This window comes from Xenopus laevis, chromosome 2L (genome assembly GCF_017654675.1).
Source record: "Xenopus laevis strain J_2021 chromosome 2L, Xenopus_laevis_v10.1, whole genome shotgun sequence".
Classification (NCBI taxonomy): Eukaryota; Metazoa; Chordata; class Amphibia; order Anura; family Pipidae; genus Xenopus; species Xenopus laevis.
Window position 1 is genome coordinate 55104137 of NC_054373.1, and position 144179 is coordinate 55248315.

The following is a 144179-nucleotide window of genomic DNA, read 5'->3' on the forward strand; positions in this document are numbered from 1 at the left end:
GCCGGCGATATTTAATCTTAGCCAGCACAGAGTGAGAGGAGGCGTTCCGGGAGATTGGTCGCCGCAGAGATGAGGCGATTAATTCGACATGCGACTAAATCTCCCCGAAACGCCCAGTGTGAGCTTACCCTTACAGTTGTGCATATTGGGTTCTTGTGAGCCACAGAAACTCTCAAGCTAATACCTGCACAAGAATAGGTATATAATAAGGGCATAAGAGAATGGGGAATCAGGACAATAAAACAGATTTGAAGATAAATTGCACTGGAATAAAGGTGAGGAATTGGTGACAGAACAGAGAACAGTTTCAATGGGAAAAGAACAGAGAAGGAATGTGGGAAGAAATGTCTCTGTTTATCTTCTTACTGACTACCATCTGTTTTTTTATCTTAGTTTCTACATTTTGTGAGCTTCTGTACACAGCTATCCAATTCCCTTTGTTTTCCGTAGTGTATAATTGTCTGATTAATACTGCATCATAGACCTGCTTCTCATTTATTATCCTTTGAAAGGCTTCTTCTGTCCTTTTGACACAGATGCTCCATCTATGATTCAAATGTTTCTGGTTTTCATCCTGCCTTTCAGAGTGCTGCCTCTGTGTCTCTGCGTGTATAAGGAAAATAAAAGAAAAAGTATTGGTTATTAACTCTTGACCATAGCCTCAAAGAACAAGAAGGAACACAAGTGCTCTGGTTGCTGTCAAGAACCCAACTTATCAGTAGCTTGCAAGCTATTGGGTCACAAATCACTGTCACAATCTTAGTTCCCATTCTTTTTTCAAAGTGAAGGAAAATGTGTGCTAATGTACATGTCAGCTGAGCCAAATGGTGCCAAATAGTGATGATATCTAAATAAATGTACAAAATGATTTTAGCTGCGTGTATGGGGGCCAGATTATTCCAACCATTGTCTGTATACTATGGATATTATTCAATTCTTTGAAGTTTTGAAAATGGCCAATGCACTTTGTTAGCCAGTGAGTGTGGTGCTTCAGTCAGTTTTTGTATGGGATTGGACTGTCTATGTCCACCTTAAGCCCTCAATAAGCCTATTTATTATCTGCTTTATTATACAGCTTTATCTGCAGTGTCGGACTGGCCCACCAGGATACCAGGAAAACTCCCCAGGTGTCAGTGGGCCCTCCTGCTTCTAAACATTTGTCTTATTTCATGGCCATTACTCATCTCCTTAACAAAGAGGCTAAATAGATGGAATAATAGATAGCATAGTATGTAAAGAAAAGAGATTAGGAGAATAGACGTTGAGTTAGGAGAGGAAGCAAATAGTACTGAGAGTGGGCCCCTGGTCTAAAGTTATTTGGTGGGTCCTTGGTGTCCCAGTCCAACACTGTTTATCTGTATGTGTATGGTCAGTTTTACCACCTTTTCTAAAACAATTAGTTTTCTACAGTATCATGTGGAGTAAGTTCTGCTTCTCTCCACCTGAGTTTTGTAGGCAAGAAGAGTGAAGTGGATCTGGTCTCATCCGCAGCTCCTTGTAGCTCCATTGATATGCAGAACATTGGCCTGAGTGCAGCTGAGTGCATGCCATCTGTTGTTATATATACTGTATATGATGTTCTGCTCAGGGCCCCATTCTGCTCACAGCTAGCCACATGCAGAAGTTTACAAATGAATAGTGGGAGGGGGGACACCTATTTGCCTCCCCGTATTGACCCTCATGAGTACAGTAACGCTGAACAGAGGCAGTGCTCTATTCAAGGGGGCAGCTGCAGCTTTTCTCTGTTTTGGAGTGCAAAGACCTGCAATAATTAATATTGCCTGCAGTGCAGGGTGTAAAGTGCAAAAACATGGATTGGACCTGTTTCTGCACATACGTTGTAAATGAACCCTTGTATGACTAGTTTTTTTATATATTGAGCTGTACAATTGGCTTATTATGGGGCGGCATTTTAAACACTAAGATGGGGCAGAACTAATAAATCTGTTTAAAGATTTCAAGTTGGAAAAAATTCCAAATTTAGTTCACACTGAATAGGTGTTATAAGTCCTTTATTATTAGACAAGACCTTCCCCTGAAACTCACCAGGCCACATCCTCAGGTGCGCCCAAGGCCTATTGTAAAACCACCCTATGTAATCTCTAAACACTGGTTAAACTTTCAGTCGTTTCCATAGAGATATTACCATGGCTGGTTCAGCCCTCCGGGGAGAGTATTACACAAAGGCTTTCAGCAAACAGTAAACCTGTTACAACCTAGAACAGCTGCGTGCAGGTATTATATCCACCCGTGATCCAAGCTGCCAAACTTCCAACTATTGCTGAAATGCTAAAGGGAACATTGGTGAAAAGAGAGTCACTGAAACTCTTTAAACAAAGCCTGTGAAGTATCGAAGTATTTTAGAAAGTGTTTCACCCGGAAGAGAGCAGTATTTTTAACTGCGTTACAGAGCAATAAACCTGCTTTGTCTCAGACAATCCCTTTTTGGAACTGAGAAGGCAGCAACACATAAACAGTGTGGATTATTTGGAAGGACCTTCTAAGCCAGGTAAGGAGCAATGTAGCCAGGAATCTTTATAAAACTTATCCATTTATTTAATGTTATTTATATAGCGCCAGCACATTTCCTCAGCGCTTTACAGACATTTTACATTTTTTCTGTATTGAAACTGTGGTTATTTACAAACAGAGACACCCTAACTGGTAATCATGTTTCTTATTAACTATTACTGCAACTTTTTATCATTTCTCTTTAATAACTTTTGGTTTTCTACACACGTCTATTGTCTCTTCTTTCTTCTGTGTGGATACAAATGGAATGGTGTGACTTTACTGGGCTTAGGTTTTCCTGCAATAATTAAATGCAGCATGTAACATATGTTTCAAATGCAAACTCTCCTTTACCATAGCTGCATTTCTTTATTCGGATTGCATTTGAATTTGTCTAGAACGCAACTGAAACTTTTTTAAGGTTTGAATGATTGTTCAGTTTTATTTAATTTTCCTTATAATGTTGTTCCACTCAGTAAGCAGGTAGCTAAGGTTAGAGGCACCTTGATAAGTGTTTGGCAGCAAAAGAGTAACAGACCCATGACTTCCTGTCATTGGCTCTTTGTGAAGGCTTACAAATGCATTGTAACATTAGAAACACCAAATTCAGAGATGTCGACTAACCCCATAAGTGGTTGCTGATCCAGTTCTGGATTGTTAAAACCTAATTCCTCAACACTATAATGAGCAATATTAAAAAAGACCTTAAACATAAGTGATTCATAAGGGGTAATTTACAACACCAGGTAGAAGAGCAAGAGCACCCCTTGTTGCTCCAGCAAAGAGCACTTTGGTCTAGCATCTAGATATGCATTGGAAAAAAAAATGCAGTCGCAAGGTGCAGAGCATAGCATCAGCAGGTGGATTACAATGGCAGGAATAGGAGCAGTTCGAGAGAGGACCACAACTACCCAATGCAGTCCTTGATCCAATAGGAAAATCAAACATGCCCAGTTGACATCTGGCCAGAAATCGGCAGGTGGTCCAGCCGGACGGGTCCTATACTTAGGCAAATAATTTGCTGTAATGGTCTAAGGGGCCCGAATTGGCATCTTAAATGTGCCTGTGTATTGCCACCTTTAGGGTTGCCACCTGGCCGGTAAAAATTATGCTTAATGCCAGTGTTATTAATAGGGAAAAATAAAAAAATAGAGGAAGGCTGGTATTTTTTTCTAGAAAAGGCAGCAACCCTATCCACCTTAGGTCTTTTCAAACATTCCATAGACTTCTCTGTTTGACACCATCATTAGAATACAATCTGATTAATCAAAACACGCACTAAAAGGATAAACAAAAAAGCAGGACTCTGAGATCTGATTCAGCTGCTTAGTTGCCATACTCATCTGATCACACAGCATGAACAATATGACAGCCCGACTGCAAATAGATCAACTAGAGAGAGAATGAAGGAACATAAGCATGTGACAGAATACAGCACTTATAAACAGCTTTGGGCAGAATGAAAGAAGCAAGCTGAAAAGATAATAATAATCCGTGTTAAAGAAATAATCCATGTTTAAAAAATAGATGCAATGGTAGTGTGGTTAAGGGAAGCCTGGAATATTGCAGAAGGAGAGAGATGGCTCAGACTAGAGTGGATAGAGAAGATACAAAGATAGGATTTCATTGAAAGCTGCTGATGAAACTTTAGATCTTTTAAAACTGTGATTATACATATTATTAAATGATTGTATAAAAGTTCAAACTACTGTTTCAGCTACAGTATGTGCAAGCGCATATTTGGTGATCATACATAAAGTAAGTAACAAAGTAAGAAATCAAATAAGGTTGGACTAAACAAGCCAGTAAAAGTGTTGTGTGTATGGGTAGATGCAATTTAGGGCAGAGACATATGCTCAGATTCGGGGAGATTAGTCGCCCAGCAACAAATATAGAATGTCAATCACCAGCGGGATTAGTTTTCCTAAATCGCCCGAAGTTGCCTCGCGAGGAAACTTGGGGCAACTTCAGAAAACAAAGGCGCTCCAAGTGCCATCCCACCGGCGATTTCGATTCTAGCTGGTGGGAGGCAGTTTGGGGAGATTAGCCCCCCACGAAGGAAAGGCGATTTATCGTTGGGCGACTAAATCTCCCCGAATCTGAGCGTGTGTCTCTGCCCTAAAGGAGAAGGAAATTTATAACCACTCGGGGCCAGTGATTATAATACATTAACATAACACTAGACATGTGCAAAGCAAAAAGCCTAACTGACTCAAATGCACACGTGTTGGCTTGGGGCCAACGAAGAGGCGAAAAAACATCACTTGGTGGTGCTCGCACAGAAATACTCAAGGCTGGTACAGTTTTCTACCAAAAGGAGCAATGGGCCACAGTACATGGTAAATCAATATAAAAATGGAGGGGGTACCCCCATGATTTTAACTTTCTCCCCATAAGTGCTTTGCATCTTGGAGTAAGGATTCAAATGAGAGAGCTCAAAGTAGCAACACACATTCAGACAAATTGATACAGGTATCAGTTTTTATAAATATGTAAATTCATTAATACAGTTCCTGACTGCCAGAAATGTTTTGAAATATTAAAAAAACAAAAGATTGAATTGTTGGAAAGCCTTCTGAATTCTCCAATTCTGTCTATAACACATTGGCCGGTATTATTGCAGCTTTCAGAACACTGACTTTAACTTTTGAAAATCCTGTGATGGATGGAAAGTGAATACAAAAAATGCTCTGTGTAAAGATCTGTGTCTCCAAAGATGCCCCAGTAGCTTCCCATCTTCTTTTCTGCTGATTCACTGTGCATGTTCTGTTAATGAGTTTAGGGACCAACTCAAAATATACAGTACACATAGAATAGAAATGTCACACTATAAGGCTGATTAGTAATTAATACAGATAATTACTACATGGCAGCACACCAGTGAAACTAGCATCAGAATTTAATAATCAGCCCTGTAGCATCAGCTTATATTACAGTCAAACCTCATTTTCTGCTTGATAATTTCCATCGACCCCTAAGCTTAGCTTCTCAATAGCTGCTCAGAGCAGACACTTTCCAAGATGGTGACCCCCTGTGACAAGTTTGAAGTCCTGGATCATTGTGACTATTGAGAAGCTGAAATTTTAGGCTTTTGCAATGAGTTCAGTATATAAAATATGGCATTTTTAGCCACATTCATTTTTAGGCTTTAGTTATCCTTTAAAGTTATAGAGAAATCATTTTGTGGATACTGTAGCTATGTTTGAATTTTTTTCCTTAGGGGAATTCTTCAGTTAAATCAGAATGTTTAATGTCAAAACATTTAGAGAACAAATAACAATATGCCAGTATATTACATAACAGTTTATTAACAACTTGCTTATCAGGACTTCTGTTTACTAACAACAGCACATGTGGCTTTTTGTTTTATACACAGTATTTTAAAATAACATTGCAGGGTTACAGTTTCCCTTACACATTCATTTAAGTAGGACTGTTACAATTTACTGTACACAACTGGATCATGTGGGGGACATAGTTCTGCCAAGCAGCGCTTCCTAAACTCTCCACCTCCCAAATGAGCAAGTTTTTTGGATATTTTATCAGAAACATTTTTTTCATACTTTGCCCTGACATGAGCACTTCAGGGGCAGTTATGGAGTGCAAGGATTACCCAGATTTTGGATTATCTGCAAAACTGTATTCATTAGGGGGAGGTAGGGGAGACCCATATCCATTGACTGTATGTAGCCTACACAGCTGAGACTCCAGGGCTAACGGGCGCAGGCGTAACTTCGCTAGCAAAAAAAACAGACGCTAACGATCATTCACACTCTTTCGCCAGTGCAAAAGTCCTTAAAAAAATTTTGGGTAACCAGGTTCCCCCATACATTTCCTAACATACGGAACATTAACTATACAGTGGGCACATGTGTAGGGCATTATAACAACTCGATTTTCTTTATTAAGGTTCCCTGGACTTGTGTAATGTAATGTATTTGCTGCAACATATATGTCCATTCAACTTTATCATTTCCCTCCGTATGCAAATTAGCCAACACTAGCGCAACTTCTCTTTGATTGCTGAAGTAACGCAAGTGAAAATTCACCAGTGTTCGGTGCCCTGGACGCAACATTGCATTTTAGTAAATTAGCATTGTCTGAGCAAATTTTCGTCTGGCGAAGTGTTTGAAACAGCTCTCTCTTTATTGTCAATCGGTCTGGAAAGGTACATGTACAGTATGTATAAATCAGCTGAACAGGTCCCTGAATTCAGAAGTAAGTGCTTGGTGTTAGAGTCTGCCAAGTAACAGTCAGGGCTTATGGTGTGGTTGGCATGTAGCATCCTTGGTTTTTTTTTCTTTAAACTTAAATTTTTTTAAATTTTAAATTTTTTTAAAACGGTAGAGACATCACAATACGTATTATATAAGCATTGCTAAGTAATAGGGCATATTAGAAGGTAATGGACATATATATAAAAAGCAAATACATTAGGGCTATGTGTAATAAATCAGTTTAGCCAATAATATCCTTATCATCCCTTGATAAACTGTCCATCTGCAGAAGATTCTGCCTGTGCTCCGTAACCAGGCCCGGATTTCGCTTTGCAGGGCCCTAGGCCGCATGGTCCTAGCCTTACCACTTTCTGTGCAACCGCCCCCCCCCCACCGCAAGCACACGGGGGAGTTATATGTCCTAGTGCTCCTTAGGGTGCAGCTGGACGGCATGCAGCCCCTGAAATCTTTCTGAAATTTATAATTTTTCCCTATTAATAACATTGGGATCAACCATCAATACTGGCCAGGTGGCAAACCTAATTACAGCTGCAATGTTGCTTTGGATAAGTCTCTATGAGCTTGCCACATCTTACCACTGGGATTTTTGCCCGTTCCTCAAAGCAAAACTGCTCCGTCTCCTTCATGTTGGATGGTTGTTGTTGTGAACAGCAATCTTCAAGTCTGACCACAGATTCTCATTTGGATTGGTCTGGCTTTTGCAGTATGTTACGGGTCATTGTCCTGCTGGAAGGTGAACCTCCGTCCCAGTCTCAAATCACAAGCAGATTGACACAGGTTTTCCTCAAGAATATCCCTGTATTTAGCACCATCCATCTTTCCCTCGACTCGGACCAGTTTCCCAGTCCCTACTGCTCAGAACGTCCCCGCAGCATGATGCTGCCACCACCATGTTTCGCTGTGGCAATGGTGTTGGGTGATGAGTACCTTCCTCCATACATTTGGAGAGTCACCCACATGCCTTTTGGCAAACTCAAAACGTGCCTTCTCATTTTTAACTTTAAGTAATGGCTTTTTTTCTGGCCACTCTTCCATTAAGCCCAGCTCTATGGAGTGTACGGCTTATTGTGGTCCAATGGACAGATACTCCAGTGTTTGCTGTGCAACTCTGCAACTTCTTCAGGGTTACCTTTGGTCTCTGTGCTGCCTCTCTGATTAATGCTCTCCTTGCCCAGTCTGTGAGTTTTGGTGGACGGCCCTCTCTTGGCAGGTTTGTTGTGGTACCATGTTGCAGCCTCTGGGGCCTTTCAGAAAAGGTGTGTTTTTACTGATGTAATCAATCAGCCCTCAAGGAGGCTCAAACAGCCCCCACCAACCCACTAAATACTTCCTTTCTATGGCACCTTATAGCAGCCCCTCTGGCATTTGCCAGAACCCTCAGATTGTCAGTCCGGGCCTGGGTGGGCTTCATTTCACTAATTATGTGACTTTTGAAGGTAATTGGTTGCACCAGGATTTTTTAGGGGCTTTATGGCAAAGGCAAAGGAGGTTAATATATATGTGCATGCCAATTTTCAGGGGTTTTTTCTCATTTCACTTCACCGACTATTTTATGCAGATCCATCACATGGCAGTGTAGGTTTATAAAACTCATTCTTGCATGTTGTTGATAAGAGTCACTGCAAGATCAAAAATAATAGTTATTTTGTTACTTACCTGTTTTGTATTCATTTCATTCCTGCTTGTGGTGCCCCATGAGAAGGTTATGTAATAAAGAAATGAGGCAAATATGTGCTTTTGAACAAAACTAACAGATTGCATGGTATTTACATTTCTTTTCATTTTATTTTTAGAATTTCATCTACTGCAGCAACTGCCATGGCCTTAATTGTATCAAAATATTTTGACTCCATCTTGTTTGTTTCTGTCATGGTTTTATTATGGGGTGTCATGGCTGAAAATGTACCAATAATAGCATTAGACAATGTCACGTCTACAACCCAAGGGAGGTCTGTGAGTTTAAGGAGTACTGAGTACATTTCATCAGTGCATTCGTCTTTGGACAGAACAAATGATGCAAGTAATGTCTCAAGCACAGGTCATGAAAACACTACAGCATTAAGTACTGCTTTTACTGCAACCAGACCTACAACAGATTATTCCCCATCTGAGAATGGATCTCTGAGTATAACTACTATCGCTACTTTGCTGTCTACTATCAATGTATCAGTGACTGGTTTTACTGGTGGTACAAGTCATTTAACCCTAAACACAACTCACCCAGCCCAAGAAAATACTACTTTGCCAAACAATACTCAAGCAGTAACATCATCTGAACGGACTTCTGGAAATTCAACAGATACATTGACAGGTAAGGAAAAACAATCTTCTTGGATTATTTATAAAAAGTGATACCAGGCTCCTTAACTGCCTAGATATTTGTTTATCTTGGAATTTGCCTAAGCAGTAAACTATTTTATCAACAAAACATCAGACTAGACTAGAGTGGGGTTTAGGGCAGGTGAAAGGTGGAAACAAGTTGTTAAAAGTCTACTAAAAATAATTTAAATATTAAATAAACCTAATAGGATTGTTTTGCCTTGAATAAGGATTAATTATATCTTAGCTGGGATAAAGTACAAGGTAGTAGTTTATAATTACAGAGAAAAGGGAATCGTTTCTAAAACCATTAATTATTTGCTTAAAATGGAGTCTATGGGAGATGGCCTTCCCATAATTTTGATATTTCTGGATAATTGATCCCATACCTGTATTAATAAAGTACAGAAAAAGTAGTAGTAGGAAACAAGTAGTAGGAAACAAGTAAGTTTGCTTTTTATGGTTTATTACATTGGTCATCTTACTTTGTGGTCTATTTGGCTGACATTTACTTACTTCTTCTCTGCTTAACAGGCATCACATAAACTATTTAAGAAAAGATCAATACATCTATCGACTGAACTCACATGATCATAAAAAATATACAATCACTTTTCTACCGCAAGTGCAGGGCTGGAACTAGGAGTAGGCAGAAGAGGCAGCTGCTTAGGGCACAATGATAGGGGGCGGTGGACAGCTACCTCTAAAATAGTCTTCTGCCTACCCCTAGTCTGCACTCCTCAGTCTACCTTCCCTCCTGTGACCCTCCTCCCTGATGCTGTCCCCTCCCTCGTTCACCCCTCTCTCCACTCAATCGCTCTCCCCTCCCTTCTCTCCGTTTCCTCCCTCTTCTCTCAGTCGCGCCAGCCGTCTCCCTCCCATTTCTCTCAGTCGTGCCCGCCAGACACGAGCGGGGGGGGGTTGTCCTGGCCAGGTTGCCTAGGGCCCGGCCCTGCACAAGTGCAGTGTGCAAAGTATTATTTCAGAAGGGATCACCATGTTTTCACCCACAATACAGAGTTTATGCCATAATTTCAGCATCATTGTGGTCGTGCTGTAATGACATTAAAATTGGAATGTGAAATAAGTACATTTAATAAACGGGACTGCGGTCAGTTTAGTGGACCGGCAACTGCACTTGCTTTTGTAAATCAGGTGGGATAAGGGGCAGGGCTGGACTGGAGCATTGGGGCCCACCAGGGCTGTGGCACCAAGGGCCCCCTGGCTGTTACCTGGGGCCCCCTTCTGACTTCAAAACTCTCACCCCCCCATCCCCACGAGTACTCTGGACTCTTTTCTGTTAGGGGTAGCCAATCAGGGAAGCAGTTCCGTGCTGGTGGGGCCCATTGGGTTTCTTCCCTTTGTCCCATTGGCCCAGTCCAACCCTGGACAGGGGGTGACTATAGTTCCGGGCTGGTGAAATTCTGTTCCTATGGGGGGGGGCAGCCAAGTTCTGCAAAATTAAGTACAGTGTATAAACATGTTAAAACTATTCAATTTTAATAATTTTAAGATTCCTACAAAGACTTGCCTGGAAACTCAAACAATGTCAAGGCTGAGCAATGTGACAGGGCAGACAGAAGTGAAGTTTCAGCTTAGGGCAAACTCCACTGACCCCCAATGAACTGCCTGACTTTAACCAATGGAATTATTTATATCGACTACTTATTTTAGAGTAACATGCTTGATTTAATTCCACTGCTGACAGGTTAATGCAGGTAATAGTTCATATAATTAAGTAAAGAGATCCCAATATAAGCAGCTGTGGTTATATTGGGATCTATTTACTTACTTATATGAACTATTACCTGCATTAAGCTGTCAGCAGTGGAATTACTAGTTATCGGGTCCCACAGGATGATCATTGGGCCCTAAACTTCAGAGACAAGACATTTTCCATAAATGTATATTGCAGCTGCTTATCAGTCCCACTGGGCCCCCTATAGTTCCTGGACTACACGTCAGTTGCAGTTTCTGTTTACTCTATGGTTATACAATTGTAACCTTTTGTTCTACTTGCTAGCTGATTGTTTGTGTAGTGCCACATACCTACATACCTCTTCATTTTATTTGCATGCAGAAGTGGAGAGGAGAAGTGGGATTCAAAACTCTTGCCTCCCCACTGAGGGGATACTATTTGACAGATATAAAAAAGTGAAGGGATGGCATCGCTGTTCATCCCTCCCCAATGCCAGCACTGCCCCTAAACCATAATAAACGGAAAAAACCCATAAATGAGAACATAGGTCCATTATCTGGAAACCCATTATCCAGACAGCTCTGAATTACAGCAATGCCACGTCCTGTACTCCTTTTTATCCTAATAATTTCAACTTTTAAAAATGATTTCCTTTTTCTCTGTAATAATAAAACAGTACCTTGTACTTGATTCCAAATTAAATATAATTAATCCTTATTGCAGGGGTTTATTTAATCGTTAAATAATTTTTTAGAACTTAAGGCATGGAGATCAAAATAAGGAAAAAATCCATTATCCCGAAAACCCCAGGTCCCGAGCATTGTGGATAACAGGTTCCATACCTGTTCTATATAATGAAGTTGCAGACTTCCCTGTGAGTAGGCAGGCATCCGTTCTTGGTTATCATACTCTTCTCTGACATCTCACATACTTTTAATTAATAATTGGGGTGAATTTTCAATATAATTGTATGTTTTTGAAATAAAGAAAGATTAGTTTAAACTGAATTTTTGTGGCAAATGCGTTTTTTTTTTTTTTTTACTTTTTTTTGTTCTTGGGAATTATCACTTGATTCTTTGAGCATCACGCAAGGTTTCCATAGATTACAAAGCAACTTGAGATTTCTCAGCAGCTCTTGAAAATTCTCCAGAGGCTGAGTGATAGAAAGATTTCCATTCCAACAAATGATGATGTTCCTGTTGGTTTAAATGAATCTTGACAGCTTTGAGCTTCTGAATGATTTCACTGAAAACATACCAGCGAAATACACAAGAAAATTTGGTAAATAGCAAACCTTCAATCTGTGAAACAGATATGTTTTCTTTCTGTTGAGAAACAAAAGATAAAATCACTTGCGGTGCCAAGTTTTTATTTACTTGTTAACCCAGGCTGGTGCCTCTCTCTCAAATAACGCACAACCCGGGGGTACTGCAATCTTCTCCAGGCCTCTTCCTTAGTTAGAGCGGGCACATGCATATTATAGAATTTTCCCAGAGATTTCTGTACTGTCCTGAAGAGGATGTCTGGGAGAAGAAAGAAGATTGTGGAAAGGCATTCCGGAACCATAGTTTGGTTAGTTTGAAAAAAGACCAAAGTCCATCAAGTCCAGCCCCGTCCAAATGACCTCCAGTGCATACATATACCCACCTATCAATACACTCACATTTAAATCTATACAATTCACAAGAGCCATGAATATGCTGTAAACGATATCCTTATAAACCTGTATAAAAATACTGGGCTTTTGGCCTTGTGTTTTTATATGGTCATGTAACTCATGTAACCTCAGTAACTTATAATATCCTTATATTTTACAAGAGGGGGTACTTTATTCACTATATATACTGGTAGCTATACTAATTGTAGATTTTAGTATCACAATAGCCTTGGATATTTTGCTGGTCCAACAAAACATCCAAGCCACTCTTAAAGGAGAAGGAAAGGTTAAAACGAAGTAAGCCTTATCAGAAAGGTCCACCTAAATATACCAGTAAACCCTCAAAGTAATGCTGCTCTGAGTCCTCTGTCAAAAGAAACACAGCATTTATTTCCTTCTATTGTGTACACATGGGCTTCTGTATCAGACTTCCTTCTTTCATTTCAGCTTAAAACTCCTTGCCCCGGGCAAGAGCATGCTCACTTTGCTCCTCTTCTCCCCCCCCCTTCTCTGCTGTAATCTGAGCCCAGAGCGATAAGTGAGCAGGGAGAGACTCAGGCAGGAAGTGATGTCACACCAAGCTAATAATGCAGTTGCTATCCCGAACAAACAGAGAGCTTCTAGATCTTTTTATGGTAAAACATTCTACAGAATAAATATAGCATTCTAGCTTGCACTATTGCAGCTAATCTAGTGGCAATAAAATGCCTCCGTAGCTTTCCTTCTCCTTTTCCTAAAGGCATTAATAAAATCTGTGATCACAACATCATCGGGCAGGGCATTCCACAACCTCACTGTCCTCACTGTGAGGAACAACTTACACTGCTTCAAATTAAAGTTCTGTCCCTCTAATCTAAAGGGGTAGCCTCTGGTGCGATTACCCTTTTTATGGGAAAAAATAATTCCTGCTATTAGTCTATACTGCTGTCTAAAGTACTTGTAAAGTATAATCATGTCCCTCCAAAGTGTCTTTTTTCTAGAGAAAACAACTCCAACCACAATTTAAATCTTCCATCACCCTAACCAATTTAGTTGCACGTCTCTTCACTCTCTCCAACTCATTTATATCCTTCTTAAGTACTGGAGCCCAAAACTGCACTGCATACTCATGATTCCATGTAAAAGTTTTGAACTTTGCACATATCATTATTATCCTTTTGCTCTTTGCCTTTTTTCTAGATGGAAGAATTTCTAATTTAAAAGATTCTGAGACCATTTTGACTTCAATCTTCGGCACTGTTTTAGGCATTGTTTCCCTGGCTATAACTGTCTTCATCTTCAGGAAATACAAAAAAAGGAGATCTCAGTATTCACACCAACGACTAAATGAATACCAGTATGATTCATGTAAGTATCAATGTTGTAAAGATGTGGAACACATTATTACAAATAGGGATGCACCGAATCCAGGATTCGGTTCGGGATTCTGCCAGGATTCGGCCTTTTTCAGCAGGATTCGGATTCGGCCGAATCCTTCTGCCCGGCCGAACCGAATCCCAATTTGCATATGCAAATTAGGGGCGGGGAGGGAAATCGTGTGACTTTATGTCACAAAACAAGGAAGTAAAAAATATTTTCCCCTTTCAACCCCTAATTTGCATATGCAAATTAGGGTTTGGATTCGGTTCGGTATTCGGCCGAATCTTTCACGAAGGATTCGGGGGTTCAGCCGAATCCAAAATAGTGGATTCGGTGCATCCCTAATTACAAATTAATTCATATATTGTAATTTTACTTTTTATAGTGTATTAAAAAAATATTTCTGTTTTGGGAACACTAAAAAACTTGTAACAACTTTTTGAGATAACTAGATTTATATGTCTACAAGCCCTGAGTATTGATATTGATTGAACAGGGTACAGTATATTAGGAGAACAGCAAGAGATTGGTGACACCTATTCAATATTTGCTTCCATTTGCAACAGTAAGGGGCATACAGTATTTACTAAGTGTAAGTATTTCAATTTGTATGGGGCAAAAAACAATTTTTTATTTTTAATTTATGAACACTTGCAAATAATTAAAACATTTGTATATAAAAAGAAAATTTTTGAGACAGAAAAACAAAGTAAAAGAACAGTCAGGGAACAATTTTAAATTTAAAAAAAATAATTACATTTTCAATTAATTATATATACAATTGGCAGACATAAGATCTGCATTAACCAGACAATGTTTTCTCTTACTGTATTGTTTTGAGTGCCATCCTATCACATGACTGAATGAATAGCATTCAGACTTGTTAGATAAACAAGGGAAGGCAATATTTTTACCGAGCATTCTGAAAAGCAACACATAGAGGCACATTAATCAAAGGTTCAATTTCGAATTCATGTGAGTTCATAAACTCCCATGAACTCAAAATTCAGGCAATCGACCCGAAAAATCAAATCAAATTCAATTTGAGTTTTAAGAACTCGATTCGAGTTTTATCTCCAAAAAAAACTCAATGTCAGGAAGGCTGCAGACAACTCCAAATGGATCCCTGGATGTCTCCCACTTACTTAAACAGCAATTCGGCAGATTTTTAGGTGGCGAATAGTCGAATTTGAGTTCTTAAATCTCGAAAATCTAATTACATTTTTTTTAAAAAACTTGAATTTGAACAATTTCCTAGTCAAATTTGACAGTTTTGGCCATAAAAAAATAGAAAATTCTAATTTTAATTTGACCCTTGATAAATTTGCCCCACACTGTATAGCTAGGAATTCTACTGTGTTTTGAGTTTTAAAAGATAACTAATGTCTGTGTCTCTCTTTTACAGCGGACAGATATTCTGCTCCAGATGACACATTAATCATTTCGGGAGGGTTATATGATGGACCCCGAATTTACAATCCTAACATGACGGCTCTAGAAGAGGAGGATTCTCAGCCTGACTATGTCCCATTTAATTCAAGACCAGGTCAATTTAGACTTGAATTTCTACCAGGAGACAAGGAGATGAATCCCAGTTTTAGTGGGTCCACTTTGGATACATACAATTCACTGCAAAAAATTGTCTGATCCTAAGATACAAATATACATATATTCAAAATGGCCAACCGATCTGCCAAAAACTGCCCAACCAGTGTGGCCGTGTATTATCAATTTAAATGGAAACTATCATCCCTATAAGAAATCAAACTGCTGTGTATCCATTGCAGTGGGAACTTTAGGGCTGCCATAGCTGCCCTGTCAGGTCCCCAACAGCTGAAAGAACAGGGAAAGTGAGCTATTGTGTGAAAGCAGGGATTCACTTGCTGCAGGCCCCACTCATTCACTAACATTGGGGAAGTCTGCCATTTATGATCCTCAAAATATTGTATTGAGCGGGGCAAATGGGCAGCAGCTTGCTATTAAACCAAAGCAGCAATTTTCTTACATGGATGACTGTGTCCTTTTAAATTTACTCTTAGAACATATTGTGGCTATTTTTTAAATTGGCTTTAAATAGTGGTCCCACAAATGAACAGAACACCCACCTCAAATGAGAACTAAAGCTTAGCAAAAAAGTACGGCAGTAATGTTGAACACTATAGGGCCTATATATCATGCTGGAGTGAAGCATTACCAGTGATGTTGCCCAGAGCAACCAATCAGCAATTAGGTTTCAACATTTAGAAAACAAAAGCAAAGATCTGATTTGTTGCTATGAGCAAAATCACCGGTAATGTTTCACTCAACTTCTTAGACAGTATGATAAATATGCCCCTATGTTTTGGGCTTCTGTGCCATCCCACTGCAATCATAGCCCTTTAGCAGTAATGAGCTGTGCCTCCAAAGATGCCCCAGTAGCTTCTTTTCTACTGATTCAATGTCCATGTTGTGTGCTGCTGTCACTTACTGAGTTTAGGGGCCGACTCACTTTATATTGTATATATATTAGGATTACGCCAAATCCACTATTTTGGGATCCTGCGGAACCCCCAAATACTTTGTGAAAGATTTGGCCAAATACCGAACCAAATTCAAACCCTAGTTTGTATATGCAAATCAGTAGTGGGAAGGGAAAAAGAGAAAACAGAAAGTCACAAGAGTTTAAGGAAACTAGTTTGGTTCAGGCAGACACAGGGATTCAACCTAATGCTAATCTTGTTGAAAAAGGCCAAATCCTGGCTGACTACTGAACCAAATCCTGGATATGGTGCATCACTTGTATATACAGAATATAATGTAAATGTTACAATATATGGCTGATAAGTAGCTAATTCAGATTCTCATTACATGGCAGAACTAAAACCAGTGCAATTATCACCAGAATTTAATAATCAGCCCTGTAGCATCAGCTTATATGACAGATAACTCAACAACACCAATTAGGACCGCTCCAACTCACCACCACTTAGCTGCTTTCCTTTGAGGTCGGGTGCTCAGTCCGCAGTGTCCCCACTGCCACAAATGTATACACCAACAGATGAACGGCACTCCGATAAAAAACAGGCTTTTTATTACTGGGAAATGTGGAAATACATAGGCCTTACGCGTTTCGGGAACACCTTCCCTTAATCATAGGCCTATGATTAAGGGAAGGTGTTCCCGAAACCCGTAAAGCCTATGTATTTCCACATTTCCCAGTAATAAAAAGCCTGTTTTTTATCGGAGTGCCGTTCATCTGTTGGTGTATATATATGACAGATAACCCTCATTTTCTGTTTGATAATTTGTAACTACCCCTAAGCTTAGCTTCTAAACAGCTGCTCAAAGCACACTGAGCATGTGACGAGGAGCTCTGGTGACAACTTTGAAGGTCTGGATCATTTCTACTATAGACATGCTGAACCTTTAGACTGGTAAAGTTCAGTATATAAAATAAAATGTCTAGTTTAATTAACCTTGCTACTAAAGCAGTTTGAATGTACACATTACAGGGATTTATTATCCAGAACTGGGGTTTTCCAGATAAGAGATGTTTCTGTAATTTGGATCGTCATACCTTATTTCTACAAGAAAATCATGTAAAAGTTAAATAAACCAATAAGGCTGGTTTTGCTTCAATAAGGATTAATTATATCTTAGTTTGGATCAAGTACAAGGTACTGTTTTATTATTACTGAGTAAAAGGAAATCATTTTTGAAAATTTGGATAAAATAGAGTCTATGGGAGACAGCCTTTCCGTAATTAGCAGCTTTCTAGATAATGGGTTTTTGGATAACGGATCCCATACCTGTACATCTATCATCCAGGAATGCTGCCAAGTGAAGTCTTTTTAGGCAACTGCCCTATGTGAAGGAAATTATGACAATATTTGCACTTTTTCAAACTTTAAGATTACTTTTACTACTTACATTTCTCAGGGCAGCACACAACAGTCTTAGCAGCAGGCAAAGCAACTTAAAAAGAAAAGAATACATTGTTACTTGTCTTCTGTAGCTACCAAATTTAAATTATCTATTATAAGCACAAGACCAGATACTGGAGAAAACCTGTGAAAAGTTCAAAAATGTTGGGAACAGTTTGGTCCTTTGATAAATCTCCTCCCTAGTATTTGCATATTTTTGTTTAAAATCCAAATTTACTTTATAGTGCAGTGTTTCCAGTTTGTTGTGGGATAAACATGAATCAATGAATAAGAAATGAGGGTTTGAAACTAAGTAAATACATGCACTGTATAGATATACTAGAAAAAAAACAGATGCTGAAACCGGGAGAGGGAAGAGTAACTTGATTATTTCAGAAGAGGGTCAGGATTTTTAATTGATTATATTTAGAAAATATATTATTTCAGTATAATGAAGCTTATATTACATTTTCATTTCTGGGAATCGTTGATTCCACAAACAAATTTGAAATACCCAATATTTTTAAGCAGAAACCCTCATTACTGCTTAGCAAACAAATGACCATTAATAATTCGTCCCAATAGTTTTAATGTAGGTTTCCAGCATGTCGATGTATGTGGAGGTGTACAGAATAAAATGTACAAAGTGCTGCAAACATATTAGAAATGTAGTATATTCTACAGTATGTAGCAACAGTGCCTATTTGATTCGCCTTATTTTCTCTCAGGGGTGCGTAATCACTACTGAGCTTTTTCATTAGAATAATCCTGCCATAAAAGTAGGGGAAAACCCCACAAACTAATGTAAAGGTCATAAGTTTATTGTTTTAACTATTAACTGTGTAGATGGATTCTAAAACATCTGTTAATGACGTGAGTATGCAGCAATCAGCCTGAATATTTTAACTTTTCATCTCTTTTTAGTGCCTTATTTATGTCTGTCTATGATGGTTAAATACTGTTATGTAACATTTTGTGTTATTGTAGTTTTTTAAACTGAATTCTAAAATAAATCTGCCATTTTCTGAATGGCACAAGGACTAATAACATGTACTGTATTTAATGCATCGCTTGTAACACCTATTGCATCACTAAACACATCAAATTTGGGAAACAAGGGGAACAACGATGGATAGATGAGAGGCAGAGAACCATGGTCTCAAAGAAGAGCAGCCCTCAAAAGAGAAGGAATACAAAAGAGCTGAAAAAAGGGAGCTTAGTAAATGTGCCTCTTATTGTCAATGCAGTTGGTTTCAGTTAATCACCAGAAATAAAGACTTTTTTCAATTTCCAATGATAAAAAAGAACATCCTGAAAACAAAGAAAAAGTATTGTTAATTGTAGAAGTGCTCAGAAGAGCAATTTTACATTAAGTGGCGAGGGTGGGTATATGTTCCTTTAAATATCTAGGACTAGTTGGAAAGTGTGCTATTTTAATAATAATGAAGAAGGAAACCTGTCTCATAAAATGTCCTAAGGGGAAAGGATTTTTGAACAACCAACCACCACTGTTTTTGGGGATCATAACAGATTTCTTTTTAAAGTAAGGACCCTTCAGATATTTTTCTATTACTTTAATTTCTTGAAATGGGGTGTTAAATGTTATAGTGTGATGGTTTCTAGAGTGTGATGGTTTCTAGAGGGACAGAAATAATAAATAAGGTTATAAATGGGATGGTTCTGTGAATCTGGTAACATAGTTGAGGCACTGATGTCAATTCTGCTACAATGCAGTTGTGGACTGAATGGCCAATCCTGCAGGGAAATGATTTGGAGAGGATATTTGTAACAACAAGTTTGGCCAGCCAACAATGAAATTAGTGCACTTGGTGAAAAAGAAATGAAGCAGTGGAAATAGAATACAGGGATATAAATATTCTTACCTCCTGGTTAATGGAAAGCGATTGTGATCTTGAGCCTCTTGCACAAAAGAAAGTGCAGCCAGCACATTAGCACAGGTAGTTTGTGTATGACATACAACACAGCAGCTCTTCATTCTTGATTAAAGGGAAAATTAACCCATTTTCTGACATGAGTTAATTCAATTAGACTTGTGTAGTGCATTTAAACTTGTAAAAAATAACCACAAATGTATTTTTTTACACAAACATATCTGATTCCACAGATTAAAATGAACCATGCTACTTTGAGGAACCATTAGCCTAGCAACTGCTGTCACCTTGTTCCATGGTGAAGTGATTGGTTCTGGGACTTGACATCTTCTGCTTTCCATGGTGGATGGTGCACAGATTCTCTGAAAATCAAAGGGAGCAGAGTCCTGTAATTCATTACTTCATAATGGAACAAAATGGTTCAGATAGTGTTTATGCATCTTTTCTACATAAGCCAAACTGAATGAGCTCATGTCACAAAGGGGCTAACTCTTCCCTTTAAGCATGCACAGATTATTGTTGGTAACCAGAACAAGCACCTTCATGTCTAATATGCTTTAAACAAAAGTATAAACATTGACCAAAATTATGTTTTCACTCAAATGATCATTATTTTGAAACACTCTTTATTGATGCTATTGGGGATAAACATGCAAAAACTGTGGCTTAGTGAACTTAACATTTTTTTAAATATAATTGCATATGTGAAACAAGAATTATTAATTAGAAACTGAATTCTGGCACAGACCAGTTACTGTAATGGCAATGCACAAACAAACAGTAAGTGAGTAAATAACATTTCAGAAACTTAAAGTGAACTGGAATATGCACTAAAATTAAGTTCAAAACCTTTTTTTATTAAAGGGGATATAGTCTGAAATGAGTGTGATGATTTTGGTAAAAAAAACAAAAACAAAACAAGCTACTTTCAATATTGTATATTTTATATCTTTATTAGGATAAAATAATTAGCTTTTTCCCAATGGTTAAACAAGAAGGCTTTTCAATCCTCTTCCTGGCAGGACTACTTTCTACTGTCCTGAGCAATAGCCAAAGGGGAATAAATGGATGAAAATCTTTCTCACTGCAAAATGCTCTGAACTTTTTGTCAGCCTGTGCCAGCAAGATGTGTGGCTTCTTGCATAACAAATTTTGAAAGAAGCAATTAGTTTTATAATGCATTGTGAAAGAATAAATGTACATTACAAAGTGTCTTGTCTTGTTTTACTCTAGCAAAATGGGCAGTTAGAGTTGGAGCCCCCAGTTCACCCCTCATGTAGTGCACCTATGGGTGCTTAGAGTAGGGCAGGAGGATAAGAGGATAAAGTGCAATGGTCACTGCTTTTGTGCCCATTTTTTGCACTTTGTACTCTCTCCCACACTTTGTAATTGAGGCACTGGATAACCTATAAAATATAGATATGTTTTATTTAAAAAACAAATGAGAATAAAATGGATATAGCAATAAAACTGTTTGCACTGCAAACTATGTGCATGAGGAATGGTGCACCTTTTATATAAATTGGGCATTAGGGGCACTGCCCACCTATGTTCAGAATAAATACTAAACATGGCTAAGAGCACATGTGCATCACCCTGTTTCTGGGATATAATCGCAGGCACAGAACAAACTGGAATGCCAATGGGAAGCTTTCTGTTCCAGAGGCAGGTGGTATGATCACTTAACATGGGGCATCAGCCTTTAGAGGGGCAGTATATGGTAATGTTTAGCACAAGAGGAAGAGAAATGATCAGGAAACAGTATTTCAGATGCACAGATGGGGAGTGTTGGCTGGAACATTTTCCATATAGACCTGCAATTCTATTCTCTACCCCTTGATGAAATTCACTGCCCCCCCCACCATGTATTTACCTGCTCTCACAAAAAATAACATTCATTAGAGAATCACTTTATCATAAAGAAGCAATTTGACTGGGACTAAATCACTCCCTTGTCGTATAACTTACTGTACGTTTACACAGCCAAGAGGAAAGGGGTTCTTTAAAAGAGAAATAAAATTGGCATTATATTCTATGAACCTTTTTAACCATGCTTTGAAAAATCAAACAGTTTGACTTCTCATTAGTGAAGTGATTCAAAGGATATATAAACCCTAAAAACAAATGAATGTGCAATTGCTCAGAGTACTTTTTTAAGTTTTGCCATTTACACTGTGTGTTGCTCTGCTTAATACTAACTAGACCAACATCACATTACTCTTCTAACAATTTTCTAAGCAGAGCAAGATCAAAATATCTTTTTTTTTCTCAAGTAATGGTTTTATCCTGACAGTCAGCCAAAATGACCAGCAGGTGGGGAATGTTCTTACAAAATTCATTATATAAGCTGTTTTAAATTATCTTGGAAAAGAAAATAATGAATGTGAATTTAAAAAGTGCTCAAAAGAATCTGAGCACTATTACTCTAATTTGTTTTCAAGGTTTACATATCCTTTAATATTCAAAAGTAGTATATTGTAGGGAAAACAAAAAAACTTGCAAAGCTTGAATAGCTGTTCCTTACAGTGTAGATTTGCAAAAAATACAGTCAGGTTTCATTTATCTATTTCAGCAGAATAACTTTTCTGATGCTTTCATTTTTTTTCTCCTGTCCACTTTAGATATAGCAGACCAACCAGCTTCTCTCATCTTTTTTATAGCAGCCATTTTGAGGACTGGACCAGGAGATTTAAACACTGTTCCAGTCACCTTTTGGGATAAAAGAAAAAAAAAACAACTTAACTTTAATGGCAAAATTAATTAAAGGGGTTGTTCACCTTTAAATTAACTTTTCTTATAATATAGAGAGTGATATTCTCAGACATTATGTAATTAGTTTGTTGTTTTTTTATTATTTGTGGTTTTTGAGTTTTGTAGCTTTTTATTCAGCTCTCCAGTTTATCCTGGTATATCCAGATTATCCTAGCAACCACACAAAGATTTGAATAAAAGACTGAAATATGAACAGAAGAGGGCCGGAATGGAAAAATTTGTAATAAAAAGTAGCAATACCAAAATATTTGTAGCCTTACAGAGCATTTGCTTTCTTGAAGGGATCAGTGACCTCCCTTTGAAAGTGGGAGAATAAAAAGCTATTAAAAAGTAAACATGAAGGCCAAATGAAAAATTGTTTAGAATTAGCCAATCTACACCATACTAAAAGTTATTTTAAAGGTGAAACACCCCTTTAAATTCTTTATGAAAGCTTAGGCAGAAGAGTCCTGCAGGTTGTATTAATCTATATATTATACATATGGTGCCACTAAGGCAGATGTAGCAGTGACAGATAGACCAATGATTAGAAACAAACAGGCACACATTTCTATTATATCTCTATAGGAACTTGTTACATGAAAGTGTTATTTTGCAGCAGAACACAGTTTTCATCAAAACATCTTAGGGGTCATTTACATCCACAAGAGCAGTGTGCAAACTGCAATTTAGACCCACAATATTTTTTTCCAGCATATTAAAGTACAAACCTTTAAGTTTAAATGTGTTAGAGTTGTTAGTGATATACATTGGTATGTTGAGATCACTTTTGCTAATGAAAGGGTTGCAGATAGAGTGAATAAGAAAGAATGGAAAATGTATACAATTCCAAGTATATGACAACTTTTAACTGTATAGAAATTACCAGGTTTACATGTCATTAGAGCCACCATGTTTTTTATCCAAAGTGTAAGGTTTTGTCTCATAATTCTTGGGTAGTTATAGTTTGGTCACAGGGAACCCACGCATCTGGAGCAATAGTAACCAATTTGTTAAAATGCACACAGCTGCACTTGCCCTTCAATGCGTATGGCAACTGCACTGAAAAATATGCCAGTCTGACTAGTATAATTTCTGGCATTCAGTATCAAAATAACATGTGCAAGTGCAATTGATGCAGGTAACCTTGGTGCTACCAAAACAGGGGTCTAGATTGAATCTGTTGTGTCAATCTGCATGAAGCACAACTATGCAGAAGTTCAAATAGAGGCTTAAAGTACTGAAGTTGTAAGTGATCCTCCTGAGCACCACAAGCACCACAAACCTTATTTAAAAATTGCTAAGATTTAACACAGAGGGTTTTAGATTTAATCTACCACTTGTGAGTGTGTAATTTTAGAAATGTAAATAATAAAAAAGATCATAGATGATAATGCATAGGATGCTTGCTGGACAATGCCAGGACAACAGACTACAGGGTAGCTACAAAAATAAGGGTAACAATATAATAGAGATTTTCAAATGTGGACTCAGAGTTGTGTGAAACTATTGCTTACTCTGTTTTACCTTATGAATGGTATGCTTAACCCAGGAAAACAAAATGTATTATCCTGGGCTGTCTGATTATGCCTGCATTATACTGGAAAAATCCATCTGTAGCATATTTTTCACAAACTGTTCAAACATCTGGGCCCAGTGAGTCCATAGCCTCCTTTGAGGTTCTCTGGTGGTTTGGCGCTGGAGAAGATTGTTGCTAATAGGAAACTTTTTTAGACCCTCTCCCCATTCATTTCCTTGCCTGAGCAAATATATTTATTTGCTATGTGTTAGGGTGTTCAGTAATCACTAGACTTGACCTTAGCCTGTGTGACTTTGTTTTGTTTAAATGCCTGATACTGGGCTTGGCTTCTGTGTATGACTTGGCTCTAAAATTGGCTCTATAATAATACCTCCCAACTTGTCTCATTTGTTGAAGGACAGTCCTGATTTTGATAGGTCTCTTGGCGAAACTGTAACTGCAGCTTGAGGGGCAGTTTCACCTTCATTAGCAAAACTGTAATAACACATAAAACATGACCCTAAAACCCAGGTCCGGAGCTAGGGGTAGGAAGAAGAGGCAGCTGCCTAAGGTGCAATTACAGGGGCGATGGCCAGCTACCTCTAAAATTGTCTTCTGCCTACCCCTAGTCCGCACCCCTCAGTCTTACTGCCCTTCCCTCTGTCACCCTCCCCTCTGTCACTCTCCCCTCCCTCCTGTCACCCTCCCCTCCATTGCTCACCCCTCCCTTAATCCTCTTCCCTCCATCGGTCTCCCTCCCCTCCGTCGTTGTCCCCTCCCACCAGGTCGGGCATGCGTGTGCGCGGGGGGGTGGCCAGCCAGGTTTCTTAGGGAGCCACAGCCCTGCTAAAACCCACAGAAATGTGTTCACACTTTCCATAACCTGCCAAATTTTGTAAAGTGGATGTGGTATTAAGGGGTGTGGCCATAAATTGGTGTGGTCCAAATATGTCCCTCTTTCTATTTTTCAAATGGCAGGTATGCTCTATTTGTACTTATCTCTATGAATGAATGCTCCACACAAAACTAATTAACTTGCTCTAAGCCATTATATTATACCCTCCTACCTAAAAACCTAAATCTCTCTTTTTTATACACACCTTCTTTGGAGGTACTGCACAGACTTCTGTGGATTGGGGGTACTTTTGGAAGAACTTCTTGAATGCTTCATCATCTTCACATATTTCCTGAAATATAAAAGATAAGGCTCATTCACAAAATGCTTTGTTTTTTGCACTTTGTACAAACAAGTGTAAGTGTAAAATTTTGGTGTAAAAACAGGTGTTATGTAACGTAGGGTATCCCAAAATCAGAACTAACTACAAGGACCTGGCTCACTTTTCTGCCTTTAGCAGCCACCTTTGGCTTCAGGAGGAGCCCACCGCTACTCAGATGCTGCCAGGACTTAGTGTGAGAAGACCAATGAGAGAGCTCTGAGCAAGCTAGGGAACGTGTAGTAGTAGGGGGTCACAGGCCAGGTCAAACAGTACAAACAAGATTCAAGAAAGTAGTAAAATAACAAGCAACGGTCAAGACAGGCAGCGAAGTATCAATAGTCAGGAACAGGCAAGACAACTAGAATAGCACCAGGAACTAAGAATTAGACCTTTACTAGGGCAATGCAAAAAGGTACATGGCACCTTTAAATACTCAAATTTTGTGCCATCCGAGATGACGTCAGGCTTGGCACTCACACCAAACCCGGAAATGTAATTCGTGACTGGACGAGCCAGGAAGAGGTTGTGGCAGCACCCCCACCGTGGGTGCAAAGGGGACCACATGGGACTCTTCTCACATGTTAGCTTGGTAAAAGCTGTAGCTAGGTTTACTGCTTTTTCTACCACCTTATTCAATGAAAACCTTGGTTTCCTTGCCAGAATTCCTGTTTTAGATAGAATACAGTAACCCTCCCCTTGTAAATTCATTTTGAATAATTAATTTTTTTATTCATATGACAAGAAAATATTTGTTACCAGAATATCTATGTGTTCTGAACTGTCAGAATGAAAGTCATATGCTAAAGCAGCTTTTCTTTTCTTCTTCGTTGAGTCAACCAGAAGTGTTTTCTTATTTTCATGTTGCTCCTTCATGCTCACTGATGGAGACCTTCCAGTATACTTCTAAATATATGAATAAAATGTAACACTGGGTTTTTGCAGTATAGAGCTAAAAGTGGTGTAAAAATTAACACCTGGCCTCAACTACTGTATACATCATTAGCATAGTTAGTGGACTTACCATTAAGGCCAGTTTACATCAGTAACACTATAATATATGTTTTATAGCATAGTGCAAAAAAAGTACCACTGTAGTTGGTAGCCATTCGAGAACATGTTCAAGGTGTACAAGACCTACCAAGTGTTGTGCTGACTTGATATTGTCTGCTTGTACCCAGTGTCATTCTTGTCCTTTTATTAGTGCAATGATAGATGCTTCTCAATAGGCTACAAACCCTGTGTTAGTCGCACAAAGTTCCAAATATGAAAAAAGCCTGAGAGTATCACATCTTAATACAACACATTTTTATTGCAGGGAATTTGTGCAACAGATCCCTGCAATAAAAACACAAGATGTGTGTAAAAGGGGTGAGGGCTAAAACATAGAAGGGACAGCACTGGACTGATTAGGTCAAGGCAGCAGGAATCTGTGGAGTCGGGATGGGGTGGGAAGTGCAGGAGAGGACTGGGCCAGTTATAACAGCAGGGAATGTGGGCAGGTTGGGGGTGGAACTAGAAGTGATTACAAAATTCCTGACAATTACATTGCCAGTAAATATTTAATACCAGCCCTGGCTTTTGGAGGCTAAAACAATACAGTATTAAGAATAAACAAAAAAACAGTACAAAAACAATGTTTTGAACCTGTTGAGATGGCTGCATATAATTCCTTGTTAGTGTCCGTATTGTTACATCCTTGCTTTCTGGCTGTTTTTCCTCATCAGCAAAAGGAATCATATGTGACTGTAAATCTATTCTTTGGGTTTTTTGGTTTGGAGTGTCCATTAAAGATGCTTGGACTTTCTAACAAGATATAGACATATATTACCACAGATTGATGTTTGCAGCTGCTTTAATAAGATCTTTCAGTCCCATACCCACCTTGTTCTTCATTTCATTTCTCATGGAAAACTTGGTTTCTTGTGAAATGAGTGCCTGAAAATGAGACAGTACAAAAATAAAACACATTATAACAGAAAGGCAAATGATGGCAATTCAAAATCTGAAAGGGAATGGAGACCAACTGTAAACTGCAAAATTACATCATATAGATGTGACTTGGGACAGCTGGGAAATTGACAATATGTCTTGCCCCATGTCAGATTTCAAAATTGAATATAAAAAAATATGTTTGCGAAAATTTGAGAAATGGATTTCAGTGCAGAATTCTGCTGGAGCAGCACTATTAACTGATTCATTTTGAAAAAAAATGTTTTTTCCCATGACAGTATCCCTTTAAGTTTACCATGTTTTCAGTATTAAATCTGTGGACACCTATAAAGTCCATTGTGGGGAGTTTATCTTGCTACCACATCCACATAAGATTACTTCCACCAAGTTCCATTTAATAAAAACAGAAAAGAAATACCTTTGGAGGAGCCCAGCACGCATTTCAACCCCTACCACCCACCCAGGCCCGGATTTGTGGAAATGCCACCAAGGCCCGGGCCTAGTATGGCAGGATTTTAGGGGGCGGCATGCTGCCAAACCACACCTACATTGGTTCAAAAAAGGATGCGCAGGAGATACAATAGTTTTTAACATTTCCCATGCACCAATCCCCATTGCTCCGGTCCCAATGATGAAAATGTGTGTGAATAAAACGGAGGGGATTGGGTGATGAACGTCAGTGGGCCTAGGGGTGTCCGCTATGTAAATCCGGCCCTGCACCCACCCCACCTACTTGAGTCCTCCTCTCCCTGCTCTTAGGTAGAAGAGTGGCTGGACAGGGGAGATTTAATTACACCCACAGAGAAAGCAGATCCCGCAGTCTGGGACCCCATGAACGTGGGGTCTGCTTTTTCTATAGTTACCACTGGTTATTGTTAGATACTTTTTGTCTACCATCACTGTTGCTATCACATTACTGTGTCTATCAGCACAAAATAAGTTTCCCTACAGCAGAATCATTGGGAGGGAAATAATTGAGTGAAGGGAATTCGAGAATAAGTACAAACGATTCCTTTTTTTTTGTGCATCTGAGCAAACCCTTTTTAACAAAATTACTTAGCATCCACATTTTACATATCAACCAAAAAGATGAAAGTGCATTATAGTGTTCTCTGTTTATTACTTCCATTTTTGAGAAAAAAAATCTAAATACAGGGGCCAGTAGAATGACAGCTATCAATGGTAACTGTTTCTTTCAGAGATAACTATGATAAAACAAACAATTGCTGCTGAGTTGTAAAGTTTTCATGTTTGCAATCTATTTTTTTCAATGCACCATTTACAGTCTTAGGGCTAGTCCACACGGGGAGATAGCGACGCGTTTGCGGTCGCGGCGACAAAGCGCCGCGACAGTCGCCGCGACCGGCGCAGGCGACAGTTTTGTATGGGCGCCTATGTAAAAACGCCTGTGCTGACCACACGAGGCGATGCGCTTTTCAACAGTCGCCTGAAAAAGCCTGGCGAGGCATTTTCAGGCGACTGTTGAAAAGCGCATCGCCTCGTGTGGTTAGCACAGGCGTTTTTACATAGGCGCCCATACAAAACTGTCGCCTGCGCCGGACGCGTCGCTATCTCCCCGTGTGGAATAGCCCTTAGACCTCTGCAAAATGGGGGTTCAGTGGTAGAATTGCTGTTGCTGTGTGGGATGCCTTTAATGCTACAGCATGTGGCTCTTTGATTAATGCCATTGCAGGGACTAGGGTGGCAGCGGTAAGTGAGTTTCAACAATATCAATAATAACTAAGTCAAGCTGAAGCTAATGATGAGCGGAAAAATTTGCCATAATGAGATTTGCGGTAAAGTTTTTAGTTTTGCTGCAAACATAATTTTTCTCAAAACCATGTCAAAAAGTCACACAACAAAAAAAAGTTGCACAACAAAAAAAAAACAGCAACAAAAAAACGCCCATTGACTTTAATGCATTTGAACAAAAAAGTCACCTCAAGAAAAAAATTAACATTGACTTTAATGTATTTGGACAAAAAAGTTGCATTTAGGAAAAAATGCCCATTGACCAATGCATTTGGAGTGAAAAAAATTGTTTGTGCGTCATAAGTTGTTGCGCGGAAATTTTTTTTTGATGACCATTGACTTCAATGCGTTTCACATATTTTTCACAGTTTCGCAAAATGTTCGGCAAAACAGAAAAAATGCTGTCATCACTAGCTGAAGCCCAATATGTTGCTAATTCAACACCAGAAACGCTGGCCACCTTTGAGGCAGCTCAGATGACCCTCGGGCGAGCCAGAACAAAAACTATCCAACAGAAAGTCAACGCAACACAACGTACCTTTGATAAGGGTGAAAATAAGGGAAAACTCCTAGCATACCTAGCATGTCAACAGAATTAGTCTCCCTTGGCTGTATAAGCATATGTTTATACCATTAAATGTATGTGACCAACATTAATGTAGTTGAAAGGATGCTTAAAAAACGTAAATGCTTACATTATCTTGTAGTTGTTTAAGTTGTTCTTTAAGATACATAACCTCATCCTTTGCATTAGATAAAACCGTTTCCTGAAGGCAAACCAAAGTAGAGATTGAAGTAAAACAGTAAGATGGTTATATGAAAATTGCCATAGTATAGTATTTTATTATCTATATACACCCATAAGCCCAATATATATGTCTTCTGGTAAAAAGGGCTCTCTTTCTAGTCTCACTAAAAGGCTCATTCATAAATGCAGCAAAGTGCAAAGCAGTGGTTTCCAGAATAACTGCAGCCATGAGATGGCAATGTACCTTATTAAACTGTGGCTGATGCCTTAAAACTCATGCAGTTGCATTTGGATAATGTAATGTCCAGTGCACTGCATCAAAATAACTTCTGCAACTGATTCTATAGTTGCAAGTTCACTGTGTCAGTTGATGCAGACCACTGTAGGAACCCTGGAGCCAGTTAGAGTGTGGTGGTAGCTCCAGGGCATAGGAGCACTGCATGTGATTTACAAGAGGATGTAGAATGGAAGTAGCAGTGCTAAGCAAAACTATGTGGGAGGACACACAACATGTACCTTTAAAGAATATGTGTAACATCTACAGCAAACATTGTGTGACTGCAACTGAATTCCCTTATATACTGAATAAAACGAATAGCACAATTTAAAACAAACAGCACGAAGACCAAAGGGACTGAAGTGTATATTTAGGAGATTGTTTTACAAATATGTATGTAAATGTATCTATATGTAGAAAGTGATATGGTTTAATTTAAAAGTTCATTTTTATATTCAGAAGTATTTAAGTGCATAGTTTTTCATTCTCTACTATTTGTTAATGTAAGCTTTCAGTATCATACATCCTGTCTTTTGCTCAGTGAAGTACAGCCCCTGTCAGTGTTGCATCAACTTCTGATTCTGACACATACCAATGGAGGTAAGCAACCAATTTACTATCCTAACAGATGCAGTGGGATGGAGGTTTTTAAACAACTTCCTGAGACCGTTTAGCCAAACATTGCTATATGTGTGTCTTACCAAATTAATCTTTGCTGACAATAATTCGTGTTCTCTCATTCTGAACTGATTTAATTCACTGTCCTTTTCTTCGACTGTTTTATCATACTGGATCTAATATAATCATAGAAAATAACATAATAAATATGTATTGCATTTAGAATATTAAACTGTGTCCTCTCCTTGGGGCAAATTCACTATGCGCCGAAGCACGTAACGCTAGCGTCAATTCGCTAGCGTTGGCCATTTTCATTACTTCGCAAATTCATTAACGGACGCTGGCGTAACTTCGCTAGTGTAACTTCGCACCCTTACGCCTGGTGAATTTGCGCAACAGACGTAACTACGCAAATTCACTAACGCGCGCATTGTTCTGAATGCTACCTTTTACGCTAGACTTGCTTCGCCACCTCAGACCAGGCGAAGCGCAATAGAGTAGATAGGGATTTCTTCAAAAAAAGTTACAATTTTTTCTAAGTCCCAAAAAACGCTGGCGTTTTTTCTATATTATGGGTGATAGGCTGAAAAAGATCGAAAAAATTTTTGGGGCTCCCCTCCTTCCCCCCTACATTTCCTAACTCATAGCAACTTAACTATACAGTGGGCACATGTGTAGGGCAAAATAAAAATTTTATTTGATGTTTTGAAGGTTGCCCAGGCATTTGTAGTGCTGCTACATATTCCTCCATTGAAATTTGAATTTGGCGCCGTATGCAAATTAACCATCGCTAGCGTAACTTCGCTTAGCGAATCGACGCTAGTGCAACTACGCAACCTTGCACTACCCCTGAGCGCAACTTTGGATTTTAGTGAATTTGCGAAGTGCTGGCGAAACTACGCCTTATGAAGTGCGGCAAAGTTACGCCTGGCGCAACTACGAATCTTAGTGAATGTCCCACCTTATGTCTACTCAACTTTTGGGTGGAGCATGTCTGCAGCCATTAAGAGAATCACTAACAGTTCTCTACAAATTAACTTTCCTTACTTCAGCTGCTGCTCATACAATACTCTTTGGGGCAAATTCACTAAGCGCCGAAGCGCCGAACGCTAGCGTAAATTCGCTAGCGTTGGGCATTTTCGTTACTTCGCAAATTCACTAATGAACGCTGGCGTAGATTCGCTAGTGTTACTTCGCACCCTTACATTTCCTGACTCATGGCAACTTACCTATACAGTGGGCACATGTGTAGGGCAAAATAAAATTTTTATTTGATGTTTTGAAGGTTTTCTAGGCATTTGTAGTGCTGATTCCTCCATTGAAATTTGAATTTGACGCCGTATGCAAATGAACCATCGCTAGCGAAACTTCGCTTCGCTTGGCGAATCAACGCTAGCGCAACTTCGCAAACTTACGCTACCCCTGTGCGCAAATTCGGATTTTAGTGAATTTGCGGAGCACTGGCGAAACTACGCCTGGCGAGGTGCAGCGAAGTGCGGCGAAGTTGCGCCTGGCGCAACTTCGAATCTTAGTGAATTTGCCCCTTTGTCGTGCCTGTGGGTATACTTGCCATTTTGATTAGATACAGTGGCTGTTAATTGTTAATTACAGGTGCTCCGCTGCATTTATGCACCATGGACTTTTCATCTTGTATCTTATTCAGCAAGAGAATGTACATTGATGCAAGTACTTTTGTGAATAGAATTTGGATGAATTACATTTGCGCACGTTTGTTCTTTGTGCTAGCAGTCACATAAGTAAAGAAGACTTAATATGCCTTAAAGGAGAAGGAATACCATTTTATACTTGGGGGTGCCAAAAGTTAGGCACCCCCAAATGACTAATTTTACTTACCTCCGGGAAATTTAAAAACTGATGCAGGAAGAGGATCGCTCTTTGGTGCACGCAAGAAGATAAGTGTAAGGTAAGTAAAAGTAGTCACTTGGGGGTGCCTAGCTTTTGGAACCCCAATTGTAAAATAGTGCTGTGTATTGAATTCGTGAAAAAAAAGAATTGTGAATATTAATAAATCAGCCTCTTAGTAGCACAAGCTTCAACTTAAATAAAAACATACAGCACCTTGTGTTTTTCCATCAATGCCACTATTTCAGCAATCTTGTGCTGACAACGGATATCAGTTTCTTTTTGTGATTTCATTGACTCTTCAGCTGCTATCTTTAAGTTAGCAATCTAAAAAAAAGAAGCAACATGTTAAATGTTTTGAAAGAGAAAGACATCTGAATGACTGGTCTACTATGGCACAGTCAGGAATAAGTGTCCTGCTTTAAAAAGCCTGTACTTTTCTACTCATCCACTCCTACCTGTTACTCATTCAAAAGATGACATTAGAAAACATTGTTTTATATGTAAGGTTATACTGGATCAAGAGGGATATCAACCTGAATAAGGGTCAACAAGAAAACAAGAAAACTATTGTCGCTACCAATTATGTAAAAATGTGTATTTGAAATGCCAGGGCCTATTTTGAGTCCCAGTTTTATTTATAACATTGATGTGATGAGAAAAATATTTAAAGTAAATCAGTGTATAACACATTAAATATACATTAACAAGATCTTCAAGCTTTTGACCAGGATAAGGGATATTTCCATAATATGCATGTTCCATACTATGCTAGCATAGTTTCTCAAATACATGGTACTGTGTTTCCATTACAGAGAAAAGCAAGTCAGTCAAAATTGACAACTGTTGGATTAATAGAACACTATAGGTATTTATGTAGTTTGGAGCTTTTTGATAAAGGGTTTCTTGATAATAGATACTGCACCTTTATGTAATTAATAAATATTGTCACACAAGGAGGCCCATTTTTCAACACTGAACTTTAGTGGTTTTAAAGTTTAAAACTATGATTCAACTCTATTTCTCTAAAAATTTAGTTTGTGAAAAGATCTAAATATAAAAAGTACGAATGAGAACAAAATCGCCGAACAATGCGCTTTGGACAATTGTCTTTGGACAATTACTAGCAAAACAAATCTGAAAACCTCTGAATGGCTAAAAAATGTCCAATAGGACAGCACAGCACTTATTGACTTCTATAGGACTTGCCAAAGTTTTGTTTTAGAGTTCTTTGTGATTTTTACACTTTTGTAAATCTTGAATTCTTGGGTCTTGAGTCCCAAAATGTTAAAAACCGTATGTTCTATTGAATTTTTACAGTTAATACCTCATTAGAAAGACTTTGTTGTCTTTGATTTGCATCTTCAATTTCATTTTGCTTACTGGAAATAATTTCTTCATTATGCATTTGTGTTTCATTAAGCTGCTTGAGTAACTCCTTCACCTAGTCATTAAAAAACAGAGTTCAAATTTAATTTCTTTATCTAGTTCATTTTATATCGTGGAGTTAACAAAACATTGAATATAAGTAGATATATCGGTCAATTATGATAGCAAATTCAGTGTGCAAACTTTACCCACAATAAAAAAATGTAGTTTGCACATATTAGCACAACTGCACTGAAAATATTCTAAGTCAGGACTATGCATTTGTGATGCTCAGCATAGCAAAGAACCTAGGCTGGTAAGGGTGAGAAGGGCTAAAAAGAGCCAAAAAGCCCTTCACCTGCAAAATATGCTGCAATAAAGCCTTCTCTGGAGAAAGGACTGAACCTGGGCCTTGGATTTTATGTGGATTAAGAACTGCCTGCACCAAGTCAGAAACACAAACAGTTGTTGGGAGACTAGACTAAAGCTGGCCATACATGGGGCCCGATAAAATCTGCCAACAGCCCGAGTTGGCAACTTATTGGCCTGTGTATGGGGCCCTCCAACGGGTTCCCCAATCAATATCTGGCCGAAAGTCGACCAGATGTCAATCGGGCAGGGCTAAAAATCCCGTCGGATCGCGGACCATATCTGTTCGTTGATGCAGTCCCGCAAACCGATCTCCCATACTCCTGCAATATGATCTGATCATTCGGCCCTAGAGCCCACAATCGGATCAGCCCCATATCCCCCACCTCAACGTGGGCATATTGGGGAGAGATCTGCTTGTTTGGCAACATCGCCAAACGAGCGGATCTCTCTGTGTATGGTCACCTTAACTACTCATATGGAATTCCTTTTTTTTCATACTCCATTAATTTATCCCTAATTTATATTCAGCCACTTTGATCCACATTATCTTGTATCCCATCTGGCTGTCTATTGCATATCCCCATGTATATGATTAACCCTAGATTTGTGTGCTGGCTCAGGTGGTAGCCGACCTGAGAAGCTGTCCATTCACGGTGGCCATTGTATTTGTATTTTATGTATTTAGACCCACAAATGCATGACGTGCTTTAGAAGGCATAAATACAATAAATACAGGGATATATATATACAGTATATATATATATATATATATATATATATATATATATATATATATATATATATATGGGCAGATTTATCAAGGGTCGAATTTCGAAGTGAAAAAAACATAATTCGACCATCGAATTGCAATAGTTCGAAATTTGAAGTCAAAGTTTTTTTTCCATCGAATATGGGCAAAGTTGAAGTCGAATATGGCCTATTTGATGGTTGAAGTACCCAAAGTTTTTGAATTCGAAAAATTTACTTCGAATTCACTTCGACTCTTAGTAAATGTGCCCCATAATATTATAAATAATAAGTGAAAATAAATATATACTGTGAGTTCTAGTAATATGGAGAACCCTGCCCTGAAAAGCTTATGATCTATTAGAGTTATTGCTGAACAAAAACCATTTAGAACCATTCACAGAGTACCAGTCAGTTTTTACACCTTTAAAAACCAGGAAAAACAAACAATAAACTACTTAACACTAGTGATATTTGCAGAATGTTCAATTTTACTAACCTCTGTCTTGAGAGCTTTATTTATCTTGCTTTCTCTCATAAATTTCTTTTTCATAGATTTATTCTTAAAAAATAATTTAAAAAAAATGTTATGTCTAAAATTTTAAGTGTAACCACAAAATAAACATAACTGTGTATCTGTTCCTGTACAGTGTCTATGTATCAATTAAATTGCTTGACAAAGTTAATTTATGCTTTTTTACAAAGTCAATAAGCAAGGGACATGAAAGCATTAAAAATATAGAAGGTAATGAGTGAGGTAAAACATTAAGTAGAGGTAACACATTAAGTAGAAGATTTAGTAAGGCAAGAACGTTTTTAAAAAGTATCACAATTCAAAAATAGCAAATTGCTGCTAAAGTGCAAGATCTAATCCTAATTTCCTAATGTAGAATTCAACAGTGGATTAATTTCATCCCTTTATGACAGTTGCCAGATTTCCAACAAAGGTCAGTCCCTCTTAATCCAAGACTATTTACTTAAGCAAGCTAGTACTCAAAAAGAGTGGAGGACCTGTCAACAGAAATGGTAACAATGATTTTCCTTGCAGTCACCTACTGCAGCTATTCACCAATCAGGTTTCCCAGAGCTAAAGAAAAAAGGGTGACCAAAACTATAAAATAAGATGTACTGCATAGTGTTTTAAAGGGACAATGCATAAAAGTTAAATGTATCATGAATATGTTGATGAAGATTACTACTAATCTGAAGATGCACTCTGGAAACACCATTTATTAAAGCACTGATAAATATTTTAAATGTACTTATATTTAAACCAGCTATTGCCCAGTGCATAGAAGACTTTGAATATTATTTTTTGTCTCCCTATACTCCTGGATCCCCAGCAACTGTGGTGCAGAGACTCCTCTGCTGATGACATTTGGGATTATAGCCAACAAAACCACTAGACTGCCACCTTTATAGGAAGATCAGAATTTTTTTTTCTTATCCATTATCATGTCCACTGGCACCATTAATTATATCATGCTCGAAGATGCAAATATAACAGTCACATGTGTGTAGCGAATGGTTGCAACTAGAAACCCTTTAAAAGCATCAGCATTATAACTGTAAATAAAGATATGTTATATAATATATACATTGACATCAGAGGCAGAAAAAGTTATTTAAATTTGTGATGGCAATATTTAAAAAAAAATTGGAGCTTAAATTGGTTGCTATGTATGTAATTCTGCATGCTCATTGTTAATTGTACAGTGTTGCTGAATATGTTGGCTCTTTAAAAATACAAAATAATAATAATAATTTGAATAAAAAGGTAAAAACAAATTGAAAACACAGTAGTTTTCAAACTGCTTGTTGTGTACTGCTGTTTTTGTAATAAAAAATTAAGACAGAGAGAGAGAGAGAGAGAGAGAGAGAGAGAGAGAGAGAGAGAGAGAGCATGACTAATAAAAAGTAATATATACTTCTATCACCAAATCCTCAAATGTCTTGTCTCTACTTTCAGCTTCTTTCTTTAAAGCAGTTATCTAAAATGGAAATATACAATTAAGCAGGATGATATGATATAATAAGTTAAAGTGTGGTGTCCTTTATCAGGGATTATGAAACTTTTTTCACCAACCAGGCCTCACATCCCTATCCAAATTAGATGCAATAATGTAGATGTCTGCAAAAACACACAATACAATATTGCAGCTTTTATGAAGAACTACAATGCCCTGGTGATAATAATTAACATTATAACACAAACCACAGTTAGTTCAAGGAAACTAATATCTATGAATTTTGAAGTAACACTCTGCTTCCTGATCCCAATAAGCAAAGTTAGCTGATCTAAAAAGATAACAAGCAATAGGGGAGGTTTTAGGGGAGGTGTTTATTTATACAGAGGAATTCTCAGTGGACTGCTGATTTGTTTGACGTTGCATGCAACGATGTAACATGCATGATGTGGATAGAGTCCTGTAGAACTCTGGAAATGAGTTTATGGGATTTTTTAACTAAAGTTAAAGAACATGTGAATAGAAGAGGAAAACGAGCCCTGGTAATCATATTTATGTACGATGAGAATCAGCCCCTTCCCTCCTTGTACACAAAACAATTGCATCAGCCCTGGTGCAAGCACCTGGTAGGTCTTGGTTGCCAAAATCCGTCATGTGCCTAGACCCGGGCTGACACAATGGTAAGAAATGACAGTTAGGCCTCACATACGGTGGATTTCAGGGATAATTTTGTGCCAAAAATGCAATACTATGTATATGACAGTGGATTTACTGTTATATATATACTGGTAGAGACCTAATGGTCACAGTATCAAAGCACTCACTATATAAAACAATATGAAATAGCTGATAAAAATATTATAAAATCCATATGAAGAATGAGAAATGGTAAGTAATTTTTTCCATACAGTTACCTTCTCACTGCAAATATTGATTTCATTTTTAAGCTCTTCACTTTTTTGTTCCAGTTGTTCATTTAATAACTGTATTTCCTTCCTGAGAGTAAGATCAAAAACAGTTATTCTACTGGATCAAAGAGGTTGTTCACCTTTAAATTAACTTTTACAATGATGTAGAGAGTGATATTCCAAGACAATTTGCAATTGGTTTTAATTTTTTTATTATTTGTGGTTTTTGAGTTATTTAGCTTTTTATCCATCAGTTCTCCAATTTATAGTTTCAGAAATCTGGTTGCTAGGGTCCAACTTCGGGAATATGAATAGGTGAGTCCCTGAATAGAAAGATAAGTAGTAGAAAGCAGCAATAACAATACATTTGTAGCATTGCAGAGCATTTATTTTTAGATGGGGTTGGTGACCCCCATTTGAAAGCTGGAAAGAGTCAGAAGAAAAGGCAAATAGTTAAAATCTATAAAAATAAATAATGGAGACCAATTAAAAAGTATCATTCAAAATGGCCAACATGCTTAAAGGGATCCTGTCATCGGAAAACATGTTTTTTTTCAAAACGCATCAGTTAATAGTGCTACTCCAGCAGAATTCTGCACTGAAATCCATTTCTCAAAAGAGCAAACAGATTTTTTATATTCAATTTTGAAATCTGACATGGGGCTAGACATTTTGTCAATTTCCGAGCTGCCCCTGGTCATGTGACTTGTGCCTGCACTTTAGGAGAGAAATGCTTTCTGGTAGGCTGCTGTTTTTCCTTCTCAATGTAACTGAATGTGTCTCAGTGGGACATGGGTTTTTACTATTGAGTGCTGTTCTTAGATCTACCAGGCAGCTGTTATCTTGTGTTAGGGTGCTGCTATCTGGTTACCTTCCCATTGTTCTTTTGTTTGGCTGCCGGGGGGGGGGGAAAGGGGAGGGGGTGATATCACTCCAACTTGCAGTACAGCAGTAAAGCGTGATTGAAGTTTATCAGAGCACAAGTCACATGACTTGGGGCAGCTGGGAAATTGACAATATGTCTAGCCCCATGTCAGATTTCAAAATTGAATATAAAAAAATCTGTTTGCTCTTTTGAGAAATGGATTTCAGTGCAGAATTCTGCTGGAGCAGCTACCGAAGTCAATGTTCCCCATAGGCTTGGCTATCTTTTTTTGGTCGAAGGATAATCCTTCTATTGATGGATTAAAATCCTTCAAAACAATCGACTCGAAGGATTTAATTGTTCGATCGAACGATTATTCCTTCGATCGTTCGATCAAACGAATTGCGCAAAATCCTTCGACTTCAATATTGGAAGTCGAAGGATTTTAATTCCCCAGTCGAATATCGAGGGTTAATTAACACTCGATATTCGACCCTTGATACATTTGCCCCTTATTATCTGTCCTTATAAATCTCTCAATTTAGTTTCTACTACTGAAGAAGCAGAAAGAGGATCACTCCGTGGTGCTCGCTGGAATAACCCTGGGTGTGTGCGGTTTTCTGCTGATAGGAGCACCGGCCCGGGGTGTCAGGTAAGTAAAAGTAGTCACTTGGGGGTGCCTAACTTTTGGCACCACCAACTAGAAAAGAGTATTCTTTCTGCTTTAACATAGCTTTTGCCTATTGTGTTACTTAGGAATTATTTATAGTGTTTGTTATTAATTAATCTAGACAGGGCAAAATGTGAAAATGAAACTAAAGACACATTCTTGTTGAGCAAAGTCAAACAAATCAGCAGCCTAATGTGAAGCTTTTGAATAATGAGCTGCTCTTAATCTAGAAAGAAAACAGACTTTAGCTGGGGGATAGAAGAGGTTATCATAGAGAGGACTTCTCATTGGACTGCTGTTTGACTTTGTTCTTTGGGATCAGGAAGTAGAACGTGGCTTTGGTTCATTTTCAAATTTTGTTCTGTTTAGTGCATGAAATAACAAAAATATACTTACTTAATATATTTACTTTTGTCTTAATAAATGGCTAAAATAAATGACTTAATTGCAGAAAAATAGATAAATCCGAATTATCTTTTTTTTGCTGAACTCAATTATTAAATGTTTGCAAACACTTGGTGTTGAACTATAACTGACTGCACTGCCAAATAGGGTTTGTACATTTATTTTAAAAGAACACATTTTTATTCATATTAATAACCATACTCTAGTACTTGGCTGGTATAATGCCTGTTATATTTAAAACAAAGGGACACCTTAATGAGTTAATCAAACTCAGTAAACAGTTGAACAAAAAATAAACTTTAGTCTTTACATAACAAGAGGGAAGATCAGGCATAACAATCCTAAGCATTATAAAATGTATTATAAATTCAGAAAGGGCTGTTAGCTTAGCTACAGTGCATTAGCAGTATCAGAGAAGTCTTCCAGCTCTTCCTCACAGTGCTGCTGTGATCTGGAATGAACCAGAACGAGCAGGGAGTGCACATTAGTAGGGATGGGAGAATTTGACCTGTTTCGTTTCGCCAAAAATTTGCCGCCGGCGAAAATGTCGCCGATGCCCATTAATGTCTATGGGCGTCAAAAAAAAAAAAACTGTCGCTCGGCAAAGATTTTTTTTGACGTGCGTCTTTTTTTTTTTTGACGCACAACGCCATACAAGTTTATGGGCGTCATTTTTACGGCGAAATAAGGCGAAAAAATTCGCCCATCCCCACACACTGGCCCTTCCTCCCTGCTATGTCACAGCATGCAAATGATGTCTAGTCGACGACTAGTCAGAGCGCTAAGGACTGCTCAGTAAATTAATGGGCGGGGCTTCACTCTGCACCAGGAAGAATGGGAAACAAGCTGCTGATAACACAGGAACCAGAGCAGACTGGCAGCAGGGACTAAATTTATAGATATAGAAAAAAAAACTTCTTCTTTAAGGCACTTTCTGGCAGAGCCAGAGCAAACAAAAATCTAGGGGGGGTGGTGGAAGCACTCTTAAGGCTAATACAAAATATATTTAAGTATAATGGAAGTGCTACTTACAATGCACTTCCCTGGGCCCCTGTCTCATAAGTAATTCAATATAAATGCAAATGCATATGTTTACAAAACAGGGGTTTTTAGTTACAAAGTTTTGATCATAAAGTTGAAAAGCCACCATACCACGTCAAGGTAAACCCCATATGGCGGTCCCTAACTTACTTAACTCAGGTCACAATATAAGAGCCAGAGCAACCTAATTCCTTATGGCATTTTCTTTCGTTTTGAACTAAACTATCCCTGACCAAGCAAGCTGTTGTCCCTGTCTACAATGTTTATAAAGCTTGCCATACATATATCAAGATTGCCAAATGAGCGAATCTCTTCTCAACTTTGAGGTGGGCGATATCGGACTGATCCGATCATGGGCTCTAGGGCTAAACAATCGGTTCATAACAAGGTGAAGCCAATTCGATCCTCAATCCGACTGTATTTTTAAGCTCAGCCAATCAAAATCTGTCCGACTTTCTGCCAGTATTGATCAGGGAAGCCCGTCAGAGGGTCCCATACATTGGGCAATAAGCTTCCAACTTAATAAGCATGCCCGTGTATGGGGGCCTTAAGAATGGTTGGCAACACCCACTGCATTCAATCTCTTGGTACTGCCTAGCAAACCTCTATTTGCTCAGTCTATATACACAAAATCATGGAACTCTCTGCACACACTTTACTTAATATGCAGATTATCAAAACAGCAACATTTATTGTTGGTTTCTGTACAACATTATAAGGGGAACAACTCCCTTCCTCACTACTGTACACCCGAGGAAGAGTATTGTTTCCCAGAGGCCTTTAAATAAATGTTGCTGTTTTGATAATCTGCATATTAAGTAAAGTGTATGTAATGAATTTCAGGATTCTTTGTATATCATACTTCCAAACTGCAGATTTTCATGGGACAGTCCCGATTTTTACAGCTAAGCCATCAGTTCTGGATTCTTATTGAAATGTCCCAGAGCTGCGAATGTTAATAATAATAATAATAATAATACTAATGTCCCACATTTCTCTTTGATCTCCAGCTCTTAGGCCAGAAAAAGATACAAAGTTTCTCAAAATGTCTATGAAGGTTTTCATTCATCCAGGTCATGGGATATCTAGTAGAAGTAAATCTAGAGTAACTGGATTTGCTGATTAATCATTGAAGATGCTTCACACCTCCATTCATGTAACTCTCACAAGTACCACCTGCCTCTTTGATTTGCATGACACAATGGTAATTTCGTCACAGTAACTAAACAGCATTCACAACTTCTGTGAGTTTCACTTGTCACCTCTTTGCACCATTGTGATTGGATTATTGGAAAAGTGTATATGCTGAATATTTCCTGTACCAGTCAGTTGAATTGAAGAAGATGATCGGATGAGTAGTGAAACATCTTCAATGATCAGCAAGTACAGCTGCTCTAGATTTACAGTATTTCTACTTCTGCTAGATGAGGCTTTGGGCAGAGAGCCCAGAATACTCAGCACATGCATTTAGATACAATCATGACTAATAAGTTTATTTTACTTTGAAAATGTTAGTTGCAAACTATTTGATTTATGGAAATGTACAATCTAATTACAAGTTAGGTGTTATTTTAGTTGTTAGGAAAAAAAACATGGCAAATTTCAATGAGTCTTTCAATTATCACATTTTAACAAACTATAAAAAAAAATGTTTTAAGGTACCTTTTATGGAAGAATAAATGGCAACAAACAACTACAGCTGTAAATCTATTTTACTTGCCTTAATTGAACATTAATTTGCTCCATGTCTTCATTTTTCATTTTTGCTTGGTCTTCATATTGTTTACTAGCCTGAAATTGTAAGCAATCAGCAAACAGGTTAGAAATATTCTGAAATTTGTGCCTGCTACTTTTCTCAGGTGAGACTGGGTATCTCATTTGAGAGAACTGGATTATGTACATCAAGTGGTTGACAGTGGTGCATACTCTAATTGGAGCAGGCTTTTTTAGTGATGTGCAGAAAGGTCCTGTATTAGGCGATCTGACTTAATGTAAGGGAGATCTGAAAAAAGGCACCTTTTTTAACATTTTACCTGCTAGAAATTTTCTATATATATTTACAAACAATGAAGTATAATTGTATAATAATATTGCAGTGCACATTAAGCTAATCCTCAGTCCTCTTCACTTTTACCTGAGCAGTGAGAAAGAATGCAGTAGTAGCATCTAGGGATGCTCAAGTATAATAGAAGCAAGACATACAAGTTTTATAATAAACGAATTTACTGCAAGTGTGCTAATCTTATAGGGAACATTGATTTAAATGTAAATAAAGATATAATTTTGCCAGTCTAGTTTCTAAAAAAAATCCAATATCATAAAATATGACATACCTGGAGGTCTCTTTGAGTATTTTGTAATGCTCTGGCTATAACATCATTGTCACTCACAATTTTCTCTTTTTCTGATACGATTCTTTCATAGTCCTTTAGAATATCAGTATATTTTAATCTATAAAAAAGAAAATGGATGAGCAGATGCAATTTTGGACACAAGAGGCATGTTTTTGTTACCCAAAATGCAATGTTTTGCCTTAAAAATCGGGAATTCTATTTTTTTTTAAACTGGAATTTTTTGGAGATTTATTATACCCTGGGGTTGGAAATAGATTGAATCTGAAAATACACCATCTAAAACCCAAAACTAGCACCAAAGTCCCGGTCGCAGCTCACTCTTTCGTCACTTTTCGCTTCGGGAGAAGCCCTCAGCTACTCTGGTGCTGCCAGGTCTTATTGTGAGAGGACCAAGGAGAGAGTTCTGGGCAGGCAAGGGAACTGAATGTTGTAACTAGAATGCATAATATGAAGGGGCAGATTTATCAAGGGTCGAATTTTTTTGAACTCCCATAACTTCGAAATTCGAATAAAAAAAGACCAATCAAAATCTTTTTAAAAAATCAAAGTTTTTAAGTTTGGGTGAATAGGATGTATTCAAATCGTTCAAATCGACATTTTAGCACATTCGATCGAATTCAAAACAAAGTATTTGCCCCAAAAAACATAGATTATACAAAGTCCACCGAATGACTACAAATAGGCTTTAGGATGTCCCACATAGGCTAAAACAGCAATTCTGCAGGTTTTAGATGACAAATGGTCAAAGTTTTAAATAGACAGTACATGATAAATTTCCATATTTGAATAGTCAATTTTTTTTTAAATTTGAAATGAATTTTGGCCTATTTGTTAGTCGAAGTACACAAAAATAGCTGAAAATTCGATTTTTTTTACTTCAAATTTTCATTTAGACCCTTGATAAATCTGCCCTGAAGTGTGCGTGTTTTAGTTTGTGTTAAAACAGTGGCACATTGCATAGTATCTTTTTTCAACCAAACACCTTGTTTTTCACCATAGTGTGTAGTAATACTCATTACTACACATTCACATTCAATTATTACACAAATTTATACATACACATGATTTTACACAGTCTGAAATTAGAGGTGCTTTGTAAATTATTTTTGATACCTACAGTATAAATATGCCTCAAAGTGTGTTAGCACAACATAAACATTGGGAATTATCCCCCAACCTTAGGGGTACATTTACTTAGGGTCGAATATCGAGGGTTAATTAACCCTCGATATTCGACTGCCGAATTAAAATCCTTCGACTTCGAATATCGAAGTCAAAGGATTTTGTGCAATTCGTTCAATCGAACGATCAAAGGAATAATCTTCCCCATAGGCTAACATTGGCCTCGGTAGGTTTTAGGTGGTGAACTAGGGGGTCGAAGAAATTTTTAAAGAGACAGTACTTTGATTATCGAATGGTCGAATATTCGAACGTTTTTTAGTTTGAATCGTTCGATTCGAAGACGAAGGTCGTAGTCGAAGGTCGAAGTAGCTACTTCGATGGTCGAAGTAGCCAAAAAAAACATTCGAAATTCGAACTATTTTTCCTCTATTCCTTCACTCAAACTTAGTGAATGGGCCCCATATTATTAATATCTGATACTGGTCTGGACTAAAGATCCCACTCACACACTAAATAAACAGAAATACATTTAACATAGAACAAAAGGTACAAGAAAGTGCAAACATTTATATAATATGTTGCAGTGAAGATTAGCAAGCTCATCAGATGAAGTATTTGATCAGTGGAAGGCTTTTTATTTGAGAAGAGGAATGTGCTGTAAAGTCATATAAACTGAAGCCATGTCTAAGAAACTTCAATGATGCAAGATGCTTCCAAATAAATTACACAAAAGTGTATTCTTTCTAGGTTTAACATACATGCAATGTCAAATAATTTACTTATTATTTTTGTTTAAGATTTTTCTACATCTCAGGGTCTTTTTTGCCTTTGCGTTACATGAACTAAAAAAATGCATGAAATGAACAAAACAATTTAGTACAGTTGATTTATTTATGCTCCTAATTGCACCATGGTAGTTGTTTTTTTTAACATACTCACTCTTTTTTCTCAATCACTGTCTCTAATTCTATAATCCTTTTGGAACAACATTCTCCATCTTCAGATAATGTATTAATGTCTTTTTTTAAATCAGTAACTTCTTTCTATTAAAAAAAGTATAGTTTCTTTAAATAGAACTGATTCATGGAGAAGGCATTAGAGTTAAATGAAACATTTTTAGAAGTCAAAATAGCTTTTCATTTACCTCTCTCATCTGCAAAGAATTCTGAAGCTCTTTCTCAGTTTCTTGCAATTCATCAACCAGTTTCTTTAGGCAAGTTTTTTCCTCTAAGAGATGATGAATTTGCTCCTATAAGTAACATTGACATGTTAATAAAGTTTCAGAAACAATTGACAGCAATTATGCACTGAATGTATGCATTTATACTTTGCATCCAAATATTTTAATAACTCTTTCTTCATAAGACTAATCATACCTAACTGCTGACTGAGTTTAATAGAGTAACTTTGCCCATTGTAAGCGTATGATGAGCCCTTGATTAATGGAGTAAGACACTTTCAAAAACTAATATAATATCAAAGCAAAGTTGTGTTCTGAAAGACAGATCAGGCAGATAAAAGGAATAGTCAACGAAAGGCCAGTAGTTGATAAATCAGTCAAGTACTCATAAGAAGAAACATACATGTTAAAAGTAAAATTAGGACCAAGTGAAGAAAAAGAAACCTGGAGGTAAATATTCTGGGTAAAAAGTCATATTTAATCAGAGTATTGGGATGATTGGGTGCTCCAAAGCTGCTAAAAATCCAAATCCAAAAATACTTCAGCTAAAATCTGTTAAAGTCTTGTAAAAGTCAATGGCAGATGTCCCTTTTACATTGGAAGAGCCAAATCATGATTGGGAGTTATGTTGAATTTTTATTTTTATAATAATAAGAAAAATTTGGGTTTTAATACATACTCCATAAAGGTATTTATGGATATGGAAAATGGTACTGTTACTAACTTAAATCATAAATAATATATAAAATATGCAAGGCAACCCTGTACCCAGCCTGACAGATATATGATAGTCTATATAAATCGCATCTTGTATAGAAGTATATTCTAGGAAAATTTTAACACGTTTCATGCTTACCTAGCACTTAGTCATAGGCAGTGTCATAGTAATAAACTAAACTTTTTTACTTACAAGCATGCTCTGGAAAATTATTTAAGTATATATGGTTGTACATCTGTTTGGTCACTAGAGGACTCCAGCATGCTACCATAATGTTTACTAGACTCTACTCCCAAGTTCACTAATATAGTTTTTAACCTGTGTTTAGCCCAATAACCCAAAAAATTTATGGGTTTCTGGTAAAAAAAAAAACCCAAAAATGTAGTGATTCTGGAAAAAGTCCAAAATATTGTATGATTTGGGTCAATTTGAGTTATCTTAATGATAAAAAAGGCAAAATTGTGGATGGGAGCTTGGTGAAGCTTTTTTTATTTAAAATATTTGATAAAATTGGATTTTAGTAAATAACCCCCAAGGTGTTGTGATGAAAATTACAGATATCAGATCCTACACCTGAAATTATTTTCAATATTATACTTGAGGCAATTCTATATAATTAAAATGTACATAGACCTAGGTACCTCTCTACTTTTAAAAAATGTCTGAAGATGTTTTTGAATATCAGTTAACTGTTCAGTCAGGGACTTAACATCGATACCCTCTTCTGTATGCCTTTTGATGTGTTCCTGTAAATAAATTAGCATTCTTATTAAGTAATACAGACTGCATGGCATACTAACATTTTCTGCATCAATGCTATAAAGCTTTTTTATGTAGTCGGCCAATTATTTCACATATTTCATGTCCATATTTTTAGTTTGTGGAGCTCATAGGCAGGCTTGGGACCAATAACAATGCTTTGGACATTTTCAGTTTGAACAGTATGGGGCACATTTACTAAGGGTCGAATTTCGAAGTTAAAAAACTTCGAAATTCAACCATCGAATTTGATGCTTTGATAGTCGAAGTATTTTTTCAATCAAAAACACCAGTTTTTGATCTAAAAAATACTTTGACTAATGAAGTAAAAATCGGTCAATCGATCGATTAAATCGTTCGAATTAAATGATTCAAACGATTTTACAAAAAAATACTTTGACTACTCAAAACACCAATTTGGCAGGTTTAAGGTGGCGAAGTGTCGAAGTACTTCGATTTTCGAAGTCCGCGTTTTTTCAATTTGAATCGAATTTTGGCCTATTCGATGGTTGAAGTACCCAAAAATTACTTTGAAATTTGTTGTTTTTGAATTCGAAAATTCACTTCGACCCTTAGTAAATGGGCCCCTATATATATAATTTTACAAGGATAATGATATATAGTACTTATATATAAGTACTGCTACTCAGATAACATTTCTGTACATGAAATATTTTATATTATTGTGCAGTGTTTTATGTACCCTTGGTACCCAAAATAAATGCCTGCCATTATACATACAACAGTAAACAAAATTAAATCCTGTGAGAAAAGAGTAACTTTTTTAAGTTTAAAGTTTATTTGTCTGTTACGGCAGTGGAAAAAGGGAAAACACCTTTAGAAGAGTCACAATGGTACAAAAAAAAAATTGCTGAGCTTGGGTGCCGTGTACATTAAGGGGCATATTTATTATGTGGTGTAAAAAACTGTGGGATAATTCACCGGGCTTTGCCATATAAAAATCAGTGTACATTTTTTTTCGTGTTTTTTCTTAGAGTGAATTCCACCTGAAGCAATGTAAAATGACACAAATCTGGCATTCACTGATTTTTTTCGGTGAATTTCATTTTACATAGCATAAAAAATATGCCCCTAACTGTTGTATAAAGTAATTATGCAAAAATATCTCTTTTTACATTGTGATACAAACATTAGATTATAGATTTGAATCCATAATTTATGTAATAATTTGTTTCATTTCATCAGGAATTTTATTAACTGGCCAAAAGACATTTTGGCCGGTTGCTTTCACAACTTACCATCATGTTATTGAGCTCTACAATTTCTCTTTCAGTACCACTTTTTGTTTTGACATTTTCTTCTAGGAAAGAAAAACATAAATGAGTTTCATGTGTGTGCACACATCTGCTACACATACTTCAAGACGGTTATTTACTAAACTCCGAATGTAACATTTTTTCATAAAATCTGACTTTTAAAAAATCAACAATTTTTTGGAATCTGAGAATCCAGCATCTCAGACCTGTCGAGGTTACATATAAGTCAATGAAAGAAGTCCCAATGAATTTTTGATGTACGCTGGGTTTCGGGCAATACCTCAAAGTTTTCAGAGTTTTCGGGTGAAAATTACGAAAAAATCGTGAAAATCAGATGAAAAAGTCTGAAAAATTCGTGAAAATCAGATTTTTTCCTGCAAAGCGGAATTTCAGGAAAATGTAATAATAAATAAGTGTAAAAAACCCGAGCAGATTTGATCAGAGTTTGTAGCAGAAAATATTGAGATATATTCGGACTTTGATAAATAACCCCCCAAGTGTTTGCTATATGGCTGTTTTAAAATATACAGCAGTTTTTCAAATATCTGTAACATTTTTATGGCCTAACGGAACAGAGTATGGCACGATTTTAAAGTGATACAGGGATTTTTCTAGAAAAGTATGAAACTAGCTGTTTAAAAGTTTAAAAGGTACTGGAAAAAAGAAAGTAAAAATTGATTTAAATTTTTGTTGTACAGTTTCTAAGCAAAACTATGGGCATAAATCAATATGCCCAAAACTAGGCAAATTTCACAAATATCTGTCAAAACGAAGTATTGTCATTTGTTGTTCTGTTCATATTTTAAGCTATTACCTATTACAATATATGCATAGCAACAAAAGTAAATAGTTCATAGTGCTGAACTGCAGCTGAAAAGCCTGTTCACTGCTACACTACATTTGCAGGGAAGCAGAGTTTTACATCAATTGCTGCTTTGGGCGTCACATTAAAAAAAAATGCATGCAAGACATCAATAGGCTAAAAAAAAATTGTATCTTCCTACCTACTTAGCATATATGACAATTCAACATACAATATATTTATTTAGTACACCTTCCTAGAGACCTCACAGAATCCTAAATCTATTTGTTACCACTTCCACAACATACACAACTCTGAGGAAGTGCCAAGATAACGGCACGAAACGCGTTTGTTTGCACCCCACTTCTGTAAAATGTATATGTGTGCTTTAATAAAGCCTTGCTGATATTACACAAGTTTCCCCTTCTTGGATCAGCGCTCGTGAATGCGGGATAGAAGCTGTATATTACCACTTCCACAAGACTGGGAATTAAGATGAAGATGATGATACAGTTCTCACCAGTAAATTGTGCAACTCCTATTAGCTATGGGTTATTGAATTTGGACACCTCTTACTTGATAACCCTACAGATTATTTAGGTAATAGATTGCCAAATTACACAATTGGCTTGGTTTACTCTAAGGCAGGGGTCCCCAACCTTTTTTACCCGTGAGCCACACTCAAATGTAAAAACAGTTGGGGAGCAACACAAGCATGTAAAAGTCCCATGGGTGCCAGATAAGGGCTATGATTGGCTATTTGGTAGCCCCTATGTGGACTGGCAGCCTACAGGAGACTCTACTTGGCACTATACTTAGTTTTTATGCAATTAAAACTTGCCTCCAAACCAGAAATTTAAAAATAAGCACCTGCTTTGAGGACACTGAGAGCAACATCCAAGGGGTTGGAGAGCAACATGTTGCTCGCGAGCTACTGGTTGGGGATCACTGCTCTAAGGGGTACATTTCTTAAAATTTAAATTCAAGTTTTTACCATTTTCCACTGTAAAAATTGCTATTTTGACTAATTATGACTTATTTTGATGTAGACAGATAATTTTTAAATTTGAGATTTTACCATTTTAGATTGCCAAATTCACGATTGGCTTGGTTTACTCTATGGGGCACATTTCTTTTTAACATTTGAATTCAAGTTTGACTAACAGAAGAATACTGACCCCCGCAACAGTTTGTTAATAACTTGAAGTGTGAATCTCCAAACCTCTTATTTGCATCTAGATGTCAGTCAATGCCAACCACACTTTTAGAGAGATTGAAAATGAAATATATCAAATATTATCACAGACTGAATTAATATTTACCAAATACCATGGTGTTTTCTTGTCCCTCCAACATAATATCTTGTAAGGAATGTTTTCTTTCTATGAACCTGGGGAACAATAAAAAAAACTTAGCACACCGCAGGAAAGCTAAAATGTAAGCAGATATGCACTGTGGATCTTTTATCAATAACAACAACTCCTCCCTCACTTTTATTTGATATCCCACAGACGTAAAACACCATGTACCCAGGTGGCTCAAATAATAAAGGAGAAGTTCATGTTTGAATTTTTAATATAATATAGGTTGGCCAATTTTTAGCAAATTTTTAATTAGACTTTATTTGTTTATTGTTTTTAAATGATGTGCCTTCATTTTTCTGACTCCTTCCAAAATGCAGACTTAGATCTCCCCATAGAAACCACTATGTCAATGTAGCAACCACTCCTATTCTCATGTGACACCATACTTTATTTTAATCATCTGTCATACTTTATATATGTGTATGTATTGTGTAAATAGTAAAATGTAACAACCTATTTTTAAAAAAAAAGTAATTGTTGTTTTTTCTAAGCTTACCACCAAAAAACTGTGGATAGAAACAGTAGGGTTCATCGCTTAGACAGCAGGAGAAGAGGTGCCAAAAGTTAGGGACTTGCCAGTGACTGCAATCACTTATATTTTACACAAAGCCCTGGCTCAGGGTCCTTTTTGGTGAGCATCAAAGAATGATCCTCTTCCTGCTTCTTTCTTCTTGAGGGGGCACATGAGCAGTAGAGTGAAAAGCCGAACATTAACAAAAAAACTGACTTTTTACTCTGCTGTGCATGCTCTGGCCCCAATATTTTGAAGAAAGAATAAGCGGAAGAAGAGGATTGCTCCATGAGTGCTTGCAGGCCAGTGCTCCTATTAGCAGAAAACTGCCCTGGGTTTCAGGTAAGTGATTACAATCACCCCCAAGTGATTGTGACTTCTCCTTTAAACGCCACTAGACTGCAGCCGTATAAACACTGGTGTGAAAGTAGTTGAATAAATATATGTATATATTTCTCTTATATTCCCTAAAAACAAGCAATAGTATATCACATATTTTATTATAGTTTAAAAAGTGTAAATATTATCTAACATTATTTCAGATTCAAAACCGGCAGTTGTAATGTTTGAAAGGGTCAGTAAAATTGGAAAATGTAAATTAACTAGTAGTAAAAATACAATTATATTACCTTGTTTGCTCTGTTTGAAGGGTTTCTTTTAACATGTTAATATGACACTGAAGATCTGCAAATTGCAGGGCATGCTGTACTTTAACTGCTTCTAGTTCCTGTAACTTTGACTCTTTTTCCTTGTTTGTACAGATGATTAAATATTGCGCATTCTGCAATTCATTTTGCGTTGTTGTCTGGACATCCTAAAAGTAAACAATTATGTGTTCATATTAAAGCAGCCAGGAAAAAAATTCAACATATTAATAGTTCTTTATTCCTTCCTAGTCCTTCTAAAGGATGTACAGATGCTACCCATGGGCCTCATCTGTTTATTTTATAAACTATGTGCACTGAGTTTACTGGTATTTTTACATACTGCTTAACTTCATTGTTCTGTTTTAATGCTTTTCATTTGGAACATGAGACTACTTTAAGTGCTTTAAGCTACATATTTTTAGCAGACGTGAAAACAAGGCACCAAGGCTCCTGAAGGCAACTTGAATGTAAAATCATTTTACATAAACTGGTGTTAGCACTTGTCAAGAGACAGTAGCAGGGAAGAGTCAAGTGAAACACCTCTTATCAGGAATACCTTTTATTCTAAAGGCCCCCATACACAGGCCGATAAAAGTGTCGGTAGCTTATTGGCCCGTGTGTGGGGCCATATCTGCCCGAAAGTCAGCCAGATCGCGATCGGGCAAGTTAAAAATCAAGTCGGATCATGGCTGCATCTGTGTGTTTATGCGGTCCCACGCCCTAATCGGATGCAATATGATCCGATCGTTGGGCCCTATATGGCGATATCGTTGAGCCCCATATTGCCAACTTCAATGTGGGCATATCGGGGAGAGATTTGCTCGTTTGGTGACATCTCCAGACAAGCTGATCTCTACGTCTATGGTCACCTTAATCCTCATGCGGCAATCAGGAATTTGATATACATTCAATGTAGAAATCCAATAAATTTTCGTCGGAAGGAGTTTGGTCCTCAGTAGAGGTCTTGGGTGAATTCTATTTATACTCATGTCTGGTTAAGTATTTAGACAAAAGATTTCCTGGTAAGCCCTGGAAATCCCCATTAGATACTCCAGAAGGGAACACTGTATTATAAAATGCACCTTGAGACTGGCACCATTTCCTACCTTTTGGCATTGTGGTCCTTAGTTGCTTTTGAGTATTTATCCCATGGGGTATGGTGCATGATCAAATTGTGGCATGTCTTGACATGATGATGTAGCGCTGCCACATTATTCCACGCTACTCCTCCTCAAGCCTGTTCTAGTGTGTGTTACTTCTGTTTTTTTTACCTGCCTGTTTCCCAAACCTCAATACATTGTGTCAGCTCTGACCTTTAACCTGTTTTTGACTACAGTTTTTGCTTTACCCTTGTTTGTACCTTGTTTACACTTATCTACATCTGTAGTGGACAAGTTTTCTGTTAGTTGCATAGAAAAAAAGTTCTGGGGCCCCCGAAAAGGCATTACTAGAGTTTCCCCTGTTTCTTTATGGAGTTAGGCATACCCAGCAGTCAGCCAGATTTCCTAGTTAACAGATTTGTTACCCACATATTTTCTATATTGTGCTATTGACTTTTTTTTATTATTTAAATATCTGTTAGCATATGCCTGTTACTATAATTCTTTTTTAAGCCAATCACAGTGGTGCACTAAACATTAATGGGGTTATGTAAAAAAAAAGACATCAAGTTTGCCTAGAAGTCATAATCCATAGCAACCAATCAGCAGTAAACAATACTAAATTGGTTACTGCAAACACAGTTAGTTTTATTACATTTGGGGGTAAACATTTATATTATTGTAATTATATAATGTTCAAACAATATTAAGATGAAACCTATGCTATGATCAAGCAAAAGGGAACACATCACCTGGAAATTCTTCAAGGACTCTTTAGCCTCTTCCAGGAGTTCATGTAACTTCTGTGCTTTACTGTTTGATTTTTCAAGTTCCATTTGATAATTTCCTCGGCAAAAAAAAAAGAATTAGTTGAAAACTCATGTTTAAAAAAAATGCTAAACAAAAGCTGGTTTTAGTCATAGGACTGCTGAATCAGCTCTCATGTATTCAACTCTAGTGATTCCAGTTTCTGCCTTCTCTGGTGCTTCTATCTCTGAACTCTCTGAATGCTACAGAGATTTTTTTGATGTCTTTGAAAAGAATTATAAAATTCATCTCCTTGCAGACCTCAAGACTGACCAGTCTTATTCCTGGTACTGTACCTCCAGGAGCAGATCCTATCCATTATACGTGCGAGAGACACAAGTTATGAAAGACTAAGTACAAGAGAACTTGTCAAAAGGGATCCTTCTTTGCCCAAAACTAGGATGGGGCTTTCAGACTCCTTTTGCCTGCCTAAACCCCTGGTAGGCCCTATGAACTAAGTAGTATGGAGCCCTAAGATTTCTTATGATGGCCCTGTTTGCCAGCTTCTTACCAAAGGACATGTATTGTAAAGATCAGGGTGTGATTGCTTGGATCATTTGGCCTTCTGGGGCCTTGCTATGCCTTATGGCAAACCTGTGCATGATTACCTATTTATAGCCTGGAGAACATGCACTAATTCAGTGGAAAACATTTGCGTTCACATATCTGTTAGGGATAATGCTCTGAAGTTTGTACTTTGGCTGTAAGGTTGTTTACCATTTCACAACCACCTTGATTCCAATTTTACTATGAGATAGTTTTAAAGTCAATTTCAAAGCTCATAATCAGATAATGCTTACACCAGCACATACCCTAGTTTAGTTTCAAAATTTTTGTGTCTCAACACTAGTTTATAAAACAACTGAAAATTGCATTGAAAAAACATGACATACTGACAAAAAGACAGTACTTAAAGAGGTTGTTCACCTTTGATATAACTTTTAGAATGATGTAGAGCAGGGGTCCCCAACCTTTTTTACTCATGAGCCACATTGAATACATACAATAATGTTGGAGAGCAGCACAAGCATGAAAAAAGTTCCTTGGACTTCGCCAGGGGAAAATTCGTTGCAAATTCCCGCGATTTCGCAAATAATGGAAAAAAATATAAAAAAACAATGAAATAATAAAGACCAATTAAAAGTTGCTTAGAATATACCATTCTAAGACATACTAAAGTTAACGTAAAGGTAAACCACCCCTTTAATAGGAACTGGCTCTATGTTGTAATAAAACCCCGCCAAAAAAGCCCTAGTCAACTCTTTAATTAATGTTTCATGTGCAAACAGTGAATATTGTTTCTCCCCACCTTATATTTTAGAGATATGCTAATACATAGGTTTACTTTTCCTGGGAAAAGGGGAAAGTTGTGCTCAACACTACATTTTAAAACATTCAGTGGGGTGCAATGATGCTGTGACCACAAATTCATACAGACAAAGACAAAAGGCCCTCCACATTATCAATATATTAAGGACATTGAGACATTTTGTACATTAAGCTTCTTAAAAAATGTCCTCCCCTTTAAACAGGGATTATTTGTCCATATATTGCCATATCTTTAAGATGGCCAAGTATGTCAAAGTCATCCCTGGTCTGGCCAGTCCTACACTCACTATAACCTGATTCGTTAAGAATTCTATTGCTTCATTATGCATTTTACACAGAAACTAAGTTTCACCTGCAACTTGCTTGCATTCATGGTTAAAACTCCAGGTTGCCCTTTTATTGGCTACTTCTGGGATCACCTGACTGTAGCTGGAAAGGGAGGGAGTTACAACATGGAGCTAGTCACTGCTTCAGGTTATCCCAGTGTTGGTATATATATATATATATATATATATATATATATATATATATATATATATATATATATATATATATATACCAACTCTATGCCCCTGTAGGAAAATATATTTGGGGGAGACTGTTCAAAGGGTCAAGTCACCTATCTCCCAATATAGGTCAACAATAAACTTGGGAAATACAATATTACTACTTTCCAGACACTTAAAGGAACAAGGTCATATGGCTGAACAGCTACGATTCATGGTATTGAAGATGGATCCCTCATTAAAGTGGGACGAGGATCTTAAATTAAAATGAAAGCTGAGGGAGATCTGGTGGATTAATAAATTCAATTTGCTTATTCCACATGGTTTGAACAAACATTATATTCTGTATCTGTTTCAGTAATGTGCACTTATATATGTTTATATGATGACACATATATTTGTTTGCCTAATCCAGTACACGTGGAAAAAACCCAGTACTGAGCATTGGAAATAGTATGCTATGTCACTTCTGATAGACTCTAAAAACCTAGTAATATTCTTGCTATTTTGAAACCATTGTTTAAATAGCTTGAAACACATTGAAAAACATTGCTGTAAATGTGCACATGAATGGCAATGTACCTTTTTTGTACTATTTAATATACTTTTTTGCAATACAAGTAGTAATTAATTCACCTGCAGTTCACAAAAGACATTTGGTCAACTGCAGAACATTTTTTTAAATAACAAATACAACAATCCTTGGCTCTGAATGGATGGTAGGAGTTTAGCAGTTTGACATTGGCTTGGCAGTTACTGCAAGAAGATTCTTTTAATCTTGACTTAAAAGTAGTAGTATTGCTGATCATTAATATAGCTACACCCATAACTGTGCCATGTTCATGCTACACACACTGCTGTTAGTTTAATCACCCCACTGACTTCCCCCCCCCAACTTGGCAGGTATTTTAACTTTTTGAATATTGTTGATATTTGTACCACATAAAGATGTCATCTTCTGTGTATATATATTCTTTGCATATGAAATTATATATGCAGAAAGCTTTAGAATTAAACATAAAAGTGTAAATGGCTTACTTTAGAAGCATAGTAAACAAAAGAAAAAGAAACCCACAAAGAAAGAGATAAAAAAAGATTTTGAATAGGTTGTTAAAATTATTTGGAGCATTTTGAGAAATTACACTCAATACAATGGGCCAGATTCAATTTAATGAGAAAAAGTTATCTCACGGTTTATCACATGAAAAGTCATGGACGCGATTCAATTAGAGGAAAAAACATTTTCCTCCTAATTCACTCCTAATTCTGTCCTAATTCCTGTAGACTTTAATAGAGTTTTCAAGTGATAAACATTGAGATACGTTTTTCTTATTTGTATTGCATCTCAAATTGAGTCACTTTCATGACTTTCATGTGATAAAGACTTTTCTCTCTGGCCCAGTATGGGATATTATATAATTCTTGCATGGATACAAAACATTTATCTTATTCTTACTTTGAATATAAAAATCATTTCTTGACTTCTCAGCTTGTAAACGAAGTTCTTCAAAAGCAGTTATCATTCGCTAAAATGAAAGAAAATTCATTAATAGAACACCTACAATTAATACAATATTAATTAAGAAAAGATGCAACTACATATAGCTACTGATCTTTTTTAAGGATTACTTTTACAGGAATATTTATTTATAGCTTTATTATAATTAACATCACCCAAAAGAAATATTGGATCAAATATCAGCACTTATACCAAAAATGTATTTTATGATCAATTGAGGATTGTAAGTGGCCAAATCAATGCCAGAAAATGTGAGTCAGTCCCTGAAAGTATTCATGTTTTCTGCAATCAATTTCTTTTGTCTTTATCCCAGTACAGGTTTAAAAAAGGGTTTGTCTTTTTCTGCAATCAATTTCTTTTGTCTTTATCCCAGTACAGGTTTAAAAAAAGGGGAGTCTTTTTGCCAAAAATAAAAAGCTTGATGCCTAAAACCTTTACACTTCAAAAATAGTCAATTCTTGCTAATTACATCCAATAAAAAAAGAAATCAACCTCAGCACTTAATCAGTTAAATAAGAATGACAGTTACGGTATGTAATGCAATGTAAATTCAATATCTAATAATGCAACTTCATAATATGTTACTTGCCTCTATGATATTGCTTAGATCCCCATATAACTCCATGGTAGTATCTCTTTCACTCTCATCTGGTGGTAGCAAACAAGAGCATAACAAACATATAAATAAAATATGTATAAACATATAAATAAACATTTATATCCAGATCCATTCAGATCCATCCAGATCCATCCAGATCATGGTATATCTATAGAAATAAGTCAAATAAAGTGGACTTGTGTTTTTTCTTTTTTGTTTGTTTTTGGCACCGCAAGTCCAGTTGATTTGACTTGGTGCTACAGATATAAATAAAGGGAGCAAATGCATATTTTCTATGGAATATTTTATAGAGAAGTTATTTTTGGAGAAGTTATGTTAAATGTATGCATACCCTACTACATACTGTAATTCAGTAGTTTCTACCCAAACATGCCAACATAGTAGATTCACACGGGAAGCTCCTTTTTGAGTTTGACCTCCAGCCTAATCTCTTCTGTATCTTTTTTATCTTTTCATTTCTGCTTCAGTGTCGGTATCCTACATACTAATTGGTTACTGTACTTATCTGACAGTAGGAAAGAGCTAATCTCTGAATTCAGTAGTTGGTACAATGTTTCAATCACAGTGCAGCTTATTCCTACTAACAGAGTACACAGTACAGTGCACATAGCAACTAGTAAAAAAGATACCACCATATAAAGTCGAATACTGTATATTTATAGGATTTGGTGGGAGGCTGCTGAACACATCTCACCAGGAAATGTTTTCCTTAAATTTTAAATCTGATCCATGCAGTTAGATCCATTTTCAAACATTTGCCAGAACATTGTGCAGACATGTCTGTATAGAACACTGAAAAAACTGATTTATGAACAGAATGTCCTGTGCCATGTCAGCTGCATAGGTAAGATAAACGCTGTACATTAGTATTATTTATACTCAATCTACCTTGTAATACTTGGATATATGAGGTCTATGTGGGTATCTGGACTAACGTTGTAATACTGGGTTATACGGGCCCTCTCTTGTAATGGGATATACTGTATGGGATCTGCTGAGATATAGGCTATTTAAATACAATTTAAAGCTAGAAAGGCACAGCATATATACTGTTAGATCATTGAAAGGTATTCATGGGCAATAAATCAGGAAGTTACTGATAATACAATGAATTAGGGTGGTTTGTAAATAGTCAAGGAGTCTGGATTCAGTCAGGTCTACTGCTGTAATTTTTGAAGGGGTATTCATGATATTACACCTGTATAACAGGTATGTATCTGCATTGTACTACTTTCCGCTACACACACACACACACATAAACATATTGCAGTTAAAAGAGAAGGGGACATCATTTCACACAATGATCTGCAACAGAATCTTATTGTAGAGGACAAACTGTGGCAGAGATTCGATATGAACAGCACCACAATGTCTTGTTATATTAAAAAATGACTTTATTGCACACTTATAGGGCATTACTGCAATGTTTCAGGCCTCACTTGGCCCTTTTTCAAGGGCTTGAAAAGTGAGGCCTGAAATGTTGTGGTAATGCCCTATAAGTGTGCAATAAAGGCATTTTTAATATAACAAGACATTGTGGTGCTGTTCATATTGAATCTCTTTGCTGGTGGGAAGTGGTCACTGGAGAACCTGCACCCATACAAAGTAAGAAGATTTAACAAAGTTGTGCTGACTATTTTGCTTATAAGAGGACAAACTGTGGATCAATATCCCCCCAGCTGTGTGTGTATATTTTCCTACTCAAGGCTTTACTCTGAAATTCCGATTTTCCTTATGATGTGAGCGACTTGCAATCAAGGCAGATATAAAAACAAGAGCAAGCTGGTGAAGAAATATGAAGCATAAGAGTAATAATGGTGGTAAGGTTAGCGGCACATGGACAAAAGGGAGAATGAAAATATAAAAAGAGGACCGAGTGAACAGAAGGAAAAGGTATAAACAGAAAAGAAAAGGAAGAAGAACATAAAAAAACACTTAAAACATAAAAGAAAAAGAAGAAAGGAATATTGTAAACAGCAGAAGACGGTATGTGTGCACTGCAGTGAAAGCAAGATAGACGTGTGTAGAGCATAACAGGAGGTAGTAGAAGGGGCTATATAACATAAAGGAAGGAATACTATTTTAAATCTGCCATTTTGCACTATTCACTATGAGTGATATGTTCCCAGTGTGCTACTATATTCCATGAAGGCTCAGACAATATTAAAGTATAACCTATGTCTGAGGTGCTTTAATACCTGGAAGGTGTTGTGTAAAGGGGGCGGGGGGAAGCTGAAAGAAGGAGAAATAGAGATATGTAAAAGAAGGTAGAGAAGAACAAAAGCTTAAGGGGCAGATTCACTAAGGGTCGAATTTCGAAGTAAAAAATACTTCGAAATTCGACCCTCGAATTGAAATCCTTCGACTTCGAATATCGAAGTCGAAGGATTTAGCGCTAAACGTTCGTTCGATCGATCAAAGGATTTTAATCCAACGATCGAAGGAAAATCGTTCAATCAAAAAAAGTTTAGCAAGCCTATGGGGACCTTCCCCATAGGCTAACATTGACTTCGGTAGGTTTTATCTGCCGAAGTAGGGGGTCGAAGTTTTTTTTAAAGGGAAAGTACTTCGACTATCGAATGGTCGAATAGTCGAACGATTTTTCGTTCGAATCGTTCGAATCGAAGTCGAAGGTCGTAGTCGAAGGTCGAAGTAGCCCATTCGATGGTTGAAGTACCCAAAAAATACTTCGAAATTCGAAGTATTTTTCATTCGAATCCTTCACTCGAGCTTAGTGAATCGGCCCCTAAGAGTGTGGAAGACTGGCCTGTAGAAAAGGTGTATATCCCAATGGATCCCTTTCTTTCCACAATTTAACATTATCATCTGGGCTCAAAAATGTAGTCATTGGCTGCAATGGTTTGAAATGGTTTGTATATATTTTCCCTAGGACTTTCTTGCTTCTGATGGATGTCTTTGCTGTCACAATGACCTTGCAATATGCCAGCTTTCTGGTCAAGGCGGGAAAAACTGTTTTCTTCTAGACAAACCCCCCTAGCTTCTGTAAAAGTAGATTAACCTGCAGTTGATCACATTAGGCTGTTTCTTCACCTGTGTAGAAACATAGGCAAAGAGTGGATTCTCACCCATCTTCTCTGTGTGCACTACGTCTGATTGCATACATAGAGCAGATTACTGCACAAAAATGCATACCTTCAGTTTTTTAGCCAAAATCAGATCAGAACATTGATTGCATTACTACATATTACTATACATTCACGGGCCAATAAACAGCCTAGTGTGAAACAGCCTAGTGTGAAACAGCCTTAGAGGAGCTTAGTACCATATGTGCATAGCTTACAGGTTATGTAAAGTCAAAAAATCTTCTACACTCAAAAAAATCTTTCTTTAATATCATTACAAAATAGGTACCATTTTGCAGTACAATTCCCCCCTACACCTCAATTTGCTACTGAATGCAAAAATATTTAGATGGCCGCTGGTTGCACTACATAGAAACAATCAGCTGACAGCTGGAAAACTGTGTGTAGGGCTGTTAGCCTTATTGAAATAAAAAACATAAATAAAACCCAGCACTCTTCATGCGTGCCTCCTGTAGTGCTGAACCCATACCAACCAGCTGTCCAGTTTTCCACTGGACAGTCCAGATTTTGACAACTCAGACCGTAGTTCCAGGTTTGTTACTGAAATTCCAGAGTTTCTCTTTGATCTCCTGCACTGAGCAGCCAAAACAAGATACGATGTTCCTGAAATGTAAGAGGCTTTTGGCAGAGAGCCCAGAATACTCGGCACCTGCACTTACATACATTTGTAACAATTTAAGGTAAGCAAGGGTAATTATTTGAGATAAGCAGGTCTCTTGGGGAAACTGGAGCTTAAAGGGCAATTCACCTTCATTAGCAAAACTGTAACAACACATAAAACCTGACCCTAAAACCCAAGGAATTGAGTTCAAACTTTCCATAACCTGCCAAATTTTGTAAAATCTATGTGGTATTTAAAGAGATACTGACACCTGAAATTAAACTTTTTTTTACATCTATTATAATATTGGCTTTGCAAGCTACTTCTAACTTTGCCATACAGCATTTGCATGATGCTTTTACATTACCTGTCTGATGCCCCATGTTCCTGTATGAGGGGGCTGCTATATTTGTGCAGCAGGAGTCCGTTAGCATTAGAAACTGTAACTAACAGGCTGAGATGGGACAGTCAGGTTGGCAAAGTCAGAGTGTCAGAGAGTCAGGCTTAGGAACTTCAACTAACAATTATATACAAAAACAAACATCTCAGCAAAAAATGATCACCATGACCTATAGGTATCATTTAATGTACATTCATATGCTAAAATTCATTTTTTAGTGTCAGTATCACTTTAAGAGTGTGGCCATAAAATGGGCATGGTCAAAAATCTTTTTGTCCCTTTATTTTTAAAATGCTGGGAGGTATGTGATCCATTCGATGTAGTGCTAGCTGCAGCTGCTAGCTGATTTAAATGAGCAGTAGTAACTGTGTGTAGAGGGTATTTGGGTCGCAAATGATCGTGTTTTTAATAAAATTTTAACAAATTTAATAAAGTTAGGGTTCTTCTTCAGTAGAGAGCCTGAAATGAACTTTTATTTTTGAATTTACATCCCCTTTAGGTTATACTGTTATTCTCTACAGGATATTCCTTTTGAACTAAAATCAGAACATATGCTCACTGTAATGCAGAAAATATAATTTATGCAATCACTTTCGCACTTTAATTTAAACAGTGAATATTTAGAATATTATATTTACACAAGTTTGCTTTTTCTACAGCTTGAGTACAGGTATCTCTAAGTAGATCACAAACATGCCTTGTAGCTTTGCTCCTAAAAAGAGAAAGATAAGAATTGGAAAAAATCTGTCATTTCGCACGTGGACTATTATTAATAACATGTATTTTTAGAACGCCAACATATTGTGCAGCGCTGTTGATTATTATTAACACGTGTATATACCTGTATAAAGCACAAACAAATCTCAGCAGTACAGTACAATAAATAGTTGTATACATAAAATAATCACATACAAAAACAACCAAGAACCAATACAAGAGGTATAGAGGGCCCTGCCCAAAAAGAGCTTACATTCTACATGTAGATATTTTGAAAACAAGTCACATGGCATTATCACCTATTTAATTATATCTTACTGATTTCAGTGATTTTGAATGTTCAGTAATTTTATTGCATTTCCACGTCAGCTTTGCTGTTGATTGTTTCTACTTGTTTCTGCTTGTATACCTGTTTTTTTAAATTATGACTACTGATCGTGATTTATTTTTCACATTATTGATCTTAGCTCAAGGTAGTTTAATTTTTAGCAGTTTTATTTATATTTCCAGTTTTGTGTTGCTGTTCATGACTTGTTTCTACTTGTTTGCATTTGTAGTGTTAAAAGAGATCAGGAACACAATTCATATGGCACAATCACTGGTCAAATGTTGTGCCTTTTATTTCATATGGGGTTGGTGCCTTATATTACATATGGGGCTTTAAGTCTCGACAGAGTGAGATCATTCTTAGGAAAGGTAAACATAAGCTTTCATTCTATTTCTTCACAATAAAAAGATAATATGAAATCAAATATATATGTAGTAAACCTTAGTTCAGAATCAGTGCAAAAGTTTACTAGTATCATCCATCCCCTCCAAAGGACAAATTGAATATGAAGAAAATAGTCTAAAGGCTTGCTTACACCATTAAAAAAAAGTAAAGAAGCAAATATTTTAAATATTTTATATAACATAACAAGGAGGATTAGTAACAGCATGGGTTGACTTTTTGTTGGCCCGCATATCATTACTACACTAGTTTTAATTCTACATTTTCCCTAAATTTTAGAAACTGTTCTTGTGTACGGCTACTTCATATTATAGAAATTATGTGCTACTTAAGGGTTGGTTCATCTTTAAGTTAACTTTTGGCATGTTATAGAATGGCTAATTCTAATTAAATTGACCATCATTTTTTTCTTCTTTATGGTTTTTAATTTATTTGTCTTCTTCTTCTTCTAGCTGTCAAATGGGGTCACTTACCCCATATAAAAAACAAATGCTCTATAAGGCTAGAAATGTATTGTTATTGCTACTTTTTATTGTCTATTGTATATCTTTATATGCACTACTTACTGATTTAATAGTCCTTGATTTTCATTATAGTCATCTTCTAATTTCAAGCTCAGTTTTTCATTTTCCAGCTATAATACATAAAAGTAGACATGTCAGGAAATGCTTTGCTAACTATGTCCGTATGATATTCAAGAACTTTACCTAAAGTACTTGCATAGTTTTTAAGCAAAGTGCCAGCCATGAAAATGTTCATACATCCTATGCACAATGGCATTAAACTGTTTGGAAGACCCCCTCAAATTCACAATTAGAATGTTTCATCTTAGTATACAATAAGATCCTGTAATTTGCAAGCTTTGAGGCCATTTACATAAATGCCATTAAAAATAGCTATCTTTAGTAAAACTTTGCAGTTTGGTAGTTTGGAGTAGAAAGACTAGTCTGGAATAGAAAGAATACCTACTGTATTTTGCATTCATCAGAATGTGTATTTTCCAAAAATATATGTTTTTTGTCATTTTTTTTCGTGCTTTTATGGCTCAAAAAACTTAAGCTGGATGCTTTGGTTGCAGAAACATTTCAGGGTCTATACATGCCAAATTCATTACTTACATATGCCATGCAGACTTATGAAACAATACTTACCTGTAATTCTTGGATGGCTTTGCGTTGAGCTTCAGTTGTTTTTCTGTACTCTAATAACTGTTTCTCTTTAAAATATATTTCCAAATCAGTTGAGACTTTCCATTTTTTTATTTTTTCTGCTTCTTTGTACAGTTTAGAATAAAGATGACTGGCTGATTCTGCGGTCTAAATAATTATATTTGTCAAGTGATTAACATATTTTACGATTCTGAAGTTATCCTAATTCAATGTTTTTTACCATGATAAATTCTTAAAGGATTATGCACTGAGGGTGCCCCCAGGGTATTAGCCTAAATGGACACAAATGCATCCTTTTGTAGCCAAAATCCACTCAGTGTAGCTGCACACAGGCCGACACTGTGCCTGTCAATCTAGCTACACAGAATGGATGGGGGAGAATCTGATTTTCTCTGCCTGCATACAAACTCAGACAGAGAAAAGTGGAGCGTCATTTAGCCTTGAAGTTGGTAACTTTTCCTGCTTGTTTTGGTAACTTTCTACACTGTACTAAAATTTTCAGATTTACTACACTGGGTATGTGGAAGTCTGGCTATGCAAAAAAGAGCCATAGGAAATACTATTAACATGGTGGTGTGGCAGTTAGTTCCGAATTTTTCACCAGCCAGGGGAAAAAAGTTTTAAACATTCGGGGGAGCAGTATGTTACCCTATCCATGTTCCTTAAAGGAGAACTAAACTCCCCCGACAAAATCCCCCATCCACAGCCATCTAATGAATCCCGTTTCGGCTCCCTCCTTGCAGAGTCTGTTTCCGAGAGAGGCAAAAGTTTATCTGATCCTCTTGCTAGCCAGGTTGTGTGTGGCAAGAGTTTTATTTTTGGAAAAAAACTTCTTACAAATCACCCAACCCCCTTGTAATAATTATTAATCTACTCCTAAATGTGATACAGAATGTAGAATATAAGATTTAATACACATGCCTTTATATAGAACAAAGGCTTCATGGGCCACAGACTTTAGATGAAAGCACCTGTAGCCCATCCATTCAGAAAGTGCTTCACTGGATTAGAAGTGTTTTGCCGACTTAAATTTTTTATGTATTTATAAATTTGTAATATAACCTTACCTCTTTTTGAAATATAGGTGTTAGATTTTGGAATAAATCTAAAAAGAATAAAAATGAAAATATAAAATCTGGTACCAGGAATGCATAATATAAAACACACAATTTGAAATATGCATTGAATCTAACCTGCATTTTTGTTTTTTATGGCACTGCCTAAACTTCCAGTTTCCACTGGCGACTTGCAACTCTGAAGATTCAAAAAGGAAAGGAATACATTTGATTACAGTTAAAATTTTATAGGTTAGATTAATAAAGATTTCTTTAACTTTGGATTTAAAGAATGTAATAGATTACTAGATATGGCTTGTATTAGAATCCCTTAAAGAAATTCATCTTATATTTATTATTTGTGCTGTTTTTACAGTAAACACAATGCGCCATGTGACGTTGTTTTGCCAAAATCCAACCAAGTGCAATTGTGGGCATGCATCTTGATGAACACAATTTCAGAATGAGGTTGGGTTTGTATTATGTCTGGCATTTGGCATTATAAGAACATTTGTTTGGGATTTATTATACCCCGAGGATAGAAAAAGTCTGAATCCGAAAACCTGCCAAGGTTGCATATAAGTCAATGGGAAAAGTCCGACAGATATTTTGATGTGTGCTGGGTTTCATGCTATAATCCGAAGATTTTGTGATTTTCAGGCAAAAATCTGAAATAATCAGAGTTTTCAGGTGTAAAATTTTCACAATTTTTTCTGTATTTTTCCCTCAAAAAAATTTCTAAAAAGTGTATTAATAAATAAGGAGGAAAAACCTGTGTGGATTTGGTAGGAGTTTTTTTCAGAAAATATTGAGATCAATTCGGATAAATGGGCCTCTATGTGTTTTTTTGTAGGGAGAGAAAAAGTAGGCAAGATTTTGCAGTTGCTAATCAGTAATTTGAGGGATACACTGAAAGTTTGAATTTCATGGACAGATTAATATTTTCAACCTAGATTTACTATGTAACTATCCTGGGCTCACAGGATGCATGCCTCGGGTCGGGTGCACATCCAGCTTGGCCTGGCACTGGCCACTGAGATATTACTATTTAAAAGACTAATGTTTCAATGTAATTTCTGTATGTTAACTGATTTGGTTTTGTTGATTTGGTTTTGTTGGAAGAGGAACTGTGTATATGTGATCATTTCAAGAAAGGTAATAACCAAAAGATGATATAAATAAAACATAAATCAAAATTATTACCTGAAAAAATGAACAATGTTCAGCAATTGACTGTGGTTTAACTGCAGATACCTGACTGTTATTAAGTCTTGATACTGAGAACAAAGTAAATGGTTTCTCCTTTTCCATTTTCTTATGCCTGTAAACTAAAAATAATAGCTACATTAAATGACCGTCTCCTGCTCTGGAAGCAGATATCCAAGTATCCTGGCTGGACATTTTTTAAATTGTATTATGTGGTCCATTAAGGAAATAAACACAGGGATATTAAATATAACTAATTTTTATAGTTAGTATAATAAGGTAAATTTGTCATGCAATGTCATTAAACCTTTTGGATTAATATAGTCTATATTCTGGGCATTGTTTTGCTATTAAATTGCCCTGTGCAAGACTTATAACTCATTTGCAAGTTGCATATCACAGTATATGTAACAGTGTAACTTCCAATGAAAAAGAAATGTTCTTACAGTTACTTAGTCCGCATATTTATAATATGTATTACAAGAACACTTGAATAATATTACTAATGGAAGATGCACTACAGCAATTGCAAAACATTTGTCTTATTATTCTAATAAGTCACTTGCTTGTTTTTCAGTTATGGGTATAGAAAGACTGATCCCAAGCCCCAGAGGGGCGATATAGTCAGGGGTGCTTCGCCAATGAGGCGAGTTGAGGCTGTCGCATCAGGCGGCAACGCCCCACTAGGTACCAGGGGTGGCAAAAATGCTGCTCTTGGTACTTTAAGAGCAAATTTCCGGGGGAGGGGGGGCAGCATCAACTGCTGCTGCCTCAGGCGGCAGAGGGGCCAGGATCGCCCCTGGATATAGTGGCTGAATTATTAAGAAAATAAACAAATGGACCTTCATTCGGTTTGTGCCAGCCTTTGTTCGTGGGTTCACATATTTAATGTCCATGTTAACGAACAATCGAAAAAACAAAGCACATTACCACATTATTACCTTTGGGGAAGCATTTGGAGGAGATTAATCACATGCAGAAGAGGAGATTTATTGTAGGCAACCAATCTCAGTATGTTAAAGAATTGCTCATTCTTAGCAACATTCAGTTTTCATTGTTTATTTTGTGGAGGTTTTTTTTTAATTATTTGCCTACCTCCTACTATTTTTAATTACTTTAATTACTTTTTTATGCAGGCCCTCCCCTTTTGAGCTTCCAGTCTTTCATTCAAACAACTGCCTGGCTGCTAAGGCAAATTTAAAGTTTGCATAGCTGCTAAAAAAAGCTAACAAATTAAAAATACTGTATAATCAATGAAGCCCAATTGCAAAATGCCACTAACTAATTTACATTAAATGTGGATTTAATGGAAAACTACACTTCTATATTTCGAGTATTTCAAATCTAATTTATCCAAGGTTGTTCCACAACAGGATACATTACCGGGCCACAACATTTGAGTAATAGAAAGTAGGACAAAAAGATCGACATAAGAAGCTCAGAGAGATGTTTTGCCATGCCCACTTTGTGGCCATGCCCCTAAATACCACACCCATGTGTATGTATGTATATTTTTATTTACATAGCACTACTTATGTACGCAGCACTATACAGCAGTACAATAAATTAATCATTACAATAAAAAATAGAAACACAAATAATACATATAAAGTTAAATTTAAGTTTTTAGGAGCTTAGTGTCAAAGAAACAAGATGAAGGAGATCCCTTCCCCGTACAGCTTACCAAAGCTCCACATAACATACCAAAATATAGCCCAGGTGTGACAGTATAATTATTACATAAACTGGATAATGAGCATATTAACCTTAGACATACCAGTACAATCCCTAAATAAAAAGATAATGGGCATATTAACCCTAGAATTACCAGTATAATATAATTGCTATAGAAAATGGATTATCAGTATATGCCAGCTGTGCCAGTATAATTACTGTAAAATGGCTAATGATCACTTCATTAAAGGGGTTGTTCACCTTCCAACACTTTATTCAGTTCAGTTGGTTTCAGATAGTTCACCATTAATAAAGTCTTTTTCCAATTTCTTTCTATTTTCTATGAGTGACTATTCTTCTGATATTGAAGTGTAAATCAAATTTTTCACCTTTCTAAAGCAGCTCTGGGGAGGTGCCGAACCTCTAAACTGTTTAAAATTGATACATTTAGTTGATACATTTCATATCTTTGTCCCTACTGAGTAGAATCCCCGAGTTTCATTACAGGCAGCTGTTATAATTGATACAATAGTTGCTAATATTCCAGAGATGCTGTGAAAAAGGTATCAACTAAATGTTGTAAATTTGTAACAGTAATCAGAATCTGAATTACTGAGCTGCCAAACACCGGAGACAGGAACAACTTTAAACTTAAATTTTGAAAAAACAATAAAAAAAGACAAAATGCAAAGCAATTGAAAACAGTCTTTATTTCTGGAGAACAATTTGAAAACAACTGAACTGAAAAAGTGTTTGGAAGGTGAAAAAACCCCTTTAACCCCAGCTATGTCAGTAAGATCACTGAAAAATGAGCACTCCATCAACTCCAGAGATCTGCCACCTAAAAACACAATTCTGTAAGCACCATTACTCCAGCTATGTGTGAAATGCTGTTGAGTACAGGGATAAGCATATTCATGAGCTGTAGCCACTGCAGAACTACATTTTTGGTATTAACTGCAAAAAAACTGGTCTTTTAGTTTTAAAATTTGTGGGACCCATTTTTTTTTAAAAGAGTTGATCATTTATTATGGGGGTACAGTGCAAAAACAGGTGAAAATCACCATGTGTCAAGCACAAATCAACCTAGGCTGGCATTTACTATTCCCCCAGGAAGAAGTGCAAAAGCACCAAGGCACCCAAGAAATCACACTATAGTGCTCATACACAGATCACTTCTTCCCAGGGGAATGGCTGCCCTCTGTACCTCGCACTGCATAAAAAATCACAAAGTGCAGAGCACAATTACAGCAGTTGTGCGAGCACCTGAAAAAGGGCAGCACGTAAAGGGCCTTATTGTGGTCCTGGCAAATCGTCAGCTAGTGACAAATTACAAATTTACCAGCAATGAACCTGCCAGTAAATTTGTAAAATCCTATAAATCCAGGCCCAGATTTGTGGAGAGGCCACCAAAGCCCGGGCCTAGGGTGGCAGAATTTTCTCAGGATGAGAAGGATATATGATAGTTTTTTAAATCTCATGTGCGCTAATCCTCATTGCTCCGTTCGCAATGATAAATATTTGAGCGAATAAATGGGAGGGGACAAGGGTGACGAACGACAGGGGGCCTAGGAGTGCCCTCTGTGAAAATCCGGCCCTGTATAAATCCCTTCCTACCCTGACAGCCTCCACTGCCAATCATCCATTATAAGGAAGAGGCCCTTCTCTACCCTGGTCAGGTGATCTCTGAGGCAGCACAGAGACCATCACGAAATGGTGGTTCAAGGCAAGAGATGTAAAAGGGGGATATTTACTATATATATTCCAGTTTGATAAGATTCTTTAATATGCCGCTTAATTTGATATAAACTATCTGTTGCTTGAGTATTCATTTTTGGGGTTTAGTTTTCCTTTAAGGACACCTTTTTTTTATTTTTGTGAAAAACCAAATCTCAAGTGAAATAGAGGTGTGCTCATAAAGAGCTTTCTTTTTCTTAATCGATGTAGTTATTCACTGAACTAACAGGCCGGTTAATTACTACACATCTGGTTTTTCCAAAATTATTTTACCCGACCAATAGTTTGGCTCCCATCTACATCTACATTATCACTGTAATATATTCCTTCAGAAAGTATGAATCAATACCATTTTCATATGCTAAAATCCTGCTGCAAAACAGTTCTCTTTCTGCATCATTTCAAATCCTGACAGGGGAGGAGGGACTAAGACACAGATGTTACATATTGTTACAATTTCTCCACAGCTTACAGACAGCATGCAGCAACTACATAACCCACAATGCATTGCACTGTTATGTTGCATTCCTTATTGTTATTATCCCTTGGCAAAAACACTGATTTAACTCTCTACAAAACTGCTCAGTATTCACAATAAGTACAATTAATATGGTGCTTGGCCCCACCATGCTGAGTGGCACTGTTAATGGCATGTGTTTTGTGACAGAAACCTTGTGAGGAAACTTCCTGCCAAAAACAAATTGACGTGTATGTTTTCCCACCAGTGATTGACATTATTGCAGGCCTGTTGTCATGCAGATTTATTGTGGCAAACAAACCTCCCTGTGTGCTATGGCCCTAATATGCTTGTTCTCTCCACCTTGCTTATTTTTTTCTATTTAGCCTGTAATCTAATGTAATTCTTACACCATTTTATATCCCCTTTTATTTCTGCCATAAAGATCGTCTCCATTTTCCCAAATTCTCTCTTTTTATTTGCTTCTCTTTTTTTCTTTTAATGTACGGGGGGTTACTTCATAGAGAACAGGGTGGTAGGAATTAAGTGATTTCTCAATGTAGAGGAAGCAGAGAGGGTGGGGGTAACAAGTCCTTTACCTGTAACAGCTGTGCTTTTACTAACTGCGTCTGACTTCTGGTGACATCACGTGTGCAAGGGATTGTGGGATTTGGAGGATGCAGGCTGAAGGCACTGTCAACTACTGTTACCTTTTTTTAAGTCTAAAAGTAGTAAGGACTGAGATTCAATATAGGCCCTGGGATTTCAAGTACAAAGAGGCCCAAACGAGAGCCCAATTAATCATGACTGTCTATGGCATCTTACAGCAGCCCCTCTGACATTTGCCAGAACTAGGGTTGCCACCTTTTCTGGAAAAAAAATATCGGCCTTCCTATATATTCATCTTTTTTCCCTATTAAAAACATTGGGATCAACCATCATTTTTAGCGACTAGGCCAGTAAAATACCGGCCAGGTGGCAACCCTAGCCATAACCCACAGCTTGCCAGGTCAATAGGAGAACAGGGGGCCAGTCTGAGGTAACTGTTCCAAACCTTAATAAAAATCATTTTAAAAACAACATTAAAAATCATGGAAAGGCTGCATATTTTTTTATTGATGTAAATTGCGAAGTTGTTTGAATTTATGTTTACTTTTCAAAAAGTGTACATTGTGTTTGGGTGGCGTTCTTTTTTAGGGATGCACTGTATCCAGGATTCGGTTTGGGATTCGGCCAGGATTCAACATTTTTCAGCAGGATTCGGATTTGGCCGAATCCTTCTGCCCGACCGAACCAAATCTGAATTCGGTATGCAAATTAGGATTCGGATTAGGTTCGGTATTAGGCTGAATCTTTCGCAAAGGATTCGGGGGATCAACCAAATCCAAAATAGCGGATTCGGGGCATCCCTATTTTTTTTAGCAATTCTTTTTCTAAGAAACATATACATTACAAATATGGGATCTGTAATCTGGAAACCCGTTATCCAGAAATCTCCAAATTACGGGAAGGCCATCTCCCACAGATTCCATTTTAAGCAAATAATGAAAACATTTTTAAAAAAATAAAAATTTTCTCTGTAATAATAAAACAGTACAGGTATAGGATCCGTTATCTTGAAACCCGTTATCCAGAAAGCTCCAAATTACGGAAAGGCCATCTCCCATGGACTCCATTTTATCCAAATAATCCAAATTTTTTAAAAAAAATTTCTTTTTCTGTGTAATAAAACAATAGCTTGTACTTGATCCCAACTAAGAAATACAGTACTTAATCCTTATTGGAAGTAGAACCAGTCTATTGGGTTTATTTAATGTTTACATAATTTTCTAGTAGACTTACGTTATGATCCAAAGTACGGAAAGATCCGTTATCTGGAAAACCACAGGTCTCTAGCATTCTGGATAACAGGTCCCCTACCTGTACCTTGTACTTGGTCCAAACTAAGATATAATTAATCCTTGTTGGAGGCAAAGCAATCCTATTAGGTTTATGTGATATTTAAATGGTTTGAAGCGGACTTACAGAAAGATCCCTTATCTGAAAAACCACAGGTCCCAAGCATTCTGAATAACAGGTTCCATATCTGTATTTAGAAGTTGTAATGATTTTAAACTTTTTTTGTAGATATAATTCCTATTGAAAGCAGTGTATATTTGTCCTTTACTATTCTCTGTGCTACTGGTTCTGAGAAATTCCGCCACTCTCCATTCATTTCTATGGGATTTTGAAAGGCGTATTTATCAAAGGATGAACTTTCACTTTCACCCATTGATAAATACTCTTTTAAAAATCCCATAGAAATGAATGGAGAGTGGCGGAATTTCCTTCTAGAGGACTGTGGCGATCTCTAACTTCACTTTTTGATAAATATACGCCCAAGTGTATCACTGAACCAGTAAAGCAGTAGTCAGCGCCCCACCAGCCAAGGGGTAAATTTAATAAGCGGCCAAAATTTACCAGTGACGGCTTCACAGCCATTGCAGTACCTCGTCAGGTGAAAATTCGCTTGGACAACGCTACTTTACTAAAATGCGAAGTTGCGTCCAGGGAGCTGAAGGCTGGCGAAGCAAATCAAAGTGAAGATGCGGTAGCGTTCAATTCTGCCTAGCACAACTTTGTTAGAGGTCTTCGCTCAGGCTAATTTGTATACGACGGGAAAGTTGAATGGACGTATATGTTACATTACACAAGTCTAGGGAACCTTAATAAAGAAAATAGAGTTGTTATAATGCCCTACACATGAGCCCAGTGTATAGTGTATGTGCCATATGTTAGAAAATGTATGGGGGAACCGGTTACCCAAAAAACATTTTCAGGAATTTTTGCAGGCTATCACTCTGAAAAAAGGAAAAGACGCCAGCTTTTTTTTCCACTTAAAAATATGATGTACGTAGCAGAAGAATGAGGAAGATCTATGCACTCCAGTGCACTTCGTCTGGTCTGAGCTGGCGAAGGCAAGTCTGGCAAAAGAGGTAACGTTCAGTTTTAGTGGTATAAGTACATTCACACTTGTCAATTTTCCTTTATGCAGGACCTTTAATGTTCTCATTACTCATCAGTCAAGTAGCTTCTCTGACCATTTCCTGAAATTTGTAATTTGTTACATATTTCCATAAAATCTGTTAACACAAGAAAAGTTGCTGCATGATTGTGTTGCCAGACTATCTAAGAAACCTCCGATGTGTCATATTTCGTCTATTATCAGTCTATTCCACAAATAAATAAATGATCATCATTTTATTGTATTTTATTTCTCTACCTGACAAGAGTTCAGTAAAATATCAGTTGTAAGGTTCAGCCTAAAGAATATTTGCTTGTTTTATTGTATTGGTTTGCTACTGATTTACTTTAAGTTTAGGTTTTTGAAAGTACAAAAAAATCTTACAATATATAAAAGGTATAGTTACTTTATTTGTATAAACATGAATATAATTAAGACTTTTCCATCTGTAGAGCCACAAATGTCCCATATTTTATGCTGGCTCTAACATATTGAGATCAACTTTACAATTAGATGTTCTAAATTCATTGTAGATTCCAGAACCCATACAGCAAGGGGGTAAGCTTTGTGTCTCTTGCTTTCCATGATATAAGTACTTCTGAATGGTTGTGATTAAGGGTTCTCAGCTCTGTTAGACGTCCAATCAGTCGAGCAAAATGCTGAGGGTCCTCTGGATGATAGAGTTTTGAGTACTTGTGTAAAATTCCTAAAAGTGGTTCCTGCAACTTCTCTACAGGTGGCTTGTTTTGTAAAAGTGGACGATCTGGAATTGGAGAATTGAGTAAAAGAAAATTTACTGAGAAAATTAACAGAAATATTAAAGCTTAAAAAGAACTTTCAATATAACCAGTGGTGTAACTAGTCGGTGCTAGCCCCCCCTGCAAAAAATCATTGAAAGGGGACAGGCACACAGCTATTCCATCCTGCCGCATCCTGCCGCATCCACCCACTCTCTGCCTGTTTCCCCTGATCCCTGCCCACAGGTAGAAGAGAAAGCAGAGCCTGCAGTCTGGGCTTCCCTGCAAGGGTGGGGTCTGCCTCCTCTATAGTTACGGGTACAAGAGGGGGGTTGTGGGTGCACTCCTAAGGCCATATAAAAAAATATATAAATACAATAATCCCCTGTCAAAAAAAAGAAAAACAGGGTTTTTTGTTACAAAGTTATGATCATAAAATTGGTAAGCCGCCATACCACGTCAAGGTAAACCCCATACGCTGTCCCTAACCTGTTTACCTGCGATCAAAATTTAAAACCTTGGTTTCAATCTGGACTAGATCCTCCCCCGCCACCTGCATATGCGGCTTTTGAAGGGGAGACTGCCCAGACCAACGCCCATTTAAAAAAAAAAAAAAATGTGATTGGGAAGAGACTATAATGAAGGAAAAGTAAAGTTGTATATATAAGTGCACACTTGTGTGTGTATGTGTGTGAGTATAAGTACAGGTGTGAGTATAGATTTAGAAGGAGATGAAAAAAGAAAAGCTAAATGTGGAGTGTAATAGGTGTAATGTGTGTGGGTCTGTGCAAGTGTTACCTAGTGATAAGTGCAGCAAATATAATGGGTGTCTCACAGGCGTTGGTAATAAAAAGGCCAAAGCCTCCCCAGCCGCTAGCATTTGTGGCTTTTAAGGGAGAGAAACTGCCCAAACCAAGGATTAATAAAAAACAACAAGGGCATAGGGCCACCGTTAATTTAAAGGGGTGGGTATGAGGGTGCACTAACCACATGAAGCTCAGCCACAGCTTCCGGCTACATTTCAGGTACAAGAGGGGGGTTGTGGGTGCACTCCTAAGGCCATATAAAAAAATATATAAATACAATAATCCCCTGTCTAAAAAAAGAAAAACAGGGTTTTTTGTTACAAAGTTATGATCATAAAATTGGTAAGCCGCCATACCACGTCAAGGTAAACCCCATACGGCGGTCCCTAACCTGTTTACCTGCGATCAAAATTTAAAACCTTGGTTTCAATCTGGACTAGATCCTCCCCCGCCACCTGCATATGTGGCTTTTGAAGGGGAGACTGCCCAGACCAACGCCCATTTAAAAAAGCCGCATATGCAGGTGGCGGGGGAGGATCTAGTCCAGATTGAAACCAAGGTTTTAAATTTTGATCGCAGGTAAACAGGTTAGGGACCGCCGTATGGGGTTTACCTTGACGTGGTATGGCGGCTTACCAATTTTATGATCATAACTTTGTAACAAAAAACCCTGTTTTTCTTTTTTTAGACAGGGGATTATTGTATTTATATATTTTTTTATATGGCCTTAGGAGTGCACCCACAACCCCCCTCTTGCTCCTCTATAGTTACGCCAGAGACACTGAAGGCGTAGTTTAAAGATTTAGTTTTCATTTATCTTTTTGTTCTGCTTCTCTCCAACCTGAAATGTAAACTGTATTCAAGTTGCTATGGTCAGTAACAGTAGTGACAATAGTGATTTGTGAAAATGCATAATTTGTCATAGGTCTTAGGTTTGTGGGTTATTTCCTGACATGAAAATGAATGTATATTTGAATCAAGGTCAGATTCATTACAGAATTGTACTCTATTAGTTGGGGAAAAAACATTTGTATTTAGTATCAGCTATATGCTGTGCTGTGGATTCCATCCATCACTTCACCATCTGTCCCCTAAAAGTCTTTGATGTTTAGGGTGTTTACTTAATAGGATTCAAGGAGGTTTTTCTTATATGCCTATTTCCACAGACGTAGACCAAAGAAAATTTAGGGAGGCTTAGAAAAATAGTCCAACTGCTATTTAATGTATAATTATTATGTATATTGTTACAATATATGTTTATAGTTATACATCATTCAGTTCTAAGTCAAGTGCAAAGTAGAGTAAGGAACAAAATAAAATTTCATCTTGTAGACTTCATCCCTACTGGTGATAAGTTTATGAATAAATCAGTCCTATCAAGACTGTTTCCTTTGGAGTTTACCCTCTAGTATATAGCACAACGGATGGAAATATGCAGTTCTTACACTGTTTTAGATACAAATACAATTGTTGCCTACTGATAAATAATGGTACTTTTGACACATGGATGCAGCAGGTACTTATATGCACTAGTTTATTCAGACTTTTACAAGGAAAGGATAATTAATTATACCTGAAAATAAAACTGTTACTGCTGAAAGTAATGCATACTCTGCTTCAGTCACATTAAGGGAACCCATGCTTCTGAAAAAGTTGAAAAGTGGCGTAATAAACTCTTCTGTTAAATCTATAACAAATGAAAAAATGAAATAAAATGTTAAAATTTTATGGTAAAACTTGTAGTTAGGTACTGTGATAGAGTGGCCAAGAAAATCTGGAAAAGGTGGTTTTAGCCTTCTGTGACTCCCCAGCGATCCAGATATGCTCCAGGAATGGAGTTAATAAACAGAGAATCTGTTCTCTGTTTAGAGACTTTAGTAGCCAGCTCCATTCCACAAATCCACTGTGGTTATTGGAGCTCACCTTCCACAGAAAGGCTGTCCTGTGGATAGGATATTTAAAGGTAGTTGGAGTGATAGAGAGGGTCTCTGAGTCTACCCTTCCTCCAATAAGTAAGCAAGGGCCCACTCAAAAGAGAGGAGTCATATGTACTAAGTGCCCTACTAGGAGTTGTCGACAGTTAAGTCCCTTTGGGTCAGGTCCAATATATATCAACAGAGTTAATAGTGGTTTTGGGGTACCCCATCTCCATCTACCTGTTACATACTGTATATATGCTATGGCAAACCTGTAGTTGAGGTTGAGACCACCTGATGTGAATTTGCTTCCAGTGAGTACAGAGGGCATCTGTCAAACTCTTGAATCTGAGAAAAGTCAACAGAGTGGCTTTGGTATCTTGCAAGTCCTGCAAAATGGTAAAAAGGATGTTGTTTTAGATTTTGATTAGGATGTTTATCTATATAATAGTTTCTATAATGTCAATTTCTAATGAACACTAAAAATGCCTGGCTGGCACACCTTGCAGGTATTGTTTGTGCAGCTTGTATTCACAGGAGATGAGTCTGTTTTCCATTCAGTGATGTAAGCTATTGAAATACATTTTTATGCCAGCTAAATGGATAACATGCATCTCCTATAGACTGAAAATAACATCATTGACAGTTTAACCTGACATAACAAGCTACCTCCACTACAAGTGAATGATCCAGAATGCCCAACTTCCAGACATTATGCTGAGTTGTTTGGAGCAAGATATTATGTTAGGTTGACAACGCAAACTAATGAACCATAAATATAAATGCATTTAGGATTCACTTTTAAAGGAATAAAAATCATCTGTATATCACGGGCAGTAATTATGTTGTATTTCAATACAACTGACTTTCCTTTATGGAAGAGCACAGCAACCTACATTTCTAAGAGTTTCAAACATCAATATTCAGAAATTGAGGGGGCTCGTGTCATTTTTGTTGAGAGTCCTTACTTATTGTGCTTCAAAATGTAACATGTTCTAATTGGACAAGAATAACTTTTGCAATGTCCTAGGCCAGTGCTGTCCAACTGGCGGCCCACAGACCTGTAATCCCCCCTGCACAGAAGTTGGACAGCACTTGGGACCTATGCAAATGTAGGAGAACTAAATTATTAAGGATTAAAGGAAAACTATACCCCCAAACAATGTAGGTCTCTATTAAAAGATACTGAGTAAAACAGCTCATGTGTAAAACCCTGCTTCATGTAAATGAACCATTATCATAATAATATACTTTTTTAGTAGTATGTGCCATTGGGTAATCATAAATAGAAAATTGCCATTTTAAAAAATAAGGGCCGCCCCCTGAGATCGTACGATTCACTGTGCACACATACAAACCACATGTAAGGTCACATGAGCCAATTAACAGACAGAGTTCTGCCTTTTGCTTCCTCACTTCTTCCTGTTACAGTTAGGGGCTGATTCACTAAGGGTCGAATATCGAGGGTTAATTAACCCTCGATATTCGACTAGGAACTAAAATCCTTCGAATTCGAATATCGAAGTTGAAGGATTTAGCGTAGATAGTACGATCAAACAATCGAAGGATTATTCCTTCGATCGAACGATAAAATCCTTCAAATTGAACGATTCGAAGGATTTAAATCCAACGATCGAAGGAATATCCTTCGATCAAAAAAAGTTAGGCAAGCCTATGGGGACCTTCCCCATAGGCTAACATTGACTTCGGTAGCTTTTAGATGGCGAACTAGGGGGTCGAAGTTTTTTTTAAAGAGACAGTACTTCGACTATCAAATGGTCGAATAGTCAAACGATTTTTAGTTCGAATCCTTCGATTCGAAGTCGTAGTCGAAGGTCGAAGTAGCCCATTCGATGGTCGAAGTAGCCCAAAAAATACTTCGAAATTCGAAGTTTTTTTACTTCGAATCCTTCACTCGAAGTTAGTGAATCGGCCCCCAAGTGTTATAGTATTTCTGGTCAGGTGATCTCTGAGGCAGCACAGATAGAGTCACGAAATGGTGGTTCAAGGCAAGAGATGTAAAAGGGCAGTATTTATGTAAATATATATTCCAGTTTGGTAAGATTCTTTAATATGTCATTCAATTTGATATAAACTATCTGTTGCTTAAGTATTCATTTTGGGGGTATAGTTTTCCTTTAAGGGCCTTGCTGGGTAAATTACAGGTTTAATGGGAGATATCATCTTGTGTCCCAGTAGGCCAGTTTGAACCTACGAAATTAGTTACTGTAAAAACACATGCTTCAAAGAACTGGTAAAAGAAGATAAATTAATTATTTTATTTAATCTAGCAATAAACAAAAGATACTTCTGCTATAAGACCTATTTAGTTCAGTATGCAATAAATTTAACTAAACTGAGTGTAATTGTTCCTATTGTTTTGACCTGATTTATTTTTAGCAGGCCTTCATTTGTATCATGTAAAGGAAATATTTAAGGGAGAACTAAATCCTAAAAATGAATATGGCTAAAAATGCCATATTTGATATATTGGACTTATTGCACCAGCCTAAAGTTTTAGCTTCTCAATAGCAGCAATGATCCAGGACTTCAAACTTGTCACAGGGGGTCACCATCTTGGAAAGTGTCTGCGACACTCACATGCTCAGTGGGCCCTGAGCAGCTGTTGAGAAGCTAAGATTAAGGGTTGTCGCAAATTATCAAGCAGAAAATGAGGTTGTCCTGTAATATAAGCTGATGCTACAGGAATAATTAAATTCTGATGCTAGTTGTACTGTTAATTGTGCTGCCATGTAGTAATTATCTGTATTACTAATCAGCCTTATATTGTGACATTTATAGTTTATGTGTACTGTATATTTTGAGTCAATCCCTAAGCTCAGTGACAGCAACACAGAGCATATGCAGTGACTTAGCAGAAAAGAATATGGGGAGTTACTAAAGGGCTGGTTGCCTTGGGCTTGTACAGAAACCCAAAATATAATGTACAACTTTTCTAGCCTATTTCTTCAGTTAGGCTTTATTTCTCCATTAAATAATTTTAGTGTGTCTATGAATGTAGGAAAACAGTTGGTAAGTTAGTTGTATAAACAGACAAAAGCAGTAAAATAAATGACAAACCTTCAGTAGATTGTAATGAGGAACCCGTGGCAGGCTGATTATAGAGCTGTGCTGAACGTAACAACATTGTTTCAACAGTAGACCCTTTCAAAAGAGCAATCTGGTCCTCATGATCTAGCATCTCAAAGCCTGCAAGAGAAAATATACTTTCATTTGAAATAAACATTTGTTGCTGATTTTATTATCACCTGTATTCGTGTCAGTATGCACAGCGGTGTGTAACATGTATACACATGTTGTGTTCTTTATAGTATGTTCTAATTACAATGGAGACAATATTGCATACAAAGATACAAACCTGGAAGTCTTTTGGTGAATTCTACAAAAGCTTGTACATGAAGCATAGCTGCTTCTGAAAAGTGGTAAAATATTTCCTCTGGATCAGCAGACTCTTCCAACTGAACAAAATAGAAATGGAAATGGATTTATGAATTGCACTAAATCCATATTTTTTTGGCCTTATAATAACAAATCCTCCACAAAAGATTTGGATGAATACTAAAATGAACTGAAACCCTAATTCAGCTGTGAGCACATGAAATATATAAATCAGGTACATCATCAGTAAATTTGTTAGCTTCAGTTGACTTGTTTTAATTCCTTGTGACATTTAGAGGTCAATTAAACAAAATTAGATTTTGCGTTTTTCGCCTTAATTCGCAAAAAACAGAGAAAAAATGCAGATGTGAAAACTAAAAAAGTAGAACTACCCGAAAATCATGAAAGCAAAAAAAATCTTCAGATGGTTAAACTGACCTCTGCCGTTGACTTTTTACATGAATTTGACAAGTTTTAGCTGGATTATTTTCGGATTCAGACATTTACCAGCTTCCGGGCATAATAAATCTTTAAAAATTCTGTTCAGTTTTTTTTCTGAAAAATGTTAGTTTTTTTCTAGTGAAACTAACCTCGAAAAACAAATTTTTGGAGAAAACACAACTCGACCTTTAATAAATAACCCCCTTAAAGTGAATCCTGGGTTTTTTGTTTTCATTACCTATAATATTGTTATTTGCTCTGTTTCTGTGACAAACAACTTTAAAGGAGAATTCAACCCTAAAGTAAAAAAAAACCCTACTCCCTACCCTGCATATACCCTCTTCCCCGCCCCCCAGCCTAGCTGCTACCCAGGGCAAATGCCCCTAAGTCTTTAATTACCCCTCTGTAAAGATTCTGTCCAGTGGAGTTCACGGCAGCCATCTTCGGGCTCTTCATAATGAGAGCGGCGTATCTGCAATTTCTGTGACTTTCGGCACATGCGCAGTTGTCGTTAGCGAAAGATTGCTCCAACTGCGCATGCGCCGATACACCACTCTCATTGCAAAGATTGCGAAGAATCTGCACTGAGGGGTAAGTAAAGACTTAGGGGCATTTGTCTGGGGTAGCAGCTAGGCTGGGGGGTAGGAGGGAGGGAGGTCTATGTAGGGTGGGGGGTAGGGTTTTTTTAAAATTTATGGTTGAATTCTCCTTTAAATGGATACTGTCATCAGAAGTATTCACTTATACCTGAAAACTATGTGTAATTATCTTATGAAATATATTTGATTCGATTTTCTTTAACCTGGCACATACAGTACTTACAAATATTTTCAAATCATCTAGTGGAATGCCACATTTTTGATGTGCTGTAACTATGTGATCAATAAGTTTACACTCTTCACCTGTGAGTTCCAGTTGGGATGGAAGCTGCAAAAGAGTTAAGTAGCATTAGTTTAGATTGCCTTTATCAGAATCAATAACATGTGGTAAACTGTCTTTTTATCCCAGGTACATAAAGCTCTATACCTGAAAATGTTTTACAGGCATTTGCCATGCTGTACATATTTCTATGTTCTGCTGCATGTAATGCATATTAACTAGTCTAGTTCTAAACTAAAAGTCTAGACTAAAAAAAAGTTAGAAAAATGAGATCATGATCATGTGTTCAATATTCAGCAAGGGATTCTACAAAAGAGCAGTGTTTTCCAAATTGTGGGGCTGATCACCCTGAGGGCCTTGGAAAAGTGGGGCGCATTGTGAATGGCCGATGGTGAGTTTCGGGAATAATTCCTCTTTTATCTTGGATAAATCCTAAAACTTAACTTGATATTCATTTAGGTGACATATAGGGTGAAAATTTGCTGTCCTAGATATTCTTGGAAGAATGGCTAAATAACTGGCACACCAATGTTTTATCTATTACCTTCAAGGTGGGAAAGTTGGACTACATCTGTGATTGTTCTACAATATCATGTAACACCAAATTCTCAATAAAGGATATGACATCTTTTGCAAAAATATTTGCAACATTATGGGGCAGATTTACAAAGCTCGAGTGAAGGATTCGAATTGAAAAAACTTCGAATTTCGAAGTGTTTTTTGGGCTACTTCGACCATCGAATGGGCTACTTCGACCTTCGACTACTACTTTGACTTCGAATCGAACGATTCGAACTAAAAATCGTTCGACTATTCGACCATTCGATAGTCGAAGTACTGTCTCTTTAAGAAAAACTTCGACCCCCTACTTCGGCAGCTAAAAGCTACCGAAGTCAATGTTAGCCTATGGGGAAGGTCCCCATAGGCTTGCCTGTGATTTTTTGATCGAAGGATAATCCTTCGATCGTTCGATCGCAGGATTTGCGCTAAATCGTTCGACTTCGATATTCGAAGTCGAACGATTTTAGTTCCTGGTCGAATATCGAGGGTTAATTAACCCTTGATATTCGACCCTTCTTAAATCTGCCCCCAAGTTCCTTGCTCCATTTTTACTTTATTCCTCATTTATAAATATCATCAGCTGGACAGAATTCAGCCAAAGTACAGAAGGTAGAATTAGATCTATTAACAAATACATTGTAATGCTATGGAACCCTTAAAAATGCTCCACCCAGTGCTCAAGATATACAGAAAAAAATCAAATCAAAAAATAAAATTTATGACAGTTTAAAGATTGGCTGGATTTTTAACATTATGAACTACACTTTGCTGGCATAAATTACAATTGCATAAGAACTGTTTCATGTAAAAAAAAATACTTTGGGGCCAATTCATTAACTTCAAGTGAAGGAATAGAAGAAAAAAAACTTCGAATTTCGAAGTGTCTTTTTGGCTACTTCAACCATCGAATGGGCTACTTCGACCTTCGACTACGACTTCGAAACGAAGGATTCGAACTAAAAATCATTCGACTATTCGACCATTCGATAGTCGAAGTACTGTCTCGACCCCCTAGTTCGCCACCTAAAAGCTACCGAACCCAATGTTAGCCTATGGGGAAGGTCCCCATAGGCTTGCCTAACTTTTTTTGGTCGAATGATAATCCTTCGATCGTTGGATTAAAATTCTTTGAATCGTTCGATTCAAAGGATTTAATCGTTCGATTGAATGATTATTCCTTCGATCGTTCGATCGAACTATTCGAAGTCAAAGGATTTTCATTCCCAGTCGAATATCGAGGGTTAATTAACCCTCGATATTCGACCCTTGATGAATTTGCCCCTAAGAATCTGAATCTTTTAGTCTTTAATCATTAGGGGTTAAAACTAATATTTGTACTGTATTTTATTTCCAGTTTTGGACTTTAGAAAATTGCCCCCACATCCTGCTTCCTTCTGCTGAAACTAATTACACATGCTTTAGAGGCTATCTGATCTATCAGGGCAGTCTATAATGAACACAGGTATTGGAAAATATATTAACTTCAGAGATCAAGAAATTGTTTCTGGAAACCTTTCCTCAAATCGTTTGTCTCTACGGGACCTGTCATATAAAAATAGACTCTTAACCTTTATTGATACTTACTTTGGTTAGTTTTGTAGTGGATGACACATGCCTGCTATCACTTCCATCATCTTCGACTTTTACATTAGATAATATAGAATTGTTTTGCTTGCAGTTTTTCCGAAGCCTCTTTGATTTGCACTGAACTTCAGTGAGCAAACCTGGACATACAAAGGGAAACATTTTTGCATGGATGAAACCCCACAACATATTACCAATTATCCAAGGCAAATTGCAGCAATTGTGTTATTGACCTTTAGCCCATAAGAATGATATAAGCAAGGATTCCACTACTGGGTATATACAGGGGGTTATTTACTAAAATCCAAATGTATATCATTGTCCTAATAAAAAAAGCTCGACCAAAAACTCCCATGCACGAATTTGCTTTCTTTTTTAATAAATTAACTCAAATAAATTGGATTGGTTAAAAACCTGATATAGATCAAAAATCTGAGTTGTATGAATTTTTCAAGTTTTTTCCCGAAAACCCCGAAATCATCGGTTTATGGGAATAAACCCAGCACAGACCACCATACCTCCAGATTGGAATAGGGGCATCTCCCATTGACTTGTACAGGACCTAGACAGGTATGAGATGGCGGATTTTCAAATTTGGGCTTTTTGCAGCATCAGGGTATAATAAATCTACTATTCAGACTTTAATAAATAACCCTCTATATGTGGTAGGTTGTTTATATTATATTCCAGGTTATGTATGCTAGGGGATCCCTTGAATTACTTCCAGTACACCTGTTTTTATGCAACCAAATCCTGCCTCCAGGGCCGGAACTAGGGGTAGGCAGAGTAGGCTGCCGCCTAGGGCGCAATCATGATGGGGGGCACACTTTTAGGGGGATTTTGTTTTATTTTTTTTAAACCCTGGTTTGATTGGCCTTTAAAAGTTTTTTAATTCACCTAGTCCAAGCCCCTCTTTCCCATGATTTGTACTGTGGGCACTTCCCACCTCCCTCTTGGCTGCTGCTGGCACAGCTACATTTTTGTGGGCAATATGGTGGATTTTTGGCTCCTGCTGGCACAAGTACATATTTGGGAGAAATATTGTGGAATTTCTGGCTGCTGCTGGCACAATATGAGGGATTGGCTGCTGATGGCACACGTACAAATGGGGGTAATATTATAGCTGCTGGCACAGGTACACAGATGTTTGGGGCATTATGATGGATTTTTGGCTTCTGCTGGCACAGATACAAATTAGGGGCAATATGATGGATTTTTTTTTGGTTGCTGCTGGCATAATTACAGACTGGGGGTAACACCATGATGGATGTTTTGTCTTATGCTGGCACACTTACAGATTGGGGGCTTGGGGGTAATCTGAGTGATTGACTGCCATTGGCACAGGTACAAATGGGGGTAATATGATAGGCGCTGGCACAGGTACATGGGGCAACATAATGGCTGCTGGCAGAAGGTGGAAAATGATAATGCAGGGCCGGGTGGGGGGGGGCACTGATTTAAGCCCTTGCCTAGGGTGCCAAAATACCTTGGCCCGGCCCTGCCTGCCTCTAAGCCTGGAATTCAAAAATAACCATCTGTTTTGAGGCCACTGGGAGCAACAGGCAAGGGGAGCAAAATGTTGCTATCGAGCCAATGGTTGGGGGATTACTACTCTAGAAGATCCTTGTCCTTAGACTCCTAACTTAATGAGTTTAAAATGATTGGAGTAATAGCTTTTTGTCAACATTTCTACAAGTTATACAATTTTGTATCAGTTGTAACTAAGTGTGAGGTTTTGAGAAAGGAGCACCACTATTTTTTGCAACTGACAAATGATAAACATGACTTACATTCAGCAAGCATCCCTACAGCTTTGCACTTCTTTAGGCGACATTCCTGACACTTTCTGCGCATGTACATGTCCATCTCACAGTGGCCACCATTCTTGCATCTATACACAGCATTCTTTGTTATGCTACGACGAAAGAAACCTGAAATTAAACACAAGCTGAATTAAAAATCAATTACAGAAAAAGTAATGTGGATCATTAATCTGAACCTTAACTGCGTTGTTATTAAAGGGATACTGTCATGGGAAAAAACATTTTTTTCAAAATGAATCAGTTAATAGTGCTGCTCCAGCAGAATTCTGAACTGAAATCCATTTCTCAAAAAAACAAACAGATTTTTTTATATTCAATTTTGAAATCTGACATGGTGCTAGACATATTGTCAATTTCCCAGCTGCCCCAAGTCATGTGACTTGTGCTCTGATAAACTTCAATCACTCTTTACTGCTGTACTGCAAGTTGGAGTGATATCACCCCCTCCCTCCCCCCCAGCAGCCAAACAAAAGAACAATGGGAAGGTAACCAGATAACAGCTCCCTAACACAAGATAACAGCTCCCTAACACAAGATAACAGCTGCCTGGTAGATCTAAGAACAACACTCAATAGTAAAAACCCATGTCCCACTGAGACACATTCAGTTATATTGAGAAGGAAAAACAGCAGCCTGTCAGAAAGCATTTCTCTCCTAAAGTGCAGGCACAAGTAAAATGACCAGGGGCAGCTGGGAAAGTGACAAAATGTCTAGCCCCATGTCAGATTTCACAATTGAATATAAAAAATCTGTTTGCTCTTTTGAGAAATGAATTTCAGTGCAGAATTCTGCTGGTGTAGCACTATTAACTGATGCTTTTTGAAAAAAACATGTTTTCTGATGACAGGATCCCTTTAAACTGAAGAACTGCAGAATGTTCCATGTGTTAAAAGAAGGATTAGGGGTAATATGTAATGAAAGGCACTAAGTTTGCCCAGGAGAAGTAACCCATAGCAACCAATAAGAAGGCAGCATTTTGTGTTCACCTGTTTAAAAGAAAACATAATTTGGTTGCCATGGGTTTTAAGTCTAAAAACGCTTTGCCTTCACTAATGGCAGGACTAATGGAAAATTCGCTAGTTACTCTGATGTAGCATAAATTGCCTAAACAATTAAATATGGTAAAATAAAAATTCTACTGTGTTTTAACAATAAAATAAGACCCAGCGGAACACTAATACGAAGAATATCAGGAGGAAATAAATATCTTTGGAAACTGATAACCCACATTTTGTTGCCTCAAAACAGGTTATAGCAGCAGCCTGGATATCAGCAATTTTACACTTCCTCCTAGTCAAAGCAAAACTGGACACACAGAAAACTTTCCACAAAATCTGGATCCCCTGGCTGACTTATAGGAGCCTGTCACAAGCCTAACTTTCTATTAAATGCTGTACAGGGAACCAAATCTAATTAATGAGACAACATTTTGGGAGAAAAAACACTCTCCTTTCCCTCTCTGACACCATACTTAGCCCATATCATAGAGTAGTTATAAATGATAGTACCCATAATGCTTTTTGTTGATATTTGTTTTCTATCATTTTGTATTTCACATAAAACTGTAAATATGTGTGTTTGCTTTAACTGGACATTTTCTTACCTTTGCAGCCTTCACATGTAAGTGCATTGTAGTGATACCCAGATGCCTTGTCTCCACATACCACACAAAGTTCCTCATGACCTTTCATTCTAATGCTGGCATGACTACCCCTAGGCCTTTTCATGCTTGGGTACACATCATCCACACCGTGTGTCATTAATGTGGATGGTTTACTCAGTTCACATGTGCTTAGGAGATACTGGCCATCCCCATAAGCAGCTTCCAAGCCATATGAGGTGTAGTGGCACTGTGATGATGGTGACTGCAACCCAGGAGAATAGGCCATATTTGTATACTGACAGCAAGAAGCTGTCTGGAACTCTGACTCTGGCAGTTGATAATTAATGTGGTCTGGCAGAACATCTAGAATTCAGAGAAAGAAGAGATAAGCTGAAGACAAAACGTGACATGAAATACAGCTAATTAACATTCTAATGTTTGGTGTAATTTATTCTATGTGCTGGTGTGTATAAAAACTTTGGCCTGTAGCATCCAATATGTCACCAAGAGATCCCAATTCAAATCTACAAAATGTGTCTTCGGTTTGTAAATGATTTCATTACAAAATCAATACTGAAAATAGTACTGTGTTCTGTACTAAAACTTTCACTGGCGCTGGTTCTAACATAATCATACAAAAAAACAAGTCCTTTGCATACTTTGCATACCATGTCCGCATATTGAGACTGAATAAGTAAAATGACAGTTTACCTTGGCTAAGATGTGACAATCTAACCATTGCAGATAACTATTTACCACTTGCATGATAAAATTCTCTATGACAGTGCTGCAACTTCTGTTGTACCGAGGGCCAGACTTTTTCTGGCCTGAGTGCTGGAGGGCTGATAATGGAAGCCAGTGTTTACCACTCGCTGTTTTTAAATTACACACACTTTAAACCACACCCATGTTACCACAAGAACCTTTAAGACCATGTCCACATTAATGGTGGTAGCACATCAAAAACCAAATGGTTGGTGAATCTCTGCTCCCTTTGTATGACACACTAAGGGAGCACTCCACTGAGGACCACTCAAAGATAAACAGTTTATACTGTGCTACATATAGTGACACAATGCCAGTGCTGAGGAGTGAACAGGTGAACAATGTCTGTTTCAGGTCTGGGTCTCAGGTGTGAACAGTACAGAGCTTTAGGGGTGTGAACAATAGAGGAGTTACAGGTGTGAACAATGCAGAGGGGGTTACAGGTGTGAACAACTCAGGATTTTACAGTCTGAATTTGAGATCTAAACAATGAAGGGGCAGTACTGAAACTTTTAAAATTTACAAAAGGGAAGCAGTCAGAGCAGGCAAACGTTTATGTAGGGGGTCACACAAGGGGGGGGTCGCTGGCTGGTTACGGCCCATGGGCCGCCAGTTGGACAGCATATTCCATCGTGTGTTATCATAGTTGCTGCTATAATGATTGTGGCCTAGCTGGAATGCCAAAACTTGTTTTTGCTGTGAGGAAAAGTATTTAAACAATTTTAGTTAACTGTGAACTTTATGTCCAAGCATGATATTTACCAGACCACATGAGCCTGCTTTATTTTGATATGTCTTTAAAATATGTATTTTTAGCTTGAAATGCATATTTGTTTTCATACTTTCATCAACAAAAAAAAGGGACGATTCTTACTTTTTATTTAATGTATGCATGCCTTTGATTACATTTTGCCACTTTCAGTGCAATAGGGTTTTCAATGGGGTAGTTCACCTTTAATTTAATGTTCTGTATGTTATGGAATGGCTACTTCATAGCAAATTTGCAATTGCACTTCTTTTTAAAAAAAATAGTTTTTGAATTATTTGCCTTCTTCTTCTGACTCTTTCCAGCTTTTAAATGGGGGTCATTGGCCCCATCTAAACAACAAATGCTCTGTAATGCTGCAAGTGTATTGTTATTGTTACTTTTTATTACTCGTCTTTCTATTCAGGCCTCTCCTATTCATATTGCAGTCCCTAATTCAAATCAATGCATGGTTGCTAGGGTAATTTGTAAACTGGAGAGCTGCAAAATAACTCAAAAACCACAAATAATTTAAAAAACTGAAACTGATTGCAAATTGTCATAGAATATCACTCTCTACGACATTCTAAAAGTTACTTTAAAGGTGAACAACCACTTTTATAACCAATCCTCAACACACCCAATTGAAATAATTACATTTTATGTACAGAGCAGTTGCATTTGAGGTTGTGCAAAAATCATTGTGCAATTATTGTGAGTTCCGCCTCCATTCATTAAATGTATTTGCGTCTCAAGACTCTCTTGCACTTCCCTATAGTTGCTAATGCCACCTTCAAGATGGCAGTAATTCCAGGACTCCCTTTGCGAGCTGCGTCAAAAGCATGATAAATTATGCAATCCCCACTCTGACAATTGTGTCCAAAAGCTCGCAATTGTATTTGTTTTGACGCATTAGACATAATAGCAGATGGGGCAACTCAATACTAAGCAGCAGCAGAATTGTGGGAAGTGATGCTGCATGGTACATAGAATTGTGTCCTGAATTGTACAATGATCACTGGACTTGCATTCCTATAGGAGTCCTATAATGTTTTGTATTTTGTATGTTATTTTATTTTAATATTAGTCGCAAAATAAAAAATATAATCTCATTATTTTTCATGTCTTCATTTCTGTTGAGTTTTAACACATATTGGCCCAGAATGAGTTAGCTGAGTAAAATTTATCTCATGAAAACCCCCACTGAAATCTAAGGGAAGAATATAACTGCTGAAATTTTTTTCTCCTTGAATAGAATCTAGCCCATAATTTATCATAATTCTGCTAGCCTGCCTCTATTATTGTGGAACAGTTTGTAAGGTAAGTGGTGGCAAGTGTTGCACTGGCATATGGTGTGGTATGGACACTGGAGAAACCATGGACACTATGGGGTGGGCATTTGTGCATCTAGCACAAATAGAATGGCATCTCCCAAAAACCCAGCATATTCATATTATATAGGTAAAAATATAGCCCATTTTTATGATGTGTCCTTAACATTTATAAAGAAGTAAAATTAAACCTTTCTCCACTAAAATGACCCTAACTTTAATCCAAAGTATAAAAGTATTGTGTTCATGCAATCAGAGAAAGGTTGGAACATGTTAACTGTTGGAGAGAGCATTGCTAGGCACAAAAATAAGTCAAAACGCCATTCAAAGATGTGTTTGAGTCTTCTTGCCCTTGTCTATACAACCAATATCCAATATCCAGAAACGACTTATCCAGAAAGCACCAAATTATGAGATAGGCATCTTCCTTACAGTCCATTTTAATGGAACAATTACAAATTGTAAAATTATTTATTTTTCTCTTCAATGATAAAAATTATATATTTGATCCTTCTTGGGGCAAAACAATCTTATTTAATTTATTCAATGCTTTTTAGCAGACTTAAGGCATAGAGATCCAAATTACAGAAAAACCCCTGTCTGGATCATTCTGGGTAATAGTTCTCATACCTGACCAGTTGCTTTGCAAAATAATATACCAGTTGTGCATTGCAAAATATGGAGCAAAGCACAAAGCAAAAAAAAATCTCAGATACTTCACCAGGGATTACAGTCAAATCTGTCAGGGTACATTGTCCTCTGGCTATTGGCACATACACAGTAGAAAAACTCTACTGCACATTGCAAAAGGGAGTGGCAGTCCTATTGAATTCAGTGCCTATGGCACTAGATACAACCCTTTTTATTGAGCCAATGTTAAAAAGGAACAGTATTACCAAAAACTGAAAGTGTATCAAAGTAATTAAAATATAACGTACTGTTGCTCTACACTGGTAAAACTGGTGTGTTTGCTTCATAAAAACTACTACTGTTATATATAAACAACCTGCTGTGTAACTATGGGGCAGCCATTCAAGCTAGAAAAAAGGAGAAAAGACATAGGTTACATAGCAGATAGATAAAACGCCATTGTACTGGACAGGGCTTGACTGTTTTGTGCTATGTAACATGTGTCTTCTTTTTTCCAGCTTGAATGGCTGCCCCCATGGCTACACAGCAGCTTATTTATATAAACTATAGTAGTCTATAGCTTTTACCAGTGTATTCTAACAGTATATTATATGTTAATTTCTTTTAAACGCTTTAATTTTTTGGTCTTACTGTTCCTTTAACCTCTGTGGTTATTTGTGTATTTGTGATTGGAACTGCCATCTAGTGGTTGGAAACAGATTGTACTGAAAGAAATAGATTCAACTGCCTCACAAGTATTTTATTGCTGGTTTAAATGATAACTTACAGGGAACACAGTAAAACTGCAGTAGTTGCCATATGTCATGTAATATGAGCTCCCGCTTTATTAGTGCAATTGATTGAAGCTGTCTTTATAAATTGGCATACTTCAACTGAATTCATCATACCTCAGAAAGCTTTTTTTTTTGTTCCACAAGCAAACCAGACAGATATTTGCGTGTCTATAATTGTCTACAGACAATGGTTCTGCAAAAACAAACTGCATAGTAGTTCAGACTTACATGCATATACAGGTATAGGATCTATTATCTGGAATACTTGGGACCAGGGGTTTTCCAGATAAGGGGTCATTCTGCAGTTTGAGAATTAAAGCCAATCAGATTGTCACCAATATGGATTCATGCACCATCAAGAACAAGGTACTGGTTTATTATTACAGAAAAAGGACAGAAAATTAGAAATATTTGCTTAAAATATAATCAATCGGAAATGACCTTCCTGTAATTTGGAGCTTTATAGAGAACGGGTTTCCAGATTAGGAGTCCCATACATATATGAAAAAAGAAGTAGGAGTGAGAATAGATAAAGGAGATATTGGACTCGAGTAATTGACCTAGTTCTTTCAGCCTTCCCACCACTGAGCCATTCCATTCTTTAAAATTCCTTAAACATATTGCCTAGAAATAGAAAACATTTGTTTTACTCACCATAGTAGGACAACGGCTCAGCAAGACAGTATGCATCAGAAACTGTTACATAGCTGTTTGCCATGGTTTGCTCCAGATCTTCCCACTGTCTCATTAACCCCTATTCGTCTCAGTCTTCTTTAAAGAAATAGAGAACTGCAAAAAAGCATGTACAAAAAGGCATTCATTACAAACATCTTGTGCCCAATGTTGCATATTAATGTGCAGCGAGGCTCAAGGGAGCTGTGTACATTATACATTATGCCTGACACTGACTAAGAGGCCCATTTATTAAAGGTCGAATTTTTATGGTATTAGAACTTTTTGAAACCATGATTAAACTCTATTTGCATTTGCTATAATCATACCATCACTTGTTTAATTTCTGAACCTGGGTCCTTAGGGTCCTTTTATTATTTTACCGTATGTGTGATCATTGTTCAACGTTAGCTAGATGCAGACAGTCAGCTACCAATGTGATACTGGAGTTGTTGTTTTACAACTTCTCGAGAGAGTTCAATTGCCTAGTGCCTAGTAGGGTTGCCACATTTTTCAAAATTTTCTCCCGGCTGGTGGGGGGTGGGAACAAAAAGGGACGGATTGTGTTGTCAAAGGGGGCATGGCCATGATGTAAAAGGGCCGAGACCGCGTCACGGACATCAAAAGGGGTGTGGCCATTAAGTGAAAGGGGGCAGGGCCGCATCACAGACATTTCGAGAAGGAGAACAAATCTCCCCGAACTGCCTCCCCTGCCTTCCCGCCAGCTAGAATGAAAATTGCCGGTGAGATGGCACTCGGATCGCTTAGTTTTTGGGCGACTATTGAAAACTAGGGATGCACCGAATCCAGGATTCGGTGCGGGATTCGGGCAAGATTCGGCCTTTTTCAGCAGGGTTCGGATTTGGCCGAATCCTTGTGCTTGGCCGAATCCGAATTTGCATATGCAAATTTTGTGGAGGGTGGGATTTCACATGACTTTTTGTTACAAAACAAGGAAGTAAACCAATTTTTTACACTTGCATATGCAAATTAGGATTCGGTTCGGTATTCGGCCGAATCTTCCATGATGGATTCGGGGATTCGGCCGAATCCAAAATTGTGGATTCGGTGCATCCCTATTGAAACGTATCGCCGCGCTTTAGCACAGGCGAATTTTCATTGTAGCCTATGGGAAAACACGCTGAGGCAGTTCTGGCGACAAAATCTCCCCGAATCTCCTCCGGGTGGCCTTACACTAAATGCAGTCAGAATATTCAACACACTATTTGATCTATCTTGTATAGAGATAGAGAGAAAAAAATATATAGCAGCTTCAAATGAGTCTACTGATAAATGAGACTCAATAACATAGAACAGTAACTAGAAATATCATTAAAGCCTATCACAAATCAGCTTAATCCTTTCTGCTGCCTCACTGTGGGAGCAGCCGTTGTTTATTTAATAAAATAAATAGTTATGCAATTATCAGAAGTTAATGAGTATCTCCCAGACTGTGCGCCAAAATTAAAATTCTGTACGTAAGCCAAGAAGATTGCGCATTCTGCTTCTGTTCAGAAACAAAGACATGAAGGAAGTTGTAATCATTACTGCCCCTTAATCTCTTGTAACTACTTGCCTTTCACACATAACCAAAGAATGTTAACTATGAGATGAATTCTGCAATGATAGGTTTGAGTGATTAAGAAAAAGATGTGTTTTGAACAGCGCTCAGTATCTCAGTATCTAAAAAGGACAACATCTAATAAGTGTTATATTACATTTGAACTAATGGAGATCCATAGAGTTTTCTGTTGGTGGTACATTATGATACACCGGAAGTAATGTACTACCTCCCCCTTTTTCTATGTACCTGACTTAATGATTTTTAATACAGGTATGGGATCTGTAATCTGGAAACCCGTTATTCAGCAAGCTCCAAATTACGGAAAGCCTGTCTCCCATAGACCCTCTTTTATCCAAATAATCCACTTTTTAAAAAATGATCTCCTTGTTCTTTATAATAATAAAACAGTTCCTTGTACTTGATCCAAACTAAGATGTAATTAATCCTTATCGGAAGCAATACCAGCCTATTGGTTTTATTTAATGGTTACGTGATTTTTCTAGTAGATCCAAATTACAGAATTATCCAGAAAACCCCTGGTCTGAGCATTCTAGATAACAGCTCCCATACCCGTGCTCAGTAGTTTTATCCTCCAGTTTCCCCTTTTGTGCTGCAAACTCCTGTACTATTTTAAATAACTACTAGTGTGTTACTACAGTGCACTTCTAGCAAATAAATAAGGTATATATAATAAGGCACACCAGTCATTCATCATTTTAAATAGTTACCATAGCTCCCCAAATATTTCCATTTTATAGAAAAGTTTTAGCTGTCCTGGAAAACAAGGGGTTATTGTATATAACATTGCAGCGATTTGGAGTGTAAGGTAGTCCAAATGGTCCTTATCTCTTTTTGTTGTTTATGTATGTAAGTATACATATCTAAAACCCTTGAGAATGTTTACATGTAACTCATCTTCTGGATTTCCATGAGAAATATTCTTAAAATGGACAGTTCCAATTAGATAAATGAACACTGACCCATTTATTTTAATTATTCCAGTTTAATTACAACACAAAATGCATCATATATTAATCTGGTACTGTTTGTCTTTCTTGTATAACTGACCTCGAAACTTTTTCAGAACAGCAAGGAATGTTTTGCTAGCCGCGAACATCTTCAATAGTCTGATGACCCGTTAATGAATTCTTCAAGCCTCCCACTAACTGACAGTTAAATCTCTCTTAATTAGATTATCCCTAAGGGATATTGAAACTGGGTGAATCTGCGGTTATAGTGCTTTTTATAAAAACAGCATCGCTGCCACAAGTCCTTTGGGTCTGTGAGTTATGTCAAGAAATGTGCATCTACTGATAGTAGATGGAGTTAAAAAGTTATAAAAGGTTAAATAAGACAAATTAGGAGCATGTATGAGATGTGGGGGGTCCATTCTTTAGCCAATGTGGCCTGATAAAATAATGTTGTAATCTTCCTCTTTTTCAGTAAGTACAGAGTAGAGGCCAATTGGTTGTTTACATTAGTTAGCTATTTATGCTTTTATTAAACAGGCTAATTGAATTGTTTCTTAAGAATTGTTTTTGTGGTGAAGGGCTCTTCCTGTGGTCTTTTCTAGTCTTACACAAAAAGCCTGTGCCTTGTGGATATTTGCCAGTATCTCATAGTAAGGGATCTAGCCATCTTGATAGAGCTAATGCAAATAAACACGTTCCTTCTGAATTCATATTTGTTAACTGCAGTAACTTTTTCTTTACATTTGAAAAAATACTTTTGACATGTGTACAAAATATTGAAATGGCAATTAGTGGTGACATTGGTGCTCATCCTAAACCAATCATAGGGAACATTCAAAATGCACCACGCCAAGGATTGCCACCTGGCCGGTATTTTACCGGCCTGGCCGGTAAAAATGATGCTTGATGCCAATGTTATTAATAGGAAAAAAACTCAAGAACATATGCAACTCTACACACGCCATGTGCAAAGAGCAAAAAAAGGCCACACATATGTATGACCCCACATATGTATTATATGTTGCAATTGTACAGGTATGGGATCTATTATACAGAAAACTTGGGACCTGTGATTTTTTGGATAAGGTTTTTCCCCAGTAATTTGGATCCCCATACCTTAAGTCTGCCCAATAAAAATTAAGACATTAAGGGGGTTATTTATTAAAGTTCGAGCTGTATTTTCGACAAAGAATTCGAGTTTTCAACGTTTTTTTTGTCAAAAATCTAATTTTCAGGTTATATTTGTTTTTGACAAAAAAAAACTTGGATTTTTCAAAAATGTATTATACCCCAACTCTGGAACTAGAACTTGTTGAGGTCATGTAGGAGTCAATGGCAGAGGTCCCTTGAACCATTTGAAGATGATATTCAAGTTTTTTTTTTTTGGAGGGTTTTGCCCAAAACCCGTGTGATTCAAGTTTTTTCCCGCCAACTCGCTGATTTGAGCTAACCCCGAACTTGCTGATTTGATAAATAAGAAACCATTTGAGTTGTGAGTTCATTTGAAGTATAAAAAAATTCTAAAATTCGACCTTTGATAAATAGTCTCCTAAATAAACTCAGTAGGAATGGACTGGAGCTTCAGTCAAGTACAATGTATTGTTTTATTATTACAGAGAAAAGGCTAAAACAACTATTTTATTTGCTTACAATGGTTTCTATGGGAGATACTGGGGTTTCTGGATTAGATCTCTTACCTGTGTTTTCCAATATACATTTATGATAATATGACAGTGGTTTTAACGTTATCTGAAAATGTAATTTTTAATGTTTACATTCTCTGCTCTCCTGGCTCTTACCCCTGAAACAATGTAACACAATTTAGCAAATTAAACGATTGAAAGTACAGGGTAATCGCACAAAAATGCAGAACATTGACTGTATAGACACAAGGCACTGACAGCTTTCTTGACTTGAAATGCATGGTCATGATGCACTGCTTTCACACCTTGAATGTGCCTAAGGGAGAGGGTAATACAATGAATAATGCACTTTATAATGTATTCAGATGCGTTTGGCACAAGTAAGTGGACTATCTTACCCAGCATCAATCACAGTGCAGAAAACAGGCACATACAGCTATGGTCTTTGAGGTGCTACAGTACAACCAATCCTCTTCATCTAACCTGACACACCTAGGGTAGCATGTGTTTTTATCATTCTCCTTTTTTTGTGTTAAAGTATTATGTTTTTCCTTTTTTTCTTTTACCTTTATTAGCGTTTAGTGTTGTGTTTTTCATTTTTTATCATACACAAGGCTGATCAAAAGATCAGCTTTGTGAATCATTTATTACGTGTAAAGAGAACAGTCTGCCAGCGCTTTTATCTCACTGGGGGGTTGTGATAGCTTCACATTTGGAGCTTTCCATTAGAGATGCACCAAATCCCATATTTGTTTCAGGATTCAATCAAATCAGATATTTTTTTCATCTAAATTTGGTTGAATCCAAGTGCCTGGCTAAATTAGATCCCTTGAAATCACATGACTGTAGACCACGTGACAACAGAAGGTGCCATTTTTTTCATATGCGTAATTTTTAAAGGAATTTCATTAATTTGTTTAAGCAAATTAGGGTTTGGATTTGATTTGGGATTTGGCCAAATCATTCATGGAGGATTGGGTATTTGGCCGAATCCAAAAATAAAGAAAAATTGGTGCATCCTTACTTTGCATGTGGCTATGTACAGTATATAGGTAATCATCTATTATACAATATATATTTAAGAAAAATATGTATGATTCATTACCAATGTTGAAAGGGAAACTCTGAATATTATATTATTAGGGGCAGAGGGCTGTGAACTAGGGATGCAACAGATAAAAATCCATGAAGTGATTTAGTTCCAAGTTGAAATGTAACACTTATGATGTAAGGAAAATTACTTATTAGTTTACTGTTGTAAACAAATCATTGCAATCAGTAGTATTTATGAGGACCAGACCCAGATCTTTTACTTTATAATAGAGGTTAAGGGATGTACAGTATACTGCTTGAAAGATATAGGAGTGCAGGAGCACTCTCACTTACAGAGCACTTGCACCCTCGGGGTTGGTGGTTGATGGTCTCTGCACAGAGAGCTGGATCTGGGGCTTGGTGCAGAGTGCAGCATCATTCCTTACTAGGGAACAGGCCTACATACCTCCCCCAGATACCCCTCAGCAGTCCCTATTATGTATCTCCAGTTCACTAGAAACCCTTATATAAATGACTATGGTTGGGTTAATAGCAATGATTCCTTTACAATGTGTGCACTACAGCTGTAATCTGTAGCTCTGTCTGCATATATGATGAACAGTCAGTTACGTGGGAAGAACAGGCCACTCACTGGATATATATTTGTTTTATACATTTAATCCAGTCTCAAAGCAGAATATATAGTTTCCCATGATGGAAAATGAAAACTAGAGAATGTACAGGATCATGAATGTATTCATATTAATTTAACTGACATTATTCACATGCAGCAAGCTGTAAAAGAGAACAGCGCAAAGATATTTATTCCTCAAAGATATTTATTTCAGACAAGACCCCATGTTATATATCTGTAAACAGTACTTACATGTATACAAATAAACAATCTCTGTTATACTCTTTGCAATAAAGCATAACTTAATTCGTATGTTTTTAGCCTTTAAGGCGACCATGCATGGGCAGACCAGGTACCCCCTCCACCTGATTGACTAAGAGGCTGAATGGACAGATAATGTATGAATGGCCCACATATGATATGGCTGCCTTCCTATTATTTGTTCAAAGCACACAATCAGAACAGATGGAGGAGAAGGAGAGCTGTGGCTCATTTTTTCTTCCTTATCTACAGGGAGATTACATTTTCTAAAATGCTCCATTCCTAATTTGACAAACATCTATAGTACATGGATATTGGTTGGGCACCAAACAAGTACCAATAGTGATGCAAAATTTCATTTGTATAATGTTATTGGTATGTGTATGACCAGTTTTAGTCCAAAAACATGCCTGTAGGTTAACTACTTTCTGATTAAAGTAAGCACATAAGTGTTTGGACATCATATTGTAAATCCACAAATGTAACAACTGATTTTTTAAGCACAATAATGTATAATATTCTGATGTTATATGAACAAAAGATAATAATAATTTCTAAGCATCCTACCATCTACAGCCTTGATGTCTTGTATTTGTTTTATTTCCTTCTGTCCTATAAGTTTCTCTTTATGGACAAACCCATGAAAGATTAGCAGCCATAACAGGTAGTAAAATCTAAATGGGATGCTCCTATAGAATTAATCCTAACAATGCTTATACATATGTGTAAGTGGTTTGAAAAGCACTGGAACTCCCGGTAAAACAATATTCAGGCCTTTAAGGCCTTTATCGTTACTGTTAGTTGTACATACATCTCATCTGCAACAAACTAAAACATTTGTATTTTATTGCAGAACTCCTACACAATCATGAAACATCTGGTTCAACCTTCCCAGCTACAGCCAGAAGAAGAGTCACAGAACTCTCTTTCTATCCCCTACAACTTCCATAGCTAATAGTATAGCCTTGTGGCAGTGTAGCTCTTGAGCAATTTGATTTTTCTTCTGTGTACTGTGACAGGCTCCCACTTTCACTCTGTCACGTGCCAGCCACCTGGTTATAACAGACTGTCCTCACTGGTATCTCTTCCCAGTTCAGGGACCTCTCCTACACCTATACCCTGGAAAGCAATAACCACCAGCAGTCCCTTCTTCCCAAGCTAGTAACAAACCACAAAGAATGTGAGCAGTTAATGGAGAATTGTATAGTGATGTCAATGATGTATCAGTTCATCCTTATATTAACTTTCAATAGGCTATAGATGGACCTGTCTATGCAACTAAACATGAAGACTACTTGCAAATTAAAATTGCAAATTGACAACACTTATATATTTTAAAAAAAATGTAGGAAACTTAAACTAAAGGAGGATATAAAAGGAAGGGTAATAAATGATGTTAATATTCCATTATGGAAAACAATTTGAAATTAATTTTACCAAGAGTATCAGTTTGGATTGTAAAGAAATGTATGTAAGACCCAGTAGATGGGGTTTTCAAAAGGTGGCGTAAACTATGTTTAGCTGAAATATAATGAAAGGATGTAGACATGAAGATGCCTTGTTTTGGAATGGACGAGAATGTATTCCTACTTTCTGACATTTCTAATTTTATAGATTGGTGGGATCAGCCCTTGATTGACCAAAGTATCACAGAGAAAGTGAGGACGGTGTGACCATTGGACTGTCAAGACATACCCTTGGGGCTGTTTTCATTTAAAGAGGGGTTTTGCTAAATTTGAGATGTAGCTGAAAAAATGATCAGGCAAAAGATTGACTGTCAAGCTAATTTATACCTGGGTTGGGTATTTATATAGCGCCAACACTTTTCCACAGAGCTTTACAGAGATTATACATCATTCATCAGTCCCTGCCCAGTGGAGCTTACAGTCCCAATGAAATTCACACTCTGTAGAGACAACTTTTTGTCAGTAAAATTAAATGTCATTGAACCTGCCTGTATCTGTTTTTTTTTTTTATTTGGAGTGTGGCAGGAAACCCATGCACCCCTGCCTAATGGTTTTAAAAATTAGTGGTGAGCACAACTTTCCCTTGTTTGTTATAGGAAACCCACGCAGACACTTGGAGGCACATTTACTAAGGGTCGAAGTGAATTTTCGAAATCAAAAACTTTGAATTTCGGAGTCATTTTTGGGTAGTTTGACCATCGAATAGGCCAAATTCGACTTCGACTCGAAGTGAAATTGCTTTGACTATTCGACCATTCGATAATCAAAGTACTGTCTTTTAAAAAAACTTCGACACTTCGCCACCTTAAACCTGCCGAATTGCTATGTTAGCCTATGGGGACCTCGTAGAACCTATAGCCAGTATTTGGCTAAGTTTTGAGAAGTCAAAGGATTTTTTTGTAAAATCGTACGATTGTAAGATTAAATCGTTCGATTCGAAGTACGTTCGTAGTATGACCGTACGATCTTAAAAATCCTTCGACTTCGAATGTCGGACTAGCCTATTCGATAGTCGAATTTCACTGTTTTTTTCACATCGAAATTCGACCCTTGATAAATCTGCCCCTTGGAGAACATACAGATTCCTTGCAGAAAGTGCATTGGCTAGAATTGAACTCAGTTTTGGTTTTTGGGTTTCTTTGCCTAAATAAAGAAAATGTAATTCTAAGCAATTTTCCAATAAACACTAATTTAAACAATTTATTTGGTGTTTAAAGTTATTTATGAATGTAATTGCAATTTAAAGCAGTAATGCTTTCATTTCTCTACTTCAGAATCAATGTAGTAAAAGCCAGGTCTCTTTCAGGTCTATTAATTGTTTTGGAATCAGAAGTGCAGAGAATGCAGACAGGCAGACAGATATTGCTTTTAATAAAACTTACATTAACAAAGAACTTTAAAAACATCATTAAACCTGTAAATGTATATTGGAAAGTTGCTGCAAACCACATTTTGTTTCACTCTCGCAAAATAAAAACTGTGGGTTTTTGCCTCAAACTCCCAAACCATCGGTTGTGTCCACAAACTTCATATCTCTCTCTAAGTCACAGACTGTGCACCACAGGAATGAGGAAGTCATAAATCCAGTAGTAGAATTTAGTGCTGATTTACTAAATTCACTTAATGCTGTTTAGACTTTCCGCCAAATAGAAGCTGGCAGATTAAAACTGAGATTCATGAGTGATTATTGGTATGCATTTTTTCCCACTGGGGTGAGAACTCTGGCCTAGATTTATCAAACACTAAGGAAACTCCCCAGTCAAAAATTCTATGATTTTCATTATGAAGTTTACTCCATATTAACTGTTTAACTCTTAAGGAGCAAGACTTAACCACAAAGACTAAAACATTTTTTCTTTTGTGTGCTTACTTTGCTGATATATAACACTTTATTTTTAAGTTTATTAAACATATTTTAGGAACTCTTGATCCATACATGCAAAGAGAATTTTTTGCCGAGAGCTAATCCATATTTTTTTGGATACAATTCAAACAGGAATTATGAAAACTATTCTGAACCAAAATATCCTTGTAATTTTATTACAGTAGTAGTATTTGTATTAATAATTGTATTATGGCTAGAATACATAAACCATTGCTGAAATTGAGAAAAGAGAGAGAGCCATAGATACAGATTCTTGGTACAGGCTGTTGTCCAGAAACCTTGTAATATAGCAAATCGATTTCACACAGTATACCATCCAAACAATTATTTATCAGCTGAATGAAGTTAAAAATCGTAAAAAGCTAATGGTATGTGTTAAATGTGTTTGGTGCTTAAAAAGCATTTGTCTACACTTTAAACCAATGCCAAAAGGTTGAATTTTTAACATAAAAGTATTGGAACAAATAGACAAAGTTACATAGATGAATGTAATTGATCTGTTTAGTACTGTATTTGTGTGATCTAACCTGTAACTTAACAAATGATAAATATTATTAAGCTACTGCCAGAAAGGGCTTATTCTGGGCCTGTGTATAATAAATAAACAAGTACATTTGTGACTGTTTGCTTAAATGGTCACAATTTTGCACTTTGCACAAAACTGGTTCTGGGTCCACCATTACTTTCAGAACATTTTGCGATGGAGCTAAATGGGAAGGAGGTGCAGCTGCCCTACTGTATTGGCATTTCTGTAATACACATGTGCCAAAATGGGATGCCATAGCTTGCATGCCTAGGGCAGCAGCACACATAAATACATCACTGATTTGATATAATTGCTTGAAAGTATTTCAGCACACCACTAATAAAACGTATGTAATTAATAGGCTGTATCAGGACTCCTTTGGGCTTCAAACCCTGGCCTTTGTGTTTGGACACTCCTGTATTGTTTTGGTGAGTCACTGGGGGTCTTAGCGCTCATGCTGGACACTTCCCTGAACAGACCTAAAATAAAGTTTCCTGCACAGTTACTCTGCCTGGTTTCTGTTTTACTTGCTCTTGTCCTCCTATTCCTACCTGGTGGCCGATTCCTGTAAATTTCCCTGGTTCTTAGTGATATGTGTGTTGGGATTTTCCTGACCCGCATCCGCCCACCACCCAACCTCCCACCACCCTTGCCTGCCCGAGCCCGACTTCCGGTTTTCTTTTATAGACGCGCACCGACCCGCCCATCGAACAGGTGCAATGTCTATAAAAGAAGAACCCGTAAGTCAGAAGCCGGCATTTGAATTCATCTGCCCACCACCTGGAGAGAAGAGTGTGAGGTCTGCCCGAACCCGACTGGCCCGCGGGTATATGGCTGGCCCGCACATCACTACTGGTTCTGACCTCCGGCCTGTTACTCAACCTTGCTCGTCTGCTGCCTGCCATTTGACCTTAGCCTGCCTTTCAGACTTTGTCTATCTGCTGCCAGCCGTGACCATTTTGCCTGTTTCAGAACTTGCCCTTCTCCAAGTATCAGGCCAAACTAAATTAAATACAAAACTCCAAATATTTTTTATAACATCCATACTGCCAATCTTATATTGCCTGGCCTGCCTTAATGCCTCAGGCATAGAGGTGAGGCAGGCAATTACTTTCCCTATTCATTCTGGACTTCCTAGATGTCACTGCATTTCTCACATTCACACTCCCTCCCCACTATCTAATTGTGTAGCCAGTACATGGGACTGTGCATCAGGTCTCCCATTCTGGTGCATAAATAAGATTTTGGAATGATGCAAGACTTGCCTTAACATGCCTGCTGCCTGCTGCCTGCTTGATGTTATTATCTAATTCCAAGACCAAAGGAAACAAGATTTAAATAATGTATATAGTTTACGTAAAGTTTATTTTGCTTGACTAATCCAATAGAAAAGATTTTGTAATTATTTCTTAGGCTCCCCTTCCCTTTAAAGGATATATAATGCTTAATAAATTACTAGGCTACACACATACCTCCCAACAGTCCCTTTTTTGGAGGGACAGTCCCTCTTTTGACAGCTCAACCCGCAGTCGCTCATTTGTACTGGAAAGTCCCTATTTTCTCTGCACTGAACAGCCAGAAAAAGAAACAAGGTTTCTAACTTAATTGGCTTTTAGCAGAGACCACAGAACAGCTAATAGGTGCAAATAAGATACTTTGGAACAATTTTGAGACACAAAAAAACTATTTCGATATGGAGAAATATTTTCAAACTTTCATAACCTGTCAAATTTAGTAAAATGAACATGGTAAATAGGGGGTGTGGCCACAGAGAGGGGTGTGGTCAAAAAAATTCACTGCGCTATGTGCGAAAAAAAAATGTGTCCCTCTTTTTACTTCCAAAATGTTGGGAGGTATGTACACATGGGGTTCTGTACCAACACTAGGCCACCACATCCCTTAGCAGTGAAGATTTGTGCCTCCAAATATGCCCCTAGCAGCTCCCCATCTTCTTCTCTGTTTGTGCTGCTATCAACAGAGCCGGATTTACATAGTGGGTAGCCCCTAGGCCCACTGCAGTTCGTCGCCCTGTCCCCTCCCCTTTATTCGTGCAAATTTTCATCATCTGGAATGGAGCAATGGGGATTGGGGCACGGGAAATTTAAAAAATTATTGGATCTCCAGTGCATCCCCAGTGCTTTTGAACCAATGTGGGTGTGGTTGGACAGCCTGCTGCCCCTCTAAAATCCTGCCGCCCTAGGCCTGGGCCTAGGTGGCTTTTCCACATATCCGGTCCTGGCTATCAATTACCTGAGCTCAAAAATACTGTGTATATAAAATATAAAAGGCTATATTAAGACTGATTAGTAGTTAATTCAGATTCTTACCACATGGCAACACAGAAACCAGCGCAATTTGCTTCAGAATTTAATAATCTGCTTTGTAGCATGAGCTTCCAAACAAAATTCAGGATGGTGAGGTCCTGTGCACAACCTGGATCATAGAGACCTGATATAGAGATGCTGAACCTTTAGGCTGGTGTAGTAAGTTAAATATATCAAATACAAATTTTTTGGCATATTTTTTTCTAGGGCTTAGTTCTCCTTTAGGGTGGGGTTGGTTTAATAAGGGGTGACCACTTATTTCCCCATCATTTACACGTGTACAAGCAAAGTAGCATTATATCAGCAGTTAAACCAAAAATGCAAGTTTTTTTAACTCTTTGTTTTTGCCCCACATTTGTGGCAAATTAAATTTTTTTTAACATTTTGTGCTCATTCATAGGTGCGTTTCATGTAGCGAACTTTTATGTATATTTTTTTCAGGACAACTAAAACTTTCTACATCTACTTCAAGTTTTTCGTTATATAAAGTAGAATTGTATTTCTATAACAAGATATGTGACTTTAAAAAGATATGCATATATAATATATACGGATTTTTCATAAAAACAGAGACACGATATCAGAAACTTATTGTATTATATGAATTAAATAACATATACATTTTCATGTATGATATTCTGCTGCAAAACAAGCACAGTGCATGCATTTTATGTGTCTTAAGAGCCCATAACCCCCAAAATCCATATATATTTGGGAAAAAACACATTCTGATTTATTAAAAATTCAAAAATATGTATTTGTAATCCAATCTCATAAACTCCACATCTAAGATAAAATTAGTGGAGTGATACATATGAATGCCAGGGGTTTACTGAACAGTCTGATGCCCAGCTAGCATATAATTACCAAGCTATGTGACATGTTGCAGCTTCCAAAATAGATTTTTATTTACTTAATTAACATTTTAGCTTAAAACTTAAAATATTAAGAGGGAAATCTGAAGGATATTATTCAAGGAAACCAAAATAGCAACTTTATAAAAACCTGTCCCATGGTGCTTTCCCTTAGTTTATAACAAACAGGGAATTAATGGTGAATAACAAACAAGGGTCAAAATGGTTTCCCCTAATGGACACCAAACCTTGCACATTTTTGTTAACATGTATAAAGTTAAACACAGTAAATAAAGCTGCACTTCATAACAAAAGTGGAACATACACTTGATAACAAGTATCTGGTTTTGAGCTTCTGTCTGTGTGCATTCAGCATTTTTTCTGTAAGAGCAGCTTGTTTATGTATCACTGACCAAGAATCTGTGAATAGCCAAGAGGACCGCCATCATTTTTCATAACATGAAATAGCTTGTGAATCTTTGCCAAGTCATTGAAGAACAAAAATAAACATGGTTGTGTACTGGTTCACAGATTCTAATCTTTGAACTGAGAAGTAATTGTAATAATATATTCTAGGCAATAGCTGTTCACATATCCCACAAGCCCATTTAACTATGACGTTGATTGAACTGAAACATCTTTGTCACCATTTCTTTCCTGGAAAAAACAGCCTAATTGTGCATTTGGCTCTTTGGCCAAGCTGGACATTGTACGAAAAGGAGTAGAATGCCATCATTCACATATTTATTATTTTTTTTATAATTTAAACCTTGGGTAGTGTCCAGGGTTTTTATTACATATAGGGGCTAGTTTCCTCAAGTGCATTAACACACAGCAACCAATTTTCTGCCATTAGGATAAGATCAAGCATAGTATCTGTTCTTTTCAGATGGGGGTACATCCTAGCTACGTGATATAGTTCTGGAACCCCCCAGTGTGATACAGAGAACCACTTGATCCTCTGGCCAAAGACTATTCAGCTTATTGAACCCGAGTAAGCGCCTAAAGATTTGCACCCCTGGGATGCCTGATGAACATGATGAGTACAAACACTGATTGTCACTGGCACTTGTGAAATTACAAAGCCACTCTTTTTGCACTTTCTGCTCTTTTACTCCAGCCTCTTGGGCATTGGGTGTAATTATTATTTTTAAATCCAGCCAATAGACTGGGGCTGCACACATCCACTTTTTTATGATTTTATCTATTTATTTATATTTTACTCCTTGTGAGTTACCATGGCACAAATTTTCAGCACATTATAAATTCTGTGCCTCTAGGTCAAACACACTGATGTAGGGGGGGGACTGTGTGGCTCCTTCTCCCCCTAAAACCCAAGGGCGCATTTGCTGCTATATGGTGCAAGGGGTCTGAAGACTGTTGCCTCCTGCAAACCTTTTGGCCAGAGAGGTCAAAGAGGCCTGTCATAGTCTTCGGATGAATCATTCCCCCCCAATAAGATGTTTGCTTTAAAACAGGCGACCATTAAATGCTCATTAGGTGCTAAAGGTGATTTGACCTGTAGTAATTTTGCACCTTTTTTACATAACCCCCTATGTCTTTTTTTTTAATTTGTAGCCTGCAACCTACTTGCATTTCCCAGGCTTCCCTAACTGGCTCTAATTACATATTTTCCAGAATGCTGAAAATTCCCTATTTAGAAGAAAACTAAAAAATGTTAAAGTCTAAAATCTTTTCCTAGTACAACTGTAAATCTCTCTAAAATTACTACCACTTAGGAACCTAAAAGTTACCTAGTACTTTGTACTATGAAGTGTTTACAGTCCTACAAAGCAAAGTAATGTTAGGGACTATGTGGAGGGAACGGGGAAGTATTTTTGGCTTTTTAGTTATCTTCCACTGCAAATATTTGTTTGAAAAATAAGCAAGTTAGTGAATCACACTAATGTTATCTCACTCATCAGTTTGGCAAGTACAAAGTCTACTTATTTAGAGACAAGTGGATAGTTTTAATAGTAAAATATGTTTATTTGGTCTGCTGCTATATTTTATATCCTTCCCCATAAATATATACTTTATTGATCAAAATAATGTTATAGCGTGGAACAATTGTAACTGAATGGTACATTACAATAATGTTCACTATATTATAATAATATGCTACCTAAAAATAAATAATGCTATGTTGGTTTTCTCATGTATAATTGTGACATTGTACTTAAAATGATTACATTTATTTGTAGAGAAGATTATTTGCTGTTAAGTTAACCATTTGTAACTCTTCAGCCTTGATTATTGGTTATTTCATATATCCTGCCCTGGCTATTCTCAGTAATAGTAAAGCGATGTATGAAAACAGGACTGAGAGTATTAAACTGTAAGCCTCGCGGTTATAAGGAAGGTGTGGGGGAGGTATATATTGAATATATGTTTATATTCAATATATGGATTGATCAGAACACTCTACTATACATGACCTCAGATTTCCCGAGAACTCCAATTATTTATACACTACCCAAAACTCATAAATCCCAGACTGCACCACCTGGACGACCAATAATCTCGGCAGTGGGTTCGCTATTCCAGCCAGTAGCCACCTACATTGACTCGTTCCTACAACCGCTCGTTCACTGTTGACTGGCAAGGACTTTCCCCACCCTCATACAGGCAAACGTTTCAAGATCCAATACAGACTTACCTGTACCTCAACCTTTATTGTTTATATTATTACATGCCCATGTGGATTGTATTATGTGGGAAAAACGACAACCCAGCTAAAAGAACGGATTGCCAATCATAGATCTGCAATCAGCAAAGCGTTAAAAGAAAAAACAGCCAAACAACCAGTCGCCCGACACTTTCTACAAATGGGACATGGGCTACCCACATTCCGCTGTATGGCTATTGACCATCAATCCCCCCTCTCGAGAGGAGGTGACCGTGACCTGGCCCTCCTGAGGAAAGAATCGAAATGGATATACCGGCTGGACACTGTTACCCCACGAGGACTTAATGAGACACTTCCACTTGGATGCTTCTTATGAACATTTATTACATAATTGCCTATTTAGGTATATGACAGAGACTACACTGTTGCAATCTGTCCCACGAACTTCAGCTTACTTAAATTGCTATATTATTATCAATATACTAATGTGTTCTCTTGTATCTCTCCTCCTACTCCCCTCTGCTCTTTCTCTGTTGTTTTTATTTATCTTTTGCTGCTATCTGCTGAACATGCCAGTGACCACCGTGCTTGCCTAATCTGATATCCGGCGTTATGTACGTTTTTACTTTAATATGTCTAGTATGTGGGCACGAACCAAAGTATACCCGCCTGCCAGGAGCTGAGCCCATGAGGTGGGCGCTCCCATATTTACCCAGATGCGACCGAGTCTACCCTGATGCGTTTAATGACTTGTACTGGTTGCCTCCAGCAGTAGGCGGTTAATTTCTCCTACGCGCTGTGATCGTATCCAGGCAGCCTGCTCCTACATATAACGGCGGTTCAGGAGACGCAGGGAGCTGCGTTACCTGTGGCCGCCTTTTTAATTAAATTGACTCGGGTTGCCAGATGACGGGTCCTAGGCAACGGGTGGCTATACAGAGGCTCACTGCGCTAGTGCGCACACCCACCACTACTAGCCGATGCGATTGGAAGCCAAACAATGGCTGTGAATGGGACTGGGCCCGTATTGGCTGTGAAGTACCTGTAAAGCCTATGATTGGCTGAGGACATGCAGACACAGGAGCGTGGTTTTTTCTGGCACAGCGATAGTGTATTCTGATTAGATACTCACCTGCTTTTAAGCATTTTATTCTTCACACGCACCTTTGCGCACTGGTTGTCCTCCTCCCCTCTCCTTTCTATACACTTCACGAGTTTGTCCTTTACATGCATTAGCTGACTGACAGCTACCACGGTTGCCTAGCAACAGGTCTTGGCGCCATTTTATGGGACGTGGGTTTAAATTCAGGGGCATTATGGGTTGTCTGAATGTTTGTTTGTACACTCCTGACGAAGATCCCTGTGGGGGATCGAAACGTTGAGCCACAATAAACATCTTTTTTGTTTTTTGCAACTTTAAAAAACCTGTGAGTGTCGCTATTTCCTACTTTTGCATTTACTCCAAACTGGCAGGCACCCAGGTATTCTCATTTGGAAACGGTGTGCACCTTTAGATTACACACATATATATATATATATATATGTGTGTGTGTGATTATGAAGATTTTCATTCATCCAGGTCATGGTATATCTGAAGAAGCTGTTCGGATAAGTAGTGAAACTTCATCAATGATTACACAGCAAATCCAGTTGTTTTAGAATTACTTATATTAGATATATATATATATATATATATATATATATATATCTATATGTATATATATATACTGTATATATATATATTACATCATGCAGCATTGGACTGAGGTGTCCAGGGCCCACCAGGTCTTCCACCACAGGGACCCCCTCGTGTGCTCCTCAACTGGCATACCTGTGGCTGCAACCCCATCCCCATGTGAAGCTTTTACTTCTCATTGTGATACGGTAGGGGGTCTGGGGTGCCTCTGGGAGCGGGGTGGAGTTTGGGAGCCGGTCTGAGTCAGCAGGGCCCATGAGGACTGGGGCCCACCAGGTTTTTTCCAGGTGTCCCATCAGCCCAATTCGACCCTGGTTACATGTTTGTAACGTTCACGTTATCAGGAACCTTGCACAGCGATGGGTACACTCAAATGCACAGGGAATCCCTGTGGATTCCGGTGTTCACTGATGCCCTTTTGGGGCTGGGGCTTTCTGCTGCGGAAACCATCAAGGAATAAGTGCGTAAACGAGGTACTGGCAAGGATTTAGAGAAGATGTGGTTGAGATACAGGCAAAAGACAGGCGGCTGTCAGGCAGGAGTCAAAAACCAGGAATTCAAATACAACAATAACACTTTGGCAGGATCAGTAAACTTAAGCCAGCTTGAGCACTATCAAAACAGAGGACTGAGCTTTAAAAGACAATTTGGCGCCAAGAATTCAAATTCGGCATGACACTCGGCATCAAGTGCCAGCGTCACTGGACCCGAACCCGGAAATGCGCGCCTGCGCACACGAGGAGAGACGAGACAGGAGGTAAGAGCCGGAAAGAATCTCCCGGCCCGTCTTACAATGTTCTTAGGTACCAGCAGCCCAAAGACTAATTCTCTGTGAGGCTACAATTTTATTTGTTATTGTTATTATTTATTACCCATCTTCCATTCAGGATCTCTTCCAATCATATTTCAGTTTCTACATTTAAACTACTGCATGGTCACTACATTAACTTGGACCCTATCAACTAAATAGCAGCTAAACTTCCAAACTGGGGAAACTGCTTAAAAAACTTCATATTTCAAAAACCACAAAAACAATAAAATTGAAAACCAAATGCAACAGTCTCCAATTATCACTCACAGCATCATACTAAAAGTTAATTTAAATATGAACTATCTCATTACTGCAAATCATTCCAAAACTATAGTAAACAAGAGTAAAGACAAGTTGTAAAGTTGCTATGATCAGGACATTCTATAACATACCAAAAGTTACGTTAAACATAGACTACTTCACAGTAGATCATATCTGAGTTTGTAGGCAGGTGATACATTCATGTGTTTTACCCCTGCCACCACAATGTGACTGACAAACCAGGAAGCTTTAATATTAATCTATGAAGGGAAAACAAACTTCTGTTTATACATATGGTGAATAAAGCATTCATTTGCAAACTGAAAAATTGATTAAAAAAATCCAGTTTAAGCATAATTATAATCTACATATAAGATACTGAGAACTAGGGTTGAATTGGGGCATTTGGGGCTGACTGGGACTACGACTTCAAGGCCCTTCTCCTGGCACCAACTTCACTGTTCATCCCACATGCACTAGCACATAATTCCCTCCTCCTTAAAGGGGTGGTTCACCTTCAAGTTAACTTTTAGTAGATATAGAATGGCCGATTCTAAGCAACTTTTGATTTGGTCTTCATCATTTATTTTTCATAGTTTATGAATTATTTGCCTTCTTCTCCTGACTCTTTCTAGCTTTCGAAAGCTCAAATCCTCTCTAAAGCTACACATTTATTGTTATTGCTACTTTTTATTACTCATCTTTCTGTTCCGACCCTCCCCTATTAATATTCCATATTCTCATTCAAATCGATGCATGGTTGCTAGGGTAAATTGGACCCTAGCAACCAGATTGCTGACACTGCAAACTGGAGAGCTGCTGAATAAAACAAATAACCCATAAACTACAATAAAATAATAAAAAATGAAAACCAGTTGCAAATTTTCTCAGAATATCACTCTCTAGATCATACTAAAAGTTAACTCAAAGGTGAACAACCCCTTTAAAGGAATACTGTTATGGGAGAAAAAAAAAATCAAAACACATCACAATTCTGCACTGAAATCCGTTTCTCAAAAGAGCAAACAGATTTTTTTATATTTAATTTTGAAATCTAACATAGGGCTAGATATATTGTCAGTTTCCCAGCTGCCCCAGGCATGTGACTTGTGTTCTCTTTGCTACTGTACTGCAAGTTGGAATGATATCGCTCCCTCCCTCCCCCCCCTCAGCAGCCAAACAACAGAACAGTGGAAAGCTAACCAGATAGGAGCTCCCTAACACAATATAACAGCTGCCTGGTAGATGTAAGAACAGCACTCAATAGTAAAATCCAGGTCCAACTGTGACACATTCAGTTACACTGAGTAGTAGAAACAACAGCCTGCCAGAAAGCAGTTCCATCCTAAACTGCTGGCTCTTTCTGAAAGCACGTGACCAGGCAAAATGACCTGAGATGGCTGCCTACAAACAAATATTACAATTAATAAAAAATACACTTGCTGGTTCAGGAATTAAATTTTATATGGTAGAGTGAATCATTTGCAGTGTAAACAGTGTAATTTAGAAATAAAAACTACATCATAAAAATCATGACAGAATCCTAAAGGGGGTAGATGTTTCCTATATTAGGGCATAGGTTACATTTTATAATACTGTTCGTGGTAATAATCTGTGTTAACTATTTACAACCACACAGATTTTTTTTAAAGAATCGTTTTATTTCATATTAGTAAATGCACTGTTCAGTTGTTAAACAAGACTGTATAGAAAAAGAGTCATTCTCTTACTACTGATGTTATTGTTTTCTCTTGTTCCTTAATAATGTCTGTATCTTCTAAATTCTTTGACCCCAATTCAATTTTCTGGCCTCTGGATGAATTCTGTCTTACATTGTAGACACTGACATTTGACTTTATAGGGTACTTTTTGCCTAACGGGAAATAGGACTCATAAGTTCACAATGTTTGTCAACTTCTAGACTTAGTCCAGGAAGCTGAAAACGAGATTGCTTATAGATTACCAAATATTTAACAGGAAAACATATTTGTTTTATCACTTCCCACAGAGACACAAATTGCATGCATGGACCACATTCTTTATGGTTTAAAACCGTGGACTATAGTCTGCCACAATACATAGTAACATAGTAACATAGTAAGTAAGGTTGAAAAAAGACACGTGTCCATCGAGTTCAACCTTTTTTTTTTTTTGTTTATTAACTACCTATCTGCCAGTTGATCCAGAGGAAGGCAAAAAACCCATCTGAAGCCTCTCCAATTTGCCTTAGAGGGGGAAAAATTCCTTCCTGACTCCAAAATGGCAATCGGATTAATCCCTGGATCAACTTGGACTATGAGCTATTTCCCATAACCCTGTATTCCCTTACTTGCTAAAAAGCCATCCAACCCCTTCTTAAAGCTATCTAATGTATCAGCCTGTACCACTGATTCAGGGAGAGAATTCCACATCTTTACAGCTCTCACTGTAAAAAACCCCTTCCGAATAAACAATCTTGCATATAGTTTAACTACAGCTAACTCAAATAAGAAAAAACAAACAGGACAAGGCTAAAACACCAATTAATATCAATAATCTGCCTGAGATATAAACATACAACATATGTCTCATATAATTATTGAGTATTAATATGTGTTGGAATTATGAACCCCACATATCTGGAAGCAGTAGAATGACAGCAGACATGTAAGACATCCCAACAACAATTCCCAAAAGGAATTCAAAACAAAGAGAAAATGGAAAAAGGTATCATATTCTTAATATATAGCCAACTCAAGCTGGGCATCCTTATTTATAGACTTGCTGGCATAGTTTACACTAGGGGGGTTATTTACTAAACTCTGAATGACAAAAATCTGCAAAAATTCAGGGTTTTTAGTATAAAATCTGAATTTCTAGTGAAAAAAAAATCACACATTTTTTAGAATTTATTATACACCGAGGATGGAAAAAGTCGGAATCCGAAAATCTGCCATCTCAGACCTGCCAAGGTTGCATATAAGTCAATGGGAGAAATCAAAAAGATTTTTTGATCTGCACTGCGTTTTGTGCAATAATGAAAAGTTTTCGGGGATTTCAGGTGAAAATTCCAAAACATTCATGAAATTCAGAGTTTTCAGGAGGAAATTCTGAAAAATTTGTAAATTTCGTATTCTATATATATTATTTTTCAAGATTTTTTTCAGGAAAGTGCATTAATAAATATGCCGAAAAAAACTGTGCAGATTTGGTCAGAGTTTTTTCGGGAAGATATTGAGATAAATTCGGACTTTGATTAGTAACGCCCTTGGTTTTTTGAATACACATTTTACGGTGGTTCTTTTCATTTTGGCATAACAAGAGTTGCAATATGGGAAAACACAGCAATAGAACCAGGGTACAGTAATGCCTTAATATGACTGACTAATTCAATACAAGAAGCTGGTATTATGGAACTTAAATAGAACTGCTTGTGTAATGTAAAGGCAATGTGAAAAAATATATTGATCATATCATCCATTCACGCAGTGTATTGTGTGTGCATTTATTAGAATTAAAAATGTTTAATCCAACCTGGCAGGAGGCACCAGCTCAGATGCAAGAGAAAACTCATACAGAATACCCACCTATACATGGGACACCAAAAGAAAAACATGCAAAGTTGAAAATCTATTAAGAATGAAAAAAAGAGAAAAAAAGAAAGAAAGAAATAAGAATCATTCAAAAGTTATTACAGATGAAATTGCTGATGCTAAAGTATTAAAGTGACTTTACCACACACTGACATGGAAGAGTAGATCAGGATTATTATAAATCACTGTTTTCCAAAAGCTGCCACATGCAGTCACACAGAGAACCAACTCTGCATTAACACTTCTGTATCAGGTTCTCAGGTTAATGCTGCACCAACCAAATAAAAGCTCAGTAAATATCCCTGTGTAACAGGAAATCACTGATATAGGTAGAGTGTTCCCCCTATAATGATTGCATAGTGCAAACACCAGCATTAAGAATAATGGGCAATTGTGCATTCCACATGACTACCCCTTATAAGGGTAATTATTATATAAATATGTTCAGTGGGTCCTGTACAGTACCGTTTCTTTTTGTAATGCACTCCAACAGCTGCACTGGCTTTACATGCTAACTATGGTGCCAAAATGGTGATCGGGGCACAAACATGTTATGTTCTGAGGGATAACACTCTGATGCAAGTTCTTCTCTAACTCAAGGATACATTAGGGGGCCCATTTACTTAGCTCGAGTGAAGGAATAGAATAAAAGAAAAAATACTTTGAATTTTGAATGGTCGATTATGGCTATTTCGACCATCGAATAGGCTACTTCGACTACGACTTCGAATAGAACGATTCAAACTAAAAATCGTTCGACTATTCGACCATTCGACCACCTAAAACCTACCGAGGCCAATGTAAGGTCCCCATAGGCTTCCTAACAATTTTCTGATCGATGGAATATCCTTCGATCGATGGATTAAAATCCTTCGAAACGTTCGATCGTAGGTATATCGCTAAATCCTTCGACTTCGATATTCGAAGTCGAAGGATTTACATTCGGCAGTCGAATATCGAGGGTTAATTAACCCTCGATATTTGACCCTTTGTAAATCTGCCCCTAGATAAATGTGTTTTCAAATTATTTTTCAAATTATTTCAATATTATTGTTTTAATATATTCATATATTTTTTGTTGCTTTATATATCAGGTGTATATATATATATATATATATATATATATATATATATATATATATATATGTGTATATATATATATATATATATATATATATATTTACTGTATTAACGGATTTAATTTGGGATATCCAGTGCAGCTAAGAATTAAACTGGTATTTTATTGTGCAATGTATTTAAAATGTGTGTTTAGGTACGCTACACAATAAAATGCCAGTTTACTAAATACTGCAAGTTGCTGACTAGTTCCTTATTGATTATGATATCGCTGTTGCAAGGTGTAGCACAAGTAACATAATAATCTATAATGGGACGTAAAGGTCAGCTGTGATTATAACATTGCTTGTGTAAAAGACTTACTATGACATATTAAAGGGGCAGTGTAGCCAGCTGTTTAACATGAGTTCAATGAATAAAGTTTGTACTGAACATATTTTTTTGCCTATTTTAATGAATACATTTTAACTTGGAGCTAATCCATGTTTGGTCCTTGTGGGGTAGATAATTAGATTACCATTGCACAGATAATTTCCCTACATAACACGGGAATAACAGTATTTTCTGTAAGGGCTGTGGCCGACGGGGAGATTTGTCGCCTGCGATTATTTATGCGTGATTGCGGGCGACAAATCTCATGAAAATGCGTCCCCCATTGGAAATAACTGAAATTGCTGGCGGTAAAACCAACATATCGCAAAGTCTCCTCCAGAGGCAACACGATATGTTGGTTTTACTGACAGCTTTTTCAGTTATTTCCAACGGCCGACAAATCTCACTTTAAATGTTATTATAATAGGTCCCATAGTGATACTGACAAAAAAAAATACTCTTCATAATATTAATGTACCTATAGGTCATGTTGATCGTTTTTCACTGATAGAGCTGCTTTTGTAAGTTATTGTTACGTGGCGTTCCTAAACCTGACTGTCTCGTCTCAACCTGGAAGCCCTTCTAATGCTAACAGATTACTGTTGCCCAAATATGGCAGCCCCCTCAGAGAACCATGGGGGATCAGAAAGGTAATGTAAAAACATCAGGCAATTACTTTTATGGCAAAATTATAAATAGCAATGAAAGACAATGTTACGATAGGTGTAAAAAAAAGTTACATTTCTGGTGTCAGTATCTCTAAGCTGTACTGAATTTATCACCCAATATATAAAATGACTTCCATATAGCAACTCAGGGATAAAATAACCTAAGAGAAACCATATATTTGTTATAATTGTTGCCTTAAATAATGCACTCCAACTTCTGACAGATTATGGTGGCTACAACATACCTAGTGATCTGAGTTGTTCATAGACTGGTAGGACTCTACATTAAATACCACACATGAAGCAGCACTTATCCACATTATAGCTGTTATAGACTTGAGCTTTAAAAACCTTAAAAATTCATGCAGATCCTTAATCATTCTGTGTCAACCATATATTCGACATTACCATTTCCTTTAAATATGACATATTCTGTTTAAAATAGTCTTTGCAAGATCAAGCAAAATATGCATATTATTGTCAATTAGTTAATTTCCTAAAATAAATCTTGTTTGTTTCTTGATCTAAGATATATCATGAATTATATTTATACTTTAGGCACTAGTTGTCCAATTACAAACAAGGACAGAAAACTACTGGGTTCAGTTTTATCACAAGGTTTCCAATGTGCGAGCCTAAATTATAGGTTTCTCTGCTAGTTATCCAACTTTAATAAATATTTTAATTCCAAATACAATAAACACATTTATCAAATACTATTTTACTATTTCCTATAAAAAGCACACAATTTGCTTAAACAGGTATGAGATGTGTTATCCAGAAAGCTTTACATCAAACTATTTCCCATTGGGTCCTATTTCAACAAGCAATTCTATTTTTATGAATAAATTCTAGATCTTGAATAATTTTTTTATAAAATTATACATTTCTATAAATTGTAAATTTGTTATAATAAATACATGAATATTGCAATACTTGCATTTTTTTAATAATTAAAATGTTTTCAGCAAACAGTGGGTATAGATGAATATATTATAAAATATATCTGCAGAATGTCAACACCATTTCCAAGAGATTACTGTAAAAATGAATAATTCTTAATTTTTTACCCGATTCACTGTTATTCCAAAAAAAAAGTTGACAATATTTTAAGATCGCTGTGCAGCAACGTAGCATAAATTCATGTTAATGGAAAAACAATGGTATTGGATTTTTGTTAACATTTGAATGAGCTTTAAATTTTAGATCTCTAGGTCTAAGCCATTTTATACAGACTACATACAAAATCTGACCAATAACGGTTTCACTTTGCATATGTCATAAAACTACAACTATAATAATGCACAATAATATTATTGGTTGAAAACCATTTACTCTGGAATACAGTTTGAAGTTTATGCAATCAAAAAAATTAGGCAATTAACTTACATAAACCACCAAATTTTGGATCTCTCCAGATGCAGTCACCACTGTAAGTTTGTGAAGCTTAATTAAGCTTGATGTCTTCCTCGTGGCTATTTATCAGGCTCCCTACATATACTCAGGCTCCAGACGCTCTGCAGAGCCCACAGCTTCATCAGCCCTCTCTATAATCTCACACACCAACTTCCCACACAGCCCTCCCTCAGGGTCACTGCAAGGGCAGAGAAAGGGACATAAATCAAATAATAAGTGGATGGTTGGGGACAGAGGCTACTGGAACCCAAACGTCACACATTCCCATAGTCCTTTTGCTTAGAATGAAGAAATACTTATGCTCTTTTACCCACTTATTGCAAAACTTTAAACCACACCATAAACCGCTGCTGCCTATGGAAACAAAAGAGTTAACTGGAAACCACTTGCAGCGCATCCAGCATGTGAAATATTTAATCAGTTATTTAATCACTCAAAGCCTTATCGTGTTTTACTGCTAGTTATTATGTCCTAACACAATCACACTTTGCTTTTTTCTGCCAATAAGCCTTAAATTCCAATGAATGAGAAACATGTATTGTAACACAACTAAAATAAACAGTGGTGCCTTTGCTGTGGTCAAATGGATAGGTCCTTGCAACACTATACACTAATCATAAAGCAGTCTTAAAAGAGAACTAAACCCTAAAAATGAATATGGGTAAAAATGCCATAGCTAATACTGAACTTATTGCATGAGCCTAAAGTTTCAGCTTCTCAATGTAACGAAGTCTCACCCTGGTGGTCTAGTGGGGGGACGGCAGGGATGCCTGCCGCCCCCTCGACGGGGACGCCCGTCACGCCGCGCCGATCCTCGTCCTGTGCCGGCTCCCTAAGTGCGCGCGCGCATGCGCACTTCTGATTTAAAGGCGCATACGCAATGACGTCAGCGCGAGAGGCGCCAAATTCAAAAAGTATTTAAAGGGCATTCTCACAGTAATCATTGCCCGTGATAGGATTTTGTTCCTGGTGCTTTTGAGCTTTTGCTTTATTCTGAACCTGTTTGATTCCTGTTTTTGACCCCTGCCTGGCTATTTGACTATTCTGATTTCTGGATTCTGACCCATGCCTGATTACTGACTACCGCCTCTGATTAACCCTCTGATTGACTCCCTGGTTTGACCCTTGCCTGTCTGATAACGATTATTCTCTGCCTGCCTCGACCCGGCCTGATCTGACTACTCCTTTGCCTAAACGCCTTGTACTGCGATCTTCTGTTCAAAGACTTTGCTTTACTGTCGTGCCCCTCTGCCTATCCAGAACCCTCATCTTGCACCTCTCGTTTAAGTCCAGGTGGCATCCAAGTAAGCCGAGGGCTCCTCCCGAGGCCCAAAGGCGGTCACACTACTGGTGAAGCACGAGCCGAGACCAGGGTGCCTGGTGTTTGTTCTGGTGTTGGGTGCCAACCGTGACACTCAATAGCAGCAATGATCCAGGACTCCAAACTTGTCACAGGGGGTCACCATCTTGGAAAGTTTCTGCGACACTCACATGTTCAGTGGGCTCTGAGCAGCTGTTGAGAAGCTAAGCTTAGGAGCATCAGTGTTTCTCGATCATTTATATTTATGGTTTCTTCTTTACATGGTAGAGTTTTATTGAATGTGTTCACAGACAATGGATTTCAGAAGTATTCCTGAGCCTTTGCACTGATTTCCACTAGAGAATTGTTTTTAATGCAGTGCCACCTGAGGGCCTGAAGATCATGGCCCTCCAATTTTGGCTTTCAGCCTTGTGTACAGAAATTTCTCTGGATTCCCTGAATCTTTTAATATTTGATTTCATGGTGGAAGATGCATGTCTTAACTCTGTAATAGATTCCACTGAGAGAGATTTTTTGATCACTGACAGTCCTAGGGTTCCGGTACTGTACCTACTACCTAAAGTACACAAAACATTGGTTAATCCACCAGGGAGACCTATAGTCTCGGGTATTGGGTCAGTACTGGAACCCCTGTCAGTTTTTGTTGATCATTTTTTACAGAGTGAAGTAAAGAAGATCAATGTGTGTTTGAGGGACAACACAGATCTACTTTGTAGATTAAATCAATTAGAGACACTTCCATCAGGGGCAATTCTGTGTGGGATAGATATACAGAGCCTTTATACTTTGAATCCCCATAGAGAAGGTATGCTTTATATAGAGGAAATTTTGTTGGAAAAGAATCTACATAGTGCTAAGATTTATTTATATTGGATTGCCTCAATATGGTTTTGACCAAAAACTACTTTGCCTTTGAGGATGCCTTTTATTGGCAAACACAGGGCACCTCGATGGGTGCTACTGTTGCGTCCTCTTATGCCAACATATTTGTTAATTTTTGGAAAAAAGGTTTTTCCTAGAGAAGGAACCCTATTGTAAGCATATTTTGAAATATGTCCGATTTGTGGATGATATTCTACTTATTTGGACAGGCCCTATGGCAGATCTAGTGAATATGATGGAAGAGGCTAATTTGAGCCATAATAACATCAAATTCACTTACAAGTGTTCGGAAATTGAACTCAACTTCCTGGATGTTAAAATCACTATAAATGATGGTGTAATACAAACTAACCTTTATAGGAAAGCAGTAGATAAGAACAATCTGCTACATGCAAAAAGCTTTCATAACCCTAAGGTAAAAAGAGCAATACCGAAGGGACAGTTTATGAGGGTAAAAAGAATATCCTCAAATGCAGAAGGGTACGTGGAAGCTGCAGATGTCCTGACCAATCCCTTTTTAAAAAAGGGATATAGACCAGAATGTATTTACAAGAAGACTGAACAAATGTCAAGAGAAAGTTTATTGACTATAAAGCAAAAAAAACAGAACAGAAAATAACATTTGTATCTACGTATAGCCGACATAGTGATAGAATGGAAAAGATAATTACCAAATACTGGCCATTATTACAAACAGACCGACAATATGGTCGATTGTTTGCTGATTTGCCCATGTTCTGTTATAAGCATGGTCATACTTTAAAATACATACTCTGCCCTTCAGACACAGGACCAAAAAAGAGAAAATTTCTAGGTAAAGCTAGATTTGGCAAATATCCTTGTTTAGGATGCAATTATTGCTCCTCAATAATTAAAGGTGCTAAAATGAATCACCCGACAAAGGGACATGAAATTAACAAAAGATGTCATACTACATGTAACTCTAGCTACGTAGTTTACTTTTTAAAGTGTCCATGTGGCATGGGATATGTGGGTCAAACGAAAAGAGAAGTGAAAAAGAGGATCCAGGAACATAGAGGCTATATCAGAAATTTCAAAGCAGGGACACAGACTGACACACAGGTGTCTAGACATTTTGTTGAATCCGGCCATAATCCTATGCAACTTAGGTGGTGTGTGGTAGATGAAATTGGGATAGATACAAGAGGAGGAGATAGACATAACAAATTGCTTCAGGCAGAGGGGAAATGGATCAAAAGGTTGAATACACTAACCCCGAATGGGTTAAATGACAGTTGGAGTCTGAAACCGTTTTTATAATCCTTTATTGTATGTTTTTCTTTCTTTCTGGATCTTGCATGCCGTGAATTTACATCAACATTTTAATATTGTTATGTACAGTAGATGATGACATCTCCAAATTCTTTGCAATTTTACACTGAGGAACATTATTTTTAAATTGTTGCAATATTTTGCCATGTAGTGTTTCACAGAGTAGTGTACCCATCCCCATCTTTACTTCTGAAAGACCCAGTCTCTCTCTTAGCATTACACAACTTTTCCAGTCTTTTTTTTGCCCCATCCCAACATTTTTTAAACATGTTGCTGCCATCAAATGCAAAACACACATATCATTTTCAGGAAACAAAAACATTTCTCAGATTCAACATTGGATACGTTGTCTTGTATTATTTGCTAATAAATATAGGGGTTAAATGATTTGCAGATTGTGCCATTCTCTTTTTATTTACATTTTACACAGTGCCTTGACTTTATTTGAAAATGGGTTGTACGATAAAAGCTCATGGTACATAGGGTGTATTCTCCCTTTCTCCCCATATGTAATAAATGGCACTTATTGTGCAGTAACCCATAGCAACCAATAAGATGTTTGCTTTAAAACAGGTGACCAGTAAATCCTACTTGCTGATTGGTTGCTATGGGTTACTGCTCATGGGCAAACGTAGTTTCTTATATTATATGACCCTTTCAACCTGAATATGGCTACACACACGGTCATTTACTTGGTATGGAACCTACCTGACACTAGCAGTCGGGGTCAAACTGGGCCCATGGGACAACAGGAAAAAACCTGTGGGCCTCGGCTCTTGGGGGCCCACCAGGCGAGACCTACACCCTTCAAAAATGATTTTCAAAAAAAAAAAGTATGCCCGCACATGTGCAATTGCAGCAAAAACCCAGTATGTGCACATGCGCAATCGTGGGTTGAAAAAACTGCGTGTGCGCATGCACAATCGCGGCATACCACGGCAGTGCAAGGGGAGCATAGAGACAGCAGCCCAAGGGGCCTTGGACTCCCCAGTCTGACCCTGCTAGCAGTATACATTTTCACCATTTCCATGTTGATGATGGTAAATTTCAGAAGGCAATAAATGCATGAAATGCCTGAATGCCCAAAGCATTTTATGGAACTGAATGGTCCCATTTTAAAAGCAGCAAAAACAAATGAATGTAGAGGTGTTATAAAGGGTATATTTATTCTGTAGAATGCTATATTTATTCTGTAGAATGTTTTACCATACCTGAGTAAAAAGCTCTAGAAGCTCTCTCTGTTTGTTTAGGATAGCAGCTGCAGTATTAGCTTGGTGTGACATCAAATTCAAATTTTTTAGCAAAATATAAGAAGATTACATCCATTGCCATCCCAGAGTTGAGTGTCCTGATCACCTCCTCATAAAAAGCAATTAGTCTGGCAGGATCAGTAAGGCAAAAAATAATGCTGGCACAAAGTTAACCAAAGTAATTTATCAATAATTTATTTTAAAAACAGCAGAGCAGGAGAACATTGCGACAAAATTGAGCGTCAATTCGTATTATTCGCTGCAGAAACTGGACTATTTCAGAATATTGGAAAAAAACCTTGTGTATTATCCAGTACAGATCACAATGTCAAAAAATCTGCCATTGACTAAGTTCTACATGACCTTGACAGGTTTGAGATGGTGTATTTTACATATTCAGATTTTTTTTAGCAGCTTTGGAGTATGATAAATCTCTAAAAATCAAGTTTTTATTTTTCTTTGAAATATGTGAGTTTTCACCCTTAAAACCGTGACCTGAAAAAATTGGATCTTACTAAATGGGCACCATAGTATTTTGATTTGCAATGTAGTCAAGTATCTTAGGTCAGTGCTGTCCAACTGGCGACCCGCAACACCCTTGTGTGGCCCCCCACATGAAAGTCTGCCAGCTGTCTCTGCTTACCATGTGTAAGATTTAAAAGTTATCAGTATAGAAATTAACTGGTCTCTGTATTGTTTACACCTCAAATTCAGACTATAAACTTCTGCATTGTTCACACATGAAATCTTCCTGCATTGTTCAAACATGTAACACCTTTATTGTTCAAACCCTGCCGTGTACTGTTCACAACTCAAACCCAGACTGAAACTGTCCAAATTGTTCCTCTGTTCACATCTCATATGAAGTGGCACCAGTGCCAGAACTAGGGGAAGGCAGAATAGGCATGTGCCTAGGGCGCAAGGTTTGGAGGGCGCCCGGCACATACCTTCAACTGCTGCCTACCGCAGTCCGGTCTGGAGTCCTGTTCTCAGCGTGCATGCATGACGTGGCTGTGGGGCGACGCAGTCAGTCGGGTTGCCTGGGGCTCCATGGGTGTGCTATACATTGCCTGTGTGTGCCATACTCTGCCTGCTCTATGCTCACTGTGTGTACCATACTGTGCCTACCCTGAGCTCCCTATGTGTGCCATACTTGCCTGCCCTACTCTGCCCTTGTGTGCCATATTCTGCCTGCCCTATGCTCCCTTTGTGTGCCATACTCTGCTTGACCTATGCTCCCTGGATGTGCCATACTCTGTGGGCCCTATGCTCCCTGTGTGTGCCCTACTCTGCCTACCCTATGCTTCCTGTGTGTGTCATACTTTGCCTGCCCTATGCTCCATGGGTGTGCTATACATTGCCTGTGTGTGCCATACTCTGAATACCCTATGGTCCCTGTGCCATACTCTGCCTACCCTGAATGTGTGTGTGCCATAGTTGCCTTCCCTATTTTACCCGTATGTCCCATACTCTGCCTGCCCTATGCTCCCTTTGTGTGCTACACTCTACCTGCCCTATGCTCCCTGGGTGTACCATACTCTTTGTGCCCTATGCTCCGTGGGTGTGCCATACTCTGCCAGCCCTATGCTCCCTGGGTATGCCATACTCTGCCTGCCCTATGCTCCCTGGGTGTGCCAAACCCTACCTACCCTATGCTCCCTGTGTATGCCATACTTTGCCTGGCCTATGTTCCATGGATGTTCTATACATTGCCTATGTGTGCCATATTCTGCCTGCCCTATGCACCATGTGTGTGCCATACTCTGCCTGTCCTTTGCTCCTTGTGTGTGCCATACTCTGCCTGCCCTACTCTACCTGTGTGTGCCATACTCTGCCTGTCCTATGCTCTCTGTGTGTGCCATACTCTGCCTACCCTGTGCTCCCTGTGTATGCCATACTTTGCCTGCCCTACTCTGTCTGTGTGTGCCATACTCTACCTGCCCTATGCTCCTTCTGTGTGCCATACTCTGCCTGCCGTACTCTACCTGGATGTGACATACTCTGCCTGACCTATGCTCCCTGGGTGTGCCATACTTTTTTCTTTCCAACTTCAACACTAACACTAAACGATAAAGGTTTTCTTTGTGTCATGTGTGATATATTGACGTGCATCTATTAATGCAGCATTTTAAAGAAATTCCAATTCCTTACCCTGTAAAAAGCCTTTCCCAGTTAATGTATTGCAGAACTTTCCTTATACTGGCAAAGCTTGCATGTCTTAAATTTTGTGTTTTTAGTAATTCCCTCGTCTCTGCAACATAATATCAAAGGAGTCCATGCTATTCCATAAATGCTCACCCACGCAAATGCTAGAGATAAGTTCAGTATTATTAGTTATTATTACATCCAAAAGAGAAGCATTCCTAGAAGATTCTTGAACTACGTGAAATAATAAGTTGTCATTTAACATACATTAAAACCCCCATTTTACATTTTTCAGGGGACCAGAAAAAAATTGGGTAAAATCAAGGAAAATGTAAAGTCAGGGAAATGCATTACGTGTAATATAAAGGTTGGACCACAAAACAACAATGTAAGATAAAGGGAAAACGTAAAATCATGGGATATAAAATTGAGGTTTCACTGTATTTAAAAATGGCTAGCTTTTTCTAACTTGGCTAGCCCATACCTCCAGTCAATGTCTAGATAATTGATATCACCCATAATAACAGCTTGACCCAGTTGTGAAACCACCTCCATTTGTAATAGTAGCTGGGCTTCATTCTACTCACTAATACTGGATGGTCTATAGCATACTAAATGATCATTTACTTTGCAACCTTTTCTCCAACTGAAAACTCCAAAGGCATTCCACACCCTCTATTTACACAGTTGTAATGTGGACAAGCCCTAATAAAACTAATTAGAAAGGGGAATACGAAATTTCCTACTTCAGCCTCTAAGAATCATGTAACTATATGAGCACTCGTGGTGCTTCCAATCTGCAACTTGTAGCAATGCATGGTATTTTGATTACTCTTAATTGTTGTGGCTATCAAGACACTTGAAGATCTAGTTAGAGATAATGACTATGACTGTACACATACTAACATAAGTGGTGGCCTTCCATTTCCACCTTCTTCTACCTTGATGTATAGATGACACTACACACTTGACTACACGGATATTTCCCAGTATTATTTTTCAGTTAAAAATGTGTGTGTTAGGAGGAGAATAAAAGGAGCCTTTAAAAAAAATTAAACAGGATGATTAAACAAAAGCCAATGACAGTATGTTTTTAAGAAACGCAATAAATTTCTTTATAGTTAAAATTATTGAAACCCCTGGTTATTCTCTAAGCTTGTTCCCATAGGGCATGCATTTATATATGAATGATATATTTGTTACTAATATGTACTTCTTCATGGACAGAACAAGGGAAATATGACAAAAATGTTACAATACAAATTGCTGTTTGTAGGAAGGCATATTTTAGAAAGGAAAAATGCCATAGTAAGAGATCACTCTAGAAAACCAGAAGGAGGCAGCTTAAGGGGGATACTCTGCTACATCACAAAAATGATAGCCCATACATGAAACAGCTTGCAGATGTAAGTGCTAGAGGGTAAAGGTCGCCATGTATATGTGCTTAATATCCGTTTTTTTTAAATATTTTAAATAGCTTTTCAAATTGAAAAGAAAAATCACAGTATTCAAGTAGTGCACTAGGAAAATATCTTGGAATAATTCCTGACAGAGACAATTTCAAGATACAGTTTGTCAACACAATTGTTTGTTAGTTGCCCTTATATTATCATAATAATAATAATAATATTATTAGTGTTTCCCTTCATAAAATATCACAGGTCATATTAAACCTAAAAGTTACTTACAAATATTTTTGCTAGAATACTTCAACCCTCTATTGCCCACGGGGGCTTCTGCCACAGGTCCCCCGTCCCCCTTACCTCTGTCGCCACCCCCCTTAGAGGCCCCCTCTTCAGCCACAACCCCCCTACAGGTCTCCACGCATACCTCAGGGGTCAGGGCTGGCCGTAGGCGGGTGCGGGTTGGTGGGGCCCTCTGCATAAAACATGCAAGTCTCTATGTTTTTTAACCATAATGCAGTGTTTTTTACCCACAACTCTGGCATAATTGCAATTGTAAGAGGGAGATGTCACAAATGCATTAAAACAAACACAACTGCCATTGCGAAGAAAAATTTTGATCTCAGCGTGGTCGTTTCACTATTACGCTTACACACAGTTCTTTAGGCATACATATGTTGCAACTGTAGAGAAGTGTGCAGCTTTGGACGAAAGTGCCTTTAATGAATGACATTTTTGTCACACAATGACTGTGCGGATAGTTGCACGACATCAACTGCTCTTGCTGGTTGTACAGTAAATGACCCTTTAGGTGCTCCAGCGTTATCCTGAAAAAGTAAAGTAAAGAATTTTTTGATTTTATGAATGGATACCAGGATTTGACTGGAGGGAACTGACTGCAACAGAAGTTTATAGGTCAAGGTTAAAGGGGTTGTTTAGCTTTAAATGAACTTTTAGTATGATGTAGAGGGTGATATTTTGAGACAATTTGCAATTGGATTTAATTTTTTATTATTTATAGTTTTTGAGTTATTTAACTTTTTAGTCAACAACTTTCTAGTCTGCTATTTCAGCAAACTAGTTATTAGGGTCCAAATTATCTTAGCAATTTCTCCTGTTTCACTTCGCCAAAAAATTTAGAAATTTCGCTAAAATAATTAGCGAGTGGCAAAACGCAGAAATTCATCGTGATTTCGCACCTGGCGAATAAATTCGTCACTACTTAGCAACCATGCACTGACTTGAATAAGAGACTGGAATATGAATATAAAAATGTTGCAATAACAATAAACGTGTAGCCTTATATGGCATTTGTTTTTTTAATAGAGTCAGTGACCATTTGAAAGCTGGAAAGAATCAAAAGAAGGCTAATAACTGAAAAAATATTTTGAAAAAATTGAGACCAAAGTTAGCCATTAGCCATTCTATAACACACTAAAAGTGAACAATCCCTTTGAATCACAACTTTTCTCTCAGCCAATCACAGTCCACAAGCTACAGACCAAATATTATATTGTTTAAAATAAATATTCAATCAAGAGATATTTGTCAAATATTTTAACTCTCATGCTGACAATATTTAACTGGTGACTGTCATTATTATCAACAACATACTAAACTGTAGTGAATGATTAAAAAAATAGTTTCACAAATATTTTCTTATAGTCCTTCAGATATTTATTGATTTGTGAGTTCCCTTCCATAACTTTCTTTTTTCAGCTACAAACAGCAAACTCTCTGTCAGTCTATGAACAATTTCACCTATCCTAACCAATTCTGATTATGCAATGAGCTGAGTAACTGATTAATAACAGTTACGCTTTTTGCAGCAGGAAAAAAAAGTTAGGTTGAACATGCACCCTAACAAAACAAATGTCTCAAATACTATAAGGGCAGAGACACACGGTCAGATTTGGGGAGATTTGTCGGCCGGCAGGATGGCACCTGGAGCATTTCATTTTCCGAAGTTGCCCCGAAGTTTCCTCGTGAGGCAACTTTGGGCGACTTTGGAAAACTAAGTGCTCCGAGCAGGGCCGGAACTAGGGTAAGCAGAAGAGGCACCTGCCTAGGGCGCAACGAAAGGAGGGCGCTGGGCAGGTACCTGTCTTCTGCCTACCCCTAGTCCATGTTCGCGCTCCCTCTCCATTCCCTTCCAGCTCTCTCCCCCTCCCCTCTGGCTTTTTCCACTCTCATCTGGTGATATCTCCCCTGCGCTCCCTCTCCCTTGCCGAGCTCACCTCTTCGGTTTTTCGCCTCCCCTCCGTCGCTCTGCGCATGTGTGCGCATCCTGTATGGGGGGGGGTGCACGCACGGAGAGGAGCACACGCACAGAGAGGAGTGCGCGCACGCGCGCACACAAGCATGGAGGGGAGCTCGGTGGCCGGCTGGGTCGCCTAGGGCGCCCAGTCGGCTTGGCCCGGCACTGGCTCCGAGTGCCATCCTGCCGGTGATTTTCATTCTAGCCGGCGGGTCAGTTCGAGGATATTAGTTGCCCCGAAGAAGAGATTTGTCTCTGGGCGACTAATCTCCCCGAATCTGACCGCATGTCTCTGCCCTAAAAAAATAATCAAACCTCTGCTATAGTTTGGGTGTATGTTTATAGCAATGAATATTCAGCTTCATTGACTGAATGTTGTCCAATTACAAGTAATTAGCCATTTAGTAACTGTTTAAACAATTACAATCAGCTCACCCAACCCATTCCAGTGTACCCCAGCCCATATAAACAAATGGTGTCCAACGTTTACTCCCTGTGTCCTCTTTGTAGGCCTTAGTAACTCACCAAAAAAATCATTATAAGGATCATTGCCATTTTCTCAGACAATTGTACAACACAAGGTCACCTCTTTAGGGAACTATTATATTGTCCTGGTTCCAGAAGCTTTTCAGTTTAATTGAAATGATTTTATGTAAGTATTGAATCTATTTAAGTATTTAAGTATAGAATTGATGTAAGTATTGTGATCATCGCTGACTTTTTTATAAATGGTTTTTAAGAAAATAAATTGTGTCCGAAAAAAAAAAGATTATGTGGGTGTTTTCCTTACTGATAAAAACGCTTCCTGGGATTTTTGAGGGTCAAAGGGCTAATAGGAACTTTGGTTTTCGAACAGTTAAAGGAAATCATTTCAGAAGCAGATGGTTTATTTCTCAAGAACCGTCCCATCCCTGCTTGATCCCAGCAAGTTTTGTTTACTCCATCTCCGTAATTAGCTCTTATCGTGTCTCATTAATGAAACATAAACCACCTCGTTGGCTCATTAATAAGAGCCCTTGACAAATGAATGTTAAACATGGGGACAGGTTTTAACAAGCTACTGGGCATTTGAGATCCACTGCAATGTTTCTGTTTATACCCATATATCAGAAAAGGAACTAACAAGGCCTTTTATTTTTAGAGACTATAACTAGCCATAAAACATCTGAGCAATCTGACATTCATTTCATAGTAACCAGGCATCTCTAACTTATTATTAGGACAGTAGTAAAAAAACTTAAATATACAGATTGATCAGGATATTATGGTGTGCAGGGAGTAGGGAAATGTAATTAAAGGTGTGATGTTTGCAAATAGTACAATAGCCCACAACTACAAATCAGAAGGTAGCATTTATAGATCTGCTATTTAAAAACAAACTTTTAATTTGTTGCTATGGGTTCCTAGACATACACCAAAACTTTGCACCTTTTTATTATATAACATCAAGGACAGCTGTCTTAAAGGAGAACTAAACCCTAAAAATTAATAGGGCTTAACATGCCATGTTTTATATACTGAACTTATTGCACCAGTCTAAAGTTTCAGCTTCAATATCAGCAATGATCCACGAATTCAAGTGTTTGCGACACTCACATGCTCAGTGGGCTCTGAGCAGCTGTTGAGAAGCTAAGCTTAGGGGTCATTGCAAATTAACAAGCAGAAAATTAGGTTGGCCTGTAAAATAAGCTGAAGCTACAAGGCTGATTATTAAATTCCTGTATTAATTACTAATCAGCCTTATATTATGACATTTATATTCTATGTTTACTGTATATTTTGGGTCGGTCCCTAAGCTCAGTAAGTGACAGCAGCACAGAGCATGTGCAGTGAATCAGCAGAAAAGAAGATGGGGAGCTACTGGGGCATCTTTGGAGGCACAGATCTTCCCTGCTAAAGGGCTGTGGTTACCTTGGGCTGGTTCAGAACCATAATGAAAGTGTTATTCTAAGCAACTTTCCAATATACATTTTATGGGGTTTTTTTTAAATGTAATTTTAACTGAAAGCAGTATCTCTCTAGCTTTTTATATTCTCTGCACTCTTGGCTCCTGAAACATTGATATAAGCCAGCCGATAGACCAAGAGAATATTTGAAGACTTAAAGAATAAGACTTAAAGAAAGAAGAAAGGGATACGCAAAGGCCGCTTGTGATAGCGGTTACATTTACATACAACTTAAAAAACATCAAAAATGTTAAATGAATGTATAATGGAAAGTTAATGTATTTTTTAGGACAACACAGTATGGCCAATTGAGGGTGTTTGAAAGTGCTGGCTTTCTTTTAACTAGATGTCCATGGTATTTTCATGGTGTTTTCACTGTCTTACCTTCAGCTAGTTGAAAAAGCTAAATCACTAAATGCTTGCTATGGGTTATTGCCAATCATATGCCTTTTCTTCTGTCGATAATTTAGCAAACTATATCAACTAATACCCAATATCACTTTAAGAATAATAGATTGCCTCTGATTGCTTATATATCTGACCTTTGTTCTGTGCTGCAGGAACTTCTCATGGCTATACCTCTGGATTAGTATGGAGTTATGTATCATTGGGGTTATAGTCTTGTGTTGCTAGGGGTTACTGACCAGGTGATAATTTGCCCAGTGTTGATACATGAGCCCTGTGTTTTACACTGGACTCACCTTTGAGCATGCCTCATTGCAGGCTGATTGACTCTTTCGCTCTGATGAAGCCACCTATGTTAAGGGGCCCTATCCCTGGAAGATGCAGAAGTGAATGTTGAATGTAAGGATGGATACACCTGAATTATAATAGCTAATGTAAGATTGTAATATCCCTGTTGTAAAATAGCCATGTGTATATCAAGCAGCAATTATTATAAGAATTACATAAATAAAAGTCTTGCTGTACTCCCAAAACCTCCAATAGTCCCATTTTTGTCAGGAAGAAGTCCATGTTATGGGTGATGTATGTGGGGTGATGGGGTCCAGTGTCTCCCTCCTGCTGAAATATTACTTATGTACCGTATAACTGATAAGAATATAATATCTTAACTAATTTTCATACTGTGACTGGAACTGTTCTACTTTTTCAGAGGATGTGAAGGCTTTTTTATAAAATCCTGGTGCTGTTCTAGTGCACAGAACTATTTTTGTAGTTGTAAACAGTTATATTTAAATATATTCAAATTGTCAATTTACAAATCACTGAAACTCTGCAAATTAATATCTATTCAAGAACTTTCACAGAGGGTTCAGGGTGTTAATGTTACTAATGGTAACTGAGGTGAGCATTCACAGCCACGTGAAAAAACAATAAGAGGATCACTCCGTGGTGCTCGCTGGGCAGTTTTATGCAGATAGGAGCACCGGCCTGGGGTATCAGGTAAGTGAATACAATGACCCCCAGTGATTGTTGCCTTTCCTTCACCTTTAATTGGAGGGTCAAATCAGAGTAGTTACATAGTTACATAGTTACATAGTTAAATTGGGTTGAAAAAAGACAAAGTCCATCAAGTTCAACCTCTCCAAATGAAACCCAGCATCCATACACACACCCCTCCCTACTTTTGATTAAATTTTATATACCCATACCTATACTTACTATAGAGCTTAGTATCACAATAGCCTTTGATATTATGTCTGTCCAAAAAATCATCCAAGTCATTCTTAAAGGCATTAACTGAATCAGCCATCACAACATCACCCGGCATTGCATTCCACAACCTCACTGTCCTGACTGTGAAGAACCCCCTACGTTGCTTCAAATTAAAGTTCTTTTCTTCTAGTCTGAAGGGGTGACCTCTGGTACAGTGATCCACTTTATGGGTAAAAAGGTCCCCTGCTATTTGTCTATAATGTCCTCTAATGTACTTGTAAAGTGTAATCATGTCCCCTCGCAAGCACCTTTTTTCCAGAGAAAACAACCCCAACCTTGACAGTCTACCTTCATAATTTAAGTCTTCCATCCCTCTAACCAATTTAGTTGCACGTCTCTGCACTCTCTCCAGCTCATTTATATCCCTCTTAAGGACTGGAGTCCAAAACTACACTGCAAACTCCAGATGAGGCCTTACCAGGGACCTATAAAGAGGCATAATTATGTTTTCATCCCTTGAGTTAATGCCCTTTTTTATGCAAGACAGAACTTTATTTGCTTTAGTAGCCACAGAATGACACTGCCCAGAATTAGACAACGTGTTATCTACAAAGACCCCTAGATCCTTCTCATTTAAGGAAACTCCCAACACACTGCCATTTAGTGTATAACTTGCATTTATATTATTTTTGCCAAAGTGCATAACTTTGCATTTATCAAAATTGAACCTCATTTTCCAGTTTGCTGCCCAGTTTTCCAGTTTAGACAAATCACTCTGCAAAGTGGCAGCATCCTTCATGGAACCTATAGTTCTGCACAATTTAGTATCATCTGCAAAAATAAAAACAGTACTTTCAATGCCTACCTCCAGGTCATTAATAAACAAGTTGAAAGCAAGGGACCTAGTACAGAGCCCTGCGGTACTCCACTAACAACACTGGTCCAATTAGAAAATGTTCCATTTACCACCACTCTTTGTAGTCTATCTTTTAGCCAGTTCTCTATCCAGGTACAAATACTATGTTCCAGGCCAACATTCCTTAATTTAACCAGTAACCTTTTGTGTGGCACTGTATCAAATGCTTTAGCAAAGTCTAAGTAAATCACATCCACTGCCATCCCAGAATCGAGGTCTCTACTTAAATTCTCATAAAAAGAAATTAAGTTAGTCTGGCAAGATCTATTACGCATAAAACTATGTAGAGATGAGCCCTAAGATGATAAATTAAGAGATGCACAGACAGGCATAGTACAATTACATTTCAGAAATATAATAAACTGCCATTAATGCCCTAGGGCTCATTTACATCCGCAAGCAAAGCTCACAACTAGTGATTTTCCCTATAGTTAGTTGCTTCTAAAACCAAGTTTATTAAAGGCATCTAGACGCAGCACACTTGTGCAGAAAATACTGTGTGCAGATGTCACTCACACACACACCAATAGATATGAGTGAACACTGCCAATGATGCCAGACAAATTTTCAAAATACTTGGTGAAACTTAATTCCTTAAGAAGTAAATGTAGAAGTGATGAAAAACACCTAGGGGGTAATTTATTAAAGGTCGGATGCCAAGAAATCATTGAAAAATCCAAATTTTCAATTGGAAAAAAAACTTGAATTTTTCAAGACTTATTATACCCCGAGAATTGGAAAAGTCCAAATCCAAAAATCTGGCATCTCAGACCTACAGAGATTGTATATGTCAATGGGAGTGGTCCCTATTCTATTTGGTTTCTGTGGTCTGCCCTGGAATTAGACCAAAAATCATACTATTGAGGACTTTTTGGGCAAAAATCCAAAATATTCGGGCTTTTCATGAAAAAAAACCCAAAAAATCCAGCTATTCGGGGAAAAACAATGAAAAAAAGTATGATTTGGATTTTCGCTCGATTTTTTTTGTGTTTGTCCCCAATCTGATTAAATCGTGATTTTTAATAATAAATAAGTTCTAATCATGGATTCTAGTTTGGTTGAACTTTTTTCATTAAAATTATCTGACTTTGATAAATAAGGCCCCCAATGTAGCTTAATTCAGAAGTAAAGACGTTCATAGGGAAAAAACAAAGCATTTAAAAAGTGGAGTGGGGACTGAAGCTATATTTAATGAATATAGAGACTATAACAACTATACCAATCTGAAAGGCAAAGATAGAAAATGGGGAGTGCACTGCAGCAGAAGCTATGACCAACCCCAAAAGTATATTAATAGTACAAAGTTAAGGGTTAAAAAAAGTAATTTTTCCCCATTTGCAGCAAATTAGAAAGGCTTTCAGATGTGTTTTTGCCTTCCTCTGGATCAACAAGAGTTTAGGCAAGTCATATATAGACATGAAAGGTTGAACTTGATGGAGGTGTCTTTTTTCAACCTAACTTAATATGTCCCTTTGCTAGAGCTTTATAGACAAAATCCAGAAGCACACCAAAAATAGTTGCTGCGTGAAAATAGGTGATTTATTTAGCCCATAAGCATTTCACAAACAAGGCAACATTTCGGATCCCTCCGGGCCCTTTATCAAACCTCAGGTAGAGCACTCCATTGTCGTGCAGCAGTATCTATGCTAGAGCTTTAGACCAGATTTTGTTAGTTTAGTTACTAAATTGATTTAACAAGGCAGAAGCACCACAAAAAATTCCAAAATAACTGTAACGTACACACAAAGCATTTGTACACTTTATTTAAGTTATTTAAACCTACTTTATTTCAAATTTGTATTGCTACTCTGTGCTTTTATCATTGTGATTTTATATTGTTTCTGACTTTATTTACACATGGTATGGGGAAAACATAGATTCTGCATTATTGGATATAAATAAGATAAATAAGGTGTGCAGAATTCCCCCCCCCCTATTAAGATTTACAGGTTGCATAGTTGATGAGAACTGATGACTTTTTTAGAGACTGAGCCAAGGGGCAGATTTCTGAAAGATCTTTTTAAAGATTCATCAATACATTCCTACCAAAATGAATGGATTACTAATGATGAATTTATCAATGCTTTAATAAGTACAAATTCATGTTTTCAATGTGATTAACTGTATATGGTATTGGTCTCCATCATTACCGCCCAGTAAAAATGACCATCTTATTATAAATTATCTCTTAGTCTTAAAAATTGCCTTGACATATACAAGTTATTTGCTAATAAAAACCTTGATTAACATTGTAATATTATTTTGTCAATTGAAGGACAGTGGCACAAGATCCACTCTTATCCTTAGCATTCTCTCAGTGCAGAATACTTGCAGGTTAAAGATTAGTAACCACCCAGATTAGCATTCATGATTATAAAAATACAATACCCTTATCAATGGCCACACTCATACCTTAAGGTACCTATACATGAGACAGTCAGAATAGATAACTATTGAATAATGATGGGCGAATAAATTCGCCTGGCACAAATTTGCACCGAATCTCGGCATTTCTCTGCCGGCGAACAAATTCGCAAATCTCCTGCGAAAATCGCCTGCAAATTTTTTTTTTTGGACGAGCATCCGAAAAGTTGCTTGTTTCAAAATCGCCGTGCTTCAACACTATTCGGACACCCATTGACTTTAACACCAGTGTCAGCTTGTACGCAGGCGTCAATTTATGATTTTCACAATTTCTTGTGAAAATGTCAGATTCTCACAATTTTTTCGTGAAACTTTCAGATTTCACGATTTTTCTGCGAATTTTTTGGAAGAAATTCGCCCGTCACTACTATTGACGAACATGGTTTAACTGGCACAACACATTTTCAAACCTGCCCAAGCGATGAACTGATATATTCATGATATATAGATATTGTTCAACAAACACATACTGAAAATCTTATATAACCCAGAGGTTATGTCAAAAAAATAACCCCTACGAATTCCTTAAAGGAGACGGAAAGTCATTTTACCTTGGGGGTTTCCTTGTTTCCATGAATCTCACGTTCAAAATTACATTCGAATTGGGGGATTAAAATTTTAATGTGGTAATTTTGACACCAAAATAAATTAGAATTTACTATTCGACCCTTAATAAATAAATGCCCCTTAATAAATAAATGCCCCTAAAAAAATCCAATAAAATTGTTTCCCCACCAATATGGATTCACCAAGCTTAGTTACCATCAAGTACAAGGTACAGGTATCAGACCCATTATCCAGAATGCTTAGGACCTGGGATTTTCGGGATAACTGATTTTTCTATAATTTGGCTCTTCATCCCTTAACTCTACTAGAAAATCATTTAAACGTTAATAAACTCAATAGGCTGGTTTTGCCTCCAATAAAGATTCATTATATCTTAATTTGGATAAAGTACAAGTCATTGTTTTATTATTACAGAGAAAAAAGAATTAATTTTCAAAACTTTAATTTAAAACATTTCTGGATACTGGGATTCTGGATAAGAGATCTCATACACATACTGCACATGTTAACTATGCAGTAAAAACAATGATGTCATTCAAATCTAATGAAATGTAAACTGTCATGGTACTGTAAGATCACAAAACAAAAAGTACAGTAACAACAAGTTTCCTCTACAGTCCTGACCGTTTATATGTTTTCAAAATTGTTACACTATCATATAGGTAAGAAATGAAATTGGAGATGGCCCCGCAGTCACCTACGAAACACACATGGATCCCACTGACCAACAAAGCACTTCCCCTGATTAAATTAACATACGAAGGCAGAGGATGTCCGGAGAAGTTTACTCAGATTTGGACACCTTGGCTGGATGCAAACCCTGATCAAGATCATGTGCTTCCCCCCCCATCTACAGGGACCTTAGTGGGCCCTTAAGCCCCTGAAACTTCCTATCCCACCCACTGGGCTAAACCTGTTAATTACCGCTACAGTTTACTTAGCGTATGCACTTCTGTATTGTTGAGAGATGCTTAATGTGATGGTTCACTTTTACTGTCTTTACTCTTGTTGTAAAGTTAAAATGCATAAATAAATACTTTAAAAAAAAAAAGAAATGAAATTGGATCTCAGTTCACTTTTTTTGGGCCATTACTCCCCCTCAAACAGTTCTGCATGGCAGTAGCTAATAGTCTGTTCATACACAAAGACATTTACAGGATACTGTAATGGGGCTGGGAAGTAGGAGTGCATTCTTTATTCTCTCTTTCTCTCTGTCTCTGGCCTTTGTCCAGTGGAAGTTTATGTAAAAAGAAGAATATATTGCCCAGATACATAAACAAAAACTGCGCTGTGTCATTGGTGTATCTTCCTGGTTTGTCAGACTTGGTTAATTAACATGATTAATGAATTTGTGCATTAAGCTATTCATTTATCTTGCCCTCCTTTTAATCATTATGGATCATTTGCTAGAATACATGTTGCATTCTTCTAACATCATTTAGTTAATGTTACTGTAGAATGTGCATGTGTATTAATGTACCTTGGGCATCATATACTACACTAATAAAATACAGCCAAAGGCCACCACAGCCCTTCAACAGTGAAGATTTGTGCCTCTAATGAGGCCCTCAGTATCTCCCCAACTTTTTTTCTGCTGATTTATAGCACATGCTCTGAAATACCTGCACATGCTCTGACTCACAATATGCTGTATATACAGTATAAATATAAGTCCCAATAAAGGGCAGATTAGTCATAAATTCAGATGGCAGGTCTTTACATGGCAGGTCTGAAAACCGCACAATTTAGCATTAGAATGAAATAATCAGCCCTGTGGCATCAGTTTATATAACAGACAAACCTCATGTTTTGCATGATAATTTGCAACAACCCCTAAGCATATCAGAGCACACTGAGCATGTGTAGTGTCATTGACACCCCTAACAATATCCAAGATAGTGAGCTCCTCTGCGCAACTTTGAAAGCCAGGATCATTACTACTAAAGAGATTCTGAACCTTTGAGCTGGCGCAGTGAGTTCAGTATATAAAATATTGGTGCTTTGACTTAGGGGAATGTTTACTAACATTGGTGATAAATATCTCCAGAGATCTTTGGAGATGTTGCCCATATTAACCAATTAGATATTTGCTTTTATTTTCTAAGTTGTAGATGACTGTTTAAATCTAATTGGTGATTTGTTGCTATGAGCAACATCTCCAGAGATATTTATCTCCAATGTTAGTAAATATGCCACTTAATTGAGTTAAAGGGGGAAATAATGTGCTACAACTACCATATCTGGCCTTTCAGACATTAAGATTTTCAGATTTAAGGATTAAGCTGAATTCTGGAAAAAGTATTAGATTAAATGCATCCACAGAGGTTGTATTGATTTTCAAAAAAAAGAATAAGCAGAGAGTGTCTTTGATAGCCCAAAACATTGTATACTAGGGGGCCGATTCATGAAGCTCGAGTGAAGGATTCGAAGTAAAAAAACTTCGAATTTCGAAGTGTTTTTTGGGCTACTTCGACCATCGAATGGGCTACTTCGACCTTCGACTACGACTACGAATCGAACGATTCAAACTAAAAATCGTTCGACTATTCGACCATTCGATAGTCGAAGTACTGCCTCTTTAAAAAAAACTTCGACCCCCTACTTCGGCAGCTAAAAGCTACCGAAGTCAATGTTAGCCTATGGGGAAGGTCCCCATAGGCTTGCCTAAGTTTTTTTGATCGAAGGATATTCCTTCGATCATTGTATTAAAATCCTTCGAATCGTTCGATTCGAAGGATTTAATCGTTCGATCGAAGGATTTAATCGTTCGATCGAAGGAATAATCCTTCGATCGTTCGATCGCAGCATTTGCACTAAATCCTTCGACTTCGATATTCGAAGTCGAAGGATTTTAGTTCCTAGTCGAATATCGAGGGTTAATTAACCCTCGATATTCAACCCTTAATACATCTGCCCCTAGGTGTGTAAGTGGCACTGCACTAAATGGGGAGCACCTCACAAACATTTACCCATGTGTCAGTATTTTTCTGGCCTATGTGGTGGAGGGCTGATAATGGAAGCCAGTGTTGACCGCTCCTTTTATTACAAAAAAAAAACACCCCCACTTTAAACGACACCCATGTTATCACAAGAAATGCTAATACAATAATAGAATAAAAATGTTTATGTCGAAGACATACCCTTAAATATATATGCTTCCTCCTCCCCTGTGGATAGCACAGCAACCCCTAGCACATAATTAAACATCTTGGGGATCCCAGCTAGGTTCACCTCCCACAAGCAGAGCCGGCAGCATAGGACAGGCAGACAATGGCATACACAGGGAGCATAGGTCAGGCAGAGTATGGCACACACAGGGAGCATAGGTCAGGCAGAGTATGGCACACAGAGGCAGCATAGGGCAGGCAGAGTATAGCACACAGGCAGCATAGGGCAGTCAGAGTATGCCACACACAGGGAGCGTAGGGCAGGTAGAGTATGGCACACACAGGCAACATAGGGCAGGCAGAGTATGGCACACACAGGCAGCATAGGGAAGTCAGAGTATGGCACACACAGGGAGCATAGGGTAGGCAGAGTATGACACACACGGAGTATAGGGCAGGTAGAGTATGGCACGCAATGGGAGCATATGGCAGGCAGAATATGGCACACCCAGGGAGCATAGGGCAGGCAGAGTATGGCACACACAGGCAGCATAGGGCAGGTAGAGTATGGCACACAGAGGCAGCATAGGGCAGTCAGAGTATGGCACACACAGGAAGCATATTGCAGGTAGAGTATGGGACACACAGGGAGCATAGGGCAGACAGAATATGGCACACACAGGTAGCATAGGGCAGGCAGAGTATGGCACACACAGGCAGCATAGGGCAGGCAGAGTATGGCACACACAGGGAGCTTAAGGCAGGCAGAGTTTGGCACACACAGGGAGCATAGGGAAGGTAGAGTATGGCATACACAGACAACATAGGGCAGGCAGAGTATGGCACACACAGGGAGCATAGGGTAGGCAGAGTATGGCACACGTGGAGCATAGGGCAGGTAGAGTATGGCACACACAGGGAGAATAGGGTAGGCAGAGTATGACACACACGGAGTATAGGGCAGGTAGAGTATGGCACGCAATGGGAGCATATGGCAGGCAGAATATGGCACACCCAGGGAGCATAGGGCAGGCAGAGTATGGCACACACAGGCAGCATAGGGCAGGTAGAGTATGGCACACAGAGGCAGCATAAGGCAGTCAGAGTATGACACACACAGGGAGCATATTGCAGGTAGAGTATGGGACACACAGGGAGCATAGGGCAGGCAGAATATGGCACACACAGGTAGCATAGGGCAGGCAGAGTATGGCACACACAGGCAGCATAGGGCAGGCAGAGTATGGCACACACAGGGAGCTTAAGGCAGGCAGAGTTTGGCACACACAGGGAGCATAGGGCAGGTAGAGTATGGCACACACAGGGAGCATAGGGTAGGCAGAGTATGGCACACGTGGAGCATAGGGCAGGTAGAGTATGGCACACACAGGGAGTATAGGGCAGGCAGAGTATGGCACACATGGAGCATAGGTCAGGTAGAGTGTGGCACACACAGGGAGCATAGGGCAGGCAGAGTATGACGCACAATGGGAGCATAGGGCAGGCAGAATATGGCACACCCCGGGAGCGTAGGGCAGGCAGAGTATGGCAGACACAGGCAGCATAGAACAGGTAGAGTATGGCACACAGAGGCAGCATAGGGCAGTCAGAGTATGGCACACAGGGAGCATAGTGAAGGTAGAGTATGGCACACACAGGGAGCATAGGGCAGTCAGAGTATGGCACACATGGGTAGCATAGGTCAGGCAGAGTTTGGCACACACAGGAAGCACAGGGCAGGCAGAGTATGGCACACACCATGAGCATAGGGCAGGCAGAATATGGCACACACAGGTAGCATAGGGCAGGCAGAGTATGGCACACACAGGCAGCATAGGGCAGGCAGAGTATGGCACACACAGGGAGCTTAACGCAGGCAGAGTATGGCACACACAGGGAGCATAGGGCAGGTAGAGTATAGCACACATGGAGCTTAGGGCAGGCAGAGTATGGCACACACAGACAACATAGGGCAGGCAGAGTAGGGCACACAGGCAGAGTGCACAGGTATACACATTTTGAGTAGCAGTTCTCTTCAAGGGCTGTAGGTGGCATTCCCAATGAGGTTTTGCTCTGCATGCCATTCCTTTCCTCTAGTATTTTAGAGCTATATGGTCATCTGGATGGAAAATGTTAATTAGCCCAGCAATCAGTGTCTCACTCAGACTTTCTATTGGGTCCTGGCAAATCTGACATTTTTCTTTCACTGTACATTAATAACTGTAAGAAGCTAACTTCTTTGTAATAAATCACATTAAAATACATTTTCATGAAAGTGACCCTAAGATGCAAACATTAGAGGTAGGACACATTACTATATTAAAACTCTTGATCAACTTTGCATTATCTCTTTGTCAAAAACAAAACAAAAAAAGTAAAATGAATGATCTAAGTTTGCTCAGCAAATCAGTGACACAAGGTGGAAGTCAAGAGGCCACATGAGCCAAAGTGCAAACTGTTTACTATAAAGCAGACACATTGCAGATAAGAGTGTGGATCAACAGATCACTTTCTAAAACTTATCATGTAGGGTGGTTTACTCAGATAAGCTTCGTTCACCTTAGGTCAAGGATACACAAATACTAGCCAAGCCTAGTTACCTACTGTTCAATACATGTCCAGATAGCTTGAGCTCAAAGGCATACAAACGTATTACTAGGTCCATCAGCTCTTGGCCGTTAGAAGTTCTGAAAGTTTCCTATGCTGTATTATTAAATATTCAATATATGCAAGACCGGTTACTGTAAGAAGGCATGGAGCTAAATCCCTTCCCTAGGGTTTGGCCTCAATTCATTATGTCAGTTTTGTGTTTTTAAACTTAGGAACAACTGCCCAATGCATATTATACTATTGCAATATTAGCCTATGTGAGTCCCATCACCAGCTGAAGTAGGATTAACGCAACTATCTTGTATCTGCCATGCCTACAAGTCCCCTGTAGTAGAATATATTCTAGTTTTAAAGTACAATTAATTGATTGCAGTTCCTGTGATTTGCTTTTATATCAGCTCCCAGCAGCTAGATGAAGATGTATTTATAAAGCATCTACCTATCCCATAGTGTTGTACAAAAGATGGGCGTCTACATCAAAATACAAATGACATACATAAAAGACGAAATAAAGAGGGCATTGCTCAATGGAGCTTACATTTTTGAAGGAGAAGAGGATAAAAGACACAAGCCGCCATATGTAATAAAAGGCACTAAATTTGCCAAGGGCACTAACTAATAGCAACCAACAAGCTTTTAAATAGGTGACCAGTAAATGCTACCTGCTGATTGGTTGCTATGGGTTACTGCTCCTGAGCAAACTAATGTGGTTATTTATCAAAGGTCGAGTTGTTTTTTCTACAAAAAACATTTCTGAGGGTACTTTTTGGTCAGAAATCGATTTTTTGGGTTTAATAAAAAACTCAAATGTTTCTTGATTTATTATACCCGACCCTGGAAATAGCTCTATTCCAAAAACACACCATATAAAACCTGTCAAGATCATGAAGAATAAAGGGCAAAGGTTCCTTGAACCATTTGAAGATGTTATTGCCTTCATGATGTTTGGGTTTTTTTTCTGATGGGTTTCACTCGAAAACTTGATTAATTCAAGTTTTCCCCCAACTACACTGATTTGATTTTTTACATTCAAGTTTTTTATTAAAGGGGGAGGAATATATTATGATTCTATTCACATACTGTAATTAAAAAGGATTTGGTTTTTATGGAGACTGCCTTTACTATATCATATGTTAACAAATGTGGAAACAGTCGATTTCAATTCTAGTCAAAACAAAAGGTCATTCGGTATTTAGATGTCTTTACAAAAACTTTCAGATAAAGGCTTTGAATAATATGTTTTTATTTATTCCCTGGGAAATAAATAACTGACTGAATTGAGTTTGAAGATACAATGACTTTCCTGTTTTGACAGTTCTTATTCTAGATTTCTTTTCCTTATGCCCAAATTAATGTTTCCAATGGCCCAGAATTTAATACCAACAGGATTCTTATTCATATTATTATTAGGTTTCCCTGTCTCCTGCTCTATTCTACCTGCCCTATTTCCCTGTGTGCAAGACTCTGCCTGCCCTATGCTCCCTGTGTGTGCAATATTCTGCCTGACATATGTTACCTGTGTGCCATACTCTGCCTGACCTATGTTACCTGTGTGTGCCATACTCTGCCTGACCTATGTTACCTGTGTGTGCCATACTCTGCCTGACCTATGTTACCTGTGTGTGCGCCATACTCTGCCTGCCCTATGCTCCCTGTGTGTGCCATATTCTGCCTGACCTATGTTACCTGTGTGCAGGGCCGCCATCAGGGGGGGACAGGGGGGACAAGCGTACCGGGCCCGGGCATGAAGGGGGGCCCGGCAGCGCTGCATTTTTTTGAAGATCCGGGCCCCCCTTACGAGCGCCCGAGCCGTACGTCTTGCCTCTTCAGTGCCGAATGCGGAAGTGCCGAAAAGCCGATGCGACGAAAAGACCCGAAGTCACGGAAAAAGCCGAAGTCCCGAAGTCACGAAGCGCCGAAAAGACCCGAAGTCACGAAAACAACCGAAGCCGAAGTCCTGAAGCAGCGCAAAGACCCGAAGTCACGCAAACAGCCGAAGCCGAAGTCCTGAAGCGGTGAAAAGACCCGAAGTCACCAAAGGAGGCGAAGTTGAAGTACTGAAGCCATGAGTTCAATTCTACTGAACACCAGTTTGTGTTTTTTTTTTTTTTAATCCCCTGGCCACCAATGTATTATTTTAATATTCTATAGGCCCCTGCCACCAATCTTTTTTTTAAAACTTTTGTTTTTGGGGCCCCAATTTTTTTTTTAACTCGTAAGGGGCCCCTTGCCACCATTGTTTTTTTTTGGTTTTTTTTTTAAAAAAAAAAATTAATTTTCTTTTTGGTGGCCCCAAATTTTTTTAACTTGTAAGGGGGCCCCTGCCACCAGTTTTTTTTTTTCAAAAAAAAATTTTTTTCTCCAAATTTTTTTTTGGGGCCCCAATTTGTTTTTAACTTATAAGGGGGCCCCTGCCGCCAATGTTTTTTTTTTTTCAAAAAAAAATTAATTTTTTTTCAAATTTTTTTTTGGGGCCCCAATTTGTTTTTAACTTATAAGGGGGCCCCTGCCGCCAATGTTTTTTTCAAAAAAAAATAAATTTTTTTTCAAATTTTTTTTTGGGGCCCCAATTTGTTTTTAACTTAGAAGGGGGCCCCTGCCACCAATGTTTGTTTATTTTTTAGTTTTTTTTACATTTTTTTTTGTTGGGGCCCCAAGTTTTTTTTAACAGGGGGCCCCTGCCACCAATGTTTTTTAAAAAAAAAAAATTTAAATTTTTTTTTTTTTGGGGCCCCAATTTTTTTTATAAGGGGGCCCTGACCATCAATAGCTTTTTACAACTTGTGTGGGGGGGGGGGGTTACTTTTTTAGCGCTGATGTCTGTGTGGTCTTTTAACTGCGATGTGGGCGGGATATGGGGCGGAGCTTGGTCGTCAGTGTGGGCGGGGCCCAGGGGGCCCCAAAAATTTTGTTGTACGGGGCCCCGTGATTTCTAATGGCGGCCCTGCCTGTGTGCCATACTCTGCCTGACCTATGTTACCTGTGTGTGCCATACTCTGCCTGACCTATG

General features: G+C 37.8%; 3 protein-coding genes across 4 annotated transcripts; 1 reads left to right on the forward strand and 2 right to left on the reverse strand.

Moving 5' to 3' along the window:
- The first annotated feature begins 2160 nt into the window (after positions 1 to 2160).
- On the forward strand, positions 2161 to 16086 carry LOC108708063. Its single transcript, XM_018246351.2, has 4 exons — positions 2161 to 2509; positions 8543 to 9060; positions 13604 to 13771; positions 15189 to 16086. Exons 2-4 carry the CDS (start codon positions 8568 to 8570, stop codon positions 15428 to 15430), a joined length of 903 nt encoding a protein of 300 aa, XP_018101840.1. The 5' UTR covers positions 2161 to 2509; positions 8543 to 8567; the 3' UTR covers positions 15431 to 16086.
- Positions 16087 to 22091: 6005 nt separating this feature from the next.
- On the reverse strand, positions 22092 to 70875 carry LOC108707469 (synaptonemal complex protein 1-like). 2 transcript variants are annotated; one of them, XM_041581889.1, is made up of 30 exons: positions 70679 to 70875; positions 66209 to 66333; positions 65144 to 65204; positions 65018 to 65055; positions 63933 to 64097; positions 63348 to 63415; positions 61973 to 62046; positions 57200 to 57258; positions 56548 to 56617; positions 53202 to 53296; positions 51332 to 51516; positions 50150 to 50217; positions 48008 to 48069; positions 46631 to 46735; positions 45236 to 45340; positions 45031 to 45134; positions 42949 to 43066; positions 42336 to 42406; positions 37641 to 37722; positions 36688 to 36750; positions 35259 to 35321; positions 33600 to 33716; positions 32489 to 32599; positions 30493 to 30585; positions 29462 to 29533; positions 26946 to 26999; positions 26709 to 26867; positions 25821 to 25967; positions 24948 to 25034; positions 22092 to 22286 (listed from the first exon to the last, which is right to left on the reverse strand). In XM_041581889.1, the coding sequence occupies exons 2-30, from the start codon at positions 66314 to 66316 to the stop codon at positions 22146 to 22148; spliced, it is 2745 nt and encodes a 914-aa protein (XP_041437823.1). In that variant the 5' UTR covers positions 66317 to 66333; positions 70679 to 70875; the 3' UTR covers positions 22092 to 22145. The 2 variants fall into 2 exon arrangements, with proteins under 2 accessions (XP_041437823.1, XP_041437824.1); XM_041581890.1 differs by lacking the exon at positions 70679 to 70875 and adding an exon at positions 69972 to 70103.
- A 2600-nt stretch (positions 70876 to 73475) lies between these two features.
- Positions 73476 to 117477, reverse strand: nr1h5.L (nuclear receptor subfamily 1, group H, member 5 L homeolog). Its single transcript, NM_001090085.2, is given in 11 exon segments — positions 73476 to 73846; positions 76200 to 76313; positions 76815 to 76931; positions 79624 to 79752; positions 79922 to 80021; positions 81205 to 81309; positions 83407 to 83546; positions 85197 to 85337; positions 86833 to 87195; positions 91752 to 91886; positions 117405 to 117477. Coding segments are annotated over 10 exon segments (1542 nt in total). The 5' UTR covers positions 91846 to 91886; positions 117405 to 117477; the 3' UTR covers positions 73476 to 73607.
- Positions 117478 to 144179: the final 26702 nt, after the last annotated feature.

Excerpts from the sequence above, each read along its gene's own strand:
- LOC108708063 (XM_018246351.2), top strand. The coding sequence starts at position 8,568 with ATGGCCTTAATTGTATCAAAATATTTTGACTCCATCTTGTTTGTTTCT. Across the intron at positions 9,061-13,603 it reads TTCAACAGATACATTGACAG|ATGGAAGAATTTCTAATTTA; the intron begins GTAAGGAAAAAC and ends CCTTTTTTCTAG. Across the intron at positions 13,772-15,188 it reads TGAATACCAGTATGATTCAT|CGGACAGATATTCTGCTCCA; the intron begins GTAAGTATCAAT and ends TCTCTTTTACAG.
- LOC108707469 (XM_041581889.1), bottom strand. The coding sequence starts at position 66,316 with ATGGAAAAGGAGAAACCATTTACTTTGTTCTCAGTATCAAGACTTAAT. Across the intron at positions 51,517-53,201 it reads AGTCCTTGAAGAATTTCCAG|GATGTCCAGACAACAACGCA; the intron begins GTGATGTGTTCC and ends GTTTACTTTTAG. Across the intron at positions 48,070-50,149 it reads AGAAAACACCATGGTATTTG|AAGAAAATGTCAAAACAAAA; the intron begins GTAAATATTAAT and ends TTTCTTTCCTAG.